The 144,179-nt window shown below is 40.2% G+C and overlaps 2 protein-coding genes and 3 non-coding genes across 6 annotated transcripts; 2 read left to right on the forward strand and 3 right to left on the reverse strand.

The window, feature by feature from the left end:
- Nucleotides 1–23,155: 23,155 nt before the first annotated feature.
- TRNAE-UUC (transfer RNA glutamic acid (anticodon UUC)) lies at nucleotides 23,156–23,227 on the reverse strand. Its single transcript has one exon. It is a non-coding gene; the product is annotated as a tRNA-Glu (tRNA).
- Nucleotides 23,228–28,954: 5,727 nt separating this feature from the next.
- TRNAP-AGG (transfer RNA proline (anticodon AGG)) lies at nucleotides 28,955–29,026 on the forward strand. The gene has a single exon. It is a non-coding gene; the product is annotated as a tRNA-Pro (tRNA).
- Nucleotides 29,027–44,705: 15,679 nt separating this feature from the next.
- NUFIP1 (nuclear FMR1 interacting protein 1) lies at nucleotides 44,706–76,188 on the reverse strand. The gene is made up of 10 exons (XM_010980857.3): nucleotides 75,755–76,188; nucleotides 73,554–73,639; nucleotides 72,104–72,202; nucleotides 71,176–71,238; nucleotides 70,306–70,382; nucleotides 59,607–59,699; nucleotides 56,340–56,533; nucleotides 51,363–51,479; nucleotides 46,238–46,473; nucleotides 44,706–45,006 (listed from the first exon to the last, which is right to left on the reverse strand). The coding sequence occupies exons 1-10, from the start codon at nucleotides 76,161–76,163 to the stop codon at nucleotides 44,890–44,892; spliced, it is 1,491 nt and encodes a 496-aa protein (XP_010979159.3). The 5' UTR covers nucleotides 76,164–76,188; the 3' UTR covers nucleotides 44,706–44,889.
- Nucleotides 76,189–76,279: 91 nt separating this feature from the next.
- On the forward strand, nucleotides 76,280–107,911 carry GPALPP1 (GPALPP motifs containing 1). Of its 2 annotated transcripts, none has more exons than XM_010980856.3 (9): nucleotides 76,280–76,473; nucleotides 87,566–87,698; nucleotides 88,515–88,622; nucleotides 91,097–91,202; nucleotides 94,919–95,053; nucleotides 95,472–95,636; nucleotides 98,265–98,363; nucleotides 103,999–104,217; nucleotides 104,857–107,911. In XM_010980856.3, exons 1-8 carry the CDS (start codon nucleotides 76,359–76,361, stop codon nucleotides 104,215–104,217), a joined length of 1,080 nt encoding a protein of 359 aa, XP_010979158.2. In that variant the 5' UTR covers nucleotides 76,280–76,358; the 3' UTR covers nucleotides 104,857–107,911. The 2 variants fall into 2 exon arrangements, with proteins under 2 accessions (XP_010979158.2, XP_031321875.2); XM_031466015.2 differs by having other exon boundaries at nucleotides 94,922–95,053.
- On the reverse strand, nucleotides 97,884–97,956 carry TRNAA-UGC (transfer RNA alanine (anticodon UGC)). The gene has a single exon. It is a non-coding gene; the product is annotated as a tRNA-Ala (tRNA).
- Nucleotides 107,912–144,179: the final 36,268 nt, after the last annotated feature.

The following is a 144,179-nucleotide window of genomic DNA, read 5'->3' on the forward strand; positions in this document are numbered from 1 at the left end:
AGGAGGTGGGGCACCTGGTAAGGCCCAGCAGAAGACTGGTATGAACAGAACGCCCTGCTTGGAGCCCCTGCGCGCCTGGTTGTGGGTGTAGCCCTGGCGCAGAAGGAGGCCGCCTCCAAGTATTAGGTGAACATGATTCATTTAGAAGAAGCCGGGCGAGCCCGGCGCCTGTCACACCCAGAGACACACGCGCGCCAACCCTCCCGTCTTCCGTCTCACAGGCACTGGCTGCCCAGAAAACAGCGACCCTGTGGTCAAAAACGGGGAGCCCCGCAGCAGGAAGGGCTCCCTGCAGAGATGACAGGGTGGCCTGAACCCCTGCCCGGAGCCGGAGCTGGGTCCGCTGAGGCCAGGAGGGAGCTTGTAGTGCGGGAGCGCCCTCCCTCCCTCGGCCTCGCTCTCCCATCCCTAACTCGGCTGCCGTCACACTGTATTTTCTGTTCTGAGGCCTCAGGGGGAGTCTCTAATGGCTCCTCACAGCCGAAGAATTAGAAGCCCACTGAGGTGCGGGGAACCCACCTGAGCTTTGTAGTAAAGGTGGTCTGAGAGCTTGAGAGGAAAACCTCCAGGGAGTGGCCAAACAAAGGGGCCCCTTCCTCTCCCTGCCCACGCCGCGCGCCATTTTCCAGGTGCCGAGTCGGCGGTGGGGTGGGGGGCGGCCCGGAGGCTTCTGGGAAACCGCCCAGGGCCTCCCCCGGCTCCGTGAGTCCTGGGCGGATACAGAGGCCAAGCAGGTGAGGACAGGCGCTGCCTAGCTCGGTCTTGTGGACAGGGAAAGTCAGCCCCGGGCAGTGGAGACGAGGACACAGTTCAGAGGACTGAGTGTGAAGGGAGGGTGGGGTGGGATGTCAGAGGGCTCCAAGCTGGGCAAGGTGTTTGCGAGACACCGGTCACCGTGTCTGGGAAGCAGACACGTCCAGCCAGAGGTAGACAGAGGGCTTGGAGCTCAGGGGTCATCTGGGGTCATCAGGGAGCAGGAAGAAGTTGACACATGGAGGGTGGACCAGTTTGCACAGTGGAAGCACATAGGCTGAGAAGATGGGTAACAAAAAAAAAAACAAAACACGTCGTTTTAAAGTGTCCTCTGTAGAGAGGCTGTGTTTACTGGGCCAGGTCACTTTTGAGTTACTAGGAAATGTAATGGTGATGATCACCACACAGAAACTTCACAGAAATTTAAAGTCATGATTGAAAGAACAGTCAGCAGTCCCTCCTGAGCGTCTTCCAAGTTTTTACAGGTAATCGCGCTGAGAAAGCTTCCTGACTCTTCCAGGAAGGGATACCTCCGCCATCCACTAGACAGTGACTCCTCTGTTTCACCCAGAGAAGGCAATACCTTCATCTGCTTGGTGTACCCTAAGTGCTAGAACAATCTCGATCACACGGAAGAGACTTAATAACTGTATGATGAATGAATGAATCATTTAATCATCAATCTTTAGACTGAATAGTAGACCTTTCAAAAAATCATTTCTATATCCAAAGCCTCTAAACCAGTGCTTGATACACAGTAGGTGCTGAATAAACGTTTTTGAATGAGGCAAATGTTTCCAGATACCAACAGCAGCAATGTTTGCTCCCTGGCTGCCCCAGGAATCATTTACTCCCAACCCAACACCCACCACACCACCCCCTCATCCCTCACCTAAAATTTGGGTACATTTCTGAGTTGTTCTCTAGACAAGCAATACATTCACTTCTTTCTCCTCTAAAAATGTATATGCAAAAGAAATAAAGAAAAATAAAAATGTATATGCAAACTTTTTTTTTTTTTTTTTTTTTGGCTAAAAATCAAGCCTGGCAAACCTCTATCCTCCCTAACAGCTAGCAAATAAACACAGGACACAGGAAAGACATGGCTTAAAGGAGGAGAAAACGTCTACCTGTTTTAGGTTATTTGAAGAGCTGATTTTATAAGAGACTCTGTGTGTTTGCTGGATTATAAATGACAGCTTCCAGACCCACAGGCTCTATTTGGTGATGCTAACTGCCGCCCCACCACCACCATGAATCCCCGCAGGAGCAGGCTGGCAGGACAGCACCTCAACCACCAAATCTGCATAATAGACATAATTACTACCATCAGGGTGAGTGACAGAAACACTGTCATTAACGATGTTGTGTAATCTTCCTTTTTTGTTTTGGCCTATGGTAAATTAAGATCATTTCCCTCTCCTCTTGAAAAGATTCAGCTGTCCTGTTTCTCATTCTCTCCCCCACCTCAGATACACAGCGTCCCCCCCCCCAACTCCCACCCCAGCCCCCCGGCCCCTCTCTCTTCAGCTCTCCCTCCTGTTCCCACACCCATCAGCCACTGACTCACCTCCCCATGTTTTCCTCAGGGATCTGACCAGTAGCCTCCCCCTTTCCCTTTTAATTTAGGGTTGTGACATCTTCCCTGGTGAGGTCACTAACCTTTATTTAGGAGACCGGGAGCCATTACCCACCACCACAGAGGCTGCCCAACCCTCCCGCCTTGGAATTTGGTCTGAAGGCGGCATTACTGCCACGTGCAGGCTTCTGGTGGGAAACCTGTTCCTGGCACTGAATTTTTGGTGGTTGTTTTTGGTGCAGTGGGAACTGAACTGAGTGGCCTTTTGTTTGAAGCCAATCCAGTGGTGGCCAAGCACGGGGCAAAGCCAACCTTTTGCTACAAGTCAATGCCAGTTCTGAAAAGCAGGGTGTTTCAGGCACTAAAGCTTGGGTTAATAAAAAACTAAAAGCAATTATAATATTACCATTTGTATTAGTTTCCTAGGGCTGCAATTACTACAAATTGCCACAAACTGGATGGCTTAAAACAACAGAAGTTTATTCCCTCACAGTTCTGGAGGCTAGAAGCTTAAAATCAAGGAGCTCTGTCCAAAGCTTTCGGGGGATATTTCCTTGCTCCTCTTAGCTTCTGGTGGCTCCGGCCATCCCAGGTCTTGTAGATTCGTCCCTCCAACCTCCGCCTCCATCTCCACGTGGCCTTCTTCTCAGTGCGTGCATCTCTGTGTCCTCTGCTCTCCTCAAAGGACATCATTCATTGGGTTTGGGATCCACTTTAATCCAGCATGCTCTCATAGTAACTAAATGCACCTGCAAAGACTAGTTCCAGATCTGAGATTCCAAGTGGACACGAACTTTGGGACACTATTCAACCCAATGCATTACTTTAAAGACTTAGGAAGATAGATTTTTTTAAAACATTTCTGAATTTCTTCATATTCTCTGGCATATCTCTCAAGTATCATCTAGAGGAGAAGGGAAGCAATGAAAGAATATAGTATGTTAATTAGGGGATTTTTTTAATCCCAAAGTGTTCCCACAAAGCTAATTTAAATGTAGGGACCTCTATATGACCCAGCAATCCCACTCCTGGGCACCTATCTGGAGAAAACTCTAATTCAAAAAGACAGACAGGAGAGATTGGGAACACCAGATCATTTGTGTGCCTGTGCTCTGTGCTCTAAATAAAATTAGTTCCATTAAAAAAAAAAAAAAGATACATGCTCTCCATTGTTCATAGCAGCACTGTTTACAATAGCCAAGATATGGAAGCAACCTAAATGTCCATTGACAGATGATTGGATAAAGAAGCTGTGGTATATTTATACAATGGAATACTACTCAGCCATAAGAATGAAATAATGCCATTGGCAGCACATGGATGGACCTAGAGATTATCATACTAAGTGAAGTAAGTCAGACCGAGAAAGACAAATATTATATGATATCACGTAGATATGGAATCTAAAATATGATACAAATGAAATTATTTACAAAACATAAAGAGACTCACAGACATAGAAAACAAACTTACGGTTCCCAAAGGGGAAGGTAGGGGGAGGGATAAATTAGAAGTTTGGGATTAGCAGGTACAAACTACTATATATAAAATAGATAAACAATAAAGCCCTACTGTATAGCACAGGGAATTATTTTCAATATCTTGTAATAAACCAGGAATGGAATAGAATATGAAAAATAATACATATATGTGTATAACTGAATCACTTTGCTGTACAATGTGCAGAAACTAACACATTGTAAATCAACTATATCCCAATAAAGATTAAAATAACAAAATTAAAAATTAAAAAAATAAACTTAGGAGCATCAAGAAAAAAAAAATCACAATCCTCCTTAGTGTTTATTTTTCAGCTCAATATACTCATCTCCTATTTGGGAAGAGGCCCTTTCCTCTGTGCCTCACCTCTCCCACCTCCCAAATTCAGGTGCTGCCTTAAAGTACTTACCTGCAAAGACAGGTACATACTGTACGAACAGCAGAAATGTTAATGTGAAGTGTGGAGGAAAGATCCCTTAGGGCTTTCAAAGCCTCGCTTTAGAGTGAATTAAACCTTATTTGTACAAACTTTGCATAAGCTTTTCTTAAAATGGAGCCAAATAATATTCAGTAACTAGAACTAAGGTGGCCTTTCTACTACTTAAATTTCCAGTTCCTATGTCCACACAATTATAGTGAAAGGAGCAAAGTCAATGACCAGGATACTTCAGATCCAAAATTCTGTTTAAAAAAAAAAACAAAAACATAAAAATAAACCAATTTAAAAAAAAAAACACTGGTTCTCAACCAGGAGGAATTTTGCTGCCTGGGGAGCATTTGGCAATATAGGGGATATTTTTGGTTGTCATGCTTAGAGGGGTGCTACTGGCAACTAGAGACCAGGGATGCTGCTAAACATCCTACAAAGCACAGGAAAGCCCTTCACCACAAAGAATGATCCAGCCCCAAGCATCAATAGTACCAAGACAGAGAAGTCTTGGTGTAACACGAAGAAAATCTACAACCACATTTGGATCACATTTCACTCCTGCTCAAATGGCTGCACGTTATCTTTGAAAATTCAAGCTCCTTGGCCTTTAAGACCTTCCAAAACTTTCCCCAGGTTCCCTTTCCAGCCTTCTCTCTCACTACTCCCAATATGAACTCTTCTTATCTACTACCCTGAGCCTGCAGTTACCCTGCTCACCCTACTTTGAAAATGTTTCCTCCTCTCTCACCCTTAGAGCTCATCTGTCCTCCAAGGACCAGCTCAAGCTCCTCACCTTCCAGAAAGTCTCTGGGACCAGTCTTCTCCTCTCAGTCTCATCTTGCCTTCCTCTCCCCTCACTCAGGACACTCCAGCCACACTGGTCCTCCTTGCTGTGCCACTAACACACCAAGCTCTGTTCCCCTCTCCTCATCTGGCTCCTTTTATGACTGGCAGCTTATTCTTTAGATTTTCAGCTTAAATGTCATCAACTCAAAAAGGCCCTCCTTGAGCCTCCTATTCACTGCCCAAGTGCTCTGTCATCACTCTATCTGGTTCCTTCCTAATATTTATCTCTGCACAGTGTCCTGTTTATTCACCTGCTTGCTTCTTTCCTGTCTTTTTTCTCACACTAGGATGAGCACTCTGAGGGCAGGAAACTTGTTTAGCTTTTTATCAATATGTCTCAGCCCTTTCACAATTAGTCTGACTCATAATAAGATGTTCAATAAATATTTATTAAGTGAATAAATGAATGAACTCATAGGCAGATATTGTAGAAATTGTTTTTTAATGGAGGTACTGCGGATTAAACCCAGAACCTTGTGCATGCAATTCACGTGCTTTCCCACTGAGCTATACCTACCCCCACCATTGAACTCTTGAGGAACATACCTCTCATTCTCAAGAGCAGAACTGCCCCACCCCCATAGTACAGCATGATGCTCTGGGTAAGTTTCTAGTAATTGTGCACTGGATGAGTAAGTGCCTGCCACAAATTTATTATCTGTAGAGCTTACATTCCAGTATTTCTAGATCTAGACCCCACAGTGGACCTGTTTTATTGTTCATTGTAAGTGGTGGGTGTGGGAGCAGGAGGCAATACTCTGACTGATTAGGTAAATTACCTGGTAGCCACTACATTCTGATGAGGATTTCAGAATTGCTCCAATTCTGTTTTATGGCACTATCATGCCTTGTTTATTATCGCTAGTCTTCATACTCTTTCCAGGAATAAATTTCCATTGATCTGTTTATCTAAATCTATGCAGTTCCTTGCTCTGCAGAGAGGCTCTCAATTCTTTGATTTTCCTCCCCTGGGGCAGTTGCAAAGGAGATCTGACAGTGTTCTTACGAGGCATTGTGCCATATTTCCTCCAGTCACCTACGGCAGAGATGCTAACTATCTCCTGATACTCCTTTTCCTCATGGTTGTAGACTGTTTAGTTGGGACACAGCCGCCCTGGTTGAAGCCCACATTTCCCAGACTCCTTTGCGCTGAGGTACGGCCATGAGACAAAGTTCTAGCCACCAGAATATGTATGGTATGTGTGCGGCTTCCTGATGGTGAGCTTGAAAGGTGAATGCTTTCCTCTTCTTTCTCTTTTCTGGCTTAAATGTGGATGAGGCAGTGTCCACCCTGCAGATGAGGGCAATATTCCAACAATGGCAGAACAACAAAGTTGAAGGCAATCAGGTCAATGACTCCATGGCTGCCGTGCTGGCCTGGATTCCTTAGGCTCAGAAGATTCTGTGGGAGAAAACACTTTCTATCTTGTTTAATTGACTGTTATTTGGGGTCTATCAGATGACCTGATAGCCTTACCCTTTCCTACCTTCCCCACTAAGAAAGTCAGCAGTACCGTCCCAGTTTTGCCAAGCTGCAATAAAGAGGGGTTATGCTGCTTTCCCCCCCAACCCCTCTCCACCCCCCATCCCCATCATCCAGTAAAATTGGCAGAAATGGGAGCACTGAGGCAGGACTTCCCGCCTCTCTCTGCTGCCTCTCCTTGGCTGCTCGTAGCTCCTTCCAACCTCGCTCTTAACCACGGGCACTGATAGGTAGCACAACACAGTATGAGTAAAGGATTATTTTAAGGGATCCTGAGCAGGCTTATCTCCAGCCAGCAGTGCTTTTTTACATTCCCAGGTGGAATTCACCCCATTCCTTTTTCTCAGCTTTCCCTGAGGTTTCATTTACCTGCACCAACACTGAGCGTGGTTCCTTCAGGTTTTAAGGATGCCTCCAGAACTTGTGATCTGAGTCTGTCTCTGTGGATTGTTTTCAGGTTATCAGAGACCCCCCTCAAGCATGAATACTCTTTACCAGCATCAAAGTGCTTTGCAGTGGTCTCCATTTACCATTTGTTGAAAATAGATGACCTTAGTGTCCCTCAGCTTTCTCAATGGAAGCAGCCAAGAAAAAAGATGGGAGAGTCGACTTGTTCATGTGACAAGTGTAGGTAGAGCCCCTGCTTAGGTACCAGCATAGGCACTGAGGATGCATCGGAGAGTAAGACAGACGAGGTCCCTGCTTCCCAGAGCTCCCGTTTTAGTGGGGGAGACAGGCGCCGAAGAAAACCAGGAAGACCTAGGAAGGAGAGAGAAGGAGAAGGGGAGCTAGGACAGGGAGAAGAATAAGTTGGCTCACATTGTGATGAACGCGCTATGAAGAAAACACAACAGGAGGTGGGCCAGGCAGGCCTCTCCCAGGAGACACTGATTGAGCAGAGGCTTGAATGACACCATGCCAGTTGTGGGGATAAAGATCTGGGGAAGAATTCCAGAAGAGGGAACAACAGATGCCAATGCCTGGGGATGGGAACATGCTGAGTGTGCTGAGGGGCAAATGGACAACCCTTGTTGGCTACAGTGACACGACTAAGGAGGAAACGCATGAGATGCATCTGCTCAGCCTCCTCCCAGCCCTCAAAAGTCCACACATGGAGTTGGAAAGGCGGGCCTGAGGGTCAGGAAAAGAGGAAACGAGAGGCCTACCCTTAACCAATGTCTTTCCCAAGGAGAGAGGAGCTTAAGAATTCTCTGAACATCTGTTTCAACTGCACCCAGGCCCTCATGATCTCAGGGTCCTTTAGAGAGGGCTCTGCCTCTGTTTACACTTGGATGTGTGGTGATTATGGTGATGACGATAGGCATTGACAATTGAAAGCTTCGCTAAACTTTAGTGTTAAACGTATCCTCTTCTAAATTCTCTAAAATATGTACCTTCTAGCACAAGCAGAAAGTAAAACTTCCTCTTCTGGGGAAGGGGTAGGGTATAGCTCAGCATGTACGAGGTCCTGGGTTCAATCCCCAGTATCTCCATAGGAAAAATAAATAAATAAAACTTCCTTTTCTAAGACTCACTACTTAATAGAACAGCTCATCCTAAAGCAGAACCAAGAGTCTAAAAAGGAAGATTCTTGCCTTGATGCCATTTCTTTCCACATTTAGGATGTTGTAGCCCAGATGGCCTCAACTTAGCCTTGAGTGACCCAAAACAAAGGTTCTGATCAGGTCTCTGGGATGACTGAGATGGGCTCATGTGACTCATTTTATGGCTTTGGGCCTCGATTTTATCTTTGAAATGAATCTAAATGCCTTGGAGACTAATATCAGCTAATTGGTAAGTAGCCTCTAGAGTCTACCTGTTCTCATTTTTGTAAATCATGCCTCTCTCTGTGGCATACTTCCCATAATTTTCCAGAAATTCCTGACAGATCTGTGATCAGTTATTCATTCATTGCCTGGGCAGTCAATGGCCAGACCAGGATGGACAGGATGGCCATGGTCCCTGCCTTCAAGAAACTAAGTCTAGTGGAGAACACAGATACTCAGCAAGTAATTTCTAGAGTAAGTGCCATGCAGGAGAAATTCAGGTCCTTTTGGAAACAGCCAACTACAATGCCCACCCCTAGGCTTAGAGAATTCAACTCTCCTTGAAGGTCTCATTCATCTTGGGAAATTGGTTCTAGCCTTTAAGGATTGTTTTGCTTCCTGTCACCTATCTCCCTAAGCATGGCCCAGCCCCATCTTTCTCTAAATATACTTCTGAGCAGTGTAACAGAAAAAGTGATGTGGGGTGATGGAAAGACCCAGCATTTGGCCTGAGATGCTCTGGGCTCAAATCCCAGCTCTGCCTCTGAGAAGTACCCCCACACGCTGAGGACAATAACTCCTCCCCCTCCCACCCCACAAGGATTATTGTGAGGATCCACGTGATCATTTACATGAAAATGCTTCACAAACCATGGAGTATTATTCTCATGTCAGCTGCTATTTCACAAGTCTTAGCATATTCTGGACTTCAGCTTTTCCTGACACTAATATACAGATTCCTGCTATTCTTTTGTGGCACCCTTCATTACATGCCCCTCCTTCCATCTTTTGTTGGTGTTCATTTAAAATCAGAGCTACAGCAGCCTTCCCCCACCGCCACGTTGGCTCTTTTAGCTTCCTCTTCCTTTTCTTCCTTGTGATTTTTTTTTTTTTTTTTGTCCTCGTACAGATACGGTGAAGCTTCATAACCTTCCTGGGGTCATTTCAGAGTCATCCTCAACTCCAAATTGCAGACATCCCTCTATTCCGTTTACTAACTTGGAAAATCAGCAAACTCCTTTTAATCCAAATCAAAATGATCTCTCACAGCCTGGGGTCAAGTAAGAATCGGGGTAGCCCTGGCTTTTCCGTGAAATCACTCCCATCTGGTGGTGGTCGTGGAGGAACTATATGGAAGCTCTGGGAGTCAAAATTCCCTTGAGAATCTAAGGAGGTGGTTCAGAGAACCCAGCAGCTATCTATCTAGGGACTCCTTCTCACACCCCAGAGTTTTCTTAGGGCTCCCAGACTCACCCTATAACTGGCCTCTTCAAATGGAGAAGCTGGGTCTCCGCTCACTGGCCCACCACCACAGAACACCACCTTGGCCTCCTGGGCAGCTGGTGGTTGGTGATGAGGGCAGGCTGGCCTGGGGGCAGGGCATTTCTCCCAGGACCTGCCAGAGACAGTTCACGCGTGAGCTTCCCTTCCTCATCCAGGCAAGCCTACTGACCCTGATGTCACCCAGCCAGCCGCGTTCCTGCCCTCTCTGTTCCTGACCATCACAAAGGGCTTTACATCCGAGCACTTAGAGCCAGAGCAAGTGTCTCCTAATCTTCCACTCAGGGAGTTCAGCGATTGCCAGGTGACTTCACAGGCAGGATTGGGGAGAACTCCTGAGGCAGGCAAGCATGAAGAGACTGTGGATTAAGCTGGTATTAAGTACAAACACATGAAAACTCAAGCACACAGAAAGGAAATTAACATCACTTTTTGTCCCACTTCAGTGAAAGAGATCCCTCCTGTGTAACTGCAGCTCAGGCACAATTTCTTTATTGCAAGTGTCTTGCCGCCAACGACAATAGACAGAGAAGCAAGTGGGATGGATGACAAAACCCCGGGTTGTTACTGTGAGGGGAGGGGCCTCGCATGATACTGGAAGGACTCCGCTATGGAAGCAGCCTTTCCCAGCTGTGGACACCTCGGCTGCAGTCCCCAGCCCAGAATTCACAGCTTGCTTCCCTGGCCAAGGCAGTGTGGTCCCTGGAAACACAAAGAAACACCCACAAAGAGCAGCCCATTAAAAAGGATGAAGCTCTTGAGTAAAGAACCAAAGCATGGTGGGGCTGTGGCTGCTCCCCAGCTCCCTGACCTCTGCTTTACCAGGCGACAGTAGCTTTCTCCCGAGTGACTTGTGAGGAATCCCGGGAGAGGGTGCATGTGTTTTCAAACAAAGACACAGGAGCTCTTTGGTTGCTGCGCAGGACTGAGACTTTCTCTCTCTCTTTCTTTCTTTCCTTTTTTTAGCCTTCTTAATTCAATTTACCCATCTTCCATAGTCATTACCAAATGTCACTGAATCCCCCGTGTCAGATGGAAATAACTACTGTTTGCCTGAAACCCAGGTTCGTTTATGTGCTGGAATATGACACATCTTAGAAATGCCAAATCAAGAAGCATTCTGAAAAATAAGCACTCACAAGAAAAAGAGAATGTAACTGTATAGTGTCCAAAACACTCAACTGGGAAATAGCTTCATTTTCCTTTGGCTGAAGTCAGAGCCATTAAAGGGGTCTCATCTTTCTAATTCTGAGTACTTCTTAACAATGTGTGAACCTATAGGTTCTGGCAAGACTGAGGGCTTTGTTGTTGCTTTGGTGATGATTTCAGAACTGTTTTAAGAGTTTCTTGGAGTTGTTTAAGAAAGTTTTTCTTCTTTATTTTCTCCTTTTCTTTTCTTTTTTTTTTCTTTTTCTTTTTGGTTTTATGGAAATATTGACCCATGAGGATTTACTTAAATCCTCCTTGGTTATAGGCCTCCAAAGACAAAGCCATATCCATGGCAACCACAGGCCGCCCAGCAGAAGAGAGAACACACCAGACCCAGAACATAATAGCTCTGTTTACTGATGACTAAGATCTTGAAAGCACTACTGTACATGCCGACTCCCGGCTCAGGGCAGGACTCCAGGATGTCCTCACCCTCCAGACCCAGGAGTCTATAATCAGAGCCACAGAAAGGGAGAGAAGCCCTTTTCCCAGCCCTTGGATGTTCCTCCTCCCTGGGAGGGAGGAATGTGCCACTTCTCGCAAGGCTCCCGATAGTCCTGCTGAAGAGGAAACTGTGAGCCAACAGGAGAAGGGGGCAGGGGCAGGGACAGGGCAAGTCACGTGGAGGGGAGCACACCAGCTGGAACCTCATGGGAGCCCGAGGTGGGGGCTGGAGTTCCTGCCCATCTGCGAGCCCTCTGAGGACAGCCTCGTGCCCAGGCCACCTAACCTCCGGAGGTAGAGGCACACCTAGCAGGAGCCCTACTAGAGCCGCGGTCACAGCCAAGCTGTGATTTACCCGTTGACCCCCTTCTTGCACCAGCAGACCTAATTCCATGCATCTTTTCCAGGTGTGGGTAAAAATCTGGCAAACACACAAACCCAAGTAAAGGGTTGTGCGCACGAAGCACCTCCCCACTTTCCGATACAAGCCAGTCAAGTCTCGGGCTTAGGAAGCGCCCTCACATACCTAGCCCTGCCTTCCCTCCAGAAAGTGAGTTCATCCGAGAAAATGCCAAAATGAAAAGAACTCCTGCCCAAGATGCATTAATTTCAACCCAAAACACACTGGAGCCCTCCCTGGGAGGATTTCAGTTACCTAGATCTGGGAAGGAGAAGGGGTAGTGAAAGATGGGGAGGATGGAAGGGGCCAGCGATCCATTCCGATCATGAGCCTGCACTCCCCCCAGGGTCTCCCAGTAAAGGAGAAAGGCCATCCCCAAGGCACTTAAAATTGCTGGAAACTTCTTCCAAAGAAAAGAAGGTGGGACAAAGCAAGCACTTCCTTTGTAAGCAGCTTCGGGGTTTTATCAGTTTTCTTTGCCTGGCATCTACATACATATTTATTTGAATGTTTTAGAAGTTTCAGCCATAAAAAGTTTGAAAGTCACAGCTCTAGAGACAAGAAAAGGGGATAAACAGCAGGAGGAGGAGGAGGAGGGACCGAAGAGGAAGGGTCTTAGAGTGCCTACTGGGCACCTTTATATTGGTTTGTTCACACTTCCATTGACCTGATCACATGGGCATTGCATTTTCTACTGGTTTTTACTTGAAGAACTAGTATTTGAAGAAAATACAGAATTTCCCCCCAAAGTCACATATTGGCTGTAGAATCAATTCTAAGCCCTGTGTCAAGTTGAAGCTGTAACCCAAGCTATTTGATTCACCTCCCAGCTTTATTTCTCTGTAAAACTAGTAGCTGTTTGCATATGATTACAGATGACAAAATAAAGAAAGCTTACGCAGTCTGCCAAGCTTTGATGAGAAATTCAGAATGTTTGGGGACCTGCTAATATCCCCACAGGTCCTACGCTGAAGCAATCACTGTGATCAAACCCTCGGTGCCATATTTACTCTAAATTCTAAAAACTCTCTGCTGAAAAGTGGGACTCTGTTTCTTGTCACCAGTGCCCCAGCTGCTCTCTGTTTCAGATCCCAGTGCTTCGGAGATGTTTAGGTTGCTCCGTTTTTACCATCACATAGCGAGAACTTCGTGGAATTGCTGGGAAATGGAGCCAGCTCTCTATGTACAGGGAATTGTCCACAGTGTTCTTCCCAGAAAGGGAACATGGGCTCCGGTTACGAGGCAAAGTGGAAAGGATTTTGGAGAAGCTCTGTTCAGAGCTGTGCGCTGGGCAACCCCTTCCTGCACAGAACCAGCTTTTGTGCTCAAAAAGGCTCATGGAAGCAGCCACAGTTCTTTGACCAGAACTGCTAGCTTTTAAAAAATTTTGACCAATTGGGAATCTCGCCAGAGAAGGTTGGGTCTAGCTTCAGCATCCAGGGCGAACAGAGTTGATGAGGTAACATCGCCCCCAGGTGCACTGCATCTGGTCGCTGAGATCATTTCATTCATCAGTGGCTTGTGGCCCACGCAGAAGGTGGAGAATGAATCCATGACACCAACTTAAAAAAGACTCTTCCATTAGCTGCACACTTGACCCCAGAACATCCCCAGGAACTGTTGACCTTGTTTGACCTAACTCAGCCCTGGGTGGAACAAGCAAGCAGTTGGTGGTGAGCAAAAGACAGAGGACCTCGTGTGTCTACACTGGAGTTCAACAGCAATGCATCTACCCCTGTGTCTATACCTAGTCATCTAAAACTAAACAGCCCAGAGGGGAGGGGATAGCTCAGTGGTAAGGCGCATGCTCAACATGCATGGGGTCCTGGGTTCAATCCCTAGTACCTCCATTAAAAAAATAAATAAACCTAATTACCTCCTTCCTTCAAAAAAAATAATAAGGAAGTAAATAAAATTTTAAAAAAATTAAAAATAAACAGCCAAAACAAAACAAAAAACCCATACAACCAACCAACATTATCCTTCCCCTTGTCATACCACTCCCCCCCGCCCCACCCCAAGTATTCACAGAAATACTACTATTGCTTCCTCTGTCTGCTGGCAGAACAATAAAACCCTAGGCTGTCTCTTCTGGTCTCTCTGCATCCCCTCTACCCACTACTCCCAAGCCAGTTACCCTCCCTTCACCAGCATCTAACTACCTCTGTGTCGTGCACCTAGGGATGGTGGCCAAAGTCATTATAACGAATCTTTAGTCTTTAGGCTCCTAATGTTTCTTGTTCTCACTTAATTTCTTTTAACTTTTTATTTTGAAATAATTGTAGATTCATAAGAAGCCGCTAAATATTTAAATGTTAATACTCATTTATGTGAGAGGAGAGCTGTAGTCACACCCTCTTCCCCATAGGTCTCTTTGCCCCTTGGAGGACTCAATCTGAGGAAAAGAGTCATTGGAGACTGGAGATTTATGAACTCTTGGTGGGGAGGGGTCTAACCTTCTTGGAAGCAGAATGGTTTTCTACATATATACATGTCTATGTATATTTATATCACATCCTCAGAAGATCATGTTTGAAAAATAGAGTGCTCTCTCTAAATATCCAAGTTATTATGCTTTTATTACTGCTAAGTCTAACATGGAATGAATTCTATTATCTCTTTTTACTGTTTTATTTGTCATACCTGACATTGACCTCTTCCCAGCTTATGAAAGTAGCCATTATTTCGGCTAACCCTCAGCTAAGAATTCAAATTATTGTGATTCTTGATATGAAATTTCATTTTGATAAATCTCCCAGGGGTTTCCATACCCAGCAGATCAGAAATCCACCTGAAAACAATTAAAAAAAAAAAAAAAACACTCCGTGGACCTAGAGATTATCTACTGAGTGAAGTAAGTCAGAGAAAGACAAATGTCATATGATGTCACTTATATGTGGAATCTAAAAAAATGACACAAATGAACTTATTTACAAAACAGAAACTAGCTCACAGCCATAGAAAAAAACATGGTTACTGAAAGGGAAGAGGCAGAGGGGTAAATTAGGAGTTTGGGATTAGCAGATACAAACTACTACATATAAAATAGATAAATAACAAGGTCCTACTGTATAGCACAGGGAACTATATTCAATAGTTTGAAATAACCTATAGTGAAAAGGAATATGAAAAACAATTTTTACGTATAACTGAATCACTATGCTGTACACCAAAAACTAACACAACATTGTAAATCAACTATAGTAAAAAAAATTTTTTAAACACTCAGATTTTCATTTGTAAAAGAGCAGTAAAGAAAAGCAGCACTCCGACGAGAGAGAAATTACCAGATGGGGAAGGCTAATGGGATCTGGGTTAAGCACTTAAAAAGTCTTTAGATGCTAGAAAAGAGCTCACAGTGAATGGCTAATGGACAATCTTGGTTAACTAAGAGAACATCACTTAACAGATAAAACAGCATTTCCTGTGCAAGACCGAGGGCATCCAGGTTTTGTTCTCCAGTGAGAAGGGGGACTACCCAGGGCACCCTGGGTGAGGGCACGAAGGGGCAGTTTGTGGGCCCGGACCCTTGTCCCTTCAGCCCAGCCCACTGCAGGGATCAGCCCAGAACCTACATTTAAAGTGTGAAAGCGCCAAATAGAAGCTTTCAAAAGGTTGGACAGCTCTGAAACTGGGAACACATTATAGAACATCTCATGCCACTCAACACAGACTCCCAAGCCATATGGATTTATTTTGGGGGAAAAGTTCCTGACTAGGAAAGTAATTATATACTGCTTTCAAACATAATTTGGAAAACTGAAATAAGTATAAGGAAAAAAATTAAATGTAACCGTACCATCCAGAAATAGCCACTGTTAACTTTTTGGTATATTTCCTTCCTGTGTTATGTATGTGTGTATATTTCTTTCCATACAAAGTTGGACAGAGTTTACAATTCTGCTTTTTCCTGTGTCATTAGATCATCTTGGCTGCAAATAATCAGCTGTACAATATTCCACCATATGGATGTACCATGTGTTCGTTCATTCTCCTGTTATAGGATCTTGTTATCATTTTGAGTATTTTTTAATGATAGATGATGCTGTAAGGGAAAAAACTGCCTTGTTCATCAATCTGTATCTTTGCTCTTCTCTGATTCTTCCCTTGATGTCAATTTCTAAAAGTAAAATTACCAGATAAAAGGAAGAAGCATCTTTATGGCTCTCGATATGTATTACACGCTAAACAGTTTTCCATGAAATTTGTATCAAGTCAGCTTTTCAGTGGGTCCCACAATCACACACAAAGCATGTGCAACAAATGCAGCAAACATGAAAGTACCCAGTTTATAAAATAATTTTCAGCTCAAAGTCTTTGACTGATTCTTCCCCCATAATGTAACAAGATCAGAAGGGACTGGAAAATTTGCAGGCTTTATTAACCAAGACTTTTTTTTTTTTTTTTTGAAAGACAGCCTAACAAGCAGCCTAGAGCCTCTGCCAGCTTATATATACCTTTGCTCAACTTGGAAAAAGTCACACCTTCCTCAAGACATTTTACGGCCATCTGCCAGAAAATTATCATGGTAAATATCAAATCCATGATGACCACAGAGGACCAGAGGCCCTCTGAGCTGCGCAGTGCACATTCGATGCCCTTGAGAAGTGTCACTGCTGGGCTAGAGGTCTATGTACCAAAGTTTGTGTCTGTCACTACTGGCCAGGTACACGACAGAATCTGTCACATCCTCCCAAGCGCACACCCTCTCTGCAAGACCCCACTGCTGGCAACTGCCAGGCACCATTCAGTGAGAAAACCGAAAACCCCAAACCCCGAAGACTCTTATTTGCCTGAAAATGACAATTGCCCCCCCGAGGGGTCTGCTTTCGCAGGTGTTCCAGCCTGAATTGCCTGCACTCTTCATTTGCTCCATTTAGATGTCCCAGCAGTGCCTCAAATTTGTCAGAGGAGACACATTTCATTCTCTCTGCCCCACTTCTCTGTCTCTCTGGGGATGCTTATCATCTTGGGGTTGTCAAAGAATCATCCCTTCCTTTCACACCCCACCGCTGAGCTGTTGCCAAATTCTGATTATTCCTCCTTCACTTCCCTTAGTGCAGCGCTCTCTCTGCCTCCCTTGAATCTATTAACCCCAATCAGGACATTAACAAGCACAGGTCATGGAAAATTACTTTAGCTTCTGATAACTGTCAGATTCACTGTTCCCACCTCAGACTCAATGAACACATTTGATGCTTACAAAATCTCCTGCCTTCCTCTGCACACCGCACCCTACTCCCTGGCATCTCCTGTATTAGAGCTTAGAATGGAAAACAGCACTGACTGAACAGAGTCACCCAGAGGCAAAAAATAAATGGTGGGTCTCTCTGCATTTGGCAAATGGACTTGCTAAGTTTATACATAATGAAAGAGTCAGGGTCAAAGGTGACGCATACAGACTGCTGCAGGTGTTGGGCCAACATAGCTAAAACCCACTGAGGGTGGGGATAGGGGTTCCCTGATAAGAACAAGGTGGACTCCCCAAGTCCTCTGTCAGATGCTGCAAGATCCGGACAAAATCCTGACAGCCCTCCATTTTCTGCACGCAATTCTGCAATTTTTGCTTTGGCGCTTCCAGTGAAAATCCTAATGCAGGTGACATCCATCAAACTAACTGCAGTTCTGATGAGACAGAAACCCCCAGCACCAGACACTCCCCCAAAGGCCCACTGTTTCCATTTAAAGGTCAGACTGATGTGGGGTACCCCACAGCCTCTCCTGATCCCTCCTTCTGGAACTTCCCCTTAGGGAAAAAGATGGAGGAGAGGTCAGAGCCATCATGAGCTGGTGCCCTGAGCACTTACTTAACGTTTTGGTAAACAGTTTGTGGCAATAACCAATCCCATCTCTTCTCCATTTCCATTGAGAAGAAAACTAGAAAAAAATGCTGTGTAGTGAAGAATGCGGCCTTGCCCAAAGAGAGGTCTGGCCTTACCCTTGGCTTCTGGGAAGTAATCGATGTCATACTTGAGAGGAGTGTCTTTGTTTAGGGCAGGCGCTGGCCATACTTGATAGCTTTAGGGTGGAGCTGGCCAAGCCAGAAAGACCAACTATGTGACTTAGGGTAGGGGCTTTGGCTCACATGTTATCAGGCAGCCTACAGGAAGAGTTCAACCACATGGGCAATCAATGAATTAATCATGCCTACATAATGAAGCCCCAATAAAAACTCAGGTGGGTGCCCCTGGTTGGCAGTATTCCATGCATGTTGTCACCCATCAATCCTGGGAGGGTAACACATCCTGGCTCCACGGGGAGAGAGAACAACAGAAAACTAGCACTTGGGACCCTCCCAGACTCTGCCATATGCCTATTCCATTGGCTGATTTCAATCTGTGTCCTTTTCCTGTTATAAACCCTAATTGTGGATACCTCAGCTTTCAGTGAGTTCTGTGGGTTCTTCCAGCACATTACCAACCCCGAGCATGGTTTTGGCAACCCCCCAAACTTGCAGACCATGTCCAAAGTGAGGGCAGTCCTGGGGACTGTGTCTCCAAATATTGCAGTTTGGCTAACTCCAGAAATACGGGCTGAAAGCAAAGTATAATGTGATTTGGTTTAGTCTATAAGGAAGTTTTATTTTATGACAAAGTTGCCAAATTCTGAAAAGAGGTTATGGAAGCCATCTCAAAGACCTGTTAAACATTCTCATCTTCCTATAAAAGTGCAGTCGGTGCTGACCACAAACAGAGAACCTGGCCAGAAGACTCTCAAAGCCCCTCAAATCCAGGGAGTCTCATCTTGGAAGTAGAACCCAGCCTCTGCTTAAACCTCCAGAGTTTTCCCATCACATTTAGAATGAAACCCAGACTTCTTACCTTATTCATGTGTTTTTGTGTGTGTGGAAGATTCCCCAACTAAAATGTAAATCTAAATGGTGCTGGCGCATACCAGCTGCCTATAAATATGTGCTGGATAAATGAGCAGCTCAAATAAAAGGAATATAAAAATGATTATTTTGCCAGTGATATTTTATTTCTGGCTTAATTTTTTTTCTTTTTTAAATTGAGATATAATTCATATACTATAAAATTCAGCCTTTTACATTCAGGGGGGTTTTAGTATATTCACAAAGTTGTGAAACCATCACCACTATTTAATTTCCTTGGCTTAATTTTAAAACCTGTTCCTCCTTCCTCTCCACCACGTGGTTCTAATGAAGGCTGCCAATCATAATACCCCACATGCATCAACCATTGGGAGGGCACGGGGCCCGAGGAAGGCCATGTTCCTCCCCAGCACTTTCCCACAGAAACTACAAAAAGAAAGACCTTCCCTCTTGGTTGGGGGAGCTGTGAGCAATGAGTACGGAGCTGGTGGTATCCGGATCCCCGCCATGTGGAAACAGCTGGTCCATAGTAGGTGAGAATAAATCTGACACACGGACAGACAGAGAGGGAACACTGGTTCTGGTTGTCCCCGAGGCCAGCCACACCACTCCACTTTCCACAGTTTGGTTATATAAGCCAAGCATTCTCTCTCAGGCCTGAACTAGATCCAGTGGCTTTCTGTAACTTGGAACCTAAGATGTTCCTGGGGACAATACAGTCCTTGTCCGGCTCACACATTCCCTCAATGCATGTTTATTAAGTATTTACTGTGGGCAGGGAACTGGCCTTGGAGCATGCGGTCTAGGGAGGGCCGTGGCAAGTGTGGTAAATACAACGAGAGGGAATTGTGCAGAGCAAGCATCTCCCCCCGTGTCAGTGAGGCAGGAGAGGCTTCTGGAGGAAGTAACATCTAAGCTAAGACCTGAAGTTAGAGGTTAGCATCAGAAGACACGTACACAAGATGCTAAGGGGAATTAGAAGAGATTCCCATCAGGCATCTCCCAGCAGGAGAGGTAAGGGATGCTACGTGAAGAACCAGACATTTGAATTAAGCCTTAAAGGGTGGATAAGATGCAGACATTTAGAGAAAGGGCACAAGAGCATTTCAGTAGAGGGAAAATTGAGCAGAGGCCAGATACAGGGCACAGTGAGAAATTACCTGGCATCTGGGGTGCATGGAGGGAAGAGGTAGGAGTAGGTTGCAAAGGTAGGTTGGGAGCACATGGCAGGCCAAAGCCCTGAAGGTACAGGTGCGGGGGCAGCACCCTCAGTTCTGTGCTAGGACGGGCAGTATGATGTGAGATAGAGAAGATGGGTGAGATGGGGGTCAGAGAAACCAGTTTGGTGTCTGGTGCAATAATCCAGGGACCAAGATGATCTGAACCAGAACAGGGGCAGGAGAAATAGGTAAGAACATACCTGGGCAGCACTGAAGAGGTAGAAATGATCAGGTTTAACGTTGCAATGAGAAGTAGAGAAAGAGGAATTCAACCTGATAATGATGACAATGATGATGGTGGTAATGACGGCACCCAATGGTCATTGGCCCTAAACTGAGCCAAGCAGTTTATATCCATTATCTTATCTAATCTTCACAACTTTATAAGGTAGGTCCAATTGGTATCCCCATCTTAGGGTCTAGGAAACTGAGGAACAGAGAGATGAAGTAATATGCACAAAGAAAATCTGAATAACATTAAAAAAAAAAAAAAAAGGAACCCAGGCAGTAGAGACTTGGGAAGGACAAGGTCATTTCTGCCTAGAATGAGGGTGGGTTGCCTATCTGGGTGAAACTGAGCTCTGAACTTGGGTTTGAATGTGTCACTGCCAGACAGCAATAGCCTTACCTACACTTTCTTCAGGAGTACCCAACACAGAACAAAATTTCAAGGTTTCTTCAGTCAGGATGGATTATCTTGACTGCTCCCTACATCTACCAAGCCTGTCACTCTGTGACAAAAGGAAATTAGATTCACCTGGTAAGCTTTGTTTTTCACAAAGCTATGTAGGATGATTACCGAGTACCCTGTGGTCTTCTAGAGGTTTGCAAATTGATTTTTTGATTATTTGTTCCAGTGATTTTCCAAGTATTCAGTGTTTTTCCAAGTTCTTCAGTTTTACAACGTAGGTGAGTTAAAATTCACATTTGCCTTCCCTTTCTTGTCATAATACGAAGTTTTAATGTTGTGATTATTTAGGAAATTTTTTGCATGTAGCATGTACCTCTGAGGGAACACACATGCAAATCTGTTAGTCTATATACACATGTAGGTGGGCACCAAGGGATCTCTATGCAGACTCGCTCGCTCAGAGTTTATGACCATATGCAAAAATGGAAGCATGTTGAAAACCTATGACTAGTTCAAATAACCCAAATGAAGATCATCACTCTCTAGAAAATATTTGAATTTTACAAAAGGGTGGGGTTGGGTATAGCTCAATGGTAGAGTGCATGCTTCGCATGCCTCAGGTCATGGGTTCAATCCCAGTACTGCCATTAAAATAAAGAAACCTAATTACCTTCCCTTCCAAAAACAAACAAACAAAAAAGACCAAATAAAATAAAATAAAAATTTTTAAAAACCTCAACATTTCAAATAGAAAAATTGTTACAACTGTGTTCATGTAGCTATCCTGTGAACACTAATCGAAAGTGAGATACAACAGAATTTTTCAAATTCACCTTCTCTGCACCCTATCCCCTTTCCTGAAGCCGGGTTTTGGAAGGACTGGTATCTGTCCAGGACACTATGCAAAATTCCATTTTGAGGGATAGAGTCTAAAGTCCAATACTAGGGAATCAGAGGCAAACAGTCCCGGACCCATGCTTCAAGGGTTAAGTGAGGGGCTCGATTAAATGACTGCAAAGGGCATCTGCAACTCAAATAGTCTATGCATCTAAAGACTGATTATGACGATGATTAATGAAAGTTATGGCAAAATGTTTTGTGAAAATACAAGGCTTTAAGAAATGCCAAATAGACCTCAAGGAACCATGTTTCCATAAAGTCACACTCTCATTTTATTAAGTACTTGTCTGTAGAAGTATCTACTCTGCTCTAGGTCTCTTAAGTATCGTATGTACCCGAAGGAAGCTTTTGTCAACTTTGTGAGGCCACAAATCTGTTTTATGGAAATGAGCAATTCATAGGATGCATAGATTTAACAGCCTTCATGTTTATGAATTCACCTGCCCTATGAAAACAAGTGTTAAGACAAACAAAACCCACAGCTCCTCAGTGGCAGCCCTCTCCATCAGCCACCCCAACTCCCTTACTCATTTTAGGCCCAGGAGCCCTGAGGACTAGCATTATTCCTTGTTGTTTTCCTAGACCCTAAGTAAAACCTAAATGTACCTTGATTAAACTCATTAAGAATCATCAGTTTCCTACTGGGCCTCTGGCGGATAGAGACATAACATTTTAAACAGTGCTTAAAGCATTCATCCTGTATGTGCTCAATAAATACTGCCTATTATTATTAGACTTTTTATTTTCTTATCATTTCTGTCCTACTGGATTCAAGAAATGCAGATTACCTGCTGATGATCAATTGCTCCCCTAAGCTCCTTATTAGGAATTTTGAATAAGCATAGATTTATCCTAGTGTTTTTCCCATGAAGGATGACATTTTCGTGCCCCTGAAAATCCCAAAGGACTTTAAAAAGGGAGCACATTTCAAAGTCACATGGATGCCAAGTCTTTTTCACAGACATTTCTCAGTGTAAAAGGCAGTCTGGGAACAATCGGGGACACTTCTGAGTTCAACACCAGTGGGAAAGAAGTGTGACTTCTAAATGCCTGGAGGTTTTTCCTAATGGCAAATGTTTGGAGAGGTAAGCAAGACAAATGAGCACAGCAGAGGAGGCACTTATTTGGGTAACAGTTGTAAACTGTCTTGTCACACATCAGTACTAAGATTTCTAACTCTAGAGATCTTATTGAGCATATCATGAATTCTTGAAATTTTTTAAACAGAATGTGTCAAATAAATATGTTAGGGCGTGAGAAGAAAGTGTTGCTTTTGCCATTGCCTCACTCCTCGGTATTTGTAATAACCTAATTTTCTTTTTCTTCTGCCCCACCCCCACCCCGCAATAACTGGTTTAGTGAGTCCTTTGGATCGCAAACACAGTAGATTGCACACTGAACCACTCTGCCCTTTAATGATATGTTGTTTTCTGGAAATCTTGCTGTCCTTCTCAAAGGAATAGCTTTAGGCAGCTTAAAAGCCCTATAATGTCCTACAATGTGTCTTCTTTTTTTTCAAAGAGCACTTTTTGGTCATTTGCTCCATATTCACAGTACAAGGAGAAATTACGCAGAAAAACCAGCTGAAACATGTATCTTAGCACGGGACCGGTTGGCTCCCTGCTCCTCAGGTTTAAAGGCTTATTTCAAAAGCTAACTTCGCACTCTTTCGAGTTACCTCCTTACCGCCTGCTCCAGCCAGCCGACCGGGTTTGTGTTGGCTGTGTTCTCAAGCTGGCTCCAGGGCAGACTTGACTCTCTCCGGCCTCGACCTCTCCCGGCTGCTACTGAAATGCAGTTACAGGGTTTTCTAAAAACACTAGTCTTCTCCTAAATTAAGAGGGGACTTAAGTTAACTTCCCCCCCTCAAAAGGTTCAGCGTTCCCACACCGGGAGTCGAACCCGGGCCGCCTGGGTGAAAACCAGGAATCCTAACCGCTAGACCATGTGGGAGACGACGATAGTTGCTGCAAGCCTAGGCAAATTGAGTCTTCTCCACCGGCTTCCTCTCGCCCCGCCGCGCCCGTCCTCCGCTGTCAGACTTGCTTCTGCGCATGCGGGGACCCCTTCCGGCCGAGAGCTATCCTTCCGCGCCTTGCAGAGGAAGCTCGAATCTAGTTTCTCTCCACGCTCGCGTCTTTGTGATCTTATTCTGTCTCCTGATTCTGGATACCATTATTCAGAATTCCTCACGAGAAATCGAGCCAAGTAGCATGGTAGTAGTGTTTGGACTGTAGACTCATTAATAAGAAACAAGTGTCTGTTAAGTGAAATAAGTCAGATACAAAAGAACAGCTGTTGTATGATTCCACTTACATGAGGCACCTAGCATAGGCAAGTTTATAGCGACAGAGTCCATGAGAGGTTACCAGGGGCCGAAGGGAGGTGGGAATGGGGATTTAGTGTTTCATGGGGGCAGTTTCTGTTTGGGGGGATGTAAAAGTTTTGCAGACGTTGTGAGTGTAATTGTTCACTTAAAATGGTCAAAACTTTTAGGTTATGTATATTTTATCACAATTTTTAAAAAAACCTTTCAAATGAAAAAAAGAAAAACACGTGTCGTGTGGAGCCGTAAAAGAGCCACCGCAGAGGCCCGAGTGGGCTCGGCCCTCGGTCCCTGGTGGCCGCTGACCAGCCCCGGGGCAGCCGCTCGGAGCGCAGCGGACACGGCCTCTGTGCAGCCCGCCCGGCTCGCCGAACGCCAGGCACAACCTCCCGCAAACGCACGCGCAACGCACGCGCCGTGGGCCCCGGGCCGATGGGGCTGCAGAGCCCGGGGGTCCCTAGCGTCCAGGCTTGTGTCTCTCCCCTCCGCTCTGTGCAGGGCCGGCCGCAGGCCGTATCTCGTCCCCGGGAAGTTTCTCTTTCTCCTCAAGAAACAGGAGCGAGGGCCGCCTGGAAGCCTGGAACATTCGAGGTTCTGTTGACTCAACGGCAAAAGGCAGGGCTTGTGTCACTGAAAAGTTGGGGGATGGTGGGTTGTGAAGGTAGTTTAAAAATCTGGAGAGTGTCCCTCACTGCAAGCGGGCGTGATTGATGGAAGGTCCCGGTGGTTTCCCAGCCTGGTCTGGACTGGAAGCAGCATTTCGCTGGGAGCAGTTTTTCTGCTTTACAATCTGCTGCATGGATTAGGGAAGCACAAAGGGCCAGTTATTCGGGCAGCGGGTGTGGGAGAGCTGCGGTCTTGGGGTCCTCGTGGCGGCTTAAACTACATAGAAGTTGTTTCCACTTGCGCCGGGCACTTTGGAGCCCGTTTAAAAGCTAGTTTTGGTTCTCCTCTCTCGCCTCCTCTCTTCCCACCTGTCAAAGGGTCTTAGAAGGTGCTCGCTCTAAGGCTTCCATTGTGAATTCATCAGCAAGAGAGGAGGGGTGGAAAGAGACCTAAAATAGAAACGATTCTTACATTTATGAACACGAATGAAGCTCCCTGAGAGGAAATCAACATAATCCGCCAACACTGAACCTTAATGACGTTCTGAAGGAAAATCACAACCTACTGACTGCAGACCTAGTATGTGTATTAGACACGTTCAAGTGTTTGCTCTTTTAACCCTCACAGTGTACCCCCGAGGTATGTCTTACCCACATCTTTGAGGGTTCTTCCTGTACTATCTTCTAACAGTTTGTGGGTTGTTTGTTTGTTTGTTTGTTTGTTTATCAGTGAGACAGCTGCCTTCCTTTGAGGGACATCTGTTTTGGAAGAGTAAAGAAAACTCTCCAAAACAGACCTCATCAACTACAGAATATCCTACGTCTGTGGTTCTCACTCTGGGGCCAGAGATTTCACCTATACCTTTCAGAATTTTGTATTTCCACTTAACGATAATTCTTTTTTAAAAATATCTTACCAGTTTTAAAGATAAAAGTTCCCGATGTAACCTATACATTGGACAGCACCATCCTTAGGATATAACCAAAATGAAACTTTTCTTTGGTCTCTTACTAGCCCCAGACTGAAATTTGTTCGGTTTTTCCCTTGTCACTGGATGAGAACTTGAGCAGTGACAGAAAGCTCTGTAGTCACTTTAACTCTATACTCTATAGCAAGGTCCAGGACAATGTTCTATTCAGCAACTCAGTCTTCATTCTAGATAGTTCTCCCCCACCGCCCCATCTTGGGCATGACTTCGGGCTATGAACAGTGGTGAGCTGGGTCTGGCTTCTACCAGCTCACAAGATCTAATTGTAGGCATCTCTTTCTAACCCTGCATCCAGTGACATCACATTGGTAGCCCCAGATGGCCATGCTGCGAGAGTATTTACACCACGGAAATAGGCAGATACTCCAAGGCACGGCTGTTTACCTTGGAGGGCAGTGTGCTGGTCAAAGACTAGTGTTGTGCTAGTTAAATATTTACCAGCAGACAGGGGGCCAGGGTCTGCTGTCCAGGAAGGAGGGTGTGATCTACTTCTCATTTCTTTCTTTGGCTTTCCTCCCTTTGGGACTTAAAAGGCCCTCCAAGAATGGAGTGTAGGGAGGGCAGGAAAAAGGGGGACTGAAACTTCCCACTGGACTGGTACTGTCGAAAGTCCGCTTCCTGCTGTCTGGGCCTGAATGTGTTTCAGGCCTGACTTTTTTTCTCTGCGGTTCTCTGTGAGTTCATCAGGGGCTTCCCTGCTTGGACCCCTTAGAAAGTGTCTCCCAGAAGGCCAGCAGTGGTCTCCCAGTGTGGGTCTTACACCAGTTACACCAGGATCACCAGTGCCTTTGTTTAACTGCAGATTCCCAACCCCACCCAGAACTTCTGAATGGGAGCTTCTAGGAGCAGGGCCTGGAAGTCTGAATTTTAGCAAACATGCTTCCCCACCCCAAATGATTCTGATGCCACTCCAGTTTGAGAAACACTGAACTATAAGACTGTAGGTTCCTTTCAACCTCCAAAAGCCCATGAGCCCTGAAGCACCATTTCCATCATTTCCCTTTCCTGCTCAAAAACCTGAAGAAATGGCTTCTGGTTGCCTATTGAGTAAAATCTAAATTCCCTGGCCAAGTCTTCCCAGCTTTCCCTAATCCAGCCTTCATAGAACCACTAATATCATGCTCCCTAATGCTGCCAATTACCCTACTTTCTCTGTCCCATTGCCCCTCATGCTTTCCTGCCCTGACCCCTTTGTTCCACATCTCTGTGCTGCCCTCCCTCCTCTTCTCCCCCCATCTGACCCCCAACTCCAAGGCCTGCTCAGCCCCATAAAACTGCTTCAGGTCTACTGGATTCATTTCCTCTGAATCCCAAAGCACAGGCCTTTAAGAATGGTGAAGTAGGCTTATACCTTGTCACCCTTATTATCTAAGTTATTTAATAGGAAAGTCCATGAATAAAAATCAGATTCCATAATCCCCCTGGGAACCCAGTCCTGTACTCAATCATGCTGCCAAGTAGTCCTTCCTTTTATCTAACTTAAATACTTCCTGCTGTACTTCTATGTGAAAGCTGCCCCATTTTAACCACCAGCGTGAACAAAATGTTCCTGGGAGGAGGGAAAAAAACCACAAATTTTTGAAGTTTAGCCAGACCAGTAAGTGAGCTGCATTTCTTTAGTTCTTTAGCTGCATTTCTTTAAAAAAAAAGCCTCCTTGTTGACACAGGAACCACTGCTATTCCTGTTCCCATGCATCTGAGGTTGACTCTCCCTGGGCAGCTCTCCCATTTCATCCACCATTTGATACATTTGATTCTGGAAAAAAGCCCCAAATACATTATACTTGCCGGGCATCTACATTAGCCAAAGCAGCGGGTGCAATTCAGGTCCCCTGCCTGCCGGTCACTTAGGAGTACAGATGGTTTCCATTTCAGTGGGCCCAGAAGTCACCCTTTATAAGGGCATTGAAAATAAGGGCCAATTAAATTCCACTCTCCCAAGGAGAGCTCTGGCCAGCGCAGACCCAGCCTACGGCATGAAGTTAACCTCAAAGCTCTTTTGGGTAACAGCATCTGCCCCTGCTGACCAGTTGGGGTGAGTTAATCTTCATGGCCTAACACTAGGTTCAACTTCTAAAATTGGATCTGGGCTCAGGCGGCCACTGGGATAACAGAGCTTCCTCAGGGCTTGCTTCTGTTACAGAACTCTGCCCTTCACCTCTACCCCAAATCTAGCAACTCCTACTCGTCCTATGACTCAGGACAAGTACCCTTGAACTCTCGAAACTGGGTTAGGTACTCGCTCTGCGGGCCCACCCCCTTAGTCACTGGGCTGGATGAATTTCCCTGCTTCCCTCTCCGTGGTCGACTGTAAGCTCCTGACAGCAGAGTCTGGGTCTCATTCTGCTGCATCCCCAGCTTCCAGCACAGTGCTTGGCAGGAAGAAACTGTTCCTCAGCCAGGTAAAAATATCTCCACGGTGTGGTGTATTTCCTGACACATCAGCCACACTCAGTAAATGTTTGAGTGGTTGCTTACTCCATTCATTCATTCACTTAATAATCAGTCAGTCTGTCAATCGCAGGGGAATAGTCTTGGTTTCCACCTAGCACCTAAGTGGCAAAGCAAGTCGCTAAGAGTTTCAGGGGGCCACAATTTCAGTATCTGAGCACCTACAACATCGAACATGAAACCACATCTCTGTCTCCCAGTGTCCTTCCCCACCTCATAGACACACTCTTCCCCCACCACTCCACCTTCCCTTTCTCTGCTCTGATCGCAAAAGACAGGGAGGCCCTATTTATACTACCCCCATTGTCTGCTCCTACCAAGGCTCAGCCCTGGGGCAGACAAGAGCTTTTCTCGTTTTTCTGGAGGACTGCACTCTGGAGTTGTGAGGTTCAGATGCTCCACAGCCTGGCATCTAGAAAACTTGCCCAGCATTGTGGTTTCCTATTCCACATGGTAATTGCCCACATATTGAAATTATGGCCCTCTGAGGCCCTCAAATCTGTTGCTTTACCACTTAAGTGCTAGGTACAAATCAAGGTGGACCTTGTATGGAAGGTTAAAACTACTTCTGATTCATTTCTGGACTTCCCATTAGCAGTTCTGAGTTGAGTGAGCTTTCTAACCTCATTTTCTTCTTTACCTATGAGATAATCTGTCTCAATTATCTTCAGTAGATCCACAGCCAGGGATTATGTCCAGTTCAGTGTTCATCATGGCACCCAGAATATGAGACAGTGCTTGGTATAAAAAAAAATAGTTATCACATGTGTAAGAGTCACTCTGTGCCATATAATTCTAAACACTTAAATATATTAACATTTTAATTCTCACAATGACTCAGTGGGATAGGTACTAATATTATTCCCATTTTAAAGATTAGAAAACTGAAGCATAAGAAGGTTTATAACTTGCTAAAAGTCTTACAACTTATAAATAATAGAAGCAGGATTTAGATCCAGGCATTTTGCCCCCAGAATCTTAACTCTTAATATCAAACTGCCTCTTCTGTTATACGTATTGCATAAAACAGGGGACTGTCATTGATAATAATAATAATAATATAATGCCATCAGCAACAATGACAACATGCAGGGGAGAGAGAAGATGTTATGGGCTCTTTCTAAACCAATGAAAATAAACATTTCATAATCTAAGACCTCACAGATGCTGACGTTGACCCAGAGATGATACCTGTGGTCCCTTCCTCATCATCTAGTCATTTTCAGAAATGCCACCTTCATTATTATCCAAAAAATAGTATTTTCCTTCTCTCGAAGTCTAGGATTAGAAATCTGGGCAGGTGGGAGGTGGAAGTATAGCTCAGGGGGAGAGCATGTGCTTAGGATGCACAAGGTCCTGGGTTCAATCTCCAGTACCTCCTCTAAAAATAAATTTAAAAACCTTAATATCTCCCCCTCAAAAAAAGAAGAGAAATCTCATAACTTTTCCCCCTAATCTCTATTCAGAATTATTGCTCACTGTTGATTAAATGATTCACACAATCCAGAGAGGCACAAAGGTTCATGCCTTTCCAAAGCCACAGCCTACTAGACAGCTGCATGTGGATGACTGCTGAGCATCTGAAACTTAACATGTTTAAATCTGAGCTCCTGAGAGTCTACCACTCCCATTGCCCCATACCAGCAACTTCTGCCATCTTCTCCATTTCCATTCATGGCTGCCACATTCTCCAGTTGCTCCAACTCAAAACCCTGGAATCACCCTTGATTCCATTCTCACATTCCGCACCCCAGACCTCAGGAGATCCAATTGGCTCTATCATGGAACTGTATAAAGAATTTGATCACATCTCCCCACATCTTCCTCTGGCCCAACTCACCATCCTCTCTTACCTGAAATAGTCTCACTCCTGCTTCTGCCCAAAGCCCCCCACCTCCCACAGCCTATTCTCAACAGCACAACTAGAGACTTTTAAGACAAATCAGATCATGTCACTTCTCAAAACCCTCCAACGGCTTCCCATCTCACAAAGAATAGAAGCCCAAATCCCAACTATGATCTACAAGACCACCCTCCCATTCATTGTCCCCCTGTGCACTGGCCTCCAGCCACACGGCTCTCCTGATCATTCTTCGAATCCCCTAGGTATGCTCTTATCCTAGGGCCTTTGCACGATATGGGGAAGGAAGAGCTTTCTTCCCAGGTAGAGGAAACATGTTCATGGCTTGCTCCTTCACTTCCCTCCAGTCCTTTAGAAATTTTCCTAATAGGACCATCTCTGGCCACCCTATCCAGATTCAGGAACCTGCCTTTTCCTGCTTTATGTTTTCTCATTAGCACTTACTGACATTTGATATACCGTGTCCTTTATGTATTTATCTTTTTCATTGTCTTTCCTGCCAGAGTGTTAACATTTCTGCTGTTTTGTTCACTGCTGTATCCCCTGCCTTGAACAAAACTCAGAATTTCGTGGGCATTCAGTAAGCATTTGTTGGCGAGGTGAACGAATGAAGACAGTTACAAAGATGACTGCATTGAAGGGCACTCTTGAGTGATGTGGACAACAACCACTGTAAGAATTAAGAGGGAGAAGAGCCCTTCTGATAAGGGCAATCACAAATGTCTGAGCTGAGCTTTTAGAAATGAGGAACCTTTGGGTAAGTGTAGGTGGAGGGGAGAGCCCCATTGTGAGAGTGGAACAGGAGCAGGTACACACAGGGTGTGGTGGGAGGTAGTGTCCAGACCAGCGTACCTGAATGGAGGTTCCTAGAGGAAGAGAGTGCCGAAGAGTGAGGCTGGGTGACTGAGAAGGCTTCATGTGCAACCCAAGAACTTGGATGTCGTGGATCAGGATTTCACATCAGTCTTAACTTACCACTTCATTTGTCCAGGCCATAATCATAGCTGGCTCCACCATCACAGCGTATCTGACACCTCTGTGACGCTAGGGCACAAGGAAGGCCAAAAGGATTTCTCATCAGTCAGAGAGGAATATTTACCGACCACTCGCTAGTCACAGAACCTGTGTTGCCAGTTAACTTATTGTTCCCAAGAACAGAAGGGCAGCTTTGACCCAAATATCCGGAGGCTGGGACCATGACTTTTAGCAATGCACATATCAGAGTTGTAAAAAGGAAATTCAAAAACAAATTGGAATTCATCTTCCAGTCAGTATGTTATGATTTCCCTCGTATTACCATTAAGTGTATCTTTCTGAGATGCAGCAAATTAGAAAGCAACTGAATTAAGTATTGTCCCAAACTTTTAAGCAGATGTGATTTTTGGAGGGGGCATTCAGTAGAACATTAACTTCCAAGCAGCTGATAGTTCCCACTATCAGACGCTGTGGAGCAATAATATCTTTCTTTGGAGCCACTCTCAGGATAGTAAAACTTTTATAAAGAGGACTAGGATGTAATATGAGTACAGGATAAGTCAACTACTGATTACTGATCCAAGAGGAGCTGAACATCCCCTTAACAATGTCCCCTTAAAATTAAAAATCTATTCGGACTACAAAAAAAAATACACTGGTTAAGTATAATAAAGGCTGACGTAACAGCATCTCATACGACAGCGCTCCTTACCTAGATCCAGATCAACTCCTGGAACACCTCCAGACTTACAATTATCCACCATGAAAGCCTGGTGTGGCATGAGATTTGTCCAATTCCTGGTATCAGACCATAAGTAAATTCCATTCAATTAAAATAAGTGGACTCTAAAAATAAATGTCTATTATGAAACATTCAAGCTCTTTCAAAGTCAGTCAAGTGCTATTTTTTAAATTTTTTTTCTCTTTTTTGGGGGGGTAATTAGCTTTTTATTTATTTATTTTAATGGAGGTACTGGGGATGGAACTCAGGACCTTGTGCATGCTAAACACACACTCTACCACCGAGCTACACCCTTCCTCAAGTCATGCTATTTTAAAATAGCAACAATTCATGGACTAGTGTTGTCTATTGAGATATTTGTCCAATTTACCTGGGTCCAAATTCTGGCTTTGAAAAGAATAGTCAGGAGGGCCATTATTTGTAAACATCAAATCTTAAAAGTGTAAAACCACTCTGTCAATTTTGTAAGTTCTGAGCCTTTGCTCTCTGTTCTCTTTATCTCCTCTGAAATCCTCCCTTGGATACAGAAACCCATTAATTCCCTAGAAACTCAGTTACGGACCAGAAAGGAGATATATAATAAATACCACTTCTCATCTGCATCATGCTTTGCAGTTTATAAGTCAGGTCAGACATAATGAAGTCATGTGGACCACACGTTATGGGTGAGATACAATCAAACATCTGCAGTGTTCTATCCCTTAACAGATATTAGTCATTATCAGGGTGTGGGACAGACATGGGAATTTGCACAAGCTCTAGGACAAGCCCATAAACTTGTATGCAATCTAATAAAGTTGCCAGTGGGCCCGTCTCCCTGGATCACATGAGTGTGTTCCTTCCTGCCTCCACCCGACGTACCCCATAAAATGGTTCAGGTAACTGCCCAAGCTACTGAGTAACAATACAGGATTTCCAAGTCAGCTGTCCTTGGCTACTTCCTTCCCTGACCTAAAGAAAGATACTAAGTTCAAGTTAGTGCTGAAGACTCCTCAGGACTCCTCCAACTGCCCCAGGAAATGAATCGTTCCCTCCTCTTCCCTCCTTCGAACCTCTAGTCTAATAGGCTTTTTAAAATTCTGTGCTGGTTATTTCTCCCCTCTCCTCTGAGATGCTGGCTGGGACATCACTCTGCAGCCCTGCTCCCTTTGCCAGGGCGTACGTTTGGCTCTACCACTAGGGAGCACTAAAGGGAGACTGGGAAACTGTTTCCAGTTGCCCAAGTGTGACCATAACCACCACACTTGCTCATCTGAGTAGCAGCTGTTGGTTCCGGTAGCGGCAATTGCTTCCAACACTACTAGAACCAGCCTGATCACCACCTCCCCTCTCTGCTCAGAGACACCAGCATTAACTGGCCAGCATCCCTTCATCAAAGGTCTGAGTGCCAGCTCCACAGTCTTCCTTTTAAACTTCTGAGGAACCGGGACCAACAAAGCAGGATTTCCTCCAGCCCAGAGGGCTGAAGCAGGGCCTGCTCCAAGTGTCTAAGTTTCAAAAAAATCCAAGCCTCTGACTTGTCCTAACCCAGCCCAAGGGGTGATTACTGTTTTCTATAATCCTTACCTTTGTGACAGCTCAGTGTCCCCTCTTTGCCTTTTTTCTTCCCTAATACTTGGCTAGCAATCCTTTCTATTAAGTTTCCTATTAAAATATCTCCTGTGATTTCTGTCTCCTGATTGGACTCTGATTGATTCAAGTCCAATAAAGGAACTCTTTCCATCTGATTTCATATTAACAATTCTTTAAGAACACAAGTGCTGGTTACTATCTTCCAAGAGGTCTCTATTTATCTCTAATTCATGCTCCAAGGTCAGGGATCAGTCCTCAATCTGATAGAATCAGAATTGACTATGTCAGCAAATAAAAGCAAATCAGTCCCTCATGTCACCGCCATGAGGAAAGAGACATCTGAGTCAGCAGTAACCACAAGTTAGCCTGACCGGTTTCATGGATGCTGGAAGACCCCAAATTCCTGGATCAGAGACAAAGGGCTTTCTACTTGTGGCAATAGTACAGCCAAGTGTCAGCATTTCCAACATTTCCTCAAGCTCCAATTTCCACATGACACTGAGAAGAGGGCTGCGTGACACCTGCACATGCAGTGGATTGAGTTATATGACAGGAACCCTGAGTTTACGGAACCTGAATCTTTTTATAACATGCAGCAAGCATGTCTGCCTTATGCTCTAGAGAGACAACAGCTCTTTTCAAGGCTGGTTGCCATACAAAGATCTTTGAAAAGACAGTCCAGAAAAAAAAAAGAAACACAAGAGACCCTAAGAGAACTGTATTGATCTGAAGCTTTGCATGTAAACATAGACTTAGAGCGAGGACAATTAGTTGGATAATTGAATTGTTCACATTTCCACACTAGGGATCTATCTACAGGACCCAGGGTTGAGTCTTTGGGCCAGGGTCCCCCTTTCTTATTTAGTGCCCTTACGTCTCTCTGAATCTAGATTTTTCTATATTATAGGATATTGACCCCTTTTCTCATGAACATAGATGTAATTTAGATACACAAATATTGTTGTCAAGTCTTGTTCTGGCCAGTAACTAAACCATCCTGTCCCTATAAAGTGCACACACTATCCAATGTTCCTCATTATGAAATTTATGTAGAGAGGACAGTCATATTTGCAAGGAAAGCAGTCCTCCCTTACCCATGGGGGATACGTTCAAGATCCCCTACAGATGTCTGAAACTGTGGATAGTACCAAACTCTATAAATACAATGTTTTTCCTTATGCACACATACCTGTGATGAAGTTTAATTTATAAATTGGGCACAGTAAGAGGTTAACAATAACTAATAATAAAATGTAACAATTGTAACAATATAATGTAATAAAACTTATGTGAATTTGCTATCTTATTGTACTGTACTCACCCTTCGTCTTGTGATCATGTGAGATTCTTGTCCAGGGCAGGACAAAGTGGGACAGTGTGAGATTTCTTCATGCTACTCAGAGCAGCACACAATTTAAACCTTATGAATTCTTTATTTCTGGAACTTTCCATTTAATATTTTTGGACTGCGGTTGACCACAGGTAACTGAAAACGCAGAAAGTGAAACAGTGGAAAAGTGGGGACCACTGTAGCTGGAACTTAACTTACTCTTCCTTGGTACCACCCATCCTCAATCCCAAAGACCACCTTAGAGATCCAGTTTGAGCATAACATTGCTTCCTGCAGCTTTTCCTTAATATTGAGTAAAGGAAATTTATCTTTTATCTATAGATATCTTTACAGTACACATTGGTTTTTAGACTCTTAGGAGAATGTAATGCCCTAGATATTAGTCGACTAAGATTCTTGACCTAGATCAATGTCAAATGTGAGATCATAGCTGATGCCTGACACATATAGGAAGCACTCAGTAAATAGTAGTTGTATTGTCAGGGCTCTGGCAAGTAACAGAAACTGAGTACATTTGTGCAAAATAGGGGATTTATTATAAGAATAACAGGGTGTCTTCTAGAAGCCCACAGGCAGGAAGGCAGCCAATTCTGGAATGCCCACCCTGCCCTTGCTTCTCTGTTTGTACAATGTGACCCATTCATTACCATTCACGCAACTCCTATGTGCGAGGCACAGTGTTTGCAGCTGGAAAACAATAGCAAAGACAAACTGTTAATTTTTTTTACAGTGTAAGTTCCAGAGCGTACAGTCTAGTGGGGAGAGACAAATGAAATTATCACACAAGTAAATATAAAACTGCAGCTTCGACAATGCTGAGAAAGGAAGGTACACGGTGTGAGTGTATAAAAAAGAAGGAAAGGACCTGACCTACTTGGGGAGGTCAGGAAAGGCTTTCCTGAGGAAGAGAGAATTGAGCAGAGATCCAAGTTGGAGCCAGCAATAATAAGATGTCAGAGGAAAAGGAAGAGTTTTTGCTTGTTTCTAATGGAGGTACTGGGGATTGAACCCAGGATCTTGTGCATGTCGTGCCTGCACTCTACTACTTGAGCTACACTCCCCACCCTGGAAAGTTTTCCAGGCATGGAGAGTAGAGGCCTCATAGCAGGAAGAAGATGGCAAGGAACCATTACTGGAGCTCTGTGGCTGGACAGCAAAGACACCAGGCGACCTGCCCAAGGTCACAGTAAAACCCGGGTCAAAGGACAGGGACTATAGCACAGGTCTACACAACTCTTCGGCTCTTTTCACTGCACTGCTAAGCCACCCTAGCCAGCAAACATCTTCTTTCCACTCGCAACTTTCCACAAGGACAGAGGTTCACCAATTAACGCTCACTCCAAAGGATAAAAACGACCAAGGAGAACACGAAAAAGAAATACAAGGCTTGAGCCACAGAAACTGAGAATCTTGCCACAAAATTCCATTTTTTGTTTCCCTGTTGAGTGTGACCTGCCGGGGACTGGGGAGTCCTGGGGACAGTCTATGTCAGTAACACTCAAAGTTGGTCCCCGGGCCAGCAGCAGCAGCAGCTCCTGGGAACTTAATAAAATTGCACATCCACAGGCCCCATCAAAGACCTATGAGTCGGAATCTTGGGAGATGGACTCAGCAATCTGCAGCTATTTATTTATTTACTTAAATTTTTGAACTGAAGTATAGTTGATTTACAATGTTGTGTTAGTTTCCAGTGTACAGTAAAGTGGTTCAGTTTTATATATAAATATACACACACACACATATATATATTCAGAGTCTTTTCCATTATGATTTATTATAGGATATTGAATATAGTTCCCTGTGCTATACAGTGGAACCTTGTTGTTTATCTATTTTATATATATAGTAGTTTATATCAGCAATCTGTATTTTAACAAGCAAGATGTCCTGAAGGGGCTTCTAATGCACACATGATCGTCTACATCAATGATTTCCGAACCCTTCAGACTGTCCTAATCACCTCAGGAACTTGTTAAAATATTCATGGGCTACACCCCCCATTTCTACAAAAATCAGAATCTCAGGGTAGGAACCTACGCTCAGATGATCAGCCAGGGTGTGGGAGCCACTGGCCTACATCAAAGTAACACTGTATCTGATACAGTGAGTACTTAATTTTCAGATGCCATTTTTTGTTGCTAGGTAGTTAAGGGCACTAAGTCTCACAAGCTCTACAAGCCAGAATCAGCACATAATTTGATTGGTATCTTCTATCGTCTCAGCTCTTCAATTTTAAAAGAGTATCTTTCAGAGATTTCTTATTTTGATGTTTTTTGATGAATGTCTCCTTGTCTCAGTCTCGTATCATATCCACCAAAAATCATATGAGATCTAATAAGTGCTTACCAAATTCAGACCTTGTTATTATCGTTGTGGTCTAAAAATCTGGTCTTGAAAATGTCCCCAAGCTTCAAAATATTCAAAAGAAAACTGCCCAGCCTTGTAACACAAATATGCATCTAATTCAGAGCTTTTCTTTTTCCTGTTTCTGTAAGGAAATGGATTTCCTATCATAATGGATTTCAGCATTGTTTTAAGTAAACATACAAATATATATGGGAAGAATTGAGACAGTATTATATATAAAAACAAAAACTAGAAAATATCTCAAGAGCTGAAAGCATAAATATCGTCCTAGATTAACTGTCAAGCAACAGGATTCTCAAGAATTTTCCCATATTAGAATTCTTCCATATCCTGAGATTTATGCAGTTCATCTGCAAATAATATTGACTGGTCTACAGTAGGTAAGTTTACATATCTCATAAACTCTTAAGCAAGAAATGATATATTGTCTTATATCTTATATATCAAGATATAAGAAGGCTGCAGTCTAGTAAGAAAGGATAAAAAAATGAGTGGTCATGGTAACATTTAAAAAAAGGCCCAATTATTGGTTATCTTCATACAGTTTAGTGGTTAGGGTCAGTCATCTTTGTGTAAAACCAGAAATTTGTGAAGTGGCTGCTGCTACCATTCCAATAAAACAAGGAAGCAATTTAAATACTCTTAAGAAAATGGAAAAGAGCACAGGAAAGAAGAAAATGTAGGCTTGATTAAGTAACTCTGCCTTTGAAGATGTTAAAAAGAAATCACTAACTGTAAAATTACATAATAATAATGGATTGTTTCCTATTATACAGAATCATCTTAAAGAAAAACAGAAACCCTTCTGTAGAGCACAAAATCTAGAAGGCAGTACCAAGAAGGTAAACCATTTTACCTGTAAAAATAAAGAGATTAGAGCAAAAAGAAAATAGAAGTTCCTCTTCTATAGTTCTACAGAATAGGGAATTAAAAAAAAATTAGCAACTTCCTATCTTATACTACATGCAAAATAGATTAAAGAATAAAATATCACAAAAGTATTAGAAGAAAAAAATATAATGTTTGACGCAAAGCCCCAAAGCCATCAAAGAAAAAGTAACAGATCAAACTTCCCCCAAATTAAAATACTAACAAGAGATTGAAATACTAACAAAAGATTGAGATCCGTAACAAAATGTCTGTACAAATCAAAAAGAAAATGTACAATAAACTAACAGGGAAATAAAGGATTAGAGCAGGCAATTCACAGGATACAGTGGCCAAAAAAATACATATATGAAACAATGCTCAGCTTCACTAAAATCAGGGAAACGCAAAAAAAGAAAAGAAAAAAACTGGTCTCTCACCTGACAGAGTAAAAAATTACTGTATTTTCTGTTTTCAGATGTCCTTGTCCCTCAAAAAGGTCATCTAAATGTAACCTGTGTTACATGTGAAAGGTCCATCACTGGGGACCACTCTGCTACTGCTCTGACAGGACCACCTTCAGGACAGGAATGCTCTAAGGAAAGGCACACCTGCCCAGCCAGCACCACGTGGGCTATGGAAAAGGAAGCCTGGGCACCACCTAGTCCTTCTTACAGCTTCCCATTCTCCTCAGGCACCTGAAACGTAATGAACTCTGAGGAAATGTTTACTTTTATTTTTTTCTTCACTTTCGTCTTTAAGTCTTATATCCTGGCACATTGCATGTAACAGCAAAACCAGCAAAAGGGTTTGTAATATACTGGTAAGAACATGGAGAAAAAGAAGTTCCTATATACTTATCAAAGTATAATTTTTTTAAAAGTTGGGAACATAGTAAGCACAGGTCAAAAGATGTGTTTAACATCTTACCAAAGGACCCTGAAGGATGACAAAAGAGGATACCAGAGAAGAATGTAGGAATAACATCACAAATTTCGATGCTAAAGTGGTTAATGTCCTACAAGGCTAAACAACAGTAATTCCCTTTCTACTAGAGAAAAATAACTTGTCACTCCACCAAATAAAAATCGTTCGCAGCTTATTAAAACTGTACAAGTCTGGAAATAATGTGCCAAATCGTTAACAGTGGTATCTCTGGGGAATACGAGAAAGGAACAAACTTCACTTTATTTTATATTCTACCAGATGATTTGAATTTTTACAATGAGTATATTACTTTTTTTTTGAGCATATTACTTTTGTCACTAAAAAAAAAAAAGCAACAACTAAAACCAAGATAACTAAGAGATATAGCTAAATGCAACATGGTATCCTAGACTGAATCAAAGAGAACATTTGTGGCCAACCAGTGAAATCCAAATAAAGCTTACAGTTTAAGCTCCTCTTAGGATCCTCTACGGTAACAGCTATAAAGAACAGAATTTCATCTTGGGGGTCTTTCCTCTGTGCATTCTGAGTGTCTTCTTTATTACTCCATTTATTCACATTTACCAATTTTTCTCCTCTTCCCATTTTGAGAAAGAAATAATTACTCGTTCCCTAAGCCACTCCCAAGCTGCCTCCAGGTGTGCTAACAGGAGACTCTTCTAGAGCAAGTCTGCCCTTCGACCACCAGAGATGAAGTGGCTTCTCCTCTCCTGATGACCATTCGGTCCCTGTCAGCCTTGTGTATCAAGCAAATAGTCACTGGACAATGGAAGTAAACAAGGCAACCTTCAAACGCTAATTCAAAGTGTGGGCAGTGGAGGTTACAAAAGCTGCCCGGGCGCTTCCATCCGCGGAGCTCTCTCCTCCCCTCTCCCTGAGGACTCGCTGGCCACCTAGCACCTAGCAGCAGCGACAGCCCTACTGCACACAGCACCATCATTCTTACATTTAAATTAAAATAGTGTCCACTTCAGAATTTAAATGTCTGTTTTTTAGTGGAAGAGAGGAAGGTGTTAGTAAATTCAAGAAATAGGTTCAGATTTTAAATATGTCTAAAATAGTGTTTTCCAATATGGCACTTTTGATATACAAAACAAAGCACAAAATGAAATATACAGAATGACCTCAACTATCTTAGATAAAAAGTTATAGAAACTCAATCTGTCATATTGGACAGTTGATGGTCTTAAGGAATTAATTTGTAATGATATGTGTTTCTTTTTTTAAGTCTCTAACTTCTAGAGGTATATACCAAAATACAGAGAGATAAAATAAGATGCCTGGGCATTTGCTTCAAAATAATCTCAAGTTGGGTGGGGTGGGGTAGTGTGGGCTGGAATGGATGAGACGGAGATGAAAACAAGATTGGCCACAAAGTGTTGAAACTGCACAACGGTTGGGGAAAAGGGTATCATTACATTATTCTCTTTTTATACCTCATATACTTTTACATGTGTTTGAAATTTTCCAAAATAAAATGCTTTTTTAAAAAGCCATAAAAAGGAGAACGAAATTTTAAACAAAGATGCTTACCCAAAAAACTGAGGAATACGGTGAACAAAGAGATTCAGTTAAAATTCTAGATTAAAACAACCACTCTCTCCTTATGCTCTAAATTCCTTGAAATGATATTTTTAAAAAATGACTGAAGATTTACAACAGGTAAGAAATACAGGATAATGAGTGATGACAGGACATGAGTGGTTTTGAGAAACTCCTAATTCCTCAACATGGTTCTCAAGATGTGGTCCCCCAGACAAACCACATCTGCATCACCTGGAAATTTGTTAGAAAGGCAAATTCTCAGGCCACACCCCAACCCTCCGTAAGTATAAGCTTTGGGGCCCTGCAACCTGGTTTTAACAAGCCACCTAAGTGATTCTGATGCACACTCAAGTTTGAGAACCACAGTAAAGCTGATCAGGCTGACAAGAAACAAGAGAGGAAGGCCTCAGCCCAAACCTGCCCCAGAGACAACAATCAGAAATGTAAAAGCAACTTCAGGGGTACTGTCAACAAGTGACAGAAAGCTGGAGACCTCTGGCTACAATAGTCAAGTCTTACCTTGCCCACCTCAAACACCAAGTGGTTGTTGTGGGTCGGAGATAGTTCTGTCCGGTTGGGGGGGTGGGGGTGGGTGGGAAGAGCTCCATTCTCTGATTAAAGCCCTTTGTAGTCTGGCAGATGTGGGAGTGAGGCTGGAACAAGAGCCTAGATCTTCTGCCCACTCTCCATCCGTGAATTCCAAGAAGTCTGTGTGAACAAGCTCCCTTTTCTCAGCCAAGGTAAACATCTTCTGAAGCAAAGGCTTATACAAAAGTAGGAAAAATCCACACCAACTACCAAACCATTAATCAAGTGAATCTTTCATATGTACGAGTGAGCCTTTACGGACAAGAAGTAGTGGTAAAGATAATTAGTAAAATGAATAAACAGAACAAATGACAATTGGTAGGGAAAACAGAAATAATTCAAGGAATAGAAAATAACATGAAAATTCTAACTGGTATCCTTAGAAATGCAAGGGCACCAGATCTAGGAAAAAAGCAATTAGAATAAGAAAGCAATCTTGAGGAGATTCCTCAAAAGACTCGGAATAGACTTACCATATGACCCAGGAATCCTGCTCCTGGGCATATATCCAGAAGGAACCCTACTTCAGGATGACACCTGCACCCCAATGTTCATAGCAGCACTATTTACAATAGCCAAGACATGGAAACAGCCTAAATGTCCATCAACAGATGACTGGATAAAGAAGATTTGGTATATTTATACAATGGAATACTATTCAGCCATAAAAACCGACAACATAATGCCATTTGCAGCAACATGGATGTTCCTGGAGAATGTCATTCTAAGTGAAGTAAGCCAGAAAGAGAAAGAAAAATACCATACGAGATCGCTCATATGTGGAATCTAAAAATAAATAAATAAATAAATAAATAAATAAATACAAAACAGAAACAGACTCATAGACATAGAATACAAACTTATGGTTGCCAAGGGGGCGGGGAGTGGGAAGAGACAGACTGGGATTTCAAAATGTAGAATAGATAAACAAGATTATACTGTATAGCACAGGGGAATATATACAAGATCTTGTGGTAGCTCACAGTGAAAAAAAATGTGACAATGAATATATATGTGTTCATGTATAACTGAAAAACTGTGCTCTACACTGGAATTTGACACATTGTAAAATGACTATAACACAATTAAAAAATGTTAAAAAAAAGCAATCTTGAATATTTAAAAACAAATTACTAAACTTAAAAAGTAAATAGAAAAGCTAAATAATGATGTAATGGACATGCTTGAAAAGGAAATTAGTTATATGGAAGAAAACATTTGAAAAAATCTTTCAGAAGAGAGCAAAAAGACCAAGACAAAAAATACTAGGTCCAGTGAGAGCATAAAGTCAGGAGGTCCCACGGTCACTTGATAAAAGGTCCAGAAAAACAAAAGAGATAAAATGGAAAGAAAATAAATAAAGAAATCATTTTAGAAATTGCCCTTGGTCCAAGAATGGTACAATTTGTCAAAGTGAAAGGAACATGAGGTAGGCAGAATGAATGACATATATCCCATGTACCTAGACATATTATTGGTAAAATTTTAGGATTCCAAGCATAAAAAGAAAACCCTTAAAGTTTTCTTTTCCATGAGGGGGAAAAAATAGGTTTTTACCAATAAATAGAGAAAGAGAGACAATCAGATTGATGTCTGATTAATCAGCAATACCAGATGCCAGCAATCATGTTACAGCTTCAAAATTCTTAAAGGAAATCATTCTGAACCTAATGCCCTAAACCAATTTTTTTTAAACCGAAATGAGGATTCAACACTTAACTACTTGATGATACACTGCAGTAAACCAAACAACTAACCCTGGGATGAAAGAAAAAGCAGTGAGAAGGAAACAGTAAAACTTAACAGTTGTCTAAAGAATAATGCATAGCGTCAAAACACACCCAAACACACATACCAAGATAATTGAGATTAATCTAAAACAAATCACATGATTATATCAGAAGAGGTCTGGGTGGGGAAGTGAAAGAATGCTAGGGTAATTGACTTAATTGGGAGATGGAAGGAAGATATGGCTACTGATTAACTCTAAATATAGAGGAAAACGGTAACCCCTAAAGGAACAGCAATAGGTTTAATTATTTTCAAAGGACTAGGAGGAAAAACAAGGAGGAAAAAACAACAATCAATCAAGCCAATAAAATGCTGAAATAAAAACAAGAAAGCACAATATACAGAAAATATAAAATACGATGGCAGGAATAGTCCAAACATTTCAACAATTTCAATATGAATGGAATAAATTTCCCAGGGACTCTTAGACTGAACTCCCCCAAAGTTGTTTTGACGACATTAACTGGGGAAAAACAGAAGTCAATGCAGGAAGTATTAAGGACAAAAAAGAATATTTCAGTTATAAAAGGCACAACTCATCAACAGTCATAATGCTTTCCCATCTCAGAAATCAATTCATTAAATGCACAAGAAGATAAGAATGTAGAAGGTTGAACAATTAACAAGGTAAATCCAGAAAAGAACAGGCAAAGGACCCCTCCCGACCAGCTCATAGAATATTTCAAATATTGACCATGTATTCTGTAAGTAGAAACCACACAGGTTACATCCTATCTGCTTGGAAATTTTAGACACACTTAAATAATTACTGAATTACATATAAAGGCTACTGAATCTGAAATTATCCACTAAAAATAAAGTCACCACAGCTTAAGACTGTCAGACACAGCCAAGGCAGTACTCAGAGGTGCATTTGTAGTCTTATATACATTTATTAGAAAGCAAGAAAGATTGAAAATAAAACTTTGCACAATACACCTTTAAGCAGTGATTGTCAACATCCCTGGAGATATGATGGTTCTTTGAAAGTAGCCTAGGAATCTGTGAGTTAATTTATGTATTTAAAATCTATGGAATTTGCATGCTTACCTGTGACAAAACTGAAGACTGGTCAAATTTTGAATATTGTCAGTTTGTAACATTGGTTAATTCATCCATCCTGATGAGATTAACTGGGTTGGAAATCACATCTTTGAATAATGGAAGGCCTTATTCATTTTTTAAAAATTAGGTTTATTTATTTTGTTTTGTTTTGGGGGGGAGGGAGGTACTTAGGTTTATTTATTTACTTTTTAAAGGAAGTACTAGGGACTGAACCCAGGACCTCGTGCATGCTAGGCAAGTGCTCTACCACTTTGAGCTATATCCTCCCCTCTGCCTTATTCATTTTTATATCTTTATTCCATTAAAGTATTATATGAACTGAATTAATTAATGAACTGGATAGATAATTTCCCAAAATATGGAATAGAGGAATAGAGTAAAACAGTATAAAAAGGTCCACATGGTGGCTACAAGGCTGGGAAACACTGACCTCAACGTGAATTTTATCTCAGGTCTGTGATGTCACAGTGCCACATGCCAGGGGTTCCAGGGTTCTCGATGGGATCTGACAGGTCTACGTGGAGAAGCCAGAGGGCTGAGAGCTGCTATCAGCTTGCTTGCCCTTCTTCATGAAGGTAAGATTTCATGGATTTCAATAATCACGATGCAGATAAAATTAATTTCCAGCTACAATAACAGACTAACTTTAAAAAACCTAGCCCCTTTGGCTGTATGTCAAAGAGCAGAGAGCTCTAGCACAAATGACCAGAACATAAGATCAGAATCTCTGGTATTACAGGAGATAAAAAGATCTCAGGAGCTGTTATTTATTTAAGACATTTTTAAAAGGTTCAATTACTATTTTTATAGGACAAATTTTAATTACTTAAAACCCAAGTAGCGTTTCACAAACTACTGTTTACGCTATAAAAAAATTAATTGAACCTCATCAAATACTATACATACTTTTCTCACAAAAAAATTTTCTAAAAGGTCCAATACTGAACCATAACAAAAAGAAGCACTTCAACTAAATCAAAATATACAGAGGCCATATCTCTAATATTTCAAACAATCAATATTTGAGCTACTTAAGAATGTGCCACTTCGTGAATGTGTCCTTTGAAATAAATGATGAAAATTCAAATTTCAAGAACTCCTGATTATATTAATTTGATCCAGTTTATTTAAAAAATATTCCCCTTATTAAAGAATGACTCTTTCTCCTCTACATTAAAAACAAAATGATTGTATTTCTCTCCCCAACCTACAGCTTTGCTCAGCTGAATTAAAATTTTTTAAAGCTTTTTTCTTTACTAGTAAACCAGTATCTTCAATTCTTAACTGACCCAAGAGCAGACTTCCTTACATGACAGTAATAAATACAAATAAAAAGTAGAACACTGCCAGCAAATATTCTGTATGATCCCAACAATACAGACACAGCCTTAAAAATCAGTTACATATTTATTTGCATAGCATCAAAGAGAAGACTTGAAAATTCAACATAATATCCCATGAGGCTTACGATTAATTACTAATCCATTTTTTTTAAAAAAAGGTTTTCCTCTACAAACTTGAGGGTGTTACTATTTTACATGCTTCGGTTATATGTGCTAAAACATCAGACACCTATACATCTTCAGTTTTCACAGAATTAGAATTAAGTCCAAAAAAGTCTTTTTTGATGATGTACCGAACACACTGCAAAATCACATTTCTTTCATGTCGAATGTCCGGAGCTAAAAGCTAAAAAATGATAAATTAAAAAAAGATTAGCTGGTAAATAAAATACATCAAAGAAACACCATCTAAAATAGTATGCATGCCTTCTCTATATAAAGAACACGGAACTATAAAGATGTTATTATATTTACTAATTATTTTAGTGGGAAAAAAAACAATGCAAAAAGCATTTCCTTTTAACTCACACCAAAACTATCTAACTTTAAGCACAAATGTTTATATTTGGGGTCCTCTCTAGGAGTATCTAGCAGGAGACAGGAAAAATGAGTTTAAAAGTTTACAATTCACTTTCATAACTTCCCATTTGGGGGCTTACTCTAAGTAAAAGAAAGCTGAAATCTAGAATACATAACCAAGGAATCCTATGTGATTTGCCAAAAAGGAGAATATAACCACTCATTGTATTTTCTAGTGTCACTAATGTAGTTCAGAAACATCCACACAGGAACTTTGGAAAGTGGAAAGATGATATAATTTACCACTTAAACAAGGTAAATATTTTAAAAATGCAATTTACTTTACATAGAACTGAAATTTATAAAATAGAGAGCACACTTCAGATGAAGCTTAGTAAGAAGCAACTGTGTCTATATGTAACATGACATAGACATAGAGTGTGGCCACAGAACACTCCAGCTACAGCAGAAGCACTTACTTGACCAGGAGAAAAGACTATGAACAGAATGTCAATAGATAGTTTTACAATTTCACTGAAAATTTCAGAGTACTTCTATCACTCTCAGACATGATAGTCTTGAATCTCTGAACAGCTTCATGTCCATCACTTAGAATCAAAAGACACACTGCTTCTTCTTTATAATTTGAAGAAACATCATAAACTTTCGAGCACATCACTATGAGAGCAAAGCCAATAATGCATAAAATAAACACATTAAAAACCCTCTTCCCCCTTCAGCCTGCATTATATTTAGCTGTGCTTTCAATGAAAACTTTAAAAAAGGTCAGTACACCTCAATACATATTTCTTTACCAATCAGTTGAACCTGGATTCTTTTATTTTAATCAGTTATAAAAATCGTAATTATTCCACATTTACTTATAATCAGCTATATACCAAATACAGCTTCAGAATTAAAACACATAGACGACTGTTTAAGGAACGTTATGTCTCTTGTAACCGTAAAACACACACGCACGCACACACACAAGCCCAGTGGCTCTACCTTCATGACATGAGAGCACAAAGATCAGAACATAAAGAAAAATCACTTACCATTTCCAGGAGATATGGATGGTGTGTTCTTGGTTCAAATAGTGTTTGATAGTTGTGATACTTGTTTTTCCTCTTAGGATTTGTCTTTTTAAAACTTTTCTTTTGGCTCTCATACTTGGCTTCTGAGAAATTTCTAACAGTTGCTTTAACATCTTGACTTGGTTTCTTAGGAGTATTATTGCTATGAAGAACCTGGTCTTCTGCCAGAACGTCTGCCTCAGTCTTGATGGGAGCTTCTAAATGTGATGAAAAACAAACACAAAAATAAAAAACAAACAAAAAAGAAACAGGCAGAACTTCCAAAATAACCCCAAAACCCCCATAATAATCCCCATCCCTAGCCGTAATACTGGCTACTTATTAATTAAAGCTGAGCATTTACAATGTATTACAAAATTTTTCAAATTGGAAGCTGTAACTGCCAAGAATTGAGAAGACTACCACAAAGAGCTACAGGAAGTGATCCCTATGAAAGAAGTAATACCAGATGGAAACTTGGATCTACACAAAGGAATGAAGAATGCCAGAAACAGCCAATATGTGGATAAATACAGAAGCTATTTTCTTTTCACTCGAAAAATTTCTTTAAAGATAACTGACTATATTAAACAATAAGTTTATACTGTATAGCACAGGCAACTATTTCAATATCTCGTAGTAACCTATATGAAAAAGAATATAAAAAGGAATATATATATGTGTGTGTGTATGTATGGCACCAGAAACTAACACATTATAAACTAACTATACTTCAAAAAAAAAAGAAAAAACTAAAAAGATAACTGACTATTGAAAGCAAAATAATAATAACAATGTATGTGGGGTTTATAATACCTGTAGAACTAAACTCTAAGATAACAGCACAAAGGAAGGGTAGAGGAAAATATAAGTGTACTGCTATAAATTCTTAAATTACAAGAATACCTCGTTTTATTGCACTTCAATTTAATGCACTTCACAGATACAGCATTTTTTACAAATTGAAGGTCTCTGGCAACACTGCGTTGAGGAAGTCTATTGGCATCATTTTTCCAACTCACTTTGTGTCTCTCTGTTACATTCTGGTGATTCTCTCAATATTTCAAGCTTTTTCATTATTGTTATATTTGTTATGGTCATCTTTACTCAGTGATCTTTGATGCTAGTATTGTAAATTTTGGGGGTTGCCACGAACCATGCCCATATAAGATATTAAACATAACAGATAAATGTTGTGTGTGTTCTGACTGCTCTACCAAGCTGCCATTCCCCCATCTCTCTCATCCTCCTTTGGCCTCCCTGTTCCCTGAGACACAATACTGAAATTAGGCCAATTAATAACCACTCTTCAATGGCCTCTAAGTGTTCAAGTGAAAGAAAGGGTCACACGTCTTTCACTTTAAATCAAAAGCTAGAAATAATTAAGCTTTGTCAGGAAGGCCAGTCAAAGGCTGAGACAGGCCGAAAGCTAGGCCTCTTGTACCAGCTAGCCAAGTTGTGAAAGCAAAGGAAAAGTTTTTGAAGGAAATTAAAAGGGCTACTCTAGTGAACACACAAATGATAAGAAAGCAAAACAGCCTTACTACCAATAGGGGAAAAGTTTTAGTGGCCGGAATAGAAGTTAGAATCAGCCACAACATTTCCTTAAGCCAAAGTCTAATCCAAAGCAAGGCTCTAACTCTCTTCAATTCAGGAAGGTTCAGAGAGGTGAGGAAGCTGCAGAAGAAAAGTCTGAAACAAGCAGAGGTTGGTTCATGAGGTTTAAGGAAGGAAGCCATCCCTGTAACATGAAAGTGCAAGGGGAGGTAGCAATGCTAATGCGGAAGCTACAGCAAGTTATCCAGATCTAGCTAAGATAGTTAATGACGGTGGCTACACTAAACACAGATTTCAACATAGATGAAACAGCCTTCTATTGGAAGAAGATGCCATCTAGGACTCTCATAGGTAGAGAGGAGATGTCAATGTCTGGCTTTAATGCTTTAAAGGACAGGCTGACTCTTGTTAGGGGCTAGTGCAGCTGGTGACTTGAAGTTGAAGCCAATGTTCATTTACCATTCTGAAAATCCTAGGGCCCTTAAGAATTATGCTACATCTACTTTGCCAGTGCTCCATAAATGGGACAACAAAGCCTGGATGACACAGCATATCTGTTCATGACATGGTTTACTGAATATTTTAAGCCCACTGTGGAGACCTACTGCTCAGATAAAAAGATTAATTAAGTGTGATCTTGGGGCAAGCTACTTATCTCTGCCTAAACTTCCTCATAAATAATGGCCCCTCCTTCATGAGGTTATTGTAATAATTAAATGAGTAAAGCACATTAAACAGTGCCTGACATACAGTAGGTACTATGTAAGAATTTGCCCTGATGATAGTGGTTTTGATGTGCCTTCAAAGTAATGGGAAAAAGAGAAAAAGAAGATAAATATAAGCATGAAAGAATGAAGCTAAGAATTTACAAAATGGTTTACAGAGTTCAAAACCATGAGAATAATAATTAAAGGCAAAAAGAAAAACGAGGGCACTGCTTTCTGTTTTTCCCTTTCCCTTCAAGTATTGATCTCCCAATCCAGGAATACAAAAGAGAAATGAATCAGAGTAGTCAATTTTATGCTAAGGCATGAGAAACTGGGACCATTTATATATTTTTTAAGGTTCACAGCATTTCCCAGTTTGGTATCATATTTTAATGTAATAATTATCAATCCAAATAAATTTAAAATACAGTCACTGAGTTTTTTCAAACCTAAATCAAATTTTGTGGTTTGTGGCCTTTTTAATCAGTTTTCAATTCAGAAGTACCTTCATCATAGCCAAACTAGTTTGAAAAAACATAACAACTTTGGGAAGTTGCGAAACTGGGCTTAACTTCGCATACGGCAAAAACAAAAAACAAAAAACTAACGTGCAAAACCCAGGACAGATAAACTATTTGTAAATACTGCTTGTTGACACTTTCTTTCCTATCTATATCTTAATGATTCTGACAGCCCCAGAACCACGTATAGCCTCATCTTTAGTTCAGTCTTTCTTGAGGGATCCTTGTTTAAAATTAATTCTGGAAAAGCACTATTCATGTTTAAGATCCTCTATACACTTCCATGTTAATTCCTAAGTTGAAACATATCTTAAATTTGAAGATACAATTGTTAAAATCTGTGAGAAAGAATCAGACTGCTTCTCTCCATTTAGAATCCACTTAAATAAGAAGCCTTCTAAATGCTATTTCATGGTTCAGAGAAGGCTCACTTTATTTCCTTAGTTTGTTTATTCCAAGTCCCTCTGTGTCAATATCCTACCCTATAGCCCAGAATTAACACTGAAAGCTAGAAATCTGCTAATGAACAGGATAGCTTAATAAAGCTAAATTCAAACTACATAAAATAACTCTTAAGGCTTAGGAATGTGATGCAAGGACTTTTTTCCTTAAGGCAGAACATTTTAGACAATTAGTTAAAATGAATTCATACAAAATCAAATACATCTTTTAATAGATAACACCCTCTGTTACCTATTTAAAAAGAAAAGCTATGCATTACTGTGCAGGAACACAGCAAATGCCACACAGAAAAACTGTAACGGAAAGTAATACAGTTGGCTTCTTTAGACTTTTAAGTCCCTAAACGTAAGCTTTACATCAGCTCTAATCATATACTTAACTAGCTTTGCAAACTTTAGCTCTATAAGTTGGAGGGTTGGGACCCCAAAGATCCCTTCTAGTTTCTTTTCTTCCTTCTAATTTAAAAATAGTGGCAGCCTCAACATGAAAGCATGAGTATAAAAGTATTAAATGTTTTACCTTAGAAGAGAGAGAAGAAAGTATTAGTACAGCTTGTTTTTTATGGGAGTCAGTAATCTGGGAATAGCTTTCTTTGCTATCACCTGTCATAAACACAACTGATAAGCAGGAAACGTAATATGCGTTTAAAGAATAACTTCCATCTTCATATCAGTGTTATTAGAAACAAGAGTAAAGAAACACTGTTCCTCTTAAAATTAAAACAAAATTAAGAGGCAACCATCTGTTAAGGAGTACTTTGATAAAGCCAAAGTAGTTCGTATTTCAAAATTCTAGTAGCTTTTAACCAGAAACCATAGTTAAACCACAGCCCATTAAAAAAAAAAAAAATTCCTATGTTACAGATAGATCTAAACCTTAACTTTCATATTAATGTCCAAGTCTTCCTTTTTCGACATCTTCCAACTACACACACAGATTATCTCTAGCCTTCATCCTACACACTCACGTTTAAGACCCTGTATTCTTATCCTCAGTACAGCCCCTATTGTGTTTACGTATCTGAAATACACACACATGAATTCTTCCATGGTTGGTGAAGCCTAGTAAAACGACTATGCAGAGCGGGATATATAGGCACAACAGGACACAGGCTGATTCACTAAACAGATGCTGGATTATCGCTATCAACCTTGGGTTAAAAATTGCCCCCCCCAACCTACTTGCATCTCTTTTAAGGCAACCTAAAGATTGAGCTGGTTTATCATTACCTTTAAAGGTGAGGCATATATCCTAACTATTAACTTCTCAGAAAGACTCCTGATAGGATTTCATTCACATCTTCCAACCTTTAAAACATACAGGCTAGTGCACACACAGTATAGGGTTGCTGTGTTCACCAAATGAGGGGTAATTTATGTAAATGTACTCTATAAAGACCAAAGCCCCATATACATGTAAGGAATTTTATTATCCTCTTTGTCATGAAGGACCTCTCTTCACCTACCAAAGGTGCAAAACATGTGAAGACAAGGGTTCTTGAGATCTTGAGAGTAGAGAGAAGTAATTAACCCTTCTTTCTATACCTTTTAGAATTTTCTCTCATTTCATTAGTGGATATTATCTCTTCCCCTTCCTATTCTTTCATTATATTATTTTTGCCCTCTTCTCCTAGAGTAGCATCACATTTCCCCATTTCTCTCACTTCCCTTCATTCCATGTTAACTTGACTTCTGAATCAAATGAAAAAGGAATTTGAGGATCAAATAAAGAATGTGCATGACACATCCTGTCCTCAGATACATACACATGAAAGGATGCTACTGATGCACAGTGCATATCAAAGGCAAAAAACAAGGGAACAAAACAAACCTCACTGTAAAGACTGAGGCCACGACTTACCTTCTGGCTCACTCTCTGACCCTGAGAGGCTGCCGTAGCTGCTCATTAGGGAGCACAGGGCTGGCGTCACTTCCTTGGGTATGACAGTACTTTGTGGTTTCTCCTCTTTATCAGACTCTGAAATAGAAAGAGCTAAGAGTAAAACTGTATACTAAAAATACCTACCACCATAAAAAATAAAGCTGGCGCCCCCTACTCCATCATGTGTTAGTGAAAAGTAATTTTTGATCATTTCTTCAACCTTCCCAAAAAAAGAAATCCAGGAGACTTGAGAAATTTCCCCTTCGTTTAAATCTTTATGGTCTGAGAAGCTATTTGCCCCAAAGGGAAGACAGAGGGGCAAACGGAAGCTATACACTACTCAGTTTCTTTCCGTACTCCAAGAGTTACAGCATCTGGGCCTTCTCTAATTACTCAGTCTTCACTACTAATTATTTTATTTTATTTATGCTATTAGTTAATTTTATTAAGGTAGTAGGAAGGCCAGAAATTTATTTAACTTCACTGGGTTAGGACATGGACTGAAAATTAGATGTAGAATAAATAAAATATTCCCCATTTTTATAGTTTTTAAGACTGGTTTAGAGGTACAAATAACTTTTAAACCATTCTATATAGCTCAAGGAACAAAGAGTATGCTGAAATGAATCTGTCCCAAATTTTTATTATTTAGAACTTCTAAGAACTTAAGTAAATAAGGCAAGCATGAGAATTTAGCAAGAACTAAGAGCCTGCCAAAAGGTAAAGTGTTTGATCAGAGCCCAGCAAACCTAGTTATAGCCCCAGGACACCAAATATTACATTTATTTTTGGCAGCTCTAAAAACGTATTACATCTATTCTAAACAACCAATAAAAGTAATGCTTGACTGAAGAATGAAGACAATAAGTAACTTGTCTGTGTAATGAAGTAACTCAACCCACAACCAATATGAAATGATTCAAAACAGGATTTAATGTCCACCAAGTCAGTCTAAGGGAAACCAAAGCATGCCAGTAGAAAACGGGAGTCTTCTTTTATGTGAATATGAAACCACCACCTTCTGGTGGATGAAGTTAAATCCTTTCTCCTCTCTCCTCCACCAGTCCATACTACCTAGCACCACCCCCTCCTAAAAATATCCCTGACATGAGCCTGCCTACCTCTGCAGTCCATTCTGTACCTTAACACATCACATCATCTCTCTGCTCAATCTCAGAGTAAAGTTTCAAGTCCTTTCCTGCCTACAAGGCCCTAGTGATCTGGTCCTTTATCACTTTCCTCCCTGCTTACCCCACTCCAATCTTGCTCTTTCCTGAGTACAGGAAACATGGCCTCCACTTGAGGTGTTAGCACTTGTTGCTTTCTCTGCTTGGAGAACTCTCCTCTCAGGTATCAGGTCCTAACCTCATTCAGATTTCACATCACCTTATCAGAGATGCCTTCCCTGATCATATAAAATAGCACACCTCTTTCTCCAGTGGCCATTCTCTATCCTTTTACTTAGCTTTACTCATCTTCATGATGGAAATCAATCCACATTTTATTTATTGTAGCTCCAAGTAGAACACAAGGTACAAGAGAGAAGGGGTTTGGCTTTGTTCAGTACTGTATCCTCAGAGCCTAGAACAGTACATAAGTGCTCAACAAATATTTGAAGAACAAACTGTTGCATGAATGAGTTAAGGACAAGTTCAAAAAGGCTCACTGGTGCAGAATGACAAAGCTGTGCAGAGGCGGCACCACAACACAAACCTAGTTTTGTCTGACTCAAAGCTCATTCTTTTCCTTTTCTTTTTAATAACATGATTCCATTTTTATTTTAAAAATCACATGCACATGCATAAGAAAAATACCGAAGGATATACAACAAAATGTGAGCAGTGGCTGTCTCTGTAACTTAAGAAAGTATGTTGTTTCTTTTATTTTATGCTTTTCAGTTTTTTCCTCATATTTTCTGCATTACTTTTGTAATCAGAAAATAACAGAAAAAGCAAACACAGGAAAATAAAACCTGGAAGGAAGCGTTTCCTCACAATTCAATTCAAGTAGTGGAGTGCAAGGCTTTAATTGGCCTACGTATCACCCCTGTTCCTGCCTCCCTTCTCCCTAAACTTTGTATTTTATATTTACACAAGTGTTGCAAAGATAGTACCAAGAACTTCCATATACCCTTCACCCAGCTTTCCCCAATATTAACATCTTACATAACCACAGTACATTTACCATAGCTAAGAAATTGACATTGGAAAGGTACTACCACCTAAACTACAGACTGCATTGTAACTTCACCAGTTTTTCCACTAATGTCCTTTTTCTCTTCTAGGACACAATCCACTATAACACACCACATTCAGTCACCATGACTTCTTAATCTGTGTCTTGTCCAAATCTATGACAATTTCTCAGTATTTCCTTGCCTTTTATGAACTTGACTTGAAAATAAAAACAACAACAAAAAGAGCCAAAACCAAAAAACAAACTGTGCTTTGAATGTCTTGCCCAACTCTATATACAAGTTAGTAGTCATAATATCTGACGTGCTGGGCCGGCTTCTTTTCTTTCTTTAATATCTATCTTTATAACAACAGAAGCCCACCTAGCTCATGTCGACGCACAATGAGACTGATGTCCCAGTGTGCTATGACAGTAGCTATATTTATGTTGTAAGGAATAATTAACAAATTGGATCCTCTCTGTTTTGTGGATGCGAAGGCACTTGTCAGTGGTGCTCAAGGCCACATTACTGACCAGCCCCCTGTCTATCTAGCTCAGGCAAAACTTGTTAAAACCATAGGCCAGGAAAGCCATAGAACATATTGCGCATATAGTTAAACAACAGCATCAAAATAAACATGGTCGTAACTAATGAGATCTCCAAAAAAAATTATAAAAAAAAAAACAAAACCCTGAAGAGTAGACTAGTTAGTAAAATATACAAGGAAATAAAAAGCATAGTACCACCAAAGAAATCTAGTAACACCAGGCCATATGCAACACTCTTTAAGCTGGGAGACTCCAAATGACAGGCTTTCCTTTTGAAACAATGTCAATTCCCAGTTTAAAGTATCTGCACAATTAATGAGAGTTCACATACTACCAACTATCACCAAAAAAAGGTGGGCTCAGGCAATGATTTTCTAAGCATGATGTGAGGTTTACAGAAATCCTCAAGAAGTACTGGCTTGTCTAAAACTGCACTAACAACTTGAATAACAAGCACAACTAAATCTTAGTGAAGGCTGTCTGGCTGTGGCCTATGGTGAAGGAAGCTGCTTCCAAACAAGGTACAACTGAGACACTGGAGAGTGGAGATGCTCAGAGTATCTAGGGCACGTGAAAAATGGTACATACAGTTTTCTGTAGCTATACTGGGAGTGGAATGCTGAAGAACCAATACTCTAAAATATTGATTTGGAAAATATAAAAGTCCAGAAGAGATCCCAAGTAACCAGTAACATGAATTTAAATGGAATCTTTCCTACAAAATTAAGCGACCATAATTTGATCACTGGTATTTTGGTGGGGTTGTTTTTGGTTTGTTTGTTTTGGGGGGGGGGAGGTAATTAGGCTTATTTATTTATTTATTTATTTTAATGGAGGTGCTGAGATTGAAGAACAAGTCTAAAGAAGTATGTGGGCTCTCTCCAACATTTTTTCGAAGGGGAAAAAAAATCAGTGCCCAAGAATAAACTCAGCCCTGGCCCAGAATATCTTCTGCCTTTTCCTCCCTATCAGCAAGAATAAGAAGATGCCTTTTCTAAACTAAACATCTCAAGACTATCCTAGACTCATACAATACTCTTTTTTGGCCAGATTCAAATTTCACATTTAGAGGATGTGCAGTATACTAGAAGCAAGACTCCTAAGTTCAAATTCAGGCTCTGCCACCAACTAGCAGCATGACTACAGTAAATTACTCTAAGTTCCTCAGTTCTAAAACGAGTAGCAATCGTACATATGTAAAAGGTTGTCATGAGGAAAAGAGTCGATATGTACAAAGCATTTAGAGCACAGTAAGTACCTTACTCAGAAGTGTCAGTTGGTGTTAAAATACTTTATTATTTTTCCTCCTAAATTTTACCTTACCATCCTTAGCCCAACATTCCTTTATGCCAAGATCTTTTTCTATCCTGATTCTGTCAATGAATCAGTCATTCCCCCTGTTTCTTCCCACCCACGAGTTCAATAACTTGCCATGTGATTATCATAGAAGCCGCTATCTTCCAAGCTGAGCAGAGCCTGTTAGCAAACCTACAACGTAACATTAGTCCACTCGCTAATATCCCTTTGCAGAAGAGGAAGCACAAAGCAATTGGATAAAGCCTCACATTGTTACTGGAAGGGAAGGTGGTAAAATATTTGCATTAACATTTTCACTTTTCAGAAGGAAATGAAGCCTTAGAGGCTGAATGGTATCTTTCTATGATAGCAACATTTTGGTCCTTTAATTTTTCAACTTACAGGAAGGAGTAAACTTATCTCTTAAGTCCTAAAGGGAATTCAAGAATAATCTACTAGCATATATATTCTATACTCTGAGGAAGAATAATATTATTCAAATATATTGAATTAGTATTATTTACCCAAAGAGACCATGTTCATACTGAGTAGCATAAATAACACTGGCTTCTATTGGAACTACTGCTTTCTAGGTGTGGGGAAAATTCACATAATTGTGCAAATTTGAATCCACAGCATCAATACATTCAAAACAATCTTAAGAAAATTCTCAAGTTTATATGATACTATGGAAATTATCCAATAAATAAAATCTTTCTCCCTACATTCTGCCTGCCTCATGCATTCAACTCCAAGATTCAGAAAAGGTTTCTTAAGATGAGATTTTTGACAAAATATTCCTATTAAAAACAAAAAGGATCATTTTACCTTTTTACATATTTGCCATTAAACTCTCCACAAACAAGGATGTGAAGAATCAACTTCTGCATCATTGTCTATGGTCTTATAAACACGTTATTTTCCTGATTAGCTTACCAGAATCAGTGTTTACCAAAACACCCAGAGGGTCTGAATTTGCTTCAGGTGGACCTTCAAGGTTTGAATCACACAAGGGATTGCCTGACCCATTGGCTGCTCTCTGTCCAGCATGGCCATTTTTCCATTTGTGATGTTTGCCAGGACTTCTGATTTTTGCCATCTGTGAATGTCTGGACATCCCCTTCATCTTGCTGGAGTAAGAAAAATGCAATTCTCAATATAAAAGGCACTGACCTTTCAGGAAAAATTTTAAAAAGACCACTGAATGCAAAAGAAACTTTGCTGTCAAATCAATCACTTGTAGACTCGTACATTAAAGAGACCAGAATAAAATAAATTTAATGGCTTCCAAAGACAGAAAACTCTACAGCAGAACTTTAAAAGATAACACACCACAATATATCATACTTTATCAATTCTGAGATGCACACTTCCTCCCATTCTTTAATCCTTTGAAATTGGGCAATGTGGTACAATCAACAGCAGGTGAATTTAATTGGCAGTATTCTTTCACTCCTGTTATACGTAAGATAAAGTGTTTCTTAGACTTTAAAAGTGTGTTAACTCTTGTCTACTTAATTTTAAAGAGCCTTAAAGTTTCTGAAGTATTTGCAGATATGCTACCTTGTTTTGTATTTAATCAAGCACTTGCAAATATGTCACTTTGTTTCTTGATTAGACTGGTATCCTTCTCTTCGTATTATAGGAGGATAAACTTAAAGATCATAGACCAAGCACAGTTTCACAGTCAAGTGCCCTCTCAACCACTGCAATTATCACTCTTAGGAGGAAAACAGATATTTAAGTGAGCATATACTAATGTAAGCTACATGTAGGGGGAAAAAAGGTTCATTACATGTATTCTCAATAGACAATAATACAAGGGTAAGAAATACTAAGGCAGATAATAATCAAATTGCTCAAAGTGATAAAAGAGAAAATCTTACAAGTAGCTAGAGACAGAGGAACAAGGTAATAATGACAGTAGATTTCTCACTGGAAACAATGCAAATGAGAAAACAATGGGGCAACATCTTTAAAGTACATTGTAACTGACTGTATTTCAAATTAAATTTTTTAAAAACTGTATACCTAGAATTGCATATCTAGCAAAAATATCTTTCAAAAAGGAAAGTAAAATAAAGACCTTTTCAGACACACAAAGCTGAAAGAAGTCATCTCCAGGAGACCCTCACTACAAGAAATGTTAAAGGAAGTCTTTTAGTGGATCAACACTAAAGAATGGAGAGCACCAGAAATGGTAACTATATAGGCATCCCAGCCATCAGCTAACCAACCCCCAGCTGTCACTGAGCTTTGTCGAGATTAGCAGATAGCTCCCAGTAGACCTCAGACATCTGAGCAATTAACACTATCATATGAAAAAAAAAAAAAAACCCTATTAAGAGTAAAAAGGCAAGTCACAAATTGCAAGACTACATCTGTACTACATATACTCTGTGCAAAAAAAATTTGAAAAAAAAAGTCTTTTGTATAGCACAGGGAACTATGCTCAATATCTTGTAATAACCTTTAACGGAAAAAAAAAAGAAAATGAATGTATGTATATATATGCATGACTGGGACATTGTGCTGTACACCAGAGATTGAAACACTGTAACTGACTGTATTTCAAATTAAAAAAATAAAAATAAAGAATTTATATCCAAGTAAATAACTCCTAAAATCAAGAAAAGCAACCCAATTAAAAACTGGTCAAAGATTTGAACTGGTACTTCACAAGAGAATATCAAAATTGCCAAGAAGCATATAAGAAGATGTCCAACATCATTAGTCATGAGGGAAATGGTATGACATGAGGAAAAGGTGTAACAATATCATGCACTGACCAGAACACAAAGCAATTAGATGCAGAGTCAGCAGGAGTGTAAATCAGTACAACCAGTTTGGAAAAATGTTTGGTTGTATCTGTTATAACTAAACATATGGGATGACCCAGCATAGATATATATAGATATATACACATCCATGACCAATGAAAACAAGTACTAATGTCCACAGAACACACTTAAAAGAATTTTCTTAGCAGATTTACTCATAGTAGCCCAAATTGGAAACAACTCAAATGTCCAAAAGTAGAATGAATATATATTCTCACAATTGAGTTCTATATGGCAATTAAGAATGAATTTACAGCTACATATGGATGAATCTCACAAAAAAATTTTGAGCCATAGAAATTACACACCAAAGGAGACATACTGTATGTTTCCACTTAACACAAGGTTCCAGGAACAGGTAAAATAAATCTGTGATGACAGAAATCAGAAAAGAGGTTACCTTTGTGGGGAGGCACTGAACTAGGGAGGGCTTAAGAGAGAGAACTTTGTAAAGTGAAGATGTTCTGTATATTATTAATCTACGTGGAGGTTGCGTGGGTAAGTAGGTATGTGTATGTGTTTAAGTGTATAAATTTATTGAGTTGTACATTTAAAATGTGTATATTTTACTTACATTAAAAATATATCTCAATAAAATATAAAATGGAAAAAATTCTATGAAAGTGAGGGATTGGGGATAATAGGATGTCTCATACATTGCTGGTGGAAGAGTAAACTAGGACAACTTCTATGATACATGTTTGGCAGTTAGCTATCAATATTACAGTCTGCTGGGTCATATGTCTTTTGACCCAGCAAATCCACTTCTAGGAAGCCATCCTCTGAAATACCTGGATATGTGTAAAATGTATGTACAACTTTTTATTAGTAAAAGATTGGTGAGAACTTACATGCTTGTCAATAAGAGAACTGGTTTAAACAATAAAAATAAAAAAGACCCTGTGGGCTATCCCTAGACTTCCTACACACCCTCAGAGAGTAAGGCGGCTTATTATATATTAACATGGGACGATCTCCAAGTACATTATTTGGTTCAAAAAGCAAGGTGTAGAGCAGTGTCACACACATGAAAAAAAGACTATTATCTACACGCTGTATACAAATGAAATATCTCTAGAAGGATAAAATGGGTTGCCTCTGGGAAGGAGAACTGTTTAGCTAGCAGACAAAGACAGAAAAAAACTTGCTACTGTAAATCTTTTTGAAAACTACATGAATATAGGGTATTATTTATTTTAAAATATAATTTAAAATTTTTTAAGTAGAAAAGCTACAAAAACAAAGATTTCAGAGTTGGAAGTATGGAGGTTTTCGGATTTGGGTGTATGCACTTTTTTATTATTTGTAAGTACATACGTTCATTTAAAAGCACTGACAGCACCAGCCATTCCAAGGAACTTACCCATACTGCATCGTTGTCAACACTGCTCCTCTCTTTTCCTTTTCAAGTTTTAACTTTTTCTTCCTTTCAATATTAGCCAGAGTTGGATAGTTTCTAGAAAACAATAAAAGTCAATTATAAAAGGGCTTTTAGAGCACAACTTTAATTATGCAATCAAGCAATTGCTGAATTTAACAATTTTTGTTTAACAACTAATACAGTAACTCTATATAAACTTTTCATTCCTTCCAGAATTTTTTTAAGGGTGAAAAAGTAGACTATAACAATACTACTCCAAGTGTAGGCCAGCTGTCAGTCCACAAACTTTGCTACCAATGTGTTACCAGGTAAGGAATTTACAACAGAATTTAAATCAGATATATCATATAATGCACTGAAACTGATGTAATTCATTTATCTAGCATGTACCCATAAATAATCTAAGGAAAAATGTATTTCTTATGCATTTCTTTACACAAATACATACTAGTAGGTACATCCAAAGTTACCAAGATCAGGAAGAGACAGTTCTCAAAAGATACAGTCTATCAGGAAGGATAAGAAAATCACAGTTTATTTCTAAAGAATATAACAAAGGGCAAATATAATAAGCACCCCAAGGAGTATAAAGATTGGAGAGTAGGAGGGAAAGATCATATCTAGATGGAGAAATCCACAAAGAAAGGAACATGAAAGACATTGGTCTTAAATGATGTTGACAGACAGAAATCAGATGGAAAAGCTTCAGATTGTTCTAAGCAAAGCAAACAACGCAGACAAACCAAGGCCTCAGCAAGTGTAAGGGATATCCAGGGAATGGCAAGCGGTTCATTTTGGTTTTGTTTTCTTTTGGGGTTTTTTATTTGTTTTTTGAAAAGCTATTAGCATTTATTAACGAATACTGTTGAGACACTTCTTAAAGAGAAATATGCATTCCTAGCAAGCTCTGTCTCTAAAAACTGCGAATCAGTCTTACAAGTGGTTCATTTTGGAAGAAACATAGTTATAGGCGATCAGACCAGACAGGGAGGGTGGGGCCAAAATGTGCCTTGAATGCCAGACTAGAAAGTTTATATTTAATTCCATGGCGATGGGGAGCCACTGAAAGTTACGAACAGGGAGAGAGATGAGCAAGGAAATAAGATTAAATCTGACGGCAAGATGAACTGCTCTGACAAAGCTTTCTTTGTTCCTCAGCAGGGCTGTGTGGAGACAGGCATCAGACTTTAGTGGTGAGAGCAATAGATCCTAGAAGCATGGGAAGCACGAAGGAGGGGAATACAGACAGCCCTCTACCACTCAGCCTGGCTGCTCATCAGAGTAAATGTTGAGAAACATCAACAAATCGTGTTCTGCCATTATTTCTAGGACAGTTTCCATCCCCTTCTTTTTTTAACATCTGCCTCACTGATTTGGATAGCACAGACAGTTTGAAGCCCATGGGTCAGGTACACTGGCAGATAAGAATGGAAATGACATTGAGTACGTGGTGAAGTAATCAGGGGAAAAAAGGCAATGAATTTCAATGAGGACAGTGCAAAGTAATCTACCCAGCCAAGAAAAATAAACTCCATAAATAAAAGATGATTAATGTACAAGCTATAAATAAACATAAGAGGAAAAGATCAAGGTCATAAGAGATAAAAATCTGACAGTCAGTCAGCACCACATGACTACACTTTTGGAAAGCAAACACAATCTAAGGTTATACAAAATGGACTCTGGCACAGGTACCCGTGTGAAATCATCCCCTTGCAATACTCAAAAGTGATCAGAAACTCGCGGGGCACTGCGTCCAGTTTTGTATTTCTAAACTGAAAAGGAATGCTGAGGAAAAATAACACTTGGGAGGGATTCAGAAGAGACTCACAGATGATTAACAGGATGAAAAATAAAACCTCTGAAGAAAGATGAAAGGAACTGGAACTATTTGCAGCCTTTAAAAGAGAAAGAGAAGTGACAATAATCGATCTTATGGAGAAGGTGGCAGCCATCTGTTCTCAATCTGAAGACAGACTATACAGAGGCAGAACTGCTGAGGGAAAAGGTGATGACTTTCACAGGCCCCACAGTGTCTAGACATGTGACTCACAGCTACTCGACACTCTTCACATCTCTGAATTTACTTATTCTTACTGCATGTGTTTCATCAACATTTTCTTCTGAGCATTGCGGACCAACCCTTAACACACTGGGCCATATGCTAAAAATAAAGACTTGGTCCTACAGTGTTTCATGCATAAGCAATCAGATGCAATGTTAAAAGTGCTTCTCAATGGGAAAGAATGTAAAGGTGGGTTACAGCAAGCAGATTTTAGGTGAGATGTAAGAAAGAATTCCTTAAACGAGACATCAGGAATGTTATGGAAACCCCTTTGCTGGAAGTCTTTTAAAACTACTCACTTTTTCTTTCTGGTCGATTAAGTATCACTTTCCTAAAGGTAAGGGAAAAGTTGTAAGATTCTATTTTTCAGTGTTTAAGTTAATAAAATCGTCTTCCAAAGGTTATACCATTCTTATTTACACAGAACCTAGAGACTAAAAACTAGGAAAAACAAGGGTACTAGAAAGCAAATTATCCCCCAAAAAGGGAAACCAGAAACACAAGACCTAGTTATACATACAATTATAATTAGGAACCGCTTCCAGCAACATACTACCGAGATTCAAGAATAAAGAAAAGTCTAGATCTTTGATGAAGGACTCAGCTCAGGTTTTTAAAGTATACAAACCTAAAGAAAACTGTTGACAAAAATCAAATTGTCTTACACTGCACAATCGCATACTGATAAAACTTAATACAATATCTTCTGTCAGAGAATGGATGTTATGAAGCGATAAAGACTGACTGTTTTAATCTACTAAGATCACTTTTCTCCCTAGTTCCATCTTTCCCCAAAACCCCAAAAGGAACTGGCCCTGACACCGTATGCTCTTATTCCTCTCTTTTCCTTCTTTCGTTCCTTACCCCCTCTTTGGCTTCCCTTTGCCTAAACCTTATGCCTCCAGGGACAATCCTTTAGCCCCAGAGTCAATAAATGCTATTATTTTAGCATGTCTCATCCTGGTGACATCTTACTCTTTAACCCTTTCCTGATCCCCAAATCACTACCCATTCATTGGCTTTTCCCCCAAGCCTGTTCTCTAGAAAAACACAATCCCTCTTCACTCTCACTGAACCACAGCTGCTTCAACACAAGCTATAGTACTGCATTTTTATTTCAGTCTTTTAGAACTTCACAAAGATGGAGCACTCCTAGGAGCACACCCCCTCTGTTGGAATTCTGCAGAACTGGGGACATAATTATACAGGATTTCCTTAGAGCCACGGTGACGACTGAACTAAACATCACAAAACTACTCCACCTAGTGGACTCCCCATCTGCTGGAAGCATGTCTCAATGCCTCTAAAATCCAGGTTGTGGAAACAAACCTCTATCACTCATTTCCCCTAATGCCAAATCAAATACAGCATTTGTACTCCAGGAATTAAGAAGGAATCACTTTGGGGTTTTTCGCTGGGGTGTTTTTTTTTTTTTTTTGCAGGTTATTAGTGGAAAAGCATTAAAGTTTTTAATTAAACACAGTGGGTACCTCCAAGTTTGGCTAATCTGAAAAAAATAAAGATCAATGAATACAAAGAAGTATTTTCTTTAAAGAGTAATACACCAAGCAAATCTTTATAGTTTTCTTTCAGCTCAGAAATTCTTACTCTGTGAAAAGCTTTTACAAGGTTTTCGAACAGAGCAATTACACAAAGATTACCCTCCTAGCCTGTCAAAGAACATAGTGACTTCCTCAGAAAGAATGTAGCTCTCATAAGAAAGGTAAAATTCAAGACATAAGGGCTACTCTGACGTGTCAATGTCAAACTTCCTCTTTTTAGGAGTTCAAATAACTTTTAAAAATTGAGAATGATAAAAACTTAAATATGCCAACAGAAATGTTTCCCGTACTTTTTATTAAAAGTTTTATTAAAAGTACACTCATACACATACACAGAAATAACACACGTGTATGTAAAGTGCAAGAATGTGAGAATCAAGAAACGGAAGAACCTCAGATGAAATCATCAACTGCCGAAAGATAATTTCGGAACCCTTTATTAACAAGGTGACATCACAGATACAAATAAACTTCATCCAAAACTGTCATCCTCGCCCAAACTCCTCATTCTTTTTAAGCATCTCTAACCTCTTATTCAGTCCATAGATTTTACCCATTCCTCTTCCAAGTCATTTCTTTCCGCCGTCACAGTCATACTTTTAGCCTACATTCTGAAAACTAGAATTCGGTTCTATCCGCTCTGCTGCCACCAATGCTACGTGAAAAGAATTACCAATAAGCACATTCAACGCTTGCTCAAGTCTCTCCTTCCTTCAGGATAGAGCTGCTTCCAAGTATCATTTAGTTTTGAAATTCAAACTTTAAAGTTCAAGCTCATCAAGCACTGAGGCAAACACACCCAACTGTTCATTCTCCCCTCTTCCTTAATAATTTTGTTTGGGGACATCCCATTGGCTCTGCTGCCACTAAAGGTGGCCAAGCAACCCACTGGTAGCCAGTAAGAGCTACGTGGAAGTCTCCTGGTTGGGGTTAAAAACAAAGCAATTGTTTTTCCAATGAAAAGGGGATAAACTCAGCCACAAGCGCCTTTTGTCTTTTCCTCTTCCTGCCTAGTCTGTGGACTTAACATTTAAACTGCAGGAACCTTCTGGCAGATATGAAGGTGAAAACCACCTACTGGGGTGCAAAAAGAGAGTGCCTGCACCCAATGGTACTGTCAAGCAGCAACTGCAGCCTGGACCTTTTTCTTCTTGGGAAAAATAGACCCTTTTGTGCTAAGCCACAGGAATCAGGTTGCTGTTCCACTTCTGGAACATGATCCTAACAGAGGCAAGCATCACCGCACCCTCGCTATCCTCCCTAATCTGAATGCTTTCCATGCCTAACTAGGCATATCTTGATTTAAAAACTCACCTCCTGAAAGGAGTGGCAGCTTCCTATAAAGTTAAACATATGCTTATCATATGACCAGCCAATCCCATTCCCAATTATTGACCCAAGTCAAATAAAACTCCACATTCCAAACAAAACCTGCATGTAAATGTTTATGAAAGCTTTATTTGTTATCACCAAATACTGGAAATATTCCAAATGTCCCTTAACTGGGAAATGGATAAACAAACTGCGGTACATCCATTTAATGAAACAGAATAAAAGCAATAGAAAAGAACAAGCTACTGCTGCAGAAAGCAACATAAATGAATCTCAAATGCACTATACGGGGTCAAAGAGACTCAAAAAGCCACACACTGCATGAGTCCATTTATACAATGTTCTGCAAACACACAAATATGGGAACAGAAAACAGATCAGTGGCTGTCAGGGGCTGGAGGTAGCAGAAGAGGTTGATCGCAAAGGGCATGAGGCAATATGGGGGGTGACAGAATCTTGATTTTATATCTTGACTGTGGTGGTGATTTCACAACTATGTGTGTTTGTCAGAACTATGCACTAAAAAAGAATGAATTTCACCGTAATTATAATTTACCTTAAATAAGTGGTGGGGGTTGGGGGGAGATCTGACACTACCCCTCTTACACAACAAACTGACTACCCTGCCTTCCAAAGACTCCAAGTAACCCTTGACAGGACACTGTCATCCCCACGTGGCGAAGGTTAATGCTTCAGTGCCTGTGGTCTCGCGGCCACCTCACGGTATTCTTCCTATGTCTCCCACTACATCTGCTCTCAGTTACCCTGGCCATATATAATAAAATCTTTGCCTTTTCAAATACTGAATGTTTACCTCAAATTTCAAGCTAAATCTTGCCAAGATTTTCAAAGATATAATATACATGAACATAAATTCAAAGGTGACTGAGATTTCTCAGTAACATTAGAAAACCTAACCAGTCTTCTACCAAAGACTTTATATAAACACATGCTACCTAAGCTAGTTTGCATCTTCAAGTTTAATATTCCTTACGTTTCTCTAGCCAGTGGAATTTTTTCCTTTAAAGCACTTGTTGCACAAAACCACAAGGTGGCACAGTTCACCTTCATATGGGGAAAGCTACTGTAGAGAGGAAGTCATCCAAATACAGATCAATTTGGTTTGTCTCAGTGATGATCTGTCCTATGTGGTGAGAATTAATTATTCAAAACTACAGCGGTTTAAGTACTATTTGTTATATTACTGAATTCCAACCATAGTTATTAATCGGATGAACACATTTCTGCCCAACTTCTTTAAAAATGGCAAAGGTACAGTTTAAAACATAATTTAAAAACAAGAATCTTAGCAAGATTTTTCCAACCACTTACTTGTATGCACTCAAAATACACCCATAAAAATTTTTTTCAAACCCCATTTACATATATCAAAATTTGTAAGCATCTCGTATCTACCAACAGTTTGGGATACAAACTGTCACTTGGTACATGGTTCTTATACTTCTAAAGCTTGTAATTTATTCTTTTTAAAAAACACATACTCAAAAAACTTCATCAGTAGGACCATAATAAGAGGCATCTACGCTAAAGAGGCAGAGGGGATACCACATTCAAAGGACAAGATACTCCTCTAGGCAGATGAGGAAAACTATTCCCCAAATTTAATCTGGCAGGATTTCAGCTGGACTAAAAGCAGTGAGCAAAACTTGAAGGATGGAGAAGGTTAAGATTTTTGAGAAGCAGCAGCATGATCAAAACTGAGCCTGAAGACTCAAAAAACCTGTTTGGGATATGATTAAAAAACAAGTGTGGGCTGGGACAAAGCTCCTATAACCAAGTAATCTGGGGAATAATCTGAAAAGATGTATTAAGCCTACATTACAGTACCTTGACTGCCAGTTCTAAGGCACTCTGTTTTCACTGGCATTTTAGCTGGCTAAAATAAAATCAGTTTAACAAATTTATATTTAAACCTTATTCTACATAGCCACTTATATACGAAATATTTGCATACTAACATCGAATGTTGCACAGTAAAAGAACAAACACAAAGAGAATAGCCTAACCCCAGTGGTCAAGTCCATCCCTTAAGTGTGATAACACTGCTGATATTCACTCGCAGAGCACACGTCAACCTGTGGTTCTCTTAAACAACACTCAGCAACTGAGCCAGGGCTGAGATTTTGCCAGGTGGGTGCAATGGAGGGCGTTGGCATCAGGGAGCTGAGATGCTGAGAGTGGTGGAAGTGATTTAAACCTGGCAGGGAAGCAAACAGAGCAGAGAGATGAGAGACAGAGAAGGTGAAGAGGGTAAGGGGTGGGCAGCCTCAACCAGTACAGGACCAGGCAGAGGTGACTGAGAGAGCTGGATGCCGTGGAAGTTATGCCCAAAGAGGAGTAAGCCCAACTTTAAGATTTCTGGGGCAGAAAGTTCAGAAGATAAGATCCATGGTATGGCCATGAAAGTAAGAGTCTAAAACTGCACGGAGGTAAAGGACACTGGAAATAGGAAGGTAAAAAAGATGAGCTCTTTATTACAGCAATCCGCCTCATTGAGAATCTTGGGGGAGGATGTCAGAGCTACAGAGAGCTGTCCAGACAGACGGCAGGAAACTCAAAGAGAAGGGCAAAGGAGCAATATCTAGAATCCGCATCAAGGAGGCCCTACAGGTAGCAAAATCAGTCACTTTTTGTTCTTGGTTTATCTGACCTTCCCAACAGCAACATGCACCGATAACCATACCTTCCTTCTTGAAATCCTCCCCTCTACTGGCTTCCATGACATGTCACATTCTTAGTCTTCACTTCCCCAGCTCTTGCTCAGCAGTCTTGTTGGCTTTACTCCCTGTCAGGCTATCTTCTGTCCCCACTTTACCCTCTCTCTGTGGGGAAAATCTGCATTCACGGTTTCATGATTTTAAAACACCTATCTCCAGCCAGTCTGCTCTGAGTCCCGATGTCTCAGAAGTGCCTCATACTCAGCAATGCCCAAAATCAACACCTACAAATCTGGTCCCCTGGATCAGTAACAGGCGCCACCTTTCCCAGAGGTACTCATACCAGGAACTTGGACGTCTCCTCAAAACCTCTTTCCTTGACCCCACAGTTGTTCAATCAGCAAATACTGCCCATTTTCATCTCCCAAACGGTTTATATCCACCTACTTCTCTCTGTCCCCGCAACTGCCATCTTCCAAAAGCTTCTACCCTATCTAACCTAAACTCAAGTTCCTACACTCAGGCCAAACTGTCTGAGCACTGCCTCCCTTTATTTCTTCATAGTTAGGTCTAAGTTAGCTCAACCTTTCTTTGTCAGGGAACACCCCCACCCCACTCCTCCAGACTAGGTGAGGTCCTTTCACTGATGTGCTGAGGAGGGCAGTGTGGAGGATGTGGCAAAGGAAAACAGCTACAGACATAGCGGAACAGAACCACTGAAGTTGGCTACCACTAATTTAACAGTGGCTCCAATCTTCCCAGGGTTTATATAATGATTTAATTTAAACACGTGCTAGAGATAAAAGAACCAAAGTCGGCAAATCAGGAACTCTCTTCAGATCTCCCTATTGACCTAAATGAACTCAAAATTTGAGAAATTCAACACTTTAGTTAACGTCTTAGTTACTTTATAATCATTGCTGACTAATAACCACTGTCATTCTCCTCAAGAGATTTAAACACATACAGCAGGGGCCGGCACCACTGAGCTGAAACAACTTCCAACTGACCAAGTCAGGGCAAAGTAGCAGAGAGACAACCTTAGCAGTTAGGCCATTTCCATCTCATCTAGCAGGATATGATCTTCAATACCATTATCATCAGCTCTTCAAAAACCAAGTACCAGGAAGCAGAGCTAACGGACACAACTCTTTGACTTCTAAGTTTGACAGTGCAATGGCTAAGGCTCCCTAGTAAGTGCCAAGACCAGGTCTACTCACACTACACCACTGAACAGTAATTCAGTCGGAAAATACTTATTCTCCGCATACTAAATCCCAGGCACCGTGCAAAGTGCAGCAGAATCAAAGCTGTCTAAGACCAGGCCACCTATAATATAATGCAACAAATGCTACTGTGTTTGTATTAAGCTATGTACAGGCAAAAGGACACAGTGAATGATGCATTGCGGTAGGTTGGTCCACAAACTGGCAGCCAATCCACACACTTATGCCTGGGTGTAAATCAACTGCGTCCCTCAGCAAAATATTCAGTTCAGCTGATACTTTCTTCTTACCAAGACTTTCTCAATGAAGGAAGTAAGGTATAGATTTACATTCTGGTTCAAGTTCCTTATCTGGTTACAGATGGAGCTCTGGCAGCACTGAGACAGAGGAAATGAAGGGTAAGAAGAGAACGACAAATCAGGTGACATTTAAGACAAATCGTACAAGATAAGTAAGATTCTGCCAGGAGGTAAAGAGGAAGAGGCATTCTAGTATACCCTACTCCTGCTGGCCTAGATTCTTACAGATGTTAGACAAAGATGCACTTGAAATTTTGATAAATCCATTGAGTCCATGTTGACAGGCTGGACCCAGGCTTACCTGCTTAAAAATTAAATTCCTCTGATCATCTCTTCACCCTCATCCAACTCTGCACACAGTATTAATAACTAGTATCTATACACATTTACTGAATTCTATTTGTTCTCAGTTGGTCCTAAATCTTTTATGTTTATGCTGGTTTTTCTCAGAGTTACCTCTAAAGCTTTAAAAGGCAGTGACTCACTTTTTCACATACAGTGTAAGGTTTGGCAAAGCACTATGCATACAGACATACAGTGGATTTAAAGTGAAAACTTTAACTAAGCTCAATGAAGTACAAGTTTAACATGCTGGCCAGAAGTATTAAGTATCTTTCTTGACTTTTGAGGATAACCCTTCCTATCTCAGGCTCTCCTCATTTTTTTAATTCCAGAAAAGTAGCTACTGACTTGAAAGTGCAGCTGACCATCCTTACAGTTCTGACTTAGTCTTCTGCTTTGGGATGAGGTATCCTGGTCCTTTCTGAGAAGATAATAATAAAATAGTATCCTTGTGGGATTTTTCATTAGATTCTAGCTAGACATCTACTAAGCTTTCTTCCCTAGTAAGTAGAAAGCTACGACTCACATGGTGAGGCTCAAATTTTAATTACAGGAAAACATTTCCGGTTTTTTATAGTGAAGGACAAGCATGTGAGTAGCTTGTCACTGCTGTGCTCCTTCTGCCTCGCATACTGCAATCATTCAATAATTTTAAAATGATCAAAACAATAAACATAGCAAAGTATCATCCTTTTTTTTTACATAGCATCCACCCATCACGGCCTCAGCACTGAATATCTAACACAGGTGGCAGGTAGTAGCTCCCCTCAAAGAGTAAAGTCCCATTATGACATCAGTTATTTACGAAGAGTTCCTATTAGGTCTACCAAAAACTACATTCAATAATAGCCTCATACAATACAGTTTACAGTCCTATGCCCTAGTACCAACATTATAAGGGAATGCGATGAATCAAAATAAATATAAATATAAATTAAATTAAAATTGTGTGTTTATCATACATCAAGTAACAATATTCTCAAAATCACTATATGCCAATTCTGCAGAATAACAAAATTAGGACTGGTCATTTTCAGTTGAGTATTTGCAACGTTATAAAAGACCAAATTTCCTTTTTCAAATTATTCATTAGGGCCAGGTCAGTCATTATTTCGAAGCACTCAGCCTTGCCACAGTAAAAGAAAGTTGTTTCACTAGTTCTGAACTCTTTACTCACTTTCTTCTTTCTTCCCTCCATCTTGCAATCTCCTCTGGAGTGTCTAACTTGATTTTCTTCATACCAGGAGCATGCATCTAAGGGGAAAATGCCTGCTGAATATCAGGAAGCACACTGTACGCTTTTGACTAAATGCCAAATATTATGGGGGCCAATAGACACTCTGCAGCCAACATTAAATTTACTAGCAGAGACAATTTTAAAATTAAGTAAGCAGGTTTTATCTATCCTTATTATGACTTTTCCTTTAAAGGAAAAAGAAATTTCTCGTGTATTTAGATTAGTCCTATTGATAAAAAAAGGAGTAACATAATTTGGTTTACAAAGTAAATATGTCACCCGTTTCTCAACTGACATTAAATACCCAAATGAATGACCTTCCAACCACAATTGAGGGAGACAGCCAAAGAAATAATGAAAACACAAAACGATCTGGGGCAATGCGGTGTATCAAAACAAGCATAGAGGGGGAGGGTATAGCTTAAGCGGTAGAGCGCATGCTTAGCATGCATGAGGTCCTGGATTCAAACTCCAGTACCTCCTCTATGAATAAATCAATGAATAAACCTACATACCTTCCCACACCAAAAAAAAAAAAAGCATAGAATTTGGAGTCAAGAGACCCAAGTTCAAGAATCAGTTCAGAGGCATTAGGGCAAATCATTTTATAAATCTCTTAAATAGGGCCAAGGTTTATCTACTTTACACAGTGGTTTCTGAAAAACAGAATAACAGATGTAAAAACGCTGTACAAAGTTCTCCATGAGTGTTACTTACTATTTATTAGACTATGTAAATGAAGAGCTGTGAAGATTATAGACCAATGAAATTTTAAAAAGCACATTAAAAAAATGAGACATAAAAACTTACATTTTTCCAATGGAATTGGACAATCTTCTCATGTGCAGTAAAAGAGCAATCTACTTCAGGACACTGTAAGAATTTTAAAAAAGACTATTCAATGTTTTCCATATTAAATTTATCCTACTACAGACATATTCTGGTCAAATTACAACTGTGATGTTATCACTGCATACTTATGTCAATAGCAAAACAAAAATCACTCCAAAACAGAGTTGCATTCTAAAAGTATACAATACAGTAATACATATAATTTGCTTCTCCACTTCAGTGAATGCATGATATCAGCAATGTTGTAAAACGTTCTTTTTCTTTCTTTGACTCTTTTTTCTTTTTAACTGGTGGTACTGGGAATTGAACCCAGGACCTCATGCATGCTAAGCATGCTCTACCAATGAGTTATACCCACCCACCGCCCTAACGTTTTTAATTTAATTAAGTTGAGGGCACTTCTATAAACTGAAAGACAACTTTTCCAAACTAAGAGCTTCCTTTTTAACCTTTTTTACTTCTCAAATATTCTGGTTAAAAATCCTTTTAAAGTACTTAATAAGGTCCAGACCATCCTTAGAGGATGCCAGACCATGGCAAATTATACAGTGTGGTTAAATGATCAAGGGCAGCCTTAAAGGTCAAAGAACTCACAAAGGTGCATGGAGCAACTGGAGGAGAGGCCCAGCTCTCTTACCGAGCAGAGGGAGTGCACACGTACAGACAGCTGCCAGACCCCACCTTCTCCTTTGCTGCCACTTTACCTCTTTCTGAAGCAGTGGGCTCCCCACCCTCAAACTGCAAATCCCAGGGTCAATGTCCCCATTTGCCAACTCATCAAACAACATGTCTGAAAAATATGAACTTGCATGGAAAAAAAGCTCAGAATTTCTACCGAATATACCCATTTTGCTAAATAAGTTTCAGGACAACCAAAAAAACCTACTTTTGTATGTTCAGACATGTGTTTATCATACTTCTCTTGATTTTTAAAACCACGATCACAGGTATCACAAAAATAGTGAAAAACTGGTTCCTTTCTTTTCTGTAAACAAAAATGAAGAGGCATTAGGCTTCTGGTGAGAAATCTTTAATCAACAGTAAAAATATAACTATTCCTCTAATAGTACATATTTTGATTTTTCACATAAATCTTACATGTGGGAGAAACTTCTGAACACATTTCTAATGAAGGGATGATTCTGCTTCTTTCAAATTTTAACAATCACAAAAGGGTCAGCATGATAAAAATGTTAAAATCTGAGTAGTGCTAATATAAACTGTGAGTAGATTTCAAATTGGTAATCCAATTAAGACTTAGTATAGCAAACGTCAAAATGACCTAAGAATAAATATTCAGGGTAAAAACAGCATTTCTTCTTTTAGGAAAAACAAGTACACTATATATTTTTTTAAAGTACAGAAGAGGAAAAAAATACAAGTTTCTTCTGTATAGCACAGGGAACTATACTCAGTATCTTGTTATAAACTTTAATGAAAAAGAATCGGAAAATGAATATATGTATGTATATGCATGACTGGGACATTGTGCTGTACACCAGAAATTGACACATTGTAAATGAATGTACTTCAATAAAAAAATAAATAAAATAAAAATAAATTTTTAAAAGTATGGAAGGGGGAAAAAAGAATTATTTAGGTAAATATTCATTTTTTTAATTCTCAATTTGCTGTTTTTACATTTAAACAAAAACAAAAAAGATTATTGCAATGAGAGATATATAGGAAATGGTCTCCAAATGTTTAATGTTGAGATTATAATAAATGTATCACACTTTCGCTATATTTTATATATTAGCTACATAGTTTTCATGCCACACAAAGGGCACTAATTGCATGTAATTGCTGTAGACCTTACTCAACTTATTCTAAACTAATGACATTATTTATACATCTTATAAGTTGAAAGACCAAATTGTAAGCTACATCAGAATAAAGGAAACCTATTTTAAGACTTGGTTACTGAACATAAGCAAGAGTTGATCCTCAATGGAAAAAAAAAAACTTTTAATGCCATCCTTCCCCTCCCAATTTGCTAGTAATATAAGTATAATACATTATGTATAATTTATATTTTTTATTTAATTGAAGTTAAATAACATTTACATTTATCTATAATCATAATTTCCAATTATATTTACTCCTGATACTACATTAAAATGGATTTAATGTTTTCTTTTTCAATAATTTCTCCATTTATTTCTCAAAACAATTTTGGTTTACTTAAGCTAAGATCCTTAAAGATCCTTTTATAGCAAGGCTCTGCAGTGTCAATAATGGATGCAAAACACTAAGACAGTTATGACAGAAACTCAAGATATAAAACAGTGATATAGCAACCAAAGTGTCACATTCAAGAACATCTTTAAAAATACCTTTTTTTTCTGTTTTCTCCTGGGAGAGAAGTTGTTGAAGTTATTGGCATCTGCATCATGTCTTCGTGGAAAATAAGAATGTTTAACTGAAAAACAAAGATCCATAAATGTTTGCAACAATAAAATTATTGAAAATGTTATTTATTATAGCATGTCACAAGTACTTGAGTAAAAACAGTGGTAAACTACCTCTTCTAGGAAGACTAGTAGCTCAAACAAATTAACAAAGATTAAAAATAGTTTACCAAATATTTTTCAAATCAATACATATTGGTAAGATTATATGTCCATAGATGCTTCAGGCATTTAAGTAAAGGAATGGACAGGCTAACCTGGTAAAATTTCTATATAACCTGGTAAAACTCCTTGTAGTTATTTCTGATGTAGCTATTTCTAATGTTTGACCACTAGAAATGCAAACCTTTAAAATCCCTGATACAGCTCTTTCAGATTCTATTTTACACAAGGAAAAGAGAACTTGTGAAATATTTTTTCTTTCAAATTCTTTTCCTTTCTTATTGTCATGACCCTACTCTGAAACTTTGATCTTTCACCCAGATTACTGTGACAGCCTCCCAGACTGTCCTCCAGTTCCTAAACCCTCTCTTCCAGCAGACCCTGCATACTGACACTACAAAAATCATCCCCCAGTCACCACAACCCTGCTCACAACTCTGGAAGCAAATGGCTTTCCAGAGTCCGTCAATGAGATCCCACTTTATCTTCTCACCCTGCTCTTCCCCCATAACCTCCACATACTCTGCTTCAGTCATCCCAGAACACTGCACCCTTCAGAACTCACCTTGTACTGACACCTCTTTACCTGTATCTAAAAAGTATCTTTTCCTAAATCCTAAACATCCCCCAAAACGCTTCTTCCAAGAGCTTTTCCCAGCTCCCCCCAACACTCTGAAATCTTCTCCTACATGCCTCTAATACCAGTCACACTGTATTGAGATTTATATTTATGAACCCATCTCACCCAACTTAGTATCATCTTAGGTACATTCAATCCCCAGCATTTGGCACACAGTAAGCAATGATCTGGATTCAATTTAATGCAACTTGAATCTTGTAGAAAGTTGGAGAATGGTTTAAAGTGAACAATCTCGTAGCTTTAAACATAATCTACATGCTGATGACACCCAAATTTACAGCTCTAGCCTCAACTCTCCCCTGAAAATACTAACTAATAGCTGAAAGTCAGTTCAGTACCTCTACTTGACACCTCCTGGTCTTCTTTACAAAGTTGCTCCATCCACACCTTTCCACTTATTTAGCAGAAAAACGTTAAGCTATTCTTGTCTCCCCTTTACCTCACACCCATATCCGGTCCTTCACCAAGTTGGGTTGGCCTTACCCTACCTGCAAAATAAATCTAGAATCCAACTACTTCTCATCAACTGCGGAGCTCCACCCTGCTCCAAGTCCCCTTTTAACAGCTCTCACTTAGTTAACTCCATTAACTTCCTGTCTCCCTTTCAGTCAGTTCCCATCAACAGCCACATTAATCCTTTTAAAACACAAATCAAACCACACCATCTCTCTGCACTAAGCATATCACAACAGTAAAAGTCAAAGTCCCATGATCTACAAAGACGTCTTCCCCAACAGCCTGCAAATCTGCCCCAGGCTCAGTCCTCTCTAGACACACCGGCTTCCATTCTGATCTATAGGTCCTGCCTCCAGGCCTTTGCACTTGCAGGTCCTTCTGCCTGTATCACCAACCTCCAGATGTATGCACTGCTCCATCCCTCACCTCCCTGAAGTTTTTGCTCAAATGTCACCTTACTGATGGCTGACACTGACATTTAAAACTGCACTGCCTGTCACTCTTCTCTGCTTTCCCTCTCCAGAGCACTCGCTGCCTTCTAACACACAATGTTTTATTTTGTTTTATTGCCTGTCTTCCTCCACCAGGGGATGTTAAGCTCCTTAAAGATAAGGTTTTTTGTATGTTTTCTTTCCTGTTATATCCCCTGTTCCTGGTCCATAGGTAGAATTCTATAAATAATTGCTAAACTTAATGAACAGGATGGGAAAACTTAACTAGGTATGGGACAAATTGGGATACATTAATACCCAGCCTCCAAGAGTGCAGGCCAGTATCAGAAAGGGAGGAAAGGAAGGTGGATGAAATAGGAGCGGGAAAAAGGGAAGAAGTAAGGTAAGGAGTGGTACAGAGAGGAGTAACGACCTACCTGGAGTGTTGTGGGACTTCTGATGCTGAGGAAAGACACCCGGAGACTGAGTCCAGTACCATGATGTCGAAGCTTGGAAATTCCAGGAAGGCTGGCCATTGAGTTGAGGCTGAGAATTAAGAGGCAACTGAGCGACGAAGGAGGGCTGCGCCCCGGGAAGAATCTGGGCGTCCAAGTGGGGAGGCGCCTTGGGGAGAGCCTGGGCCTCTACAGTGGGCTGCGCCTTTGCGGAAGGCTCGGACCCTGCTGCGAGAGGCGACGAAGGCGGCGGTGGCGGCGGCAGCATGGCCCAGAGCATCCAGTTGTTCGGCAGAGAGGCACTGTCGCTCAGAGGCCCCGACGTGGGAGTCAGCTCGGGAGCTGGAAACCACCCGGTGGGAGTCACGAAACCACTTGCCGGTTCAGCCATGCCACCCGCCAGGTAACTAACCCAGCGTGCGAATGTGGCGCAAGCGTTAGGCGTCACTTCCTTTAGCGTTGATGATACGGAACAGCCAATCACGGGCCTCTGCGTCATTAGTCGGCGCCGGAAAAGGCTTCCCGTATTTGCGGCGAATCGCGGGCTGCTTTGGGGAGAGATTTGACTCGGCCTGGGTACACTTGTATGCGGGATCAGTGTCTGCCACCGCGGATGGCGAGGGATCTGATCGGGCCGGCGCTACCGCCCGGCTTCAAGGCCCGCGGGTCAGCAGAGGACGAGGAGCGGGACCCCAGCCCGGGTAAGCGGCGTGTCCCCTGCCCGCCAGACCCGCCCCCCTCGTCTCTGGCCCGGCCCAGCTTACTGAGTACCGGTCCGAGGCCTAGGAGGGCAGAGAAGTGGCGAATGTGCTCAGCCCGACCGGAGCTAACTTTCCTTCCCAGGCTGTGGCCGTGGGGAGACAGCCATGGGGGCTGCAGAAACGAGCTTTGGCTGGTAATCATTATCCTGATGAGGTATTCCCATGTAATGCTTAATGCGCTGGACGCGGTGCTGAATGACCGATACAGATTCAGTCATTTAATCTTCCTGGAAACTGTATAAGGTAAAGACTTTATGTCGTGTTACACATAGAGACAGTTGAGGCCCAGGCTGTTGCCCAGAACCACACAGCTACTAAGCGGATTAGAACAAAGCCCGTGCTCCTAACCTTTGTGCCATCTTGCTTTCTGACTTACAATGAATGCAGTTGGCTCTTGCAGAAGATACTTTCTCCTCTAGCCCCCGACCTGCCTTTGTAGCCTCTTACCCTGTCATTGCATCAGACAGACACAGCCCTGCTCAAACCAATCCAAGTTTCCGCGCACTTCTTCAGTTCTCTAGGCTTCTTCAAGCCTCATCTTGCGCTTCTTGGCATCCCTGACAATCCTCTACCCTATCCTTCAAGACACAGACTAAATGTCACTTCAGTGAAGCCTTTCCAAACTCTCCCAGGCATTGTCACACCCTCCTCTTTACCCTCGGGTTTTTTCCTACTTAGTTACATCACATATTTGATACACTGTTTTTGAATAACTTTTTGGCATATCTGTCTCCACCATTGCACTATGGTCTTCTAGCCTTAACACATAGCAGGCACCCTCGATTTGCCAAATAAATGCTTCTCAGATTCCTCCATGATGAGAGTCTAGCTCCCTTAATGTTTGTTCTAATTTGTAGCCTGGGACTGACTGCAGTTGGTGAAGCTGAAAAAGCAACCATCCCATTTCTGAATCTAAGTTGCATTCTTTGACTACTTAAAGGCCATGTTTCTACCTTGAACTTTCTTTCCAGGTCTCATTTCTGCTATAGCCTTTAAAAAGTTAAGTTTTTATTTTAGCAAGGAAGATTCCATTCAACTGAAGTTGAAGAAAAGTAGGGTTAACCAAAATTTTTAGTTGGGTTCCTATGCTTACGTTGGTTTTGGTTCACCATATTGCCTGATTTTAAACCAAGGCAGGATTTGCTGGTAAGCAACCACCATCCAATAGATACTTGTATTACGATTTGCTTCCATCATTCTGCCAGCTTTTACTTCAGACACTTTCTGTCTACTCTTTTCTGCTTGTTTCTTTTGTACAGTCATTCTCTCCCCACCCCTACCCTCAGCGTTTAACATCATGTCTGTGTGTGTATCGCCCTCTACCTTGACTGAATCTTACCCCAGTCTGCCTGGCACATAAAAGGTCCTTGGTCGTTATCTGCTGAATGAGTTCACTTCTCCATCAAGCACAATATCTTGCACATAGCATGTCACTTTTTTAACACGCAGTTCCCCTTACTATAATATCATTCCCTTCATAACCTCCTAGATGGCCGATGCTAAAACAGTTGCCAAAAAAATCTTGAAATATGATTTTTTTTTAATTGAAGTATAGTCAATTTACAGTGTGTCAGTTTCTGGTGTACAGCACAATATTTCAGCCATACATTTACATACATATGTTTGTTTTCATATTCTTCTTCATTATGAGATAGCACTTTTTATCTCATTATTCTTCCAGAATAATAGAAGTTTATTAGTACCAATATCCTTGAAATTCACTGTATGACTTCATAGAAGTTCCCCTGGTGCCATCTTCCATTCTGCCTGCCTCTCCAGTCCTCTTTCAACCAAAGGGTCACCACTCTCCTGACCTATAACATCAGAGCTGAGTTTTGCATGCTTTTGCTTTTTATGTAAATGGGAAAATACAGTATGAACACTTTTGTAACCGGCTTCATATTTTGGCACGGTGTTTTGAGAGAGTCTCCATGTTAATGAATTATTGTTGATGTTATTATAGATTGTTTACTGTCATTGCTATAATAGTCCATTGTGTGAATGCCTGCAGTTTCTTTCTCTATTCTACTATTAAGGAACGTTTGAATAGCTTCTTCTTTTTTGGCAGTTAAAAAAGTGCTGTTGTACATTCCAGTACATGTCTTTTGGTGAGCACATGTTGCATGTCTTATGAAATTGTTGGGTCATTGGATATGCATATATTCGGCAGATACTGGGAAACAGTTCCCAAAGTCATACCAATTCACATTCCCACCAGCATGAATGAGAATTCTTGTCGTTCCATGTTCTCACTAATACTTGGTTTTTTCTGTCTTTTTAATCTGGTGATTTGTAGCAGTATCTGATTAGTAGTTTTAATTTGCATTTCCCTGGTGACAAATGAAGTTGACTGCCTTTTCATATAGTTTTGGCCATTTGGGTGTGTGTCACATCCAAGTCATTTGCTAATTTTCCACTGAGTTACCTGTCTTTTCTTACTGCTTTGTAGAATTCTTTATATACTGAGGACGGAAGTCATTTTTCAGTTATATGTATTGCAGATATCTTCTCTGATTCTGTGGGTAGCCTTTTCAGTCTCTTATGAGTGTATTTTGATGAACAGAAGTTTAAAATGTTAATATATTCTAATTTCTAATTTTTCTTTTTTTTATGGTTAGAGCTTTTCATTAAGTAATCTTTATGTACTCCAAGGTTACAGAACTGTTCTCCTGTGTTTTCCTTTAAAAGCATTATGGCTTCAGCTTTCATATTTACATTTGCAGTCCATCTGGAATTGATTTTTGTGTATGGTGTAAGGTGGGGGTGAAGTTTTTTTTTCACATGTGGGTGTCCAGTTAACCCACCACCCTCCCTTCCCCACTGTACTACAATGTCATCTTCCTTAAAAATCAGGTGAATAGTGTATGTGCATCTAGTTTTTTTTTTTCTTTTTCATTCTGGTAAAATATGCATAACGTAACATTTATCATCTTAACCATTTTTAAGTGTACAATTTATTGTTGAAGTACATTCACATTGTTTTGCAATCATCACCACTATCCATAGAACTCTTTTCCTCTTGCATAACTGAAACTCTATAACCATTGAACACTAAGTCCTCATTACCCCCATTCCCCTAGCCCTGGCAACCACTCTTCTACTTTCTGACTGTATGAATTTGACTACTCTAGGTACACCCATGTAAATGGAATCATACAATATTTTTTGTGTGTTTGATTTATTTCACTTAACATAATGTCTTCAAGGTTCATGCACATTGTAGCATGTGTCAGAATTTCCTTTGTAAGGCTGAATAATATTCCACATGTGTACATACCACATAGACCACATTTTGTTTATCCATTCATCTGTTAGTGAGCACTTGGTTTGCTTCTGCATTTTGGAAATTGTGAAAAATGCTGGTGTGAACAGGGGTGTACACATCTGTTTAAGTCCCTACTGTCAGTTCTTTTGAAAATACATCCAGAAGTGGATTTGCTAGATCATGTAAATAGTCTGTTTAATTTTTTTGAAGAACCACCATAGTGTTTTCCACGTTGGCTGCATTTTACATCCCCACCAGCAATGCACAAAGGTTCCAGTTTCTCACCATCCTTACCAGCACATGTTGCTTTTTGTCTTCTTTTTTATAATAGCCATTCTAATGGATGTGAAGTAGTAGCTCACTGAGGTTCCCATTTGTATTTCCCTAACGATGAGTGATTTTGAGCCACTTTTCATGTGCTCATTGGCCTGTGCATCTAGTTTTAAGAAACTTGAAGTCTCCTTTCCAAAGGAAAAAAATCTAAATAACAGTGCTATCCCCAATGTGTCAAATTTGTAATTGTCTAAAGATACACATTATGTGATACTCTGACCCTAAATCAACAAAAAAGAAAAATTATTTTAAGAATACTTTGTTTTGGAAGAAAATATGGTCTTTTAGAAAGCTATGAACTTCGTATTTTATCACATCAGGAGGCCCATAACACTTCAGTGTAAAGAATGAGTTTTGAGCTGAGCTGTAAATGGTTAGTAGAATCATTGAGACCAAGAGGTGTGAGGGAGCATTCGGACTGAGGAAATGACATGTATGAAGACTTTAAGGCAAGGTAGGATGGAACAAGGTAGGCTCCGTGAACAGAGAGGACCAGGTGACTGAAGCAGAGAAGGTGAGGAAATGAGATTGCCCCTGCCCACCTGGATGCTCACATTCTAGCAGGAAAGCAAATAAGCAGAACCTCAGAGACCAAGTTAGGGAATTTTGGTCTCTATTCCAGGAGCAACAGATGTCTTTGGAGAGTTGTGGGTTTTTTAATATTTTTACTGAAGTGTAATATATACAGAAAATATACTTAAAGTGCACAGCTTGATGAATGTTCAAAGCTACACACAACAGTGTGACCAGTGTGCAGAAGGACCCTTTATGCCCCCTTTTAATCACTGCTCCCTCCAAGAGTAACTACTTTCATGATTTCTAACAGCATAGATTGGTTTTGCCTGTTTTTATACTTTCTGAATAGAATCATACAGTATGCAGTTTTTTCCGTAAGAAACAATTTTAAGAGCTTACAACAAAGGTCTGACATCAGATTTGCATGATAAAAAGATGAGATCCTTCAATGTCCCACCCACTCTCCATCCTCCTCTTCCCTCCCCTTTCAGGATTTGAATCTATTGCACAGACATCCACCAGGTGAAAAAGACTGGATTAACCTCTCAGTGCCTGGGGCTGCCTCAGTTTGAGCACTGAAAGTCCCACCTCCCAGGAAGCCCCCAAGTTCCAGGCAAACCAGCACAGTCAGTCCCCCTCATTTCTGTCTTCTGTAATAATGCACCTCAAACTTGAACAGGCACTCAGATCACCTGGAGATCTTGTTGAATTCATAGATCTGGATAAGGCCAGAGGTTCAGCATTTCTAACAAGTTCCCAGATGCTGCTGCTGCTCCTGCAGGTGCCAGGACACTGTGTAGGGAGGGATGGGTGCGTCCTGTGCTTGCTATGTCTGTAGTTCTCACATTGGTTGTAATGTCTTATTTGCTGGTTCCCCCGCTGAACTGGGAGTTCCCCAAGGAAAGGGACCATGCCCTAGGCCTTGTGTAATTCCGGACACTAGTACTGCTCAGTAGCTTCCTTTTGGGCAAGTAGAGGAGACAGTAGAAATTCCTAAAGAGAAGCCCAGGATTCAGGGCAGAGGGCCAGCCAGGACCAGTATAAATGTAGTTAACCAGAAGTCTTTATGTAGGAGCTGGAAGGAATTTTATGGCTGGCTAGGAGTGCAAATTTGTGCGTGTGTATGTGATAGAATGCACATAACATAAAAATATATCATTGTAATCATTTTTTCCTTTCTTTTCTTTTTAAATTTATTGAAATATAGTCAGTTACAGAGTGTCAATTTCTGGTGTACAGCATGTTTCAGTCATACATATACATACATATATTCATTTTTATATTCTTTTTCATTATACGTTACTACAAGGTATTGAATGTAGTTCCCTGTGCTACACAAAAGAAATTTGTTTTTTTATCTATTTCCATTGTAACCATTTTTAAGTGTACTATACAGTGGCCTCAAGTATATTCACATTGTGCAGTCATCACCACCATCCTTCTCCAGAACTCTTTTCATCTTGCAAAACTGAAACTCTCTACCCATTAAACAACAACTCCCCATTCCCACTTTTCCCCCTTCCTGGCCCCTAGCAACCACCATTCTCCTTTCTGTAAGTGGGATCATACAGTATTTGTCTTTTTTGTGACTGGCGTGTTTCCCTCAATATGATGCCCCCAGGGTTCATCCATGTTGTGGGCTGTGTCAGGATTTCCTCAGGTGGCGATTCTTGAGCCCCATCTGATATCTATCCTGTGTTCCTCATGCTCAGCTACCCCTGGGAGAGATCACTGACTCGCATGACCAGGGTTCAGAGGAGAGGGGAGCACACAGGTCTGAGATGGACCAAATTAACTTTATTCAAATACTCTGGAAAATTGAATGCTGGGAAATGTCCCCATTTAAAGGTCATGTTAAAAAACCACTGGGGTGCAAGTGTTTTCTTGAGACCAGCCATACTCCAGATGCTGCTCTGTGAAAGCCGAGTGCAGCCTTGGCTCTTGTGGCTCTAAGTCCATTCTCCTCACCTGTGGTGATCTCCACTCCACTCATCTCAGCCACATCTGCACTCACACTCTGGCCCTGTGCCATCCTGAAAACCTAATTCAGATCTTGTTCTAAGCCAGAACCCCTTAGTCATCCATTGTCCTTACTCAGTTTCTCTCATTACACTTTTTTTTTAATCTTTTATTTTTGTTTTTAGCCTCATTGAGCCATGTGATCTCTGCCTGTCATTATTGGCCTCCTTTAATTATTTCTGTCCCTGTTCAACTTAGCCTCCGTGTAGTCTATCCATTCATTCTTTCTCTTGCCAGTGTTTTCAACTGCCTTCTCCCCTTCAGTATTCTGTTAAACCCATCTGGCAAAAACCCAGCTGTGGATCAGTCCAAACATGCAGCCTTTGTGAGCCCACACCCAGGCTTCCAACTGTTGTTCGAAGAATCCTCACATTTCCTCAGGCTAATGCTGCCGAAAACTGTAGTCTCCTCCCTGGCTGGGTCCCCAGCGCTGCCCAGAGGGTCCCCACACAGCTTCTCCCCATCATCAGCCTTGGCTTTTTAAAACCTTCTCTTTCTTAGACTCACTCTCATTCTGCTTCACAGAAAAAGTAGGGGCCACCTTAAGAAAAATTCCTCACTTTTCTGGCACTTTGCCTAAAAACTTCCCTGACTCTGCCAGGTTCTTTCATCTTCCCTTTGATCATAATGGAAGAGGGATATTACTTCCTCCCAAGGCTAATCCTTCTGCTTTTACGTGGAATCCCTTCCCTTGTCTGCAGGGCTCTTTGCCCTTGGCATTGAACCAGAACATTCCAATTGTTTCCATCTTCTTGAAGACTACTCCACATCCCCCTGTCGCTTCTCCTTTTTCTCTCTGACTAGATCTCCAACCAACACTTTTTCTAGGAAACTTTTCTCTGACATCACTATCTATTCCCATCAAAAGACAGTTGGATGCTCTTTATTTATATTTCCATGACTTAACCCTGTCTGGGGGGTGACCAGCAAGCTTTTCCTGGACCAGATAGTAAATATTTTAGGCTTTGCCAGTCAACAGGCAAAATCAGGATTATTATGAAAGTATGTATATAACAAGAGAGAAAACAAATTTTTATTGTTGAAATTCAAAACTTGATGGAGTACAGTTTTTTGTAGTATAAGTCTACTAATGAGAAGAATGGAATTGCTTTGGGGGCAATAACATTTTGTTTAATTGAGGTTCAGAGTTAGCGTTTCCTATTACCATTAATTGATCGCTGATCTATAATGAGATTTGATGTGTTATACTGAGTACATCTTTTTGTATGCATAATTCTGTGTGATAGATGCTACAAGGGAAACATAATGGAATATATAAGGCACGTTCTCTCTATTCACATGGCAGTTATAATCTATTTGTAAAACTACCATTGCAGAGGGAGAGTTACCTTAATAATGAACATCACCGCTTTAGGAGAGAGATGGAATAGATCATTTTAAGTGCCTAAAATAATTTTTGAGACATTGTATATAGTTCTGAAGAATGATACCTATAAAAATGTGAAGCCAGGCACATCCTCAGTTTTATTAGTAAGTCTGTAGTGTGGCTTATAGTAACTTATGCTTTCAATATTCTTCTTTTTTAATATTATCATTTCTTGGTATTACGTTATTATGTAAATGATTTCTTTTGACACAACCCAAATGGAAAATAAATAATTCTATATTTTGAATGTTACTTTATACATTATTTTTCCTATGATCATTTAAAAAATAAGGCCATATATTCTTCTCAGATGAGATTATATTCATCTGTTCATTCCCTTCTTTAAAAATGCAAGGCAGGGGAGTGGGCATAGCTCAGTGGTAGAGCACATGCTGAGCATGCAAAAAGTCCTGGATTCAATTCTCATTACCTCCATTAAAAAAAAAAAATCAAGGCAAACTTATCTGTTAGTTATAATCCCAAGAACAGCACACATTTAGCCCATTTAACATTTTAATCATTTGAACTATTTAAAAGAATAAAATCTCTTAATGATCTGAACCAACCCAAAATTAGCCAGTAGTGTCATATCGACAAATTGCATTGATAACACCCACGTCTAAGAAAAGAAGGGAGCAATGTAATCCTCCAGTCTGTTTCATGTTAAACTGTGACCCCCTAGAATTTTGAAGAAAAGGGTATTCATGGAAGGCAGTGTCTTCCCCTTCTTTGGGAGTTAGTAGTGCATACAAAGATAAACCAGAAATCAGTAAAGGCATTGTTCATTGCATGCAGCCAGAGGGCAGATATAATCTGCATTGATAGCTGGGGAACATTTACATGCTAAGACATTAACTATTCTTCAGTCTTACACAGCAGTTGGAGGTATGAATCCTAACCCTTAATTTTTTTGTTTTTGTTTTTTCTGGGGGGTGATAATTAGGTTTAATTATTTACTTATTTATTTAGAAAAGTACTGGGGAATTGAACCTGGGACCTTGTGCATGCTAAGCATACACTCTACCACTTGAGCTATACCCTCCCTTCATCCCTTAATTCTTAATGTTTTCCCCTTTTTGCTGCTTGATTGTTCTTTCTATGCATGCTGTATTACAAGCTTAGCATTTATTTTCTAAATTCCTTCCTTTGTTTAATGATGTGTAGAAGAATGTAGGAAAAAATGCATCCAATTTTTTAAGATAAAAGTTTAGATTTTTTTAAAGTCAGTTTATTGTGTATTGAGCACTTGATCTATAGTAATACACCAAGAGGTGATAGGAAAAATTTTTCGGAAGTAGATAAATGGTTCTAAAACTGACCTTGACTTCTTCCTTGAGCTTTCTGCTAGTATAACCTGGGTACCAATGAAATTTTTAACAGACGTGTTAAAGTAAGATGCAAAAAACAAGGTCTTGGCTCTTCCCCCAAACCTGCTTCCCTTCTAGTCTTGCCCATGTTAGAGAATAGCATTACTGTCCTCCCAGCTAACCAGTCAGGCCAGAAACCTACGGCTCATCCTCAGTTCCTTTTTTTTTGGTTCTCATTTCTTACATGCAAACCATTGGCAAGTCCTCTTTGCCCTTCCTTCAAAGCGCATTGCAAATCAAACCATTTCTTACCAGTTTTCTAACTCATCTTCCTACTCCTGACCCCTCTGTTAACTCTACAGCAGACAATTATTTAAAAAAAAAAAAAAAAAGGTAACTCAGATTATGTCTTTGCAGACTTAAAACGTTGCAGTGACTGCCTGTTATAATCAAAATCCAAACTCCTTACCACATCTTGCGCTCACATTTATGGAGTGCTTACTGTATACCAGATACTGTGTTAGGTGCTTTGAATGTATTAACTATGTAATCGTCACAACAGCCCTTTGAGATTGGAACTACTATTCACCTCATCTTACAGATTAAGCATGTAACACAGGAAGGTTAAATAACATCCAAATTGCTCAGCTAGTAAGTGGCTGAGCTGGAATTCAAAGCCAGAGAGTCTGGCCCCAAAGCATACAGTGTGACCCCTTTGTAACCATCCAACAGTGTCTTGTCACTTTCCTTTCTTTGCTTTAGCTGCACAGGCCTTTTTGTCCCTCAAGCACATCAAGCTTGTTCTTTCCTTAGGACTTTTGCACCAGCAACTCCTCCATCTAGAATGTTCTTTCCTTATATTGTTGCATGGCCACTGTCATCTCATCATTTAAGTCTCCATTCAGAGGACTTCTAGGGGACCTTCCCTGACCTCTGGCTTTAAAATTACGCTCCAACATATTCACAGTCGCCTTTTTTGTTTGTTTCTTTTTAAAGTTGTTTCTCTAGAAGTAGTTACTTAAGTAATATTTGTTGGATGATGGATGCTGACTCTTTGTTGGATGTTGTTTAGTACAGTGGTTAAAGGTGTAGACTGAAATCAGACTTCTGGGTTCACGTCCCAGGTCTGCTGTTCAGTTGTGTGAAATTGGGCAAGTTACTTCTGCCTCAGTTTCCTCATCTATAAGACAGAAATAAATACCTCCCTAATAAGGTTGCTGTCAAAATAAAATAGGTTAATGTGTGTAAATCTCTATTTGTATGTGTGGTTTTTAATATTGAATTAATAGTCTACCTGGGAAGCTCTTTGGAAAATCATATTTCCAGGCCATCCAAGTCAGACTCTCTGGAAGTCCCCAGGAAACCCTCTCTTTTTTTATATATATTTTGGTGATTCTGATAAACATCCAGGCTTGGGAACTCTGGCAGTAGAGGTTTAGTATCACTGCTCAGGATCGACATAGACACTTGTGTCTGTGTCACATCATGACATCATGCAATAATCTGTAACTTTTCTGAGCCTTAAAGAGAGAGCAGTTCTCTTCTTGTGGGCCCTGAAGACCCTTACCCATTTCCCAGGCATCCCCAACTCAGTACAGCCTCATTCTTTTCTCTGAATCTCGACTAGTGAGCACTAAAACTTCAAGTGCCTCTACTTTTGTTTCTGTGTGGAAAATCATTGGCAACAGAAAACTAACCGAGAAGTATAATAATGCCAGTAAAGATATCTTCTTCAGTGAAAATTCTTAGAAACCAGATGGGGTAATTTTGATTTTTAATATGTTGGAGTATGGAATGGCAAGTTTGTTGTTTGGTTAGCTCTGTGATGTAAATATTGTCTACCATATGTTGTCTGTAAGAAAAAAAAAATCATGAAACATTTTGGCAGATGGACCAACCGAAATTACAACCAATGCAAAAACTGGAAGATGTAAACAATTACACACTATTGCTATATTTATAAGTTTGAGTGTTAAAGTTTTTGTAAATCTCAAAATTAATATTGTGTAAGACATGATTTCTGCCTTCTTGGAGTTGGAAAGACAAAAACCACTATACACAAAACAGGAGCAAATGAGATTCAAGTCCGTAATAAATGATAGCCTGCCAGTGCTGTGAATTTCAGAAAAGAAAGTGTGAAGTGTCGGCTGAGGTTCACTGAAACAGTTGTGACTACTTATGACATACACAAGACGTCTTCTGTAGTTGCAGGACCAGCTCTGCCTCCTAATTATAAAAGCAGTAGTTCAGAGTCGTCAGACAGCGATGAGGACAGCAGTTCTTTGTATGATGAAGGAAATCAAGAATCTGAAGAAGATGACAGTGGTCCCACTGCAAGGTCAGTCACTTATTACATCAAATGATAGATCAAGCCTCAAACCAGGTATACATTGGCTGGAACAGACAGCTACAAAGGGGATATCGTATCTGCATTTGTGTAGCACAGGAAGAAGTCACTTCATATGACATTTCCTCATGAACTACACCTATTACAATGAAATTTGTTCTAGTAGTGTATAGCTAGCTCCCCAGATATCTAGAATTTCAATAAAACTCTAACATAAAGGGTTTTTCCTTAAGGTATTAGTGAAGTGATTAAATTATTCTAAATAAACCAGATGATTTCTTTTAAAAATTATGCATGCAGTGTATGTTTTTGTTTAAGCAAATGAATGATTTCGCTCTGACCTAGCCATACTCAGCACAGGTCCATGTAAATAAGAAGTTGAATCTTTGTTTATTATTGGGTAGCAAGGTTTTTTAAATGTATTTTAATAATTATGATACAGAAATAGCAACTGAAAACCCTTCTTTAAATGAAATTAAAAGCCAAAGTCATAAACGTTTTGCTGGGAAGTATATAGCAAATAGACTATTTGAAACTTCATTGAGTAGAATCTTTAACACCACAGAAAATGTATAAAACTGATATATTACTTCTGTAAAGAAGTAACCATCCTCTATTTTAGGCCACAGATAAATTCCAGGAAAAGATTAGTATAAGACCTGTGGTAGATTTTTTTTCTTACTTGGCAAGATTAATTTATTGTTTCATTGTTTATACAACTAGTTGAGTTACTGTTCCTTTAAAAATTAAAATTTCTCTATGAAAACAATTCTGACATACATGCATAAAATTATACTGTGTTTTCAGAAAACAGAGAAGAAATCAAGGTGACGATGATGATGATGATGATGATGAAGGGTTTTTTGGACCAGCCCTGCCTCCTGGATTTAAAAAGCAGGATGATTCTCCTCCAAGGTGATAATGTGTAATATTTCAGGCCAGTTGTTTTCTAAATATGTCAACTAGTGTCTGTTAATTCATTAAAGAGTTATCTGAAATTGTTTTTAACTTATATATTTATAGAATGTTTGAAATAAATTTGATATAAAAATATTTATAAGTTTTTAATTTCTATAAGGAAAATAATTATTTACATGTTTATGGCACTTTTATAATTTATTAAAAAAAACTTCCCTATCTCTTATTTGATACTCACAAGAGTGTTCTGTGGTAGGCTGGGCAAAACATTATCCTTCTTACCCCTTTTTTTAAACAGATAAGGTTGTGCACGTAGTAAGTGTCAGACCTGGTGCTAGAATTCTGGTATCTGACTTCTAATTCAGATGTTTTCTTAATTATTTATTGAAAGATTAGACAGATAGCTATGTGCCAGATTAGATAGTTAACTTCACTGAACCTCCAGTTTGTCATCTTAAACCAGGATAGCAACACGTACCTTACAGAATTGTGGTAATTGAGAATTCATATTTATACACATGTATATACATGTGTGATTCTTATATGGTGCCTGGCACAGAGTAAACATACAGTAAATATTGATTCCTATCTTCTGGGAATTATAAAATTTTTAAATGCTGAACACGATATTGCACACCAAATTGTTTTATAGGTCATAACACTGTATCCCAATATGCAAGAACAAGTGGAAAAGGCTGTTGCACATTTTATATTCAGAGGTTATAGTCACGCTAGTCAGCTTCTAATTTCATATAACTTTGCTCTCTTAGAAATAAGAGGGATGGACAATCCACTACCTGTTTTGCGTGGCCCACTAGCTAAGAGTGATCTTGAAGGGGTCATTAAAATACAAAGACAGCTCTGCGACAGAGACCCAAATGTGGCCCTCAGAGACTAAAATTTCCTATCTGGTTTCTTATAGGAAATTTGCTGACTGCTGGGATATAACATTCCTTCCAAGAAAATACATTATTAAATGCATAGCAGTTTCTTTCTTGAGAATTATATTTTGGCAGCAATAAAATATATGTTTGAAATAAACAGGTGGTAGAATATATTGGAGGGAAAATCTTACATATCTCCATAGCATGCCACGGTTATGTTCCTGTACTATATTTTCAGATTGTATGTATTACTAATTTTATCCTCACAGATTCCCTGAGGCCAGAAAATGGAGCTGTAATTGCATTTGTAGATCTGCTAGAAACTGTACTCAGAAAAACTCATACAGCACTTCCTTATACTTAATAAATGATAACTAATTTGCTCTTTCTAACAATGCCACATTTCTGCATTTTTCATTTGCAAAATTGTTTTGGTTCAAAGAAGTTTTATGAGCAAAGGCAAGAAGTAATTGGCCAGAATCAGACCCTGTGACTCTTAGTACTGTTTTCACCCTACCAGGAAGCATGTCTGTAAGACTCTAAATGAACACAGCACAATCTGGAAAATTCAGCTTAAGACTTCAGTGCCGTCTTAGTTGGTAATACTGGCCCAGGGACATCTCTAGAGAAAAAAAAACCAAGGAAGACAGGAGAAACTTTATGAAAGAGAGTAGAAAGTATCATTCCTCTTTTATTTTTTCCATACATAAAGTAAAGCTTTCTCTTTTTCAGACCCAGAATTTAGGCAGTTTTCCCTTTTGAATAGATGTCAGTTCCCTCAGAATGTGGCAGTGGGGCAGCTTGAAAGAAAGTGAACTTTGGCATCAGATAGACCAGGATTCAAACTCCAGCTCTGTCACTTACTGGTTTGTGTTATGCTTGGGCATTATTTTGCTCCCACAGAAAATGGAGTGACTTACCAACCAGGCTTTTTTAAGGAAAGAGAAAAGTACACTGATTGAAATATCCTTCACATACTACCTTTTCCTTATCTGTGGATCTCAAATTAGCTATTTTCGTTCTTACACATTTCCACGTCATTGTTGGATTCTTTGTGAGGACAGTGTTTAGATTTTTTTACTGCCTTGGCACATGTAACCATAAACATCTGTTGTATGCATGTGCTATGTATGTCCGTAGGGCTCAATTTATACTTAAGCAGTTCTGACTGTAATTATAATGCCCTTAAGTGTCAGTGGACAGTAAGTAGCAACACTGAAAGCCATGGCACAAAATAAAAAAAGACCTTCACAAGCTTTAGTCCATAATAAGGACTTTTTTTAATTATGATTTTTATTTAAGATAATTCTTTTAAAAAGTGGGAACACACCACTGCCACAGAGATTGAGAATTATAGGTTTAGTATCCAATCATTGACTAACAAGTAGAAAGCTAAAATGCAAAAATTAGATTTTTTATGATACTAAGTGAAAAAATATTAGGTTATAGAGTAATAATAATATTATTGAATAAAATTCTCATTTTCAACATTTGTATTTTCTGGATTTTTATTGTTTGTGTGAGGTTTTATTCTGAAAGCTGACTTTTTAGTCAGGGAGAATGATAAAGGTTCATTTTGTTTTTCAGGCCCATAATAGGTCCTGCATTACCGCCTGGTTTTATTAAATCTACACAGAAAAGTGACAAAGGCAGAGGTGATCCAGGACACGTGTCATCATATTTCAACTCTGAGGTTTGGAAATTTTTCTATTAAAGAATGAGTTGTAGCGAAATCAAGACTTTACATAGTAGTGACTATAATCATTTGACTCAAATGTAATGAGAGATACGTCATATTCAGATTAATTTCAGATTGTAGCATAGGTAGGTGAAATCAAAAGGTGTCATAGACCTGAGATTCTGTTAGAAAAATACCAACTCAGTGTTGACAGGGCATTACCTATGCATGGTTCTCATCCTTGAAGAGAAGCTTTAAAATGCTAGAAAATAGAGCATAATGAAAAGTTTAAGGAATTTTTGTGATTTGACTCAGAAGAGAGAAAGCTGAGGAATTTTTTAATAATGATCTTTATCTCCTACCCGGCTTTGGTACCTGTGTATAAGAAAGGCACTGCTGGATACATAATTTTTGGAAAAGAAAGATGGCATGATTTTGGAGTCAAGAAGGAAGTCTGCTGTCTTTTTAGAGGCCTGGTCCTTAACAATAGCTGAGATTTGCATTTGTCTTTGTTTTTCTGTTACCTCTTCTCAACACAGCAGCTAGAGTGGCCCAGATGAAACAGTCAGATCATGTCACTCACACTCAGAACTGTCTTGTTCCTCCTCTCTCTGCGTAACAGCCAACATCCTTACAGGGCCTTCTACAATCTGGCCTCCATTAACTCCCTGATTTCCTCTCTTATTTTGATGTAACTACACTGGGCTCCTTGCTGCACCTCCTTAAATATGCCTGGCAGGCTTCCACCCCAAGCCTTCATATCTGTGCTCCAAGTCTCTCCAAAATGGCCCTCCCCTAGATATTTATGTGGCTTGCTTCCCACCAGCTAGAGTGCTTTTAGCTGCTAATGACAGAAAATCCAATTCACAATGAAACTTTGTCTTAACCTTCTTAGTTAGCAAATGGGTTGTTTATAGAACTTTCTGGGTGGCCTATAATCTGTATTTCCAAAATAAGGAAAATATGTTTCATACATAAGAAGAGGTCTAGAGGTAGGGTCATTCCAGGCTTGGCCAATTCAGCAGTCCAGTGAGAGCACCCAGGCCCCAGGTTTTCACACCTTCTCTGACATCCACAATATGTTTATTCCTCTTAGGCTGACCCCTTTGTTATACAAAAGCCTACCAGCATTGAGATTCACATGCAGGTGGCAGTGTCCAAGCGTAGAAGGGGAATGGTCCTGTGCATCCTTTTTAGAGAGAGGAAAACATTTCCAGGTTTCCTCTAGACCTCTCCTCATATTTCTTTGGCCAAAATTGAATCATAGGCCCACACCAAGTCAGTCAGTTGGGCAGGAGGAATGAGACCAAAGTGATTGACTTAGAATTATCAGCATTTCCCCCAGAATTAGAGAAGGTCCCAGTTTCCTCAGAAGAGCATGATTCTGAAAAGAATGTGCAAAACACAGGGTTACCTTTGTAGAGTGCTTATTGGTTGGAGCTATTATAATCCCCAACTGAAAGACAAAACCAGCCTAGAAAGGTTGAATAACGTGGTTGAGGTCACAGGGCTGATAACAACCGCAAATTGCAGCCTTGAAAGTACATCTGTCTAACTCTCCAGTCCAAACTGTAAACCAGTAAGGTACATGATTTCTCTTTATTTCTGGATAAAATAACTCACTTTTGAAAAAAAGAAACAAAATCCTCACCTTTTAAAAAAAATAAATACTCATCCAGGACACCAAAATGATTTGATACCTAGATTAGATTTGGGTTTATGATTCCAAGTTCTCGTTTTCAGTTTACTGTGTTGGGCTTGATTTTATCTGTTCCTTCATCTACCCATTTAATTTATGTCTCCCACCATTCTAAGTGATTTTTATTTCAAAAATTTCGGGCATCTGCCTTTATAAAACCATCTCTTATTAGATGGAAGTATGAATATCATTAGCTTATTACCCATCATCCTAAACTTCAATACTATATTGATGTCATGTCTCTTATAGCATTAAAAGTTTAGTGTATTTTTTTTTGAGAAGGAGGTAATTGGGTTGGTTTATTTATTTTTGGAGGACGTACTAGGGATTGAACCCAGAACCTTGTGCATGCTGAGCGTGTGCTCTACCACTTGAGCTATACCCTCCCCCAGTGTACCTTTTTTTTTAATTGAGGTATAGTCGATTTATAATGTGTTAATATTTCTGGTGTACAGCATAGTGATTCATTTACACACATACATATTCCTTTTCATATTCTTTTTCCTTATAGGCTATTACAGACTGTTTTTTTTTCCTTCAAGTTTTATTGTGATATAATTGACATACAATACTGTGTACACTTTTTTTTCATGGGGGGTGGGGGGTAGTTAGGTTCTACTTATTTACTTATTTATTTATTTATTTATGGAGGTAGTGGGAATTGAACCCAGGACCTTGTGCTTGCTAGGCACGTACTCTACCACTGAGCTATACCCTCCTGCTCACAAGGTATCAAATACAGTTCTCTGTGCTATACAGTAGGACCCTGTTGTTTTAGTGTATCTTTTGTAGCTATTTGTTTTATATCACCAAGTATTATATTTGTAGGGGACTGTAAATATGTTTGAGATAATGTCTTTGCTGAGAGCTTACTGTTGCAAAGGTAAGCTATAAACATTTAAAGTTAAATCATTAGCAGTTGAAATAAAGAAAATAGAGGGACTGCTGTAGTACAAGTAGAAAAAATACTGGCCTTGATCTTAGAATATGAGTCTCGGATACTAGTTTTATAACCTCAAACAATCTGTTTAACCTTTCAAAATATACTTCTCTAAACCTAGGTTTCCCCAAAAAGAAAACAGGAATAATAATGCCATTTCACAGTTTTGTTATGAAGTTCAAATGAAACACTGTATACCAAAATCCATAGTTACTAAGGGGTGTGTGAGAGAGTCAGGGTAAGCCACGAGACTGTGTAATTATCTAGTTATTTGCACCAAAAGCAGTTCCTATCAGGGTTTGGAGAAGAAACTACGGGTAGAAAGTTACCACTGAGTGGTTAGCAGGGAAAACAAACAACATAAATGAACACCTAATCCTGGTAGTTTGAAAAAATAAGAGGAGGAAGCTGCCTGTCAGAGCTGGAGAACAAACGTCTTATTGTTCTTTATCTTTCTCTCTCTCCTGCTTGAGGACAAGGACTATTTTAATCCCTACTGTGTATAGCATCTAACAGAGTCTTACATGAAAACCCTTTATTAAAATAATTTACTATGAACTAATTGAATTCAATTATTGGAATACTAGTATATCTTTGGGGGAAGAAGAGGGGTACTTTGGGAACCAAATTAACTCATTCGGCCCAGCATTTTGTGAGGTATTGCACAGCATTTCCATTTCAGTGGACTATACTAAACCATGAAGGCTGACACAGCTTCCCAGAATGTCTTACTTGTGTGCATCTTACAGCAGGAATGAAAATGGTTTCAACTTGTGTCATTTCTGATCACTTGTTACTAATTCCCTGGAATATTAACATTGAGAGGAATTGTGAGGCCACATCTGTGTCCATCAGGAAGAGAGCTGAAATAAGTCACCGAGGTCTGCCATAGACATAGGAGAGGAGGTGGGACAATCCACATGCCCTGGATTTGTCATCTCTGTACCTGCACTTGAGGAAAGCCCAGAAAAGGTGCTCACTGCTCAGTAATTAGCCAGCAACACAGTGTTCACTTTTTTGTTTTGTAATTTTAGGATCATTTTCTATAACCTGTAGCTCCACTCTTGGTTTAAAAGTAACGTCTTATTTCAGAAGGAAACAGATAGCAGTGAAGAGGAGGACATCATTGGACCGATGCCTGCCAAAGGACCGGTTAACTATAGTGTAACCACAGAGTTTGAAAAAAGAGCCCAGAGAATGAAAGAAAAACTGGCTAAAGGAGATGATGTAAGTCTTAAATACACAATACTCTTTACTCTGAGAAATCAGCTAAATAGATTAAAAATCTAAATTCGAAAAATGGACTTTAAAAAAAATGTGTTTGTACATCTGTAGGTATATGTATGTGTATAAAAATTTAGGATCTAGGTAACTCAGAAGCTATAAAAGGAAAAAACTGGCAAATTTGCCTACTTAAAAATTTCTGTATGGCAAAAGATAACATGAAGTCTAGGGAATAGTAAATTAGATGAAAGTATTTTTAACGTACATTACCACAAACATCAATCATCTATTAAATTCTTTCTCTTAAAGTCTGTTAATTTTCAAGCCTCAATTGAGAAACAGTCACTTATACAGTATTCTACACACATACAACACTTTCCAGGCTGCTTTTTTTTAATTTAATTTTTTATTTCTCTTAAAGGATTCATCTAAACCAATTACCAGAGAGTCTTGGATGACAGAGCTTCCTCCAGAAATGAAAGACTTTGGTCTTGGGCCCAGAACTTTCAAGAGAAGAGCAGATGACAAGTCTGGAGATCGATCAGTCTGGACAGATACTCCAGCTGACAGGGAAAGAAAAGCTAAGGTGAGAGTGTCTGTTTGTTCCTATATTTCTGTCCAGGTTGGCTCTATTTTGAAAAAAATATAAGGCAGAATTAGGTAAGTGTACTGTTTTTTAAATTATAATTTCAAAGGGAAAAGATTTCCCCTGAAGGAAAGTTCTAAGAAAAGGAAGTGACACCAGTTACTTCCAGAGTATTTGCTTACTATTTCCCAATAAATTATCCCATTTAAATCTGAGAAGAACCTGGAGACATAGGTTTATTGACCTCATTTTATCAAGGAAACTGTCCTCTATGAGGTCAACTTTTCTGGAATTAAATGTGGTAAGTGGTGAACAGTAATCCCATTATAGACTTTTCTGACTCCAAATCCCCTTCTTTATACAGCGTACTATCTCCATGAAAGTTAATTTTTTAAAATATTTTGAAAAAAGCCAAAGCCATGATTAACGTAGCAAGTTAAGTGATACATAGGGACTCTCTCTGAAAATGACAGTAGCTCGAGAGCAGTAAACTCCATGGTCCCTCCAAGACAGGCAAAAAGCACTTTCATTAATACATTGAATAATTTACCCAAAAAATGCCCCCGAAAGTATGCATAAAATACATTATTGTTAGATTTTCTTTTTTTTTTTTTTTGCATCTTTCCATTTATTATAAAATATTCCATTGTAAATTACGAATCCAACCAGTGTCCTCAGCACTGCTCCTTAAATTTACTCCATTCGAAGGTTTCAATTTCCTTAAACTGTCCCTTTGAAATCTTAAATGCTTGACTAATTGGCACCTTATGATTATAGCTCTGTCAGTTCTGATTTAAACAGTTTCACACTTAATTCATTCCTCTAATTCTATTTATCTTGTTCATGAGTACCTAGAATCATGAGGAGTTCTATTTTCATTCTGTGACGCAAAATTGAATATCTCCTCTGCCAGGCATTCCATTTGGTTACAGGTAATAGAAAAAGCCCTGAAGGATACTTTCATTTTAGTGAAGAATTGATTGTGAAATAGACAATGTTGTTCTTAAAACACGGAGGGTATGTGGAAATCTCCACATTTTAGCACCGTACCTTGAATAGATGGCAAAATCATAAATTCTCTTTTGCCCTGAGGATTCAAGGAAATCCAAGAGTTGTAATAGAAAGGTAAGGTGAACCAACACACCTGAGGGCAAATAGGTAACAAAAGATGTGGTATAGAAGTGAGCCACACACCTTGAATGACTAGCGTTGAAATGCCTGTCTACTCTTTCTTAACTGGTCTTTTATAAAGGTAACATATTGGCGTTTTTATCATTTAGCCTTTAAGATTGTCTCCAAAAAGACAACTTCTTTCCTTTGCAACATGGCCTAAGTGAAGTAAGATTGCTCTTTAGGAAGAAGTGGAAGTGTTATGCACAGATTAACTGAATAAGACCTGTTATGTTCTCACCTCCCCGTCTTGAGTAGATGGACTAATTCTTAACTGGTCAGGTTTTCACCTCCATCTTAGCAGAGCATCATTTATCTCTTAATATTTACAAGTAAAAGAATCTGTTTCTGAGAAAAAATTTAGGGAAAAATAAGAAATTAGCTATTCCTATGTTTTTAACATACTTTATTAAATACAGTGTTGTTTCAGCCCATTATTAAGATAAAAATTATATGGCGGCCTCCTTGGCTTTCTTGAGCAAATAGCAACAGTAATAATACTGTTTTGAGGACAGTAAGTATAAATACTATTAAATGCTTTGAGAAAAATGGTTTTCAATTGTTTTTATGCAGGCCTGCTTCATTCCTGGTTGGTACTGTATTCTCCAGAATTTTTTTTTCCTAATTAAAATTTATTGGAAATTTACCTTAGTATTTCATTTGTGTGTGTGTGCTATGGTACATGGTGTTTCTTTTTAAATTTCAGATTCTAGTTGTTCATTGCTGGTATATTTTGTATGTTAACCTGGTATCCTGCATCTGTGCCATACTTGCTTACTAATGTCCATAAGGGTTTTTAATAGATTCTTTGGAGTGTTCTACATAGACAGTCATGTCATCTATGAATAAAGATAGTTTTATTTTTATTTTTTATTTTTTCTGTACCCCCTTTATTTCTTTTTGTTTTCTTTTTTTTCCTTTTAGAGTGCTTCTCCTAGTTTTTGAAAACAGATAACATAAAATTTCTTAAGCCTTATTTTTCTTCTTGTTTTCTTTTTTTCTTTTTTTGGTTTTTGTTTTGTTTTTTATTTTGGGGATGAAGGTAATTAGGTTTATTTATTCACTTATTTATTTTAGTGGAGGTACTGGGGATGGAACCCAGGACCTCATGCATGCAGAGCATGCGCTCTACCAGTGAGCTATACCCTCCCCGTCTTAAGCCTTATTTTTCTTCTACGTTTCATCTTGTTTGTCAGACTCATCTCTGAATTTGATAAAACTCCAATTGGTTGTTGGATAGGGGTGGGTTTTTTCTTGTTTTCAGGAAAATCTTAGAGTAGGACACTAACAGATCCTTTATCAAGTATATTAACTTAACATTTCTAGTGAGAAGAGATTCAACAGGCCTGGCTTAGTTTAGTCTGTTATTACTCAATCTGAATAAAAATAATTGTATGTCTTTTTTATTTGCTCTTAATTATATGGTTCAGTAATGTGTTATCTGTGTTCATTCCTCAGGAGACACAAGAAGCAAAAAAATCATTCACTAAGAAGGATGAAGAACATGTATTGTCAGGAAGGGAAAAGAGATTGGCCGAGCAGGTGTCCTCATACAATGTAAGTCAGAGAATAAAATATATGACCTTCCTTTTTTCTTTTCTATCTGTTAATGCTCTTCTAATTTTTTCTTCTTTTCTTGTTTCTCTTTTTTTTTTTTTTTGAATGTCTTCCTTTTCATCTCAGTCTTTTTCTATACATCTGTTCTGAAAAATACTCAACTGTATTATGTGTGTGTGTATAAAATCCTTTTGTGTAGGGCTTTTTAATGTATCTCATGTAATATTTTCAGTTCGTTTTTCACTTCAGTCATATATCAGAAATCTAATTCCTAGAGTAGCATATGATCAGAAAGTAAGAGCCCTACTAACTCTTAGAGAGCCTCAGTACATACATTTTAAAATTGTAAGCTGATTTGGAATGTTTGATGTAAAGATTTAAATATGGGAGAAAATATAAAAATATTAAAAAACCAAACAACTAGGATCAGTATGAATTTTCAAAAGCTTTTGAAAAACTATCCCATTCAAAATAAATTGCTCTGGCTTTTACAAATTGGTATAAAACACACACATTTTTGTTAAATGATTCAATTTGGTAAATCAGCACATTGGTCATTTGGTAAATTGATCTCTACCTGAACTGGAGTTTGGTGCGATTTTTACTGAACTGACTGCTTCTAGGTGTTTTATTACTTATTTATAGTCAAGCATTAGTTCGGTCTTCTGGGTTACAATGTGCAAATTATGCTAAGCCAGACAGACAGAAAACCTGAAACAAGCTAGTATAACAGCTCATTTCTTTTATCATAATAAATTTGAGCACTTGAATTATTTGAATTGCCTATAATAGTCCAGTGGTTTAATTTATTCCTCTGTTTTTATTGATGTTTAATTTACTAACATAGAGGATCAGTCCGTTGAAACCTGCCATCTTTATTTCTCCGTTTGTGTTTGCTTTTTGTTACCTTCTGCACAGTTTTGCTCATCAGTGCAGGTCATTTTCCTCAGCAGCGGCTCTGGGTAAATAAAGCAGGGCTTCTACAGCTTCCCTCTTTCTCATGTCTGCACGCAGCCCCTCCAAACTTTGCTGTTTCCTCCAGCTCTTTCCTATATCCTCAGTCCTTCCCCTTGCAATGCTTGATAGTCTGTCTGCCTTCATCCTTATCATCTCGCTCATGAGTTATTATCTCATTTGTGGAAAAAGAGAGGAAGAATGTGGAGAAATGATGTTAAAAGTTCAAGTTTTCATAGCATAGATTTACATTTATTCATTCACAAATACTTGTATTTATACTTCTCCATCCTAAAATTAACCCTACTCCACTTCTTTGTGTTGTCACCTAACTACCAGAAAGAATGCTCTATCTTACAGGTCACCTGTATGAGGACCTGGGTGGTTTTTAAAAGCATAGGTTTCTGAGACCCACGGTTGGCAATTTTGATTCACTAAAATCTATCATGGGGCTCAGGAATCTGTTTTTTGTTTCAACTGGTCAACTGGTCAAGAGACCAGTACTTTTACTCAGTATTCCCTCAAAGAAACCTTCTACTTGACCTTGAAAAATGTTCATTATAAGTTTCAGTAGTTACCAGCGATGAAATTTATAGCATATTGAATTGCTCTCTTAAATGTTTCAAATGGAATCAAAATGCCATAGCAATTTAATATCTACTATTATCCATTAAAAAAATATGAACAAGTACTTCCTTAACAGCTGGAAATTTTATTTCATTCTTTTTCTCCTTGAATACATAATTTCATTTCTCTTCTGCCACAGTATTTTATCTTAATGGGCTTCATTTTTACGCTTGAAAGTCTTATATGATTATATTGATAAGCCATATTTCACTTCAACAAAAATATGCACATAAATTGAAATGAAAAGTTTTTTTTTTTCAATTTCCTGTGCCTAACTCTTTAAATGTCTATACTTTTCTTTCCTTTTGGATGAAGGTGTAATTTCACTTGATCAAAATAATTTAAATGTATTACAAATTTTGATAAACAGTTATTAAACATAGAAAGCAAAATGTGAACTTAACTTAATGAAAGACTTTTTTCCAGTTAGTTCCTGGTCTTTGAATGAATGTTGCTTACTTAATGCTAGAATAAGAGAGGTTTCAACATTAAATGTGTTCTTTTGTTTGTTTGTCTCTATAGTTAAGAGTTTTATAATTAAGAGAGGAGGGTATAGAGCGCATAGCATGCAGTAGGTCCTGGGTTCAATCCCCAGTACCTCCTCTAAAAATAAATAAACCTAATTACCTCCCCAACCAAAAAAAAAAAAAAAAAACCTAAAAAAAAATTTAAACAAAAATACACAGAAATATACACAAAATGTTATGGTAGCTCACAGAGAAAAAAATGTGACAGTGAGTGTGTATATGTCCATATATGACTGAAAATTGTGCTGAACACTGGAATTTGACACAACATTGTAAAATGATTATAAAGCAATAAAAAACAAAAAAAACAAAAAACAAAAATACACAAATAGTCAAGTAAAAAATGATAAATCTAAGAAAAAGTTTTATAATTAAGAGTTAAGAAACCATGTTCACATAAAGAAGTGGATGAGAATTGAACAGAGTTTGCTATAGTGCTGTCATTCAATTCTTTAGACAATTTCTGAGTTATTTTCTTAAACCTCATAATGCTCTATTAACAAAAATTATTATAAGTGATCTCTCAACTGGGGCTCAAGCTGGCAGCATCGCCAGACCACTGGGTACTGAGGGCCGGGGGTGAACAGGGTGAAGAAGGGACATAGTGCCCTGACTCTTCAGCCCCTGAACAGGGCTTATTTACTCACTTGTACTTTTCCAAATCTGTGTAATAGGAATAATAACATTTAATTTACAGATGTGTTGTGAGGATTACAGTATAGTAAATGCTCAGTAAATTGAGAGCTGAGGAGGTTTTGTGTGTGTGGTGTGTGAGGGCAGTGGTAATTAGGTTTATATATTTACTTATTTTTAATGGAGGTACTGGGGATTGAACCCAGGACCTCATGCATGCTAGGCGTGCCCTCTACCACTGAGCTATACCCTCCATGGTAAATTGAACACTTAGCATTTATTGAATAATTATTATATATCCCAACACTGTACTAAATCCTTTGTATTCATTAGATATTAGATCATTAACTCCTATCTCACCCAAATATTTGGACATTATTACTGTTATGATTTATTATTTTACATCTGAGAAATTGAGGCTTAAATTACTTGCCTAATAAGATCACCAGTGTTGAAAATAGCAGAACCACCATTGCTACACAGATTTTTCTGAATTAGAACTTAAGTTCTTAACTGTTTCTCCATGCTGTATATATTGATAGCCTATTTTTTTTCTTTCAATGTTTGATTTCTTACCTCAAATTTCATTAAAAATAAAGAATTAGAAAGCACTTGATGTGCAAATCAATTCATTTCCTAAAGACTTTATCAAAATTTATGAAATGACCAATTTATAAATTAAATGAGAGGGATTAGGAAAATGGAAAGAGTGCTAATTTAAATAAATATTTACTAATACAGCATCCAGATTGAGCTCAATTTATAGGAAATAACTACCACATAACCTAGTTGACAAAGTCAGATCTGATTGTCATATTGGGCATATTTCTGACCTCCTTTCTGTCAGAAAATCTGACTTCATTTTTCCCTTCAAACAGATGTGATTATGACCATTCCTATGACACTTCTGAATTGTGAAGTAGGTGGGCAGGTACCGAGTTGTCGTCTAGAAAGAAGACACTGCCACCTTGAATATTTCTTTTTTTTTTTTAATTGAAATATAGTCAGTTTACAACATTGTGTCAATTTCTGGTGTACAGCACAATGCTTCAGTCATACATGAATATACATACATTCATTTTCGTATTTTTCACTGTAAGCTACTATAAGATATCGAATATAGTTCCCTGTGCTATACAGTATAAACTTGTTTATCTGTCTTATATATACCAGTCAGTATCTGCAAATCTCGAACTCCCAATTTATCCCTTCCCATCCTTTTCCCCAGTAACCATAATTAGTTTTCTATGTCTGTGAGTCTGTTTGTTTTGTAAATAAGTTCGTTTGTCCTTTTTTTTTTTTTCAGATTCCACATGTGAGTGATATCATATGATATTTTTTCTTTTTCTGTCTTCACTTAGAATGACATTCTCCAGGGCCATCCATGTTGCTGCAAGTGTCGTTATTTTATTGTTTTTTATGGCTGGGTAGTATTCCATTGTATAAATATACCACAACTTCTTTATTCAGTCATCTGTCAATGGACATTTAGTTCACCTTCAACATTTCTTACCAGTTGTATTGCTTTCACTGAGCTCCTTCACATCTTTGCTCTTTACTATAGTCTTTGCCAGGAGGCTGGGCCTGGAAGAGAGGTGATTGTTAAGCAGGAATTGCCCTTTCTTTCCTTGCCCCATCTAGCAGCGAATCTGAATTCACAACATTCCAACAAAAGCCAAAATACCCATTCCAAAAGGACATCACACTCTAAAGAGAAATAAGTTTAAGACACAGAAGGATACAAAGCCTCCTGGGTTTACAGTTCCTTGATTAGCAGTTTCATTTGTACCAGTATTTCAGATTTTTTTACTTGATGCTCTGGAGACTTGCTCTTCAAGACAATATTCTACAATAAGATTCTGAAGGGCCTCTCCTTTGTTAAATGGGAAAGGGCTGTCATGAAAGGGAAGCATCCTCATGAGATACAGTATCAGACAAGTCAGTTTTAAGTAAGGCTACGTGAAAAAGTTGAGAATTGTAGGTGGATTAAACTTCTCTGTGCCTTCGCACCCCATGGAATGCACTCCATGTGGCCCCCAGGAATACACAGACTCCACTTTGAAGGCTGCTGGTCTGTACTAGCTGCACTTACTCCTGCACCGCACCCCCGGCTTCCCCAGTCCAGGGCCATCTGCCTTTTACTTTGATCAGTACTGAGTGGTCTGTAATGAACTTCCAGTTTATGAAACCAATTGTCTGTGTTCAGACCTCATCCTACTAGATATATTGGAAAATGTGAAACTAATATAATAGTGGAAATCAACCATACTTCAGTTTAAAAAAAGGAAGAAGAAAATGTGAGCGCTTACCCCACCGAGCACCTGCCCCAGCTGAAAACGAAATGAGAAAGCAATCAGAAAGAAACACAAATTCTCTAGGCACACAGAGTGTGCCAGTGTATCCTGCACAGGCCCCGGACTTTGTCAGTGGTGGCCCGTTGTTTTGCTTTCGCTTCAGCCTGGCAGTGCCTGTCTCTTCTGTTCCAGCTGTTCAGGCTTCACAGACCAGGGCATCCGTGGAGCTTTAACTGGTCTCCCAAGTGGAAAAATAATTGCTCTTCCTTCTCACTGTGTCCTTGGTTCAGACTCTAATCTTGACTCATCACACCATGCTTTTCCTTATGGTTATTTAAACATTTGTTTCCTCTCTGTCTTGCCCTTTTTTTATTGTGTGGCATGTAGTTTGTAGATACCCACATTTTGGTTGAATTGAATTTGCCTCTGATACATATTTTCTTCAGAGATGCTATCTTGGATTTAGAAAAACCTGGGGGGTTGTAAATAGCCCTCCTTCATGTTCGCCACTGCTGCTTCATTATTTTGTTTCCTGATTACATTCTGCCAGTTATCTATACACATTAAAGGTTTTTATTTTTATTCTCTTGCTCTCCCCAGGAATCAAAAAGGTCAGAATCTCTTATGGACATTCATCATAAAAAATTAAAGAATAAGGCTGCTGAAGATAAAAACAAGCCCCAAGAAAGAATACCATTTGACCGTGATAAGGATCTCAAAGTTCATCGGTTTGATGAAGCTCAGAAAAAAGCCCTGATAAAGAAATCTAGAGAACTAAACACCAGGTTTTCACATGGCAAAGGCAATATGTTTTTATAAGTAAGTATATTACAGGTATATTTTCATATTGATGAATTTGAGCTTTACTAAATACTCTGCTGTCTATAAATAATTGTGTATAAAAATTCATTTCCCTTTTATAATAAAGTAGATTATAAACCTGCAGATCTTTTTTTTCCTATGCAAACTATGATTTTTTTGAAAATTCAAACCTGTGGAATAAAAAATGTACACCAGGAAAAGTAGCCTTGTCCTCATAATAACTTAACAGGACATTACTATTCAAAATGCTAAAATGAAAGTTTTTTCATTTATGAGAAACGGCAAAGGAAAGTGTGGTTTGAAGCTTGGATAAATATGCATGCTTTATTTAAAAATGAGATTTGCTAGCAGTCTTTTTATGTTAAACAAGATCACAGTTTGAAGATGTTCATTGCTTTTGAAAGGTTCTCTGTAAGTTAAGGTTCAAAACCATTACATCACTCGTCTATAGCCCGAATTGACAAGGGTTTGTGATGTTGATTACATAAAAGCTACTTCCTAAAAAAAGTTACTTCCTAAAATCTTTGTGATTTTTAATTGTATGAAACCTATATCAATATTAAAATGTGACTTTAAGGGAAAATACAGAGTTAGAAATATTTTCCAACTTACTGAATTTTCTTATTCTTACTTCAGGGGGATTTCCCTGTGCAGTGAAGAAGAGTTGAAGAATACTCTTTTTTTCTGTCTGTCCACCTTTATTCCTTGGTTTTAAAGTTCTTAAGATTAGTGGATTACTTTAGTCTTAAAAACCACACAGACTTCCTTTGTTCTGTGCATCCTTTAAAGTCACATGGAAATGTAAAATCAGCGTGTCTTGTGTGGAATAGAATCTGTGTGTCTTCGGCTTCTGACAAAGTGTGGGCTTTTCTTCAAATAATTATTTTGAGCATCGTCCCTCCCCCCAACTCCCTAATTTTTGTGGTGTCTCTGAGATCTGATCTGGACCATCCGCTGAGTCTCTCCTACAGCTCAGATCCCCTTGTCAGATTTTACAAACCTACCCAGAGTGAGTGCATTGGGGTCCTTGCAGAAAATCCATGAATTTGAAATCGTTTGCGTTTTCCCTCTAACCCACAGCCAATGAATATACAAAGTTTACTTGAAAATAGAGAGTATGGAGGTTTTGTCCATTTTGTTATCAGTTTGCTTGTTTGGGCAATCAGGGCTTTTTATTTGTGGTCTGGGATTTTTGGTTTGTTTGTTTTTAAGTCAGAAAGAGGGACCTCTGCATTATTCCATGTGCTAAGGAAAAACTATTTGCATTTTTCCAACTTTATGAAGTATTTCTATGGAGGCAACCTGAGGGACAAGATATGCCCTTAACCATTAGCAGTGTGAAGTCTTAAGACTCAGTCTCTTGATCTCAGCCAAAGCTTTCTAAGTCATTAAACTGCTCTGGGATGATCTGGCTTTGCCCATTTATCTTTAACAGATTTTAGCTAATTGATTGGGAACAGATCTTTTATATCTATCATGAATAGCTTTTTAGAAAAATCAAACTCATAATCCCCGAATACAAAAATGGAAATGGAAACTATAATCAAAACCACACTGATGGATTATTATAAGTTTTTGATGCTTTAAGCACTGCCTCTTAAGATGTTAAACAGAAAATTCTGAATTCTGACTAGTTAAAGCCTAAATTTAAATTCTGTAAGTTATATTTTCTTACTAATTAATTCTGATTGATCTGCTAGTTCTGTGTTCTAATTTTGATGAAGCACACAATTTTAATGGGAAAAGATTCTGAGTTCTAGTTCATTTAGACTTTATGAAAATTGAGTAAACTGTTCAGTCAAGTTATGGGACAGCTTTTTCTTCTGATCATAGAAGGACAATGATAATTTCCATAACAGTAATCTGCTCAAGGAGTGTTGCTATTTAAAAGATGAATTCTTCTCCTGAGCAAATTGAAAGAGCTTCTAGTCCAAGCAGAATTGAACAGAGCTGCCTTCTGACTAAAGATGTCATTTTTAGTGAGTGATATTATCCAAACACAAAACTTTGTACCAGAGCATCTATTACTTTCATTAATTTTGTTATAATTTTTTTTCCCTGATGAAAGGAAGAAATGTTTTCTAGTCCCTCATCCTTATGTACATTCCTAACATGTTTTTAGGGGGAAGTTTTGGTAGTTTCTAAAGTAAAAATGTCATCTTTGGATGCTTATTTTTGCTTTGCTTTTCTCATCTTAAGGGGAAAATAAGGATGTGTCTATAAAGGATATTTACCATTTCTTCCCTCACCCTTGGAATATCTGTGACCTCAGCAAAAGGAAGAAAAGTCTCTTCTGCCTAACACTTTCCATGAGAGCCGCCTTACTGGTACCTCAGGTCTAGTGCTCTTTCCTACAACCCCAGGGCAGTTTTAACAAAATGCAAGGCCAGGCCAGAGGTTTTTTGCCCCGTGGAGAGACTAAACCCAATATAACAACATTGACAATGAAGAACAGAGTAGCTCTTTGCACAGAATGGGAAGTTGGTCTTCATTTTGTCCCCTCCCCTCGTCCAAAGCTGTGAAAGTCCAGGTTAAATCAAGTCTCCTCCATCTGGCAGAAAATTGGGATTGTTGACATTTTTTACTAGGAACTTTTTAATTTCCTATACTTCTTGGCCAAATTTTATACAACTGCGACCTCTTGAAACTTAAAAATGAAGAAGAAAAAAGAACAACATTTGCCTCAAAAAGTTGAGCAGATACTTTCACATTCTTTGCTGTTTGGTGAAGGTGACATTTAAGTTCATTGTACCTGAAATTATATGATTTTGTTCAACTCTCTAAATTGTCTCAGGTAGATTTTGATGCTTTGAATATTAACCACATTACTGGTACATAAATGGCTTTAGCTAGTGGGGGAATTGGGAGGGGAGACAAAAGGTGAGAGAAGGTAGCTACACCTGTAATAAGACTGTATCATCAGATAAATTTTTTTGTATTGGGAAGAATATCATAAATTAAGCCCTGTGCTAAAAAAGAAAAGAAAAGCTACGGTTTTACTAAGAGTTTTTTTTAATCTTGTTCAGATGTAGCAGCTACTTGACAATTTATCAGTTGAATATTTAATGGTTCTTGGAATTAATGATTTTTTTTGAAAGTAATGTTGAGATTTACATCATACTGAGGCCTACATGCTTCAGAATAGATGAACAGTTATTATAAAAATCATTTGCTCCCAAAACATCATGACACTTTTTGTTCCTTATATAAGATGGATAATGTTAACATTATTACTCAGAAATGTATGATCATGGGAGAGGGTTTTTAGACTGTTTAAAAGAGCCCTTATCACTTCTCTTCACTTTTTCCATGGCAATGATAGGTATTGTTTGGGAAAAATAAAATTCTCGGTTGGTTATATACTTAAGAGGTAGGTGCATGTAACCCATGTAACATCAATACCAAGTCTCCTGTTTCATAATATTAATTTTTCTACTTTGGCTTTTCGTGCCATCATGTGATTTTAGCCTACAGTTAACAAAAGGTCATGCATTTCCTATTATAGGAGAGGTATATTTTTTGCAGCTTAAAAAATTAACTGTGACTATAGTATGTACAAAATTTTAAAGCTATACACTGCCCCTTTCAGTCTTTTCATTTCAAACTGTACAATTAAAAGACTGTTTTTAGAAAAGAAGAATTCCTGAGGTGTACTTTTTTTATGTATAAATAAAATGGCATCTCTATCTGAGGAAGTTGTGGTCTTTATCTTTCTTTTGTTTGTTGTAATGTTATTAACTGACCTGGAGCAGGCAATGTTTGTAAAGAGAATAGCCTGTAAAGATTTGTTCTAACCAATCAGATCATGGTGGGGGCTATCATGGAAAACAAGTCTTGCACCCCAGATCACTTGCCAGATTTTTATTATCCCAGTGTAACTACAAATATTAACTGTTTAGAAACACAAGACAGACAAATTGGAGATGCTTTTAAGAGCACCGCGGCACAAGAGGGGCTGGCACTCAGTTTCTCACCAAGACTCCATTGTTTTACATGTCACAGGGTGACATGACAGCTGGTGGGTTTTTCCCTGGATTGGTTGTTTATGAGGTTTTGTATTCTTTTGGTTTTTTGTCTTTTTCTATTTCTATTCTTTCAGAAAGTATGTATTCTTTTATAATTCCAGGGGGAAATTAACTTCTTTTATTTTCTTAAGTCCTGATTTTGTATTATATAGGGTCAGAGTTAGAACCTGAACTACTAGAGAGACAGGACTGCGGATTCCTCTCTTCCTTAACGGGGAAAGTGACTGAAAGAGATATTTTGCAGTACAAAAGCTAAGCATTGAAATGATAGCAATCGAGACCTATAGGGTCAAGGAAAGAGAGCCTTTGAGTTTTCAGATCATTTCCCTGTAAAAAGTATTTCTTGAGGAAAGAAGGTGTTTGTTCATTCAGTAAACATTTATTAAACACAGGTGTGTCCTTGGTGCTACGAAGTGCTGAGAACACAGTGGTGAACCAGGCATTCGTATCCCTTCTCCTTGAGAGGAGATTCTGTGCTAGTCACTACAGAGTGTCCACAGGTGAGTAACACAGATTCCCTGCCTCATGGTTTTATATGAGTGGGAGAGCAGAACATGTCAGTAAAAAGGGTCAGATAAGAGCACAACACGATGACTATAGCCAAGACTGCTGTACAAGATGTATAGGGACGTCAAGAGAGTAAATCCTAAGAGTTCTCATCACAAGGAGAAATTTTTTTTTCATTTTTTTCCTTTTTATTGTATCTATAAGAGAAAATGATTGTTAGCTGAACCTGTGGCGGTAATCATTTCACAATCTCTGTAAATCAAACCATCATGCTGTAAACTCGTACAGTGATAGATGTCAACTGCTTCTCAATAAAACTGGGGGAACAATTCACAAATTGTAGTGGGTGCTCTAAAGAGAGCAGAGTCACGGGACACCGTGACAGGTGGTTGAGGATGGGAAGCCTAGTTAAATAAGGTGATAAGAAAAGTCTCTCTGAAGAGATGTTTTTTAAGGAGAAGCCTGAAAAAAGTGAAAAAAGCTAGCAGTTTGAAAAATGACTGACCATCTATGCGAAGGCCCTGAAGAATCACACCAGTGTGGGTGGTGTACAGTGAGATATGCTTGGGGTTGATCCCTGTATTAGTGGATACTAGGAAGCCCTTGTAACTGCATTTAACCCAGTTTTAGAAGGTGAAAGGAGCCTCCCAGAGGCCCGTGGCTCTTAGTCAAGTCATAAACATCACATAGGAGTTGGCCTGATGGAGCCTAATACCAAAGGTCTACCTTACTGGTCTTCCAGAATTTCCTACTCATATCTGAATTCATGGCTTAGGCCCTTGCTCTGAAAACCTGTGTGTAACCCCACTAAGAACAGTCATCAGTTATCAGAATACTAGTACATTGAACTTCTGCCTTACTTGATCACCAAAACTGCAATTAGTTAAGTAGAACTATTTGGGATGTTTTTTTATTTTTTGGTTTTTTTCAGAATTTGTGATGAATTATTGTTCATTTCCTCCTCTTAGGCCTAATTATTGAGGATTACATGCATTCTTTTTAAGAGCCAAATAGCATCAGATGAATTCAACAGATACTAATTGATATCATTTAATCTTGAGAATTCCAGGACATGGCAGAACTTTTTCATTTGGGGACTGGAGAATACAGAACTATTTCTTAATGTGTAATTCTCAAGCCACTCTATCAGAATCACCTGGGGAGCTTGTAGAACTACAGACACCCAAAACCACCTCTAGAGAATGAAAATCTTTGAAGTCAGAATCAGGAAATCTGCATTTTTAACAATTATTCCCAGTGATTACTTTTGTCTCAAGTTTGAGAATCACTGCACTTATGTTCCTATAAACATTCCCCTCTCCCTTGTTATACGTTCCACTTTCCTTTATTAAATATTCTTACATGCATAGTCATTTTATGCCACATGGGTATAATCACTAGTACCGACAGTACTTGCATTGTGAGGAGTGGATTACTTTCCACTGAGTGAATTGATGCCTAAAAGTTTCCACTCTTCAAACATTTTTACCAGCCAGCTGCTACAGGGCTCAAGATGATGCTGTCAATAGTAATTCAGTTTCATTTAGACTTCTCCATTTTAAAAGGTGCCTAAGAGAAGGCAAAATCCCTGGGAGGAATAGTTAGGCTCTAAGATCCTTGTCCCTGGCTTGTCGGGGCCCCATGAGATCACTGAAGGCCCTGGAAATACAGAACATTGAACAGGTGAGGGGCTCGGTGGGGTGCTAAAGACGAACTCCAGGGTTGGTCTCAGCTTCTGAATATTCTCTAGGGGGGATTAACCAGCTATTGTTACTGAAGTACTTTGAGGTCTTAGGTAACTGTGCTTTAGCAGCTAAGGTATTATTTTAACTAAAGAACTTTCAAAAGCTAGCAAGTTTACTTTTAGGTACCAGTTTCTGCATTTGCTAAGATAGCTATAGATAAAAGAATGGCAAAAAGCAAGGGTACATACAGTGATTGTGTTAATGAAGACTGAAAAATGTCAAGGACCTACGCTAGAACATTGAAAAGCATTTCAAAGCTCACTTTCAAGTCTGTCTGGTCACCGCCTTTCCACTTTGCAGCCCTTTAGAGAACTTCCTCTTGGTTTCCTTGGGATGGGGTAATGTCAGCTGAGCAGGCCTTGTGATAAGGTACGTGGTCCTGAAGTTTTCTCATACAGTCAGTGATCTGAGATGAAAATAAACTTGCTCCTTGTATCACTGGGCATGAAAGATGAAATGGAATTGCCTAAGTATGTAACTTATGACAGTTTCTATCTTTTTGGGTAATGGCTGAAAGCAACACATTTTGCTCACTTAAGAAAACATAATACTGTATAATACCTCGTCCACACTACACACATAAAGAAAGCAATTTATTAACCTAAGGTTGCTACCTTTGACAATAAATACAGACATAGTTAATTTGACATTGGCCACAAAATGAACTAGAAATTATGACCATTCTTCAGTCATCATTTTAACTGGATATCTTATGCTCTTTTAAATTAGCTTAATTTTCCTTATCAGCTTGTACACTGGCTTATAAAATTGTCATACTTGGAAACTGAGACTCTTAGAGTTAAAAATGTTTGCCAGTCAGACTGGTTTGTCAATAAGACTAGAACTCACCCTATTAATTTATAAGATGTTAGTTGATACTGTGATACTTCTAAGAAAATAACATGAAAAGATGGATTCAGAGTATTTTCTTTTACCAGCTAATCATAAAGAGCTTTTTAAAAATCATATTTATAGTCCTTCTAGTAGGTCCCAAAAGGACTGCACCTTTACTTCCACATTTACCAGCACTGACTAATACCTAGGTTTAGAGGGATGAGAGAACAAACATGATGTGGACCAATTTAGACAACAAAAACCTTGAGGTCAGTGTTTTTGAAACTTTGATGTTCATCAGAATCCTCTGGGAGCTTATTAAAAACTAGAGATGCCCTAGCCTCATTATCAGACGTTTTTTGAGTCTATAGGTTTTCATTTGGGTTCAGGCATCTATTTTTGGTAAGATCCCCAGGTAATTCTAAGACATTCCGAAGTATAAGAACCAAACTTGGTTTGGTTCAAATATGGCATATTAAGATTTCTAGAACAACAACAACAAAATGCTGTCACGCTGTGGTCACTGAGCCTCTTGAGTCAAAGGATAGAAGGCAAAACTCATTTCCCAGCCTCCCTTGCTGCTGGAGCACAAGTATGTCATCTGGGTTCTGCCAATAGATGTACCCACATAGGATGGGGATTCCAAGGGTAGAAAAGTGGAGAAGCAGACATTTCCAGAATCATGGTGGTGGAGGTGGCTGAATTTTCAACAGCAATGAGGTGGCACTTCTGGTACTCAGTCCCAAGCATCACTAGTGTGAACCACCATGTTGGAGACCTGTGATGTGGGATGGAGTGGTGGTGACACTGGAACATCACAGGACATATCCCTGGTTATATAGCTTCCAGACCTGCTTAAACTGGCCAGATATATTATTTTGTTTGCAACTAAGAGCCCTGAGTAACATAAGGGAGTTATACTATGCCAGTTAAGAGCATAAACTTTGGAAACAGTAGCCTGGAGTAAAATCCTGGCCCGGCCACTAGCTGTGTAAACTCAAGAGAGTTTCTTAACCTAGCTCAGCTATAATTTGTCTTAAAATGGGAGGCAATGATAGACTTCACAGGGTTTTATGAGGAAGACGTGAGATGACACATTTAAGCAATTGGCACAAAATCTGGCCATAAATGATGGTTATCGTTATTGTAGACCCGTGGATAATAGGTCCACTCATTTCTTAAGACCTCAGATAATTCCCATATTGATCAGGACTCTTGGCAGCTAGTGATAGAAACCTAACCCAAACTGGCTTCAGAAAAGGATAATTTATTCATGTAATGAAAAGCGCAGAAGTTTGCCTTGGCTGGGGTACAACCGAATCAGGATGCCCAGATCATGTCACTGGGATTCTGCCCCTGGACCCCTGCCTGCTTTCCTTTGTGTGGACTTCATCTTTAGGTGGGCTTCCCAGGTGGTGACAGGTGGCGATAGCCCTTCTACAGTGACCCCCTACCAGCTCAGCAACCAATGAAAAGAAAGCTGCTCTCCCGCTAGTTCCAGCCAGTAATGCCCAAGGACTGATGCTGATTGACTCTAGGGACTAGCTTTGGTCACTTGTTTACCCCTGAATCAATCGCATGGGCAGGAGGTCACCCGATAGCCCAGCCTGGTTCACATCTCCACCTATGGAGCCAAAGGGTAGATTAAACCCTGTCTAAACCACAGAAACTGAGAACTTGGAAGGCTGGTTCCCTAGAAGAAAGTGGAAGTGCTGTAATTGGAAACAAGGCAACACACTGCAAAGGACAAAACATCTGATAATGGCAATAGCCCTCCTCTCACTTTATATGCCCACCAATTTGCTGATGAGAATCCCAGTATTTTGTCTACTGAAATGGGATATCACCCATCTACCTGTCTGTTCACCCCCAGTTAACCAATGATAGTGTCCAGCCATTGTTAATCCCCTTTGCATTGGGTGTCTACCATTCCAGTTCTCGTGGTTATGAATCTGCATGTAGGGGTGTGTGGGAGGGAGCAATCACACGCTGACCTGCTTTAGAGACAACTTAGGGTGGGTTCTGCCCAATAAGATAGCACTGCTTGTCCCCTCCTTCTCTGCTTCCATGAACTCCTCTGACATCAGGAAGTACATTTAGCACAAAATGGATGAGAAATGAGGCTGTCACAGTTTATTCACCACATTCTGCTGCAGTGGATAAATCACAATACCATTGAAAATGATTTATTTAGCCTTTCCACTTACAAACAAGACAAGAAAAAAGAAGAGGGAAATAAGAGATAACAAATTGCAAGCTTCAACCCAATCAATAGCAAGGAGGCTTGCCTGATGTTGCAAATTTATTATGGATCTTGATATGTGTCTAGTGTCTGAGATGGCCCTTGAGAGAGGTTAGCCAAAGTTGGGGCCATAAACCCACGAAGTCACAAAACTAAGTGGAAGCAGGGAGGGGAATAGGAGATTCTCAGATTCATCTCCTGAGCACCTGGAGATTGGGGTCTGGAGGAGTGAGTGTCAGAGGCAAGTGTAGTGGGCTGGATGGTGGCCTCCAAAAGACATCCACCCAGAGCCTCAGAATGTGAGCTTATTTGGAATAAGGATCTTTACAGATATAATTCAATTAAGGATCTCAAGATGAGACCATCCAGGATTTGGGGCAGGCCTTACATCCAGTGACTGGTGTAAGAGAAAGGAAAGACAGATGTAAGACACAAAGACACACCGAGGAGAAGGCCACATGCAGATGGAGGCAGAGATTGAAGTTACGATGCCAAGAGTCAAAGAACTCTACAAGCTGCTAGAAGCTGGAAGAGGCAAAAAAGGAGTCTCCCCTAGAGCCTTCTGACATCTTGATTTCAGATTTCTGGCCTGCACAACTGAAAGATAAATTCTGTTGTTTTAAGCTACCAAGTTTGTGGTTGGTTTTGGTTTTTGTTTTGTTTTGTTTTGTTTTGTTTTCAGCAACCCTAGGAAACTAACATAACAAGATAGGAACCAAATCCACCTTCACTTCATCAAGCCCAAGATGAGGCCTGGTGTTAGCAACTTTCTCGTTAACCATCACTGTTGATTGAGGGTCCACGTGGACCACCAGATGCATCAGATGCTCTGAGGGTTCTGATCTCTGTGCATAATGGAAACTGGAGGGATTGGTACCAAAAGAAAATACATTCTAGGCAGGCAAAAAATAGGGGGAAAAAAAAAGAACTACAATCAGTAAGCCTGTTAGGGAGTAGTTAGAAATGATTTCTTTTTTTGAGTAAGTGTTGTCAAGTGGAGGTTGTTCTTTAACAAATAGTTGTTTAAAATTAGCAACCAAATACGTTGCCATAGTGCTCCTGGCCTCCTATTCATGACAATTAGATCATGTGTAAATATAGCATGCTAAAGAGAAAAAAGGTAGCGTATTTTTCCTTACATAGGTAACTATTTCTAAATGAGCTTTGCACTGCCTTACAAGCAATTAAGCTTCCGTGTTGGCAGTAATGACATTAATTAAGGCAATAATAATATGAATTATACTTATTAGACTATGAGCTTTGAGTTCTCAGTTATAAGGCAGAAAAGGGTTCGGGAGTCATTCAGACCAACTCAGTGCAGTTATAGCCCCAAAAAGCTAACAGATTATTGGATACTAAGTGAGAAAAGAGATAGAAGAGGAAGAAAAAAAAAAAAAGACGTGCTTCCTTTGTACAAACCTATGGAGTGTCTACCTAGAAAACTACTTCCTGTTCTAGTTTCTATACCTCAAGAAAAGACGTAATAGAGAAGGAGGAAGTCTACACAAGAACTAAATTTATTGTCTCGTCTACAAATATTTTTCGAGCTCCCACAATGTTCAAGACCCTGGTCTAAGGGATGCGGGGAGGGTTTTTTCAGTGTTAGAGTGCATGTTTAGCATGCATGAGGTCCTGGGTTTAATCCCCAGTACCTCCTCTAAAAGCAAATAAATAAATAAACCTAATTACTTCCCTCCCACCCCAAAAGAATTTTTTTTAATTTTAAAGACCCTGGTCTAGGAATGCAAAAATGATTGAAAGGTAGTCTTCTAACTTCACAGCCTAAAGGGAGAGACAGATGCAGAGAAGTAGCTGTAATAATGCATCGTGGCAAGAGCAGGACCAAGGTACACGCAGGACACCAGGAGATCACACAGGAGGCTCCAGGCCCCCTAGAGGTGAGCTGAGAACAGCACAGACCAAGAGCAGCGCCGGCTCGGGCTGGGGAGGGGCTGCTGTAATGTGTGTGTTCAGGGCTGAGAGGGACCAGCTCGAGAGGCAGGACAGTGGAGGGGAGAGCTGGGGAACTAAGAGAGAATAATCTCCCCAAAAGGCTGAGCTAAAGGATGATAAATAGAGGTTGGCCTTGAGTAAACAACATCCCACATCTTCCAAAAGTAGCGAAAAGGAAATGAAGGTGGTTATGGGTATTGAAAGGTTTTAGGTAAAGTTCAAAAAGCTGAGGAAGGTTACTCCTGGCATACTCAATTTGCTGAAATCGAGGGTTTTTTTAACCTTTGGGTGTGTTGAGAACGTGATGAACACTCTGGATGTTTTTACCTCTTAAAAATGCACATTACAAGGTGGGGGAGGATACAGCTCAGCGGTAGAATGAGGGCTTATCACGCAGGTGATCCTGGGTTCGATCCCCAGTACCTCCATTTAAAAATGTGCATATATACAAATAAACCTAATTACCCCCCCCCCAAAAAAAGTGCACATTATGTAAATTTTTACACATAATTTCAGTTTCTCAACCTTGTGAATCCCAACAGTGGACTACAGGTAGACAACCTGCATTCCACCCAGAGGAGACAGACCGTTTGCTGAGAGGAAGGGGTCAGAGGCTGGAAAGTTTGGTATAAACACTGAATGCAGGTGAGAGGGTCCTACAGAGAGACCAGCAGAAGGCAAGATGAGTCATGGGAGCACTGATCCAGGTTGGGATATTTGTCAAGTGGAATCCCATGAGGGAACACAGCGATTAACTCAAACTCCAGACTTGGCGGGCAGAGGAAGAGAGGCCGAGGGGAGACTGACAAACAGGGTGGGGGCTACGTGAGCTAGACTTTTAAATTATAATTTTAAAAAAGAAACTCATGTATCCTTAGTGGATGAGCCCCATACTTTCATGAGACTTTCATAATGTTAAAGTAAAAACAAACCTGCTTCAATTCGGCATTCCGAATTAGTCCACTAAAAGTGCTGTCATTAAGATTTTCAGTGACCTTTTTGAGGCTCAGTTTAACAGTCTTCTTCAACTTTTCTGCAGTTTTGGATTGATGACAGCCTTCTTAAAATTCTTTCCCTTCTGTGATCCCACTGTCCAGCTTCGCCTCCTACTGGTTCTGCGTGGTCTAAGTCAATAGTATTAGTCAGTACTGTTAGCGAAGGACAGAAATCCAAGTTGGACTAGGAGTGTTTGTTGGAGAAATCCCAGGTCATTCAGAGGCTGGAGGGAAGTACTCTCAGAGCTCAGGAAGGGCGAGGATGCTCTGGGTTTCAGTGGCTGCTGGAATCCGCATCTCCAGGCCTGGGGCTGGTCCTGTTCTAAATCTTCTCCGCCACCACCCGCCACCCCGAGTTTGTCTGTCATCAGTCTTGGTCCCCACAGGCTGATCTTTTCCTCGTGATAGAGACCATGGCCATTAATGACTTTGAACCTGACATTTTACAGCTTCAGTCACACCAAGGACACTGGCTCTTTTTCTCATTTTGGCATGAAAATTCCCAGGGAGGACAACCTGACCCTCCTTCTGCCCTCCCCCAGGCCCTGGTCACTGTGCACTCTGTCCAGGCTGGTGCCTCGAGCTCTGTGCTGTGCCTGTGGCTCATGTCAACCTCGTCATCTCCCAGGACCCAAAGATCTGAGACAGAAAGGAGGCAGCCCTTTCTGTCTGCGAGCTGCAGGACGCTGGGCTGCCGGCAGGGAGGGATCTCAGGCAGCTTCTCCTCCACTCTCAGCTTCCCAACTCCACTCTCCCAAAGGGCCTAGAGCTTGTCCCCAGATGTCTCCTGTACATCAACACCACTTCCAGAGACTGACCTCAAGAGTGCTCCAAATGGGGTGTCAGAGACCTAGTATTGATACTCCACGTGGAAAGATGATCACGTTCTCCTGGGACCTGCCTGCCTGGCCAGAGGGCTTCATGTCTTAAGGGTGGACAGGAGACAAAGGAGCAGAAGGCTTGCCCTCCTGGGAGTAGGTCTTTTGAGCATCTTTGGAGCAGAGTGAGCCCTGGTATCTGGATCCTGATACCTGAAACACAGCATCTGGGCCTTCTGAGAGTCTGTGCTGGGAGTGAAGGGTGACTCAGCTCTTCCTGCCTCCTTGCGGACAGGGAAAACTAAGTACACCCACTCTGTCCCCAGGCTAAGGTATGTGAATGCTGCAGCTGAGGATTGAAAGTGTTTTATCTTTAAAAAAATAATAGTAATTCCTTAGGAGGACTCAAGCTGGGCTTGGGTCAGCACAGTTACCTGCCCCTGGCCAGAATGGAGCGGATGAAGCACTCTTGTTCTAGGTTTTGTTAGGGGCCCCCTACGCTGGATGGGGTTGGGGGTGTCAATTCAGAATAACATGGCAGTTCCTTCAGTGAACACGGTGTGGGTGGCAGTGTTGAACCACAAGCCCATATGTCCACCACAGGCCTTCAGAAGTGTCATTTGTCTACCCACCCTTTTTTTTTTCTAAACTTCTTTATTGAGTTATAGTTATTTTACAATGTTGTGTCAAATTCCAGTGTAGAGCACAATTTTTCAGTTATACATGAACATACATACATTCATTGTCATATTTTTTTTTTTGCTGTGAGCTACCATAAAATCTTGTATATATTTCCCTGTGCTATACAGTATAATCTTGTTTATCTATTCTACATTTTGAAATCCTATTCTGTCTCTTCCCACCCCCCGCCCCCTTGGCAACCGCAAGTTTGTATTCTATGTCTATGAGTCTGTTTCTGTTTTGTATTTATGTTTCTTGGTTTTTGGTGGTTTTTTTTTAGAGTCCACATATGAGCGATCTCATATGGTATTTTTCTTTTTCTTTCTGGCTTACTTCACTTAGAATGACATTCTCCAGGAGCATCCATGTTGCTGCAACTGGCATTATGTTGTCGGTTTTTGTGGCTGAATAGTATTCCATTGTATAAATGTACCACATCTTCCTTATCCAATCATCTGTTGATGGACATTTAGGCTGTTTCCATGTCTTGGCTATTGTAAATAGTGCTGCTATGAACACTGGGGTGCAGGGGTCATTTTGAAGTAGGGTTCCTTCTGGATATATGTCTACCCACCCTTTAAATACAGATGTTCTTCGAAGTGTCTTCTCTTCCCATTTTGCTGTTTCGCCTATAACTTTCCTTTTCCTCGAGGTACCCAAGACCCCCGCAGCTAAATCTCTATACAGCTTGCTTTCTTTAACCCCCGATGCCCTGCTGGCCTGCCACCTCTATGACTGAGCAGGACCCTACGGGGCCTTCCCAGGACAGACCTCTCCCATATCCTCTGCTGCAGCACTTCATTGAAGTCCCCAGGTAATAGTATCTCATGTATATTTCCTGAGTTTTTCAGATGCTAAAAACAACCATCAAATGGAAGAAATTAACTACTTGATGATCGTGAGCGCGTAGCCCCCAGGACTTCTAGTGCCTAGGGATTGATCAAGAGAATTGTGCACAGCTAATCACATACCCTGTAACACCCCTCCCTCAGCTGGCCTTTTAAAAAGGCTCAGCTGAAACCTGTTGCAGAGTTCAAGGTTTGGGGGCTTGAGTCACCTGTCCTTGCTCAGCCCTGCAGTAAACCTTTCTCTGCTCCAAGCTCTGACATTTCGGTGTTGTTTGGCCTCATTGCATGTTGGGCACACAGACTTGCATTTGGTAGCATCACTTGGAGGCTCCACAGGTGCTTCAAACACTTGACCAACACAGAATTTATCATTTGCTTTAAATGAAATATGCTTGTGGAAGAAAAGAATATCTCTGGGAGGACACGTGAGAAACCAGTAGGTATAGCTACCATGTCCCAACCTCTCTTCCTGTACTGTTATCTCTTTCCATGAATGGGCACCACTGTCTATGAAGTCACTCAATCCAGAGCCCAGGAGTCACTCTTGACTTTGTTTATGAATATAATGCTATAAAAATGACCTTTGTAATACACAAATTCGATTGTATCACTCCCTTACTTAAAATCCTTCAGTGACTCCGTAGCCTTTGGAATAAGGCACAATCTCTTCTGATTGCTCACAAAGCCCTTGCTGCTGGGGGAGGGCAAGTGGTGTCTGTGCCTTCCTCCTCGCCTGTATCTGTGCCACTCTACATAATAAGAGCGCGCGCGCATGCACACACACACACAGCCCCCCCTCTGCCCAGTGATCAGCCTAGTCCTTCCAGGAGATGCCTGTCATCTCTGCTCCAGATGCCCCATTAACTGTCAGCCGATGATGCTGTGTTGCAGTTAGTTTAATACTGACACATTCTTCTCTGGTTTCTTTCAACAGCACAAAGTCTATGTACCTGCTCCTGACTGCAGAGCTGCTTTGAAGGTAGCAAACATATGAACTCAGATAAAGACAGGTTTTACTATATTTTATACTCCAGTTTATTTTGATGACAGAAATTCCTGTTTGATAAAATATTGCCCTTTTGTTTTCATCTTGCAACCTTGAGGGACAGGATCCTTGAACATCGAGCTCAAAAATGTCTTCTAGCTTAAAAGCGTACACAGCTTCCCCAGCCAGTGGGTATGTGCCTCTGTCACTCTCTCATAGCTCTTTGTGCTTTTAGGAGCTGTTCATGTATTTTGTCCTCTCCCTATACGTGGATTGTGAACTGTGTGACAGCAATAGCCTATATTTTTTATTAGAATTATTTCTAGGGCCTCACTGAAATATAATAGATACACAGTAAATCTTGTGGGAGAGAGAGAGGGTCGGGTGGATGGGTGGGTAGATGGATTGGTGTATGCATGTATAGATGGATGGATGGATGGGTGGGTGGGTGGAAGAATGGATACCTTAACACATGAAGAAAGACTATTTTTGCTCCCAGGAAAACATAGAGCTGGAAATGTTAGAGGTACCACGAGGAGGCACTAGAATTCCACGTGGGTTCCCTCTGCCAAGAAATGCCAGATCCAACGAAGTGTCTGGACCTGGGCTGATGTCTTGTGACAGATGCCTGGTTAAGAAAAAATGGGTCAAAAGGGATGGTCTGAAATGAGCACTTGGAGGGCAATTAATGCTAGGAGACCACAGCGTTGCTCTGGCAAAGAGGAATGAGCATTTTAAAGGAACTCTAACATAGAAGAATCCCCTCCACCTTTGGAGAACATCCTGCCTTTGCCCCAGGAAGCCATATCTGAACATTCATATGCTGTTCCCTCTCCCTTCTTCCTCCTCCACTAATTAAGCTAAATACTCGGGCTCATAATACAGCAATTTCTTCCTACTGCCACAATGTTTCCCCGCTGAATCACAAGTATTACAAATACTATTACCATTTCTCCCTTTTCTTCCCCAGAGGTCACTCGAACTTTTATCCCAGACCTTGGAACCTTGGATTGCTGTGTAGGCTAGCAAGAAAGAAAAAAAAATCCTTTTAAATTTCAAATATATATTTCTCACTCCTGTGAGGGACTGGGAAGTGTAACCATGGAAACCAGAGCATGCCTGTAACCATGGAGACCCATTTAAACCAGCTGGGCCATTACCCGCTAGAAGCTGGTAGGACTGTGGCTGTTAAAAGGACAGTTAATATGGTTGAGTGATTTCAGTTGTTTAGGTGAGTGCTTTACAGATGTTTAAGTAATTTCTGGGGACTGCCAATACTGTAAAATGTAGGAGAGAAAGCATTTTGATAGGATGTCCTCTGGTAGATTAATTTCTAAAAGATCCCCCAGTCTTTCTCCTTCACCTTCCAGAGCCATCACTTTATCAGTCGTTTATTCAGCAAAGACACGCTAATCACTTTGCTGTGCCAGGTGTGTATCCCAGATAATACACATTATCTGTCCCATAAACTTTAATGTGCCGGCGAGTCCTTGAATAAAGGGTCCATTTATTCAAAAGCTTCTTTACCAAACCCCATCGCAGTTTGGCTTTGTGTTTGCACTGAGATGCAAACTAGTGTTTTTTCGTGTCGAGGGAAACTTGCACTAACCAGTGTCATAGCAGTGCCTCACAATCAGATCACCCTGTTTGTTTTGTTCTCTCCCCGTGCGTGTCACAGTCCCTCCACCACCCCTGCAACCACAGCTCCAAAGGGCTGATGACAGTTTGGTTTGTGAGCTGCCTTGTGGTGTGTTTTGTGCACCAGAGTGGTTAAAAATCAGAGCACTGGAGTCAGATCACTGTGTCTGCCCCTCACCAGTGTGTGACCATAGGCAGGTGACTGGACATCTCTACACCTCAAGTTTCCTCATCTATATAAGGGAAATAAAACCCATGTCTTTTGGGGATTCAGTGATAACGTCACACAGCTGTGAAGATTTACAACGTTAGCAAGTTTTATCTTCAGGTCTTATCTGTACCTCCAGTATTGCTCAGCAATCTTTCACGTTCTTACTCCCTTCTCCTATTTTACTCAACAACTGGTCCAAATCTTTATAGCCTCCAGCTTACACCCAAAACCCACTGGCTCTGCAGATAATGATGATGGAGAAAAAGCTAATAACAATAGATGTTATACAACACTTATTATATGCCCACCCCTGTTCTAAGCCCTTCACATATTTTAACTCATTTTATTCTTACAACCATCCATTAAGGATTATTATCATCTCCATTGTACAGATGAGGAAACTGAGGCACGTGGTGTTTGGGTAAGTTTCTCCAGGGTCATAAGCTAGTGAATGGCAGAAAGAGTATGCAGCCCAGCAGTGTGAGACAGTCACCCTCTCTCAAGTGACCGTGTTTCCCAGCTCCCTGAGTACAGAGTCCAGGGGCACAGATCCCCTCAAAAACCTCTTGTCCTACCCCTACCCTCGGCTCTGCTGACCAACAACCTCAGTAGCAGCTGTCTCCATGGCCTTCCTCGACGTTTCAAAGATCAGTCTTCCTCCAAACCCCCGATCCCTTCCAATTCCTCCCTGCCCCAACTATCCCCTTCCTCCCTGATCCTCCATCCTGCTTCTCATTTGGTTCTTTCCCCTCTGTGTGTAAGTAGGTCCAAGTCTGTTCTCTTTTATTTAAAACAATTTTTTTGACTCTCTCTCTGTTCATCATCTTCTCTTTCCCTTTCACAACCCAATTTCTAGAAGAAGTTTTCTACCTTTGTCTTTAGGCCTCCTGACTCCCACTCCACAGCAGTTGCTCTTCCAGTGGCCCCCAGAGTGGCTAAAATACATGACCTCTTTGAGGTCCTGCTCCCCTCTGCAGCATTGAACTCTATCGCTTTCTCCCCCTTAACACTCTCACCTGGCCATGACCTTCTCCTATTCTTCCTCTCCCTGGCTTTTCCTCCTTCATCTCCTTTGCTAACTATTCCTACATCTAGGCGTCCCTGGAGATCCTGTAACCTGCGGTCCTCTCTCTGGGAACTGTCAGTGTCATGTTTGTATCTTTAGCCAGAACTGTCTTCTGAGCATCAGAGCAGTAGATAAAAATGACATTAACCATCCTGACCTGGAGGATCGTGGGATTCTCATCCTCAACTCACCACCGCCATCCACCCAAGACCCCTAGTCACCAAACCAGAATTCATCCTCCCGTCCTTCCCTCTCACCCACGTCACCAAGACCTCTTACATTTACATCTTAAGTATCTCTTCTTTATGTTCCTCATCCCATCCCCACCACCAGACTCTCATCCTTTGTCTTTTATAAAATTACCTCTTCACCAGTCTCCCTCAACCTTGTCTCAGCCTCTATCTACCATAGTGATACCAGCAAGGTCTCTTAATATGCATATCAATCCATTGCTCAAGATTCACAAAGATCTCAGTGCCAACATAATGAGAATGAATTCCTTTGCGAAACAAGAAAAGCCCTTCATGACCTGACTCCTGCCTCTGTCTCCAGCCCCATCAGTTGCCTCTCCACCTCCCTAACCACTGCCTCTCTGGCTGCGAACACAGGATTGGAGGCAATGACCACAAGCGTTTCGCTCACACTTCCTCACTTGGCACATCCCATCCCTTCTTTCTGGAACTGCTTCCCCAGTTTGCCCAGCAGGCAAACCCCTCATCTGTATTCTCTGCTCCCTCTTTGCCACCACCCATCCCCTCACCACCCCTCACAGGCCTGGCCTTCCTTGGCTTTCTACACACTCCCACCCAACAATCATCTGACTGTACTAGAATTGCTCGACTGGTCTAGCTCTTTTTCTAAACTTACTAGTTCCTTAAAAAAAAGTACTATTTATTTTTTTGTCCTGGCATTTTTGTCCTTCCAGTGACCAGCAAAATGTCTTCACAGCAGTAGACATTTACTAAATATTAGATGTTACTATTGTTATCAAGAGGACGGCAGAGCAATTCCCTTGGCAGCTAACACTTTCCATCACGATCGCAATCATCCCCATCAGAAAGCACACAGCAAGCACTGTTGATTACTGAACAAGGAGGTTGACCGAGCAGTAGCGTGGAACCAGAGGAAGGTATTAGTATAGAGACCCGCAGGTATGACATAAAATCATTGGCATACAGACATCATAGAGTCACACACCAGATGACTTCTAAGATCTCTTCGAACTCTGATGTTCTATGAATGAAAATATCAAACCAAGACATCTAATCAATTAACCACCATAGTGTGCCATTGTGGGCAAACTACTTCACTAAATGGCTATACTGAATGGAATGGAATGGAATCTCACGAGCATTTAAATCAAAGATAAATATAATTAAAGGCCATTTTGATGTGAAACTGGAGTAGTTAAACAGGGGTAGACAAAGGAGAGCACTCATCCCATTTGTCCAGCTCACATTTCCTAGTGCCCAGCTCTTTGCCAGGCTCTGTGTCTGTTACTGAACCAAACTTGAGTCTGCTCTCCTGACCTGCAGCAAAGCCTGTCTACGGACACTGGGTTGTGATGAAGGAAAGTATAGCATTTATTGCAATGACAAGCAAGGAGAGTGGGCAACTCATGCTTAAAAGACCCAAACTCCCCGATGGCTTTCAGGGAAGGGTTTTTAAAGGCAAGGTGAGGGAGAGGGTTGCAGGGTATGTGATTAGCTCGTGGTCATTCTCCTGATTGGTTGGTGGTGAGGTGACGAGGTGGTATTTCGGGAGTTAACATCATCAACCTTCTGATTCCAACCGGTGTGGGGTCTACGTGCTGGTGGTCAGCATGTAGTTAACTTCTTCCGCCTGGTGGGGGTTTTAGTATCCACAGAACAACTCAAGGATATGGCTCAGGGTGTTATCTCTAGCCCTTGAGGAGGAATTAAAGGTCCCTGACTTTGTTTTATGGCTAAACTATTATTATTTTGTCTTGCTCAATTATTTTCCCTTGCTTCTGCATTTTCTCACTTCTCTGATTAAATTTCCTCTTTGGAACTCAGGAAAGGTCTAGGCTAAAGCTTTTCTACAAACAGGAGATGGGAGACGTAGAGGGGTCTGTCCCCAGGAAGCTCAGTTTCATGTCAGGAGCCAGCACATAACAACGAAAACCATGTTCTCTCTGCCTTCATGTGCTCGTGGCCCAGCAAAGCGGACCGACACATAACCATCAGATACAAAAGGCAGGGAGAGACTGCTGTGATTAATTCTGCCTGGGGAGGGAACACAGAAGGGAGCACAGGTCTCAATAAATTTCCCAGTCATGGCATTTGCTCTGGCTCTTGAGGGGCGAATGAGTTTTTTCAAGTGGAGAAAGGAGAGCTCCACAGCACGGGAACTGGATGAACAGAAACCCATCATGTTCAAGGCTGAGGCACCTAGGAAACCATTGATTTTTCTCCAGGACACAGACAGCAACAGCTGAGCTACTTGCTCAGAACTCCATAGGGTTTTCCAGGGCCAAGTGGTGACGTGCGCGAGCAGCCTGGTGTGGCTGAAGCACACGGAGTTAGTTGGAAGGTGGGGAAATAGAGCAGGGTCACAAGAAGTTAACTCAATTTCTGGGCTACGCAGAAGGAAAAATAATTGTTTAATCTCTCACTGATCTGGCCTTCCTTCTCTGCCTTGTCCACACCTCTGCCAGGAACAGAAGTAACTACATATCTAGCACAATAATTTGACAGTCCGTATGGGTAACCTTGTGGCCTTCAGATAAGTCGTCTTGCCCTCTGTGTCTCTTCCTGAGGGAGTGTTGAGTTCCATGGTTTTTACAACCTTATGATGCCACGTGGGACTTCAAGAACCTGATGTTGCAGGAAAATGGGGTGTGAAAGAATGGTCATGTCCCAGGTCTCAGGTGAGTCCCTGAGACGTGCTCCATCAAGTGAGGGTGCTTGGCTTCCCACAGGAAAGAACTCAAGAGCGAGCCATAGTGGAGTGAAGGTAGATTTATTCAGAGATACATACTCCAGAGTACAGGCTTCTCAGAAGGCCAGAGAGGCCACGAGGTGTGGGGGTGGGTGTTTAGTTAAAAGTAAAAGTAGACACACACTGCACAGAGTGCGGACTGTCTCAAAGGGCAGCAGGCAAGAGGTGGCCCCAGAGCACAGAGTTGTCTGAGAAAGTGAGATGGGCCACGAGGCGTGGGGGTGGCTAATTTTTATGGGCCCAGTAACTTCATGTCTTAACAAGTGGGAGGATTATTCCAACTACTTTCAGGAAGAGGCGGGGATGCCCAGGAACTGGGCCACCGCTCACTTTTTGACCTTTTATGGTTAGCTTCGGAACTGTTGGGGTGCCTGTGGGAGTGCCACTTAACATGCCAATATATTACAATGAGCATATAATGAAGCTCAAGGTCTATTGGAAATCAAATCTTCTACCATCTTGGGCCTCAATGTCCACTGGGAGTTGATTCTTCCACCATCTTGGGCCAAGTCTGGGTTTTGTCCTGCCCTCAATTGCTGTGTCATTCTTGGTATGGTTGTGCCCCCTTGCCTCCTGTCTCACTGAGACGGCATCTCTTTCCCCTGGGGTGCTGCCTTCCCTGCTGGCATTTGAGGCTGAAGATCCACAGTTACTCTGGTCTCACTTAGACGGACCCAGCCCAGCAGCACTCCCTGGTCTATGAGCCCTCATAGTGCTCTGAGGTGTCCTGTGACTCCTGATCAACCTTTCACTGCATGGGTCTTGGTTGCAGAACTGCCTCTTCTCCACCACATCAAACTCCTCAGCTACACCCTAGGTTTTACCTGTGCCACACTGGTGTCCAGGGAGGCTTTGGACCACTAAACCTCAGAGACTCCCTCTGCCTCGCCAAGATGAAATGGTCCTACCCAAAATACTCCAAAATATTGAAAATCTCTGGAAGAGGCAACTGCATTCCCATGTTCATAGCAGTGTTTTTCACAATAGCCAAGACATGGAAGCAACCCAAGTGTCCGTTGATGGGTGAATGAATAAAGAATAAATACATCCACTGGAATATTATTCAGCCTTCAAAAGGAAGGAAATCCTGTCACATGCTACAACATGGATGAATCTTGAGGAGATTATGCTGAGTAAAATTAGCCACATGCAAAAGGACCAATACTGCAAGAAGCCACTTATATGAAGCACCTGGAGGAGTCAAATTCGTAGAAACAGGAAGGGGCTGGAGGGAGAGAGGAAAAGGGGAGATTTGTTCAATGGGTACAGAGTTTCAGATTTCCAAGGCTAGTAAGTTCTAGAGATCTGCTCCAACAACGTGAATGTACTGAATGCTACTGAACTCAATTTAATAATGGCTAAGATAGGGGGTGGGTAGAGCTCAGTGGTAGACTGCATGCTTAGCCTGCACAAGGTCCTGGGTTCAACCCCCAGTACCTCCATTTAAAAAGTAAAAATAAATAAAAAGAGTATTCTTCTAAGAAAAATAAAGCTAAAAATAATTTTCTTAAAAATAATGGCTAAGATGGTAACTTTTACGTTATGTGTTTTTTTAACCACAATTTTAGAAAACTAAAAATTGATAATATTTAAAAGCCCAGAGGGCACAAGCACCATGCAGTCCAAATGGACACTGGTCCTTACAATCTCCATTGGGCAGTCAGAACCAGCTGCAGACTCCCACACTGGCTCCGTGGGTGCAGACAGGCACAGGGGTGTCCTGTAAGAAGGCCTCTGCCCTCCTCAACTTTTCTAATTCCATCTCCTCTCTGGGCACAGTTCTGCCCACTCTGTTCTCGCCTCTCTTTTCTTGTTCCTCTCTCCACAATTCCTCAAGCCTGAGAAGGCTTATATTTCATTTATCATTCACGGTTTGTCCGTGCAAGGAACAGAACTGACTCTGATGTAGTTAGGAGCAAAGGAACCCATCAGAATGATATCGGTAACTTCAGGGCCCCGGGAGTGCCAGAACCAGGCATTGAGGCTCTGCAGCCAGGATCGATGCTCAGAAAAAGGCCTTAGAAAGACTGCTGTTGCCATGGACACTGGACCCCACAGCTTTCTCCACTGATAACCACACTGGACACTGGATGCTGCCAAGGTCACTGTCATCACCTATCACCAGAATGGGCTCCACACTGCACCTGCTTCTTCCAAATACGAGCTTTCGAGTCAAATCTGGGTAGATGTACCTGCCTGGCATAAGCCCTCATGTGTATTTAAGGAAGGCTGGGAAAGCAAGTATCCAGTACTTCCTGATTCTACACTGAGTACAGACTCTGCTCAAAGAGAGATAAGGGCTTTAAAGTTTGGATGGTCAGTGTGATTAACATGCCCTAGATTTCTATCACATCTTCTTTTCCTATTACTGTATAGTAGTCCATGCCTCACTGTCCTAGACCTTAGGGGTAGGATTGCCAGGTTTAGCAAATAAAAATACAAGATGCCCAGTTAAATTTGAATTTCAGATTAACAGCGAATTTTTTTTAGTGTAAGTATATCCCATGCAACATTTGGAACATACTTGTACAAAAACAAAGTATTCATTGCTTATCTGAAATTCAAATTTAATGGGGAGTCCTGTATTTTATCTGGCAACCCTCCCTAGGGGTATCTCTTCTATATTACAGACTACAGTTCCCTGCACTATACCAAGCCCTTCTTCCTGGGCTTGCTAAAAGTACTGACATACAAAATCCATACTCAAGACGAGAGCCTAACTGCCAAATCCTGGGTTTGAATGCCAAAAATTGGAACCTACACTGTCCACTCTGCTTTCCTCCCATAATAGATTTTCATCTTCTCCAAGTCAGATACATACCTTCACTGAGGTGAAGGTTATGTCCTTGGGAAAGCAAAGGAGAGAAGCACATTAAAGCTGAAAAAGAAATGATTACCCAGTTGCAATAAGGAAAAATGGAGTAAACAGTGCAGGAAGATTTCATGAATTTTTTATCCTGGGCCCTTTCAAATTCTAAGACCTCAAGTTTACTATGACTCACACTTAACAAGGATTTAATAGAGGGTGAAATTATAAAGTAAATGAAACTGATTTTCGTGTGCAGTGTATGGAAATGAGTCTCTGTGAGTCAATGATTATTGTTGCTCTCGCCTCCCACGTGGCAAGGTGGATTCATTACCCAACTGCCAATTTGTTCCTTTAATGCAAAGAGGCAAATGATTTTCAAAGCACCGAATTTCAATACATTGCAGACAAAAATTATAGTACCATGTCCTAATGTTATTTAAAATCATAAGTAACACAAACCAGGCACACAACTTTATCAAATTCTTCTAAGGAAACACACAAAGACTTCACTCACTGACCCAGCTCTTCTATGAGGAATAATGAGACCTTCCCAAGTCAGTGTCAGCTTTCTCTGGGCTGCCAGACAAACCACAGTAGGATACTTCCAAGCTATGGAAAATAAATGGTGTCGTTTAGTCCATTCGGTGTGCACATTAGAGTAGATTTCACTAGCCAGCTTCAGGTCCCTGGGAAGAGAACTGAATTATGTATTTGCTTAAATTAAACCTTTTTTCAGTTCCTCAAACGTGCCTTGTGCCTCCCCATTGTACATGGTGTTCTCTCCTCCTGGAACCCCGTTTCCTTACTTCATCTAGTGAAGTCCTTTAGCTCTCTGCTGAACAAAGTCAATTCCTTGAGCCTCCCAGACTAGATCAGGGCTCCTTCTGATGCTTTCAGAGTCCACTCTGCCCTTCCTTCCTAGGTTTTGTAAGGCTACAGCTGTGTGCTTCTTGGCTTAATGTCTGCCTCCCTGTCTTCTTTAGTAACGGAAGTTTTAGTTGTGTGCATGCCTGCCAGAGACCACATTTCCCAGCCTCCCTTGCAGCTAGGTGTGACCGTGGGTGTAGACCCTGGCCAAAGGGATGTGTTCAACTTCTGAGGTAGCTGTTAGAAGGAAAGACCCACACCCTCCCCTTTCCTTTATCTCCCTCTAGCAGCCCGGAAGGCAAATAAAATGATAAATGGCTTTTACCTCGCAGGCATGAAGGGATGAAAGAACAGCATGAATAAAGTGCCGAGCACCAGGGAACCACCAGACCAACCCTCAGCTAATGGTCAGGATTATTGCTTGAGAAAGATTTAAACTATTGTTTAAGCCACTGTATCCTGTCTCTTAAGAAAGCAGCCTCTATCCAGCAAATGCAGATTTGAACCCAGAGCCACTTGACCCAAGATGGCAAGTCCTGAACCGCCACCACAATGTTTTTGCACATCACCCACCTCTTCTCTATCATACACCTTACGTCATATAGTAGAACACTTTGACGAAAGTGGTTCTCATTCCCTGGATCTATAGTAGGTCTCAGAGTGAATAAAACATGACATCCTCCAAGGGTTTTTCCCATACTTTCTTGCTCAATTTTCATGTTTTCACCTCTAGGAACTTCTTGTAAGGTCCTCAGGGCCACCTTAATTTCTATGATTATAAATAAGTAGTGGCTGGAGGGTATAGCTCAGGTGGTGGAGCACATGCTTAGCATGCACGAGGTCCTGGGTTCAATCTCCATTACCTCCTCCAAACATACATAAATGAATAAACCTAATACCTCTCCCTCATTAAAAAAAAAGTATATAAATAAGTAAATAAGTAAGTAAGTAATTTGGATCCCCACATGCCAGGCAGCAGGCCCTTCCTCGATCATGTCAGGAGAGAGGAAGGCCAGCCACCGTCAAGAGTCTGGATCTCTCCTAGAGGTCACTGTCGCGTAAGGCTGTCCCTCTGCCATTAACATGAATATTTCAGAGATGATGGAATCAAAGCTGAAGAGCAGCCCCTTGATCTGAGGAAAGACCTGCATCGCTTTTTTAACTTAATTTTTTCCATATCACATATAATGTTACATAAATATGTATCGTGTGCTATTATTGTTTTGGTGCAATGCTTTTTCTTTTTTTTTCTACTAGGTTTCCTCCTTTTCCTCTTCTTTTTATTCCCCTGCAACACCAGTCATTCCCCCATCAACACACACACACACACACACACACACACACACACACACACACAAGCCAGATCACCAACCAAGTATGCGTTCTCCCATGTTTTTCTCCATGGTCACAAAATTGCATACAGAGATTTGGAGGGTTTTTGTCTTTTTTTTTTTGGCTTTACAAAAGTGAGATCTTTATTATATATATTTTTCTGCATTTTTTTTCTTCTCATTCAACAGTACCTCATACAAATCTAGGTCAATTGGTTTAGGTTTAATTCAGTCTTTTAAGTGGCTGAATAAAAATTCATAGTGTTGTGGGGAGGGATATAGTTCAGTAGCAGAGTGTGTGCTTAGCATGCATGAGGTCCTAGGTTCCATCCTTAGTACCTCCGTTAAGAAAAAAAAGAAAAAATTTATGGTGTTGGTATGCCATGAATTATTCAGCCACTGTCTTTGTTTCCAGCTTTTTGTCACTACAAATAATGCTGCAATACTATCCACATACATGTGTTTTTATGAACTCTGTAGGAGAGAATCCCAGATGTGGGCTTGCTGGGTCAAAGGCATATGAATTTTTAATTTTAATAAATGTTATCTTCAACTGCAGTTGGTAGCTCCTCTACAGCCAGGCTTTTTTCCTTAACTACAACTCTCCTCTTTCCCCACTTCCCTGCTACATCCTTTCTCTTTTATTTTCTATCATTAAAAGGCAAACATGTTCCTTTTAGGTCTTATCGTACAGGCTAAAATGTAAGCTAGTTGTACGAACCTGTGAAAATCCAGTAAGTACTATAAAATTTTTAAAATCATCAGCATTTTAAAAGGCTCACCAGGAAGAAGCCTTCATCTGCAGGGGACCAAGTGACTCAGAATGTGACTATAAGTATGTAACATGATACTTCTTTTTCCTCTTTCTATATTTAATCAAGAGCTGTGTTCACCAACACCCGAGCACTATGGCAACTGAGTATTATCAGCAGCAAATTTTGCGAATACCTGCCATTGTCTCCTAGATCGTTCATTACATGGGGTACTGCTTTTCTGAGGCGTGCTCTGCCCCCAGATCCCACTCCCAGGTCCATTTATTCACCTGACAAATACTCCTATGAGTTACTCCTATGAGCTGGGCACTGTACTAGGGAAAGACATGAAACAACCAATTACATGTGTGTTTGGACAATCATTTTATGGCGATAAAATACATGTAACACAAAATTCATTTAAGCCACTGGATTGTGTCTCTTATTAAAGCAGCCTATATCCGGGAAAGTGGATTAACCACTTTTAAGTGTACAGTTCAGTGGTATTAAGTACATCCACGTTGTTGTGCAACTGTCAACAACATCTATCTCCATGACTCACCTTGCAAAACCGAAACTCTGCACCCACTAAACAACTCCCTACTCCCTTCTCCCCCAGCCCCTGGCAACCACCATTCTACTTTCTGTTTCTTTTTCATTTGTTTGTTTGTGGCTTTTTGGGGGGAAGGGTGGCAGAGGTAATTAAGTTTATTCATTTTTTTATTTAGTCCCCAGGACCTCGTGCATGCTAAGCACACACACTCTACCACTGAACTATACCCTCCCCGCCTCTACTTTCTGTTTCTATGAATTTGACTACACACTCAGGTAAGTGAAATCATTTAGTAGGTCTTTCTACGACTGGCTTATTCCACAGATCGTGACATCCTCAAGGTTCATCCATGTTGTCGTTTGTGACTGGATTTCCTTCCCTTTGAAGACTGAACGATATATTGTTGTATGTATAGATATTTTGTTTATCTATTCATCAGTGGACACTTGGGTTGCTTCCACCTTTTGGGTAATATTTTAAAACTTGCTTTCCTTGACTTTTTATGTTTAAGGAGTTTAAGTTTCCACACTAGACTTACAGAGCAGGTAAAGACTGGCAAATTATATCTCCCACATAACTTTTCCCACACATTTCCAGAGAGAGTAAATAAATACATGTTTGAACTACTATTTTTAAAATATTCAGCAATGTTTTCTCTCTCTCTAGCTATTTCCTTTCCTCTCCTTGCTTTCTCCTTTCTGAAATAGCGAGGCTGTGTTCATTGCCCCAGAGGAGGTGAGGCAGGCAGAGCAGAAAGATTTCCAAGGATCTCTCTCTAGGCTGTTGCTGTAATGCTTAAGGAAGGAGAACCAGACAGGACTATAGGCATGTTAGCAGACAGCTTCAGCGGCAGATGACGCTAAAGACAAAGTGGTCACCCTCTATACTTCCTTTCCTCCTCTTCCTCTCTCCAACTATAGACCCTGAGTCCTTCAGAACTACAGAACCCTTTGGGACCCCAAATTGATTGAAACTATATTTCTACCACCATGGTTGAATGGGATCTTGAAATGTGAAGTAAGTTATATTTCTAGCTCACTTGAGCTGAGGACTAAGATCTCTACAGCTACATACAATGAATGATTTAATTACAATGGTAGTACAAGCTGTGAAAGAAAGACAGGGGTCTCATCTGGATGAGGGGAAGGGTATGGCAGGCGATGATGAGGTTAGGTTTCCTTGGATTTTAGCTGAGAGCTCCAGGATGACCATGAAGCACTCAAAGAGAATCTAGGCAAGCACATTTTATCTCTAATGCCGCTAGCCCCCAACATTCGCGTGTTCTCTCCCAGGTTGGGGGGGGGGGCAGATTCCCACCATTGCTTTGCTACCACGAAAATTTGTCCAGCACATTCTCTGGCAATAGCCCTGGTTTCCCAATTCTTATTGTTAAGATGCCAGTCTCCTTGTGGACGTTATCATTTTCTAGGAGTTTTGAGAATTCTCTAGAAGTTTTAAGATGCCATCTTGGTCTTTGCAGCGTATCTGCTAAACATCTGAGCATTCTTCATACAACATAGTCATATCAGTGCACATATTTTTTCCCTTGTGGTACTCATAGTCAATCTTAACACTCCATCCTTCATCATGCAAAAGCATCATGTTGAAAAGCAAATAAAGGAAAAAGATTTTTCCCACATTGTTAATTACTCCATTTTTAAGCAGACACATTTTTCCTCTTTGGCTTTGGAACAGCAACTATGGCTGCCAGCTGAGACTCCAGGGGGCTTTAAAAGCATTAATCACCAGAATAAGCTTTGTTCTTTTTAAGGAAAATAAGGCTAAAGTAAAGGCACACTCCAATGTTTTCCCCCTGGTTAGAATAGGCACAAAATTTGGTGATTAATTTCTCATATACCCACCAGTAATTTTATTTTTCAGTAACTATAATTTGGGTAAATTTTTGCTGAAATATAAGCAAATTATAATCTAACTGGCCTATTTTCTGAGCTTCAAAAATGTTTACGATTACCTACTATATCTCCCTTTAAATATTTCATGGGCATCTGGATGGCCAGGCTGCTCAAGATGGCTATTCTTTGGGGAGGGTATAGCTCAGTGGTATAGAGCGCATAGCATGCATGAGGCTCTGGGTTCAATCCCCAGTACCTCATCTAAGAATAAATAAATAAATAAACCTAGTTACCTCCCCCCACCAAAAAAAAAAAAAAAAAAAAAGGCTATTCTCTTGCGCTCTGCATACCGCCTGCTGGACCACCTACACCCACTCACCTGACTGACCTTCCTACACACTTGCTGGAGGCCCAGCTAGTGATTGTTCTTATCAAAGGATTGGTGAGGGGCGTGCCCTTCTGCTGGTTTCCCTGGTAACCGATGAGCCAACCTGACGTCAACGGGGAAGTGACGTCATATCCTCCCCCTCTCCTGGGGCGGGAAGCCGGCCGCCACATCCTACTCGCTGACTGCCACCCACCGTGGGGAGTCGCTGCCGGACCTTGCTTCAGACACGTAAGACCCCCCCCCTCCTGTCCATTAAGCCATTCAGTTCTCTGTTAGAGCCTCCGGGCTCTTTCTTCCGTCTTGAAGCTGGGCGCGTACAGGCCTTTGGCCCTGCGGCCTGCAGCCCAACAGCATCTAAAGGGAAAAAAATTTTTTTTCTAGACTCACAATGTATGTGACCCCAAATTTGTGGGGATTTTCCCCATACCAAACAGTTTTCCGGTTCTCCTTGGCCGAGCCCCTAGAACAAGATGAGGGCTCGAGACATGTGGCTGGGCTTCAAGTAGCCCAGGAGCTGCCGGGCTTTCTCCTGCATGAAGAGCTGGTCCCTGGTTCCCCCTCGGGCCACCGTCTTCCAGGCGCTGGTCATAGCGGCAGAAGTTGGAAAGTGGCCTCGGGGTTTCTGACCCCAAATGTGTGGGGATTTTCCCCAGAACAGTTTTCCAATTCTCTTTGGACACCAACTAGGTGTCCTACAATTCATTTCAATTCTGACACTGTACTTGGAGTTAGCATCAGATGCCAGCAGTTAAGGAATCAGTTCCACAAAAGCCCCCACTTCAGACACCAGTCACAAAGCCCCAGGGTGCCACCTGTTCTGACCAACGAGCTGTAAGTTAGGGCTTCTCACAACTCCCTTCTGGGATGCATAACTTGATACAATGGCTCACAGAACTCAGAGAAAGGTTTACTTACTATTACCGTTGTTTTTGGAAAGGATACAACTCAGGAACAACCAAATGGAAGAGCTGCATAGGGCAAGGTATGAGGGGAGGGGTGTACATGTACTGCTTCCCCACCCTCTCTGGGTGTGCCCCTGCCCAGCACCTCCCTGTATTCTCCAACTCAGAAGCTCTGTAAACCATGTTGTTTAGGGTTTTTGTTAAGGCTTCATTCCAGATGCCTGATTGATTAATTAATTGGCCAGTGGTGATTAAGTCCATCTCCAGCTCCACACCCCTTGCCAGAGGGAGGGGTGTGGAGCTGAAAGTTCCCACCCTCTAGTCTCAAGCTGGTTCTTCTGGCAACCACCGCATCCTCCAAGAGTCACTGCACCAGCATAAACTCAGGTGTGGCTGAAAAGGACTTAACTGTGAGTGAAAAAAGGTTAGCCCTATTGCTCCAGAAGTTACCAGGGTTTTAGATACTCTGCCAGGAACTGGAAGCAGAGACCAAATGTGTTTCTTATGATGTCGCTGCATCTCAAGGTAATGAAATCTTGATCTTTTCTCCCAAATTAATAAATATTGTTGCTATCCCCCATTGTGCTGTTTCTGGACTCTGAAAGGCATTTATACCTAGAATTCTGCCCACTCGACACTTGATTGGCGTCTACCCATGTTTCAGACTTCAGCTTAAATGTCACTTTGTCACAAAGATCTTCCCTGAACATCTCCTGGTCTAAATGCTATTCTCTTGTGTTTCCTACATTTCTCCTTCATAGCACTTAGCACATAGCACAGTTTTTTAATAATGTGTTTGATGACTATTTGAGTAGCGTCTGGCTCCCCTGCTGGTGTGTTAAGTGTGAAGAAACAGGAGACCTGACTCTCTTGAGACCCCAGCAGAGCACCGGCTGCATACTGGGTGCTCAGTGTGTGTTGGATGATGAGTGAATTGTCTGTATCTGTCTCAGAGTAAGCGCCACAGAAGTTGTTCTCATGGATGGTGATATATGTTTGCTGACAGAAGGGTTCTGTGGTCAAGTAAGTTTGAAGAGTAACTGAGTTAAACAAAGTCAAACAGGTTTCAATACTGCAAGACTTCTCAGGGCCTATAGTTTGTTGGGGAACATTCTCAATACAGCACTTGAGAAGGGAAATGAATTGTAAGACCTTTATATCACAGAGTGTCTTTGAAGATGAGGTTTTTTTTTTTTTCAATCGGGAAATTCTAGCAAATAGTAATTATTTAGCATTTAATTTAATAAACACTCTTTGTAAAAATATGTATGTATATATAGTATCTCCATTCTGAGGTCATTCATTATCTAAGCCTTCTGTAAGCATTATTTCATGAATTTTTTAAGACTTTATTGTTTTAGAACAGTTTTAGGTTTACAACAAAGTTGAAAGGAAGGCACAGAGATTGCCCACATACCCCTATCCTCACACGTCCACAGTGCCCCTCATTATCCATATGACTCAGTAGAATAGTATATTTTTTACCAAAGACGAACCTACACTGATACATCAGAGTAGTCCTTAGCTTACTTTATTGTTCACTCTCAGTGTTGGTACACTCTACAGGTTTGGACAAATGTGTTATGGCATACATGCATTTGAGGTTCCTCCATGTCTTTGCCTGATTTGACAGCTCATTTCTTTTTAGTACTAAATAGTATTCCATTGTCTGGAAGTACTACAGTTTATTTACCAATTCGCCTGCTGAAGGACATCTCGATTGTTCCCAAGTTTTAGCAATTACAAACAAAGCTGCTGTAAACATCCATGTGGGAGGGTTTTGTCTGGACATATTTTTTCAACTCCTTTGGGTGCCTAGTAAGAAATGCAATTGCCAGATCATATGCTAAAAGTATGTTTAGTTTTGTCAAAAACTGTCAAACTATCTTCCCAAGTGGCTGCACCATTTTGCATTCCCTTCAGCAAGGAATGAGTGTTCCTGTTGCTCCACATCCTCAGCAGCATTGGGTGTTGCCATCGTTCCAGATTTTGGCTATTCTAATAGGTGTTTGTATGTCATTTACTTTTCAGAATATCCCTGGATGTTATGTACTTTATAGAACAATAGACAGTTTGTAAAACGTGGAGTCAGGATTTAAATCTGGTTACTCAGGCTGCAAAGCCTGAGCTCTTAACTATGCAACCACACATTCTCAAAATCTCCTCTGGACCCTTCACGTTATCTGCACACATCATCTCCTGACATGGAGACAGGTGCAGCTCTACATGCAATGCAGCAGCATGTCTGGCACAAAAGCTTTCTTGTATTATCATTATTCTCTTTCCGTGCATGTAGATGTTTTCAAATCATCACAAATTTAACAGCTTAAAACAGCCATCATTTGTGAGCTCATAGTTCTACAGATTAGATGTCTAGACAGGCTTAATGGGATTCTCTGCCCCCTTATACAGCTGATATCAAGGTGCTGGCCTTGCAGTGTTCCTTGCTGGGGTCTCTGACAAAAAAAATTCACTTCCAAGCTCATTCAGGTTGTTGGTCAAATTTAGTTTTTTGTGGTTGTAGGACTGAGGTCTCTCTTTCCTCTTGGCTGTCAGCCGGGGGTCCCTCTTATCTCCTAGAGGCCACCCACATCCCTTGCCACATGACTTAAAGGGCTCATGTGATGAGGTCAGGCCCATCTGATTAAAATCTCCCTTTTTTAAGGTTGACTGATTTAGGATGTTCATTGCATCTTCAAAATCTCTTCACAGCAGTACCTAGAGTATTATTTGATTTACTAACTGTGCACACTGGGGACTCGCGTCTTGGGGGCTCTCTGAGATTTCTGCCTACCACAATGCATGCAGGCTTTCTTCGCTGGATTGTAAGCCATCCAAAGGCAGGGGCTATATTTTGTTCTCTCTGTATCTTGCATGTCAGTGCTTAGCATAGAGAAAGAAGGTGCTCACTTGATACTTCTTGATGCGTAGTTATTACCATCCTGTCACCATTATGCATAGGATCCTCCTTGTGAATTTTTTTCTCTTATGTTTTCATTCATTTTGCTATAAGTGATATTTTTCAAAATGATGTCTAGAAAAGTTGAATGCAAGAATTTGGAAAAGATCCAAAGTCAGCTCTTTTCAGTAATTACTTGGAATTTTGATGTCAATACTCTAGGAAATGAGGAAGAGAGTTTCAAAACTTGATTAACAAAACTTGTCTTTCAGGACAGCGCTGTGGACCAAGATCTAGAAAATTCCTTAATTTCTTCCCTTGGCTATTTTAGAGTACAAATGTCAGAGATGGGGTGTGCTAATAACCTTGGATACTTTCATTACAAATTTCCTAAATCCATAAACGTGTGCTAATTAGAAAGAAGAGTGCATTATGTACTTCCATGATGACTTTCTGTCCACAAAAACCTGGCACCTACAACTGAATCCTGTGCTATGCAAATTGATAGATGCTGCTCCGTTGTGACCTGGTGGCTCTCTCTTTTCTCAAGAGGACCCTTTTTATGAAAAGAGGAGGTGTCAATAACAGCATCCCTATTTGGCACGTATTGGACCATCACTACCTGACAATGACCTTCCAACTGAGTTTGGGGAAGCTGAAACAAAAGACAATCTGATAATAAAGTTTTCAAAACTTAGCAAGCTAAGAGATTCTGCAGGGAGACTGCCAATTTTTCATACTTGCAACTTGTGGCTGCCAGCCATGCCCAGCCATGTTCTGCTCTTCACTGCAGAAGTTACAAGAGGAAACGGAGGCATGAAGCCACAACAAGAACAGTTTTCTTTTCTTTTTTTTTTTAACATTTTTTTATTGATTTATAATCATTTTACAATGTTGTGTCAAATTCCAGTGTTCAGCACAATTTTTCAGTCATTCATGGACATATACAGTTTTCAATTGTGATAAAGCTAAAACAACTAGGGCAGATAGGGACAGAGAAGGAGGTGAGAAGGGCCAAAAGGGACCCTGAAGATTTTATAACTGGTGTGATTACATCTATGGTAGCTGCCTAGTGCTCTGGAAGCTCAGTGTCCGTGTTGAACCAGATGGCCTATTTCTACCTCCGCTCCTCACATTGCCTGGGTCTCCTCTACGTTTCCTTTGCACTTGACCTAGTTCTACCTCCTTCACAGAAGCAGCTCCAGAAGCCCGTGATGCTTTCCCACTAAGGCTGAAAGTCCAGCTGGGCCCAGAATACGTTTCCCAACTCCCAGCTCTATTGGACATTGCCTTGTATCAGGCCCCATGTTATCTTTGGACCATTTTCCCTTCCTTTCACAGCAGCCCAAGATGGGCATCTTCAGTTTTGTCTTGATCCTTAGGGACTCTGCTCTATTACTTCCCTGCAGAAGATTTGTGAAAACATTAACATTTAGTGGGTAAGTGGAAGAAGATGAGTCCATGAAAATCACTGAGTAAGAATAAACAGCTAGAGGGAAAGCAGTTAAAAAAATCTTCAAACCTTTGGGAGAAGGGAAATTTAAGGAGGGCCTGATCACAGTGTCAAATGCTGCACTGAGTAGAAGCAAAATATGTGTTCACTGCCTTCGGAAACTGCAGCAGTGCTTTCAGTAAGAAGAAGTCACAAGGAAATTAGAAAATTCTTTGAAATGAATGAAAATGAAAAATCTTTGAGCTTGCAACTTTGCTTAGAGGGAAATTTCTAGTATAACACCTTTTAAAAAGAAGAAATCTAGTAACATAAGCTTTCACCTTAAGACATTGGAAAAAGAAGAGCAAACTAAACCCAAAGCAAGCAGAGAAAGGAAATATTAAGGATTGGGGCAGAAATAAATGAAAGAGAGAATAGAAAAACAATAAAGAAAAGTCAATGAACCCAAAGCTGGTCCTTTGAAAAGATCAATGAAATTGACAAACCTTTAAGCTGGACTGACCAAGAAAAGAAGAGTCACATTGCTACCTTGCTACTGGCCTTCCAGAAATGAAAGGATTATAAGGAAATGCCATGAGCAAATGCATTAGCAACAAATTAGATAAGTCGGAGAAAGTGGACAAATTCGTAGAAACAGAAACTATCAAAACTGACTGAAGAAGAATCAGAAGCTAAAAGCCTAATGGGTACTTGGGAGGCAAGGAGATGCAGATACACATACACTCTTCTTAAGACTGGCTGTGAAGGGGAGGAGAGGAGTGGTTAGTGGAGGAGGGTGGGGGTCTTTTTTTTTTTTCTTTTGGTTCTGTTTTTAGAATGCAAGTAACTTAAACACATTTGTACAATAAAGAACCAGTGGAGAGGAGAGGTTGAGGATGTAAGAAGAGGAAGAGGAGCAGGGGGCTTGAGGAAGCCAGATATGGGCTGGGGGTGGGGCTAGTATCCAAAGTAGGAGCCAACACCCTGCCTGCCCTCAGCCCAAAGGATCCTGTGTTGGGGAGGACCACAGGGGAGGCAGTATCTTCAGAGAAAGTCTGGCATCTATTAAAATGAGGAGGTGCAGAGGGTACAGACTAAAAGTCTGTCTTTTCAACTGAATAATAGTTTTGGAGGACAAAAAAAAGAATAATTTAAACAGAGGCCTGTAGGAGCAGCAGTAGGTGGAGGTACACCTGGGTCTCATCATCATGGAAGCCAAAAGAGTTGTATTTCATTTCGACCCTAGGCAGAGTACCATCCCCCAACATCGTCGTCTTCCCTGGTACTCCAGGCTGGGTTGAGTGACCCTTGCCCACACACATACTACCTTGTGATACTTTATTACAGAAGTCAATTGCATTGTATTATAATTGCATGTTTACTTGCCCTGATTAGTGGATTAAAATAATGATGAAACTATTCTGTAAAGCTACTAAAATTAAAAGGGCATTCTAATAGGAGGAGACAGAAAATCAATAATAAGTAAAATATATAGAATTTTGATGCTAGTAAATGCTATGGAGAAAAAGTGTATGGACCTGGAGACCTACAAAGACTGAGAGCTCTTCTCATCTCTCTCTGCAGGAGAGAGAAAAGGGGATTGTGGTCTGGTCCTGGGCGACACACTCAAAAAGCTGGAGGGTTGTTTTCTTTCTTCTGATGATTGCAATCTAGAACCAAAGCCAGGTGATACCCAGAGTGTTGGGGAGGGAAGCAGGGTTGGCTGGAGACCAACCAGGTGAAAGTTAGAATGTGGCATCATACTTATCTTACACGGGGAAGAGATAGAGATTTTATTTGTGCAAGAAAGTAATAGAGAAAAATAAATATAATTAAAGGTCTTAATTTACCTAATAGAAGACTAGAAAGGAGAGATGAGTCCACAGAATTAAAGTATAAAAAATATAAGAGAAAATGGCTAAAGAAAAAAGCCAGAGAGAAAGAAATGTGAGTGTTGAACTCATCATTCAGAAGATAGAGACTCTCAATATGTTCATGTGTAACTGAAAAATTGTGCTCTACACTGGAACTTGACACAACATTGTAAAATAATTATAGATCAATAAAAAATGTTAAAAAAAAAAAAAGAAGATAGAGACTCTCAGAGTCTTAAAATAATAAGATCTAATAATGTTTTAAGTACAGTAAGAGACACAATAATGATCTGGACCAGTAAAACATAAAGAGATGGGATAAGATTAAGGCATGAGAGCTAAAAGATAATCAAGATAGTAATTTTAATATTGGAAAAAATAGGATTCAAAGTTAAAATATCATAGACAATAAAGAGGAATGTTAACATTTTTAAAAAAGGAACAATAGACCAATAAGATAATAATCATATGGCAACAATAACTCCAAAATATATAAAGCATTGATGGACAGAATCCCAGAAAGAAACAGATGTATCAACAAGTATTTTTGGATTTATTTGTCAATTATATTTCAATAAAGCTAAAATAAAAAATATTTTAATGAAGTTTTTTGGAAGTTTTAAACATATCTCTAGAAACAAATCATACAGGCGAAAAGAAAAATATAAGATTATTTGAAAATCTTACTTAACAGATACTTGTTGATCACCTATTATATGCCAGGTGCTTTAGGTACTGGGGCTCTAGCACTGAGTAAAACAGTCAAAAAACCCTTTCTTCTAAATTTAGAAAGACGGAAGCAAATCAGTGGTTGGGATGGAGGGGAAATTAACTGTAAAGAACACAGTGAAACTTTCTGGGGTGAAGAAAATGTTCTAGATATGATGATGATTGAACAATTCTATAAATTTATCAAAATTAAAAGAACTCACATTGTAATGTGAGGAAATAGACAATAAATAAAAAAGGAGGAAAATATCTACTTTGATGGCAGTAAATACTGTCGAGAAAAATAAAGCAAGAGAAGGGACGGAAAGGGAGGAGGAGTTGCAAGTTGAAAAACAACATTTGGAAAGAGGGGAGGGAGCTTTGTGGAGCATTCTGGGGGAAGAAGTTCCAACCAGAAAAATAAGAAAACAAATAATCAAAAACCAAAATACTGAAAACAAAAGAGCTTAAGAAATCAGGAAACAAGCAACAAGTCACACCCAAAGAAACACAGAAGAAAGAAATCAATAAAAATGAAAGCAGAAATTAAACCGAGAACATCAATCAAACTAAAAACTGGTTTTTTTTTTTTAATTTTTAATTTGTTTTTATTGAAGTACAGTCAGTTACAATGTGTTGGTTTCTGGTGTACAGCAGGTGTCCCAGTCATTCATATACATACATATATTCATTTTCATCTTCTTTTTCATTAAAGTAAAAAATGTTTTTTAAAACCGATCAAGAAAACAGTAGACAAGAAGCAACTAAATCACAGAATAGAAAAGAAAAATAACTGCAAACACAGCAGTTTAAAATAATAAAATGAGTAACTATTTGGCAATCTAGATAAAAAAGGTAACATTCTGGAAAAAAAAAACAAAATATCAAAATTGATATGAGGGAAAATATATTTAAAGAGGCTAATTATATTTAAAGAAATTGACATTATTATCAAGGAGATCCCCAGCTTCACCCCCAAAAAAAGAGACCTACTCTGGTTTAACTGCTGAGTTTTGATGGTTTTTGAGGAACAGAAAATAACCATTTATATAAATCATTGCAGAAAACAGAACAAAGATAACCTCTTTTCTAGAGGTTAGTATGACTTCGATTTTAAACCCAGGCAGTGTCAAGGCAAATAAAGACAATTTGGCGGTCCTTTGTACTTCTGAGTGTGGTTAATAAATAAAATACTAACCATCCTAATCCAACAGTATATTACAAATAAGATACATCATGATCAAGTAGTGTTTATCGTAGGAATGCAAGAAAGGGCAACATTAAACCTCTATCAGTTGGTGACTGCCTGGTGTATGATAAATGCTCAGTAAATACTGGTTATGTATTGTTACTAATGATGCTGGGAGCATAAGCTAGTACAATGACTAGAAAACAACTTGACATTATCTTGTAAAGTTAAACATGTGCGTAACTTACAGCTGTACAATTCCACTCCTAGGAATATACTCTAAAGATTCTTAATTATGTACAATTGTAGACACATGCAAGAATATTGTTAGCTTTCTTTGAAATAGCAGAAAAGGAAATTTTGAAGGTTTCTTAAAAAGGAAGCAATCTAAATGTCTATCCATAGGAAAATGGATAAACAACTTGTGTTATAATCACACAATGGATTGTATTCAGCAGTGGGGTTAAAGTCAGAAAATGGAAGTTGAAGATGAAAGAGGAAATGTAATTAAAACCAAGAGAGGGGATTTGCACCATCAAATGAGCCTACTGTGCTGTAATCTGCAACTGAGCAGGAAAGAAATGAAAAGGCAAGGATTTGTTGTAAGGATGCGGTGTTACTTTGTGGACCATAAGAACAGAAATGTGGCTGCACTGGGCTTCAGAAAGCAACTGAAATTAAGGCCTATGAAGCTGCCAGGTCTCTCTCTCCATCTCTCATCTCTTTTCCATATAGGTTTGTTACAATTCTCTCTCCGAGGTCTTATTTCCTCTGCATCCTCTGCAGTGTCACAGTGAAGATGGCTGCTTCACAGTTGTTAAATCTAAGTTGCAGCTCCAGTCACCTAATGTGTATGACCTAATTCTTCCTGGATCCCAATTAAAAGTTTCCAG

The sequence above is a fragment of the Camelus dromedarius genome, chromosome 13, assembly GCF_036321535.1.
Source record: "Camelus dromedarius isolate mCamDro1 chromosome 13, mCamDro1.pat, whole genome shotgun sequence".
In the NCBI taxonomy this organism is placed as follows: Eukaryota; Metazoa; Chordata; class Mammalia; order Artiodactyla; family Camelidae; genus Camelus; species Camelus dromedarius.

Excerpts from the sequence above, each read along its gene's own strand:
- NUFIP1 (XM_010980857.3), bottom strand. The coding sequence starts at position 76,163 with ATGGCTGAACCGGCAAGTGGTTTCGTGACTCCCACCGGGTGGTTTCCA. Across the intron at positions 71,239-72,103 it reads ACATGTCTGAACATACAAAA|TGTCCTGAAGTAGATTGCTC; the intron begins GTAGGTTTTTTT and ends AAATTCTTACAG. Across the intron at positions 45,007-46,237 it reads ATCCATATCTCCTGGAAATG|CTTTTAGCTCCGGACATTCG; the intron begins GTAAGTGATTTT and ends ATCATTTTTTAG.
- GPALPP1 (XM_010980856.3), top strand. The coding sequence starts at position 76,359 with ATGCGGGATCAGTGTCTGCCACCGCGGATGGCGAGGGATCTGATCGGG. Across the intron at positions 76,474-87,565 it reads GGAGCGGGACCCCAGCCCGG|TTGCAGGACCAGCTCTGCCT; the intron begins GTAAGCGGCGTG and ends CGTCTTCTGTAG. Across the intron at positions 95,637-98,264 it reads ACAGGGAAAGAAAAGCTAAG|GAGACACAAGAAGCAAAAAA; the intron begins GTGAGAGTGTCT and ends TTCATTCCTCAG.